Source organism: Acartia tonsa, chromosome 2 (assembly GCF_053477335.1).
Source record: "Acartia tonsa isolate MP-2025a chromosome 2, ASM5347733v1, whole genome shotgun sequence".
In the NCBI taxonomy this organism is placed as follows: Eukaryota; Metazoa; Arthropoda; class Copepoda; order Calanoida; family Acartiidae; genus Acartia; species Acartia tonsa.
Window position 1 is genome coordinate 4,439,679 of NC_137261.1, and position 119,089 is coordinate 4,558,767.

Here is a 119,089-nt window from a genome sequence, read left to right on the forward strand (position 1 = left end):
TATTTTTTTTATATTCAATTAATTGATACACTGTTTTTCTGTTTCATGATTTAATTGATTTAAATAAAATAATAGAGGGGGTCAAGCTATACGTAACCCTATCTAGGGGGTGGAACTTCCAATTGGGTCTTTGAATATCAGCCAATTTCGTCGGAAATACTAACACAGTCAAGTCGCTACTAAGAGCAGAAAGCTATTTGCTAACAGACAATCAATGTTCCCACCAATAGGGTCAGGTTGTCTGGACAAGGCTGCTGTTCTTGACAATTTAACGCCAGGTTCAACAACCAAGGATAACTAAGGGGAATCAAATCTCTTCTTTTTTGCCCAAAAAACGGGGTATTAGAGTATGTAACACTCAACAGACAACCAACTCTTTGTTTGCACGATCTTTGTCTGGATGTCCTCCCTGTGGTGCAAGGTTATGAGTTTCGCGTGCTTTGGGCCAAGGCATTCTGTCTATTAATACCGCATAAATTTCAACTCACCACCTCCCCGACGACGAGTGGATGTTAATACGCAATGATTTTTGTCCATACTTCCATTGAATAAATTTTGCTTGCACTCCAGTGAGATAATACAAAATAATTATTATTTCTTTGCCAGGAATACTGGAATAGGTCAATTGACAATATATGTTGTATAATATCAATATTTCCCCATTACGATAAACAAAATTCGGTGGTTTTCAATTAATAATATTAAAGTTGTAGTATTTTTAACATCGATGATTTTTTTGCATTAAGTTTGTCTGTCCGGTTGTAAGTCCCTAACGGATAGTTCTGAACGTTAATCTGTCTTTAGCGAAGGATTTAGCTAACCGCATGATATGGTTTTCCTTTACAGTAAAATCCAGGGAATGTTTTTTTTTTAAACTATTTTAGGGGAGGGTATCTTCAACCATCCAATAAAAAATGACCCCTTCCCCCCCAAAAATATTATTTTGCGTTTCTTATAAGAGACCTTTAGGGGCGTAGCCGCTAGTAATATATAAGTAGCAATTCTATAATATCTATTATCCTGTATTTAATCAACTTTGGGAGTGATTTATACAGAAATTTGGTCTCATATGTTAATATATAGTTTTGAAAATGAAGATATGTGATTTTATTTTAGTTTTGATATGCCTATTACCGATATGTACAATCATTTCTACTACAAAAGTATTTCTACTAAAAAAGTTACATACGTTTTCATATATTTTTATCATTTGATTACTTATCCTTATATCTGTGTGAATGTATACGCCCCTATCTTGTCAAATATTCTGCTTAATTCATGTTTTAATCACGTTTCAATAACGTAACACAGTAAAAAATATTATTAACAAGGATAACAACATCCATAAGTAGTGAATTTCATAATTTCAAATCAAACTACTAAAATCACAACGCACTAATCAGACAGCGAATAAAGTAAGTTTTAAGAAGATGTTTATTGGTGACAAACAAAGGGCGTGCAGAAGGGGGTTTAGGGGGGATTGATACACCCTATTAGGTGTCTCCCCTCATGAAACCACTTGACATTGGTCTACTTCACCCACAGGGGCGTCCAAGCTTTTTTTTTTTTTTTTTTGGGGGGGGGGGTATACATTTTTTAAAGGGGGTGGGGATTGGTTTTTTTTGGGGAGGGGTAAAATTTTTTTTACTCCCACCAAAATTTTCACCCCGGGGGTAACATTTGCTTGGGGGGGGGGGGGTAATTACCCCCTTCTGAAATCTGTTGGCAGGGGTAAATTTTGTTTACCCCCCCCCCCGAAAAAAAAAAAAATTTACCCCCGGGGTAAAATTTTTTTGGGGGGGGTAATTTAAATTTTATTAAATATTCAGTATGTCATTTATTTGACATTACATTTACCAAAAATGCCTGAAAACGCTGTATATTGAAAGTTAAGTTAATTTGTAATTGCTGCTATGATTAAAAGACGCATACATATATATGTCCTTTTATTTTGATATATTTTGATAAAATTACCTTTTCTGTTCATTACAATTAGTGGTTGAAACGTGTGGACCTTCAACTTAATGAACCTACAAATAAAATTCGATAAAAGCCCCCAAATTTAGTGCCAACGAATAAAAAAAAACTATGGGACCTGGTATAATAAACAGCCCAATGCCCCCTCCCTCATGCTTTTAATATGTTATAGAGGAGTTGGGATTTAAATAAATATTCCACGTTTCCACAACTTTGTGACACATTTATAATCAATTAGATTTAAAGTTGGGTGTTAGTCAGGAAGGAAGGGGACACTGGCCTGTTTATTACACTAGTACCCAAAGTTTTTCGTAACGTTTTCTTATTCGCTACCTCAACAACTTTGGAGGCTTATGATGAATTTGGATTGGTTGCGTGTCCAAACGTTTCAACCAATAATTCTACAATCTACAGAAGAGGGAATTTTGTGTATCATCATCGGGGTGCATCAATTTATCGGCTGTTGGCTTATCCCATTATATCCCTGGGTGTTAATAAATCTTAATTTAAAACAAAATTATATATCAGAAACTTAGGACAATTCAGCGTATTTCAGAATCTTGTATTACCTGTCAAAATGTATTTTAGTTTTTTTATAACCAAAGCTTTTCTATAATTAGGTTCGGTCCATACATCTGTCCGTCTGTCCGTAACAAACAGCTCTTATCGTTAATTTAGGCATAATATAATTATTCTCTCGATTTCAAACTTTTAATGATGAATCCTATAACAGTTTCTTTCCATTTAGGAAGCGTAGAAACTCTATAGTCGTTACCAGAATGTCCGTCCGTCCATAAAAAAAATGTTGATTTTTTTACTTTTTAGACTATCATTTTTTGTATAATTGTCTTATTCATCTGATTTTTGGAATACTGATTTCTAGAATAATTAAGTAAAATGTTATAAGAGAAGCACCTCTATAATCAAGTCAAACAATATAATGTCCTTAAACAAGATCCTCTATTTAATCAGTTTTGCAACATTTATAATTTTATTCAGTTCTGACACTCTACAGGTGTTAATGTTCGTTTGTCATACCGTTAAAGCAGTAACTAAAGCAGACAAAGATTTATATGGCACTTGTTGTGTGTTGTATACTAAATCTTCAGATCAATGAATTTATGGAAGTATACACCCACCAAAGTAAAAGAAATGGGTGTCTATCTTCACCCCCTGAAAAATATCTGTGGAGGCGCCTGATTATTTTTATGCAGGGACTAGAGACCATGAAAATTTCCCCGTAAATACACTTCCTTCTTTAGTTGCAGCATGAAACAAGTTTTGCGCCAACATTACGCCACTTAAGTATCCAAATACGGCACCTGATTTTATGGGACCTATCCTATTATATAAAGTAGTAATCGTTTTTTGTATGTCCCGAAGGATCTCGGTAACCGCTGAACCGATATTTATATCCTTTACAGTGAAGCTTCTTTTAGGTCCTGGGAAGGTTTTAAACTATTTTTAGGGAGAGTTGTCTTCACCCCTTCCCCCCCAAAAAATATTATTTTCGCTATTGAAATCCATATTTATAAACCGGGGTATACAAAAAATATATTTATGCGACCTGATTAGTATTTGATTTCAACTTTCTTAATAAGTTTATGCTCATACCAAACATACTAACTTTAATCTTGAATTATTTTAAAGGAAAATTAAGGTTTATATGTCAAATATTGATACTGAGCAATTTTAGAGAGAAAACTTTTTAAACAAGGTTTCAAACCTGTAAAAGGGTACAACAAAATAGCAATAAAATTATAAGGGCATTTTACAGAAATTTTATTATTAGAATTAATTTGCTTCTTTCTATAGCTGGTTTCAAACTTTTAACAACTAAGCACAAAATAAGTTCATTTAACTAACAACTATTTAAAACCACACAATTCAATTAAAGAAAAGAATTTTAAAGAAAAATTATGGATACAAGACTTAAATATAGACAGTAAGTTTAGCTTTTTAGAACAACCTTTGCCTGCTAAAGACGTCGTTGAACCATGTACCTACACTTTAGTTTTACAAATAAAGAAATTAGGCAATTATAAAAACTCTTTACATTAATATATACTAGCAGCAACGCCCCTAGCATCTAGGGGCTCTGTATTTGAAGGGGCAAAGTGGCCTAGAAAAATATAAAACCTATGAGGTAAATCTGAAAATAAAATAGCCTAAAAACATTACTGGACCTAAGTTATTGAGATCCTAAGCTTCAGACATAAAACCCTTACTACTTTGTATAATAGGATATTTTAAATGAATAGCTTGGTTGTAAAATTACGTTACCTACGTCTGAAAATGTTAAAATTTGCATATAATATTAAAATATTACACTAATCTAATTTTATGCTCGTAAACACAAACTTGGGATGGAATTTTCTTTTTTTTCTGCAAAATATTCAGGGATCTAAAAGGATAAGACAATGGCCGATAAATTGATGTACACCCCCAATGATGATACACAAAATGGCCCCTTCTATAGAATAAAATTAGTGGTTGAAACTTTGGCCACTAAATATAATGAACTAACCAATCAAAATACACAATAGTCCCCAAAGTTGTTAATTCAACGAATAAGAAAACTTGTCATACATCTTTGGGGACTAGTGCAATAAACAGCCCAATGTCCTCTCCCCCCCTGAAAATATTAGTAAATAAAGATAGATGGCGCGTGTTAATGTACCCAATTTATTCAGATGCACCTTTTTAGGAGCGTAGCTTCTCTGCTGCTTTTTACTGTCCGTCATACGTCCAAAACGCATTAACCAACACTTTCTAAAAAGAAGGCTTTAATGGAAGTATGTAACTTTTTGGTAACATTATTAAAAATATATGCCAGATTTCATTACGATCAGACAACTTTTTTATGCTTAAAAACTAATTCGGCATAACTCTCTCTCCTGTTTTAAAAAAGTGATTCTGTGACGTACTGAGCCTCCCGGAAAAGCCTTGCATTTAAAAACATGTTGACTTTTAAGGGCTTATTATTGTCATTGTTTTCATTAATTGGCAATCATATTAATATTTGATTTTATACTTTTACCTCGCTGCTACTGCAACAATTGTTATTGTTTAGGTACATGAACTTATTTTAGAGCTTTTACAAAATATCAGGCTTGAATATTCAAATTTTATTAGATTTAAACATAAAAAATTAATACTTTAAATTTTTTGTTCTAATTTATTATTCTGTAAATGAACATGGCATCCCATTATTTGGTGTGCTTTTTTTGACGTAATTGTCCTTGTTTCATTAGATCTAAATTATTTAATCCCAACAAATCCTATTAAAAAGTAGTAAGGTTTAGAGTTTCTCTTTTTTTAAAGAAGCTTCACATAGGTTTGAGGATGGTTTTAAATCATTTTTATGCCCCCTTCTGATACATAACCCATAGACGCTATGTTTTTTTTTATTGTTCTTAAGAATTTTGCTAACCACTGAACCGAATGAGGTTTCCTTTTACTTAGGTCCAAGGATGGTTTATTTTATTTTATTTTTTGTTTTAAGTTGTGGGATGTTCTTGCTGTCCCTCTCCTATCATAGGGACGCAGTCGCTAGTATGCTTTAAAGACCTAATTATTTATTTATGTTTTTACAGTTTTATTTCAATTGATATAGGATATACGTGGATATATTGACAGGGGTAGATTTGGCGTCAATTTAGCGTGTTAATATGGACTTTATTTGTTGGTCATTTCGTTCATCCACTAGGAGGGGAGAGGTGGGGTAAAGGTGTTGGGTGTAGATATCGTTATTTCAGCCAGGTGCGAGCATCATTTTATCAGAGAACATAAAAATGTAGTGCAACATCCAAGTAATAATATATCGATTTTTATTTCATTCCACTTCCATTTCTTTTCCCTATCATCGTTTACAAATATTGGAGAGATTAAATTCCACTGCGCCATTTTTTTCAGGTATTAAGGGAGAATATTGAATCTAATCTAGCTAAGCAAAGCCATTTTAATAACAATACTTTTTTGTCTACATATGAATTGTATGGCTTCCTTTTAAAGTATAAATTATATTGTTCAATCCTTTGTTCTACATTACATCAGTTTGTTTATATGGGTAAATATATAGAGAACCATTTCAAAATATCTGTTTGCCTCATAAAAAGAAGTACAGAAAATATTACAGTAAAATAATAATTCAAGATTGAATTGATCGATTGCTCTAAAATTTAATGTGCCCTTTTATCATAAAGAAAACTAATAACAAGCGAAAATAATCGGTTTTGAAGTAATAATGGAAAATATTTGGAAAATTGTATTGGTCTACTTTTATAAAAGACAATCTATGAAGGCATGTATTTTTTTGGAAAAAAAACTTCACATTACAATTAAATGAACATACGTATATAATTTTATCACTTATTTTCTTTACATATTACAGTTAGGGAGTTGAATCCATTTTTATAGAAGCAGAAATATAATCTATGATTATGGTTTGGACCCTCTAAAACTGTAATCTACCTTTTTACTTTACCCTCTCTTGGTGAAGATATCTTCAACGCCGATACGATTTTTGAAATATAAGATTCCACTTTTGTCTCTCTTGTTGAAGATATCTTCACCAAGAGAGGCAAAAGTGGAATCTTAAATTTCAAAAATCGTATCGGCGCTGAAGATATCTTCACCAAGAGAGGGGAAAGTGGAATCTTACATTTCAAAAATCGTATCGGCGTTGAAGATATCTTCACCAAGAGAAGGGAAAGTAGAATCTTACATTTCAAAAATCGTATCGGCGTTGAAGATATCTTCACCAAGAGAGGGGAAAGTGGAAAGGTAGATTACAGTTTTAGAGAGTCCAAACCATAATCATAGATTATATTTCTGCTTCTATAAAAATGGATTCAACTCCCTAACTGGTATATTTACAAGAAAGTGGCTTTTCTAATCATTTCAATAATCTTAGAATTGTTATCAGGACTCGGCAGTCGCGAGTAAGCCTCATTGAAATCGTCATAATAGAAGCTAAACCTGTTCCTAAACAGATAATCCATCTTTTCGGACTTTTTTTTTATGCCCACAAACGGGTTTTAATTTGAGACTTATTCACAGCTGCCAAACCCTGCTTTTTACTCTGGATATGTAAAACCACACCATCCTAAATTTAGTTTTAAAAGAAAACTTGTTTTACATTAATTTTTTATGGGATGAAGGATATTTTTGGAAAAATTGTGGAGAAAGAAATTTATTTCTTTAAAACTAAAGTTAAAATCACGAATTACAAAACAAAAATCATTACACAAATTAAAAAAAAGACTTTTTCTTTTTACAAAAAAAACAATTTAATCCTCTGCGCAGTCCATCTGTGACATCAGCCTGCCAGCCGAGATGACCGCTCCACCAAAGTCCTTCATGTTGACCCGCTCCGCGTGTTTGCAACCGTTGAAATGTCGTTCTTTCTTCTGGAGTTTCCACGGTTTGTAGGCGGGATCACACTTGCCGGGTGGCACTTTGCTGTGGTTGCTCATGGAGTAGCGCAGCAAGTCTGAAAAGGTTGTTTTTGAGTCTTTTAGGCAAAAAATACTTTCCTTTGGTTAAACCATTTTTAGTATTAGTAAATCTAATTCATTTTAAAGCTAAACCCTATTTCTAATTTGGATAGTGCTTATTTTATATAAAGGTTTCGAGATTTTAAAAAAGAAAATGTGTAGTGGAAAAAATATCAAAGCAGAACAGAAATAATGGGACAGGGTGAGAACTATTGAAATATTACATTTAATTACTGATATCAATACTCCCTTTTTGTACCCTCTTTCAGCATAGACCTCCAAAAAATGTAGAAAAAGCTGTTTAACCTCCTCAAACTTTGAAACCCCTCATTTTATACCCCTCAAAATATAAAAAATAAATTAGATTACCCCCCTCCAACCTATGAAATCTCTGATAACCTCCCTCCAAAAAGATTGGACGTCCCTGTCACTTTTGGTTACAACCCAGATTAAAAATTTGGAAAAGTAAATAATAACTTTTTTATAGTAAATTAGAAGAAATGTCCCTATTCAATGTTAATAAGTTGGATACTTAAAAAATTTCTTTGGATCAAACTAAAGGATTTTATTAGGGTAAAATGTTTATATTTCTATTGAATAGTTGGATATAAATAATTACCTTGTCTTGAGTAGACCAAAGGATTATAAGGGGGAAGAGTAGTCATATTTTCGTCAGGGCTGTCTCTTCCAATATTCTCCTGAGTTGGATCATTAAATAATTTAGAATAATAGCACAGGCACTCTATAGTTAGGTCTTATCTGCTGTTTCAGATTGAGCTTTAATTTTTTATATTTTAAATTACCCCGCATGGATTTTATTAAAGCTTTGATTAAAAACATAAAATTTGATTTTTTTACTTCACTATAAAGCAGCTTTTCAGTCGCTTTAACTGTTAATTTTACCCAGGATTCGGCAGCTTTTACCTTAGCGGTTTATATAAGCCTTAGACACAATAGCGAGGTTGTTAAGCTTTTGACATGGGAGAAATTAACCTTAGGAATAATACCAGGGATCTAAAGGGATAAGACAATGACCAATAAATTGATGTAAATCTCCAATGATGATACACAAAATTACCCCTTCTTTAGATTACAATTAGTCGTTGAAACGTTCGGACACTCGACTAAATGAACCATCAAATAAAAATTCAGTAAAAGTCCCCAAGGTTGTTCAGCCAACAAATAATAAAATGTTATAATAAGACTTTGGGGACTAGTGTAATAAACATCCCATTGTCCCCTCACTCCCTGAACAATACCCATACCTTTTTCCTAATTCATAAAATATGCAATATTTGTTAATTCAAAAAAAAAATCCTTTCTCTCAATATTTTGGCTAACAACACTTTCTAGGATTGCTTGATTACAATTCTTTATTAATAACCAATGTATTAAATTAATAAAATAATTAATGCTCCATCCCTGATTATTAGAGTCACCATCAACCTCTTCCCCCAGAATAAATTTAGGCCTGGAGGTGTCACCATGGGCCCTGCTGAAAGAGTCAGAGTGGCTAACCTAAAATTAAAACGAGATTAGTTTTCATGAGAACTGATGCCTTTTTGGAATGGAAAAAAAGATGACTGTCTTGTTGAGTAAAGAAATACCAAGCAGACTCAGACATGACTGTAACATCCCTATGTTTGACAGCTATCAATTCGGAGGCCATAGGAATGTCAAGAAAGAATTGGTACTTTTTTGAAGTGGTTGAAGAAGAACACTAGATGCTTTTTTACAAAATGGCATAATAAATATATGTGCAATTAGGAAATCTAATTTATTTAAAACTTTCTGTCCGTGTAAAATCAGGTATTAATAGGGATAGTACTATGGGCAATAAATTTGTGATAATTACCACAAATGTAAATTTTGTTCAAGGATATCTTGTACCAACCAATTAAGATTTAACAAAATCAAAAATGTTTCTAAGCCCACATAAGAGAACATGCTTATTCTACTTGGGGTACTATCACAAATAACAGTCCGTTGTCCCCTCCCTTCCCTATAGAAAAATACACCAATAATTTCCTAGAATAAAAAAAGACAATTATGGTAATTAGTGGCGCATCAAACATTATTGATGATGAGAAAAGAACAGTATACTATAACATACAAAATAGATTTCTGGAAAATAAGTATCTAACTGGTCCAAACAGACAGGAGAAAAACGACTTAAAAATGCCATAATACAAAGTTTACCAACCTTCCTGGATCTAGCAAGTGTAGAGAAATTAGATTCTTGAATTAGGTGGAGTGGAGGTCTGGTTATCGTGCTGGAGGTTGGAGATATAATGGAGGATTTACTCCGAGTTTTTACTGGCAGCGCTGGAGATCTCAGGATCATGTCTTCATACTAGAACAATTATTTTATTTTATTTTTCATCTTTACTGGTGAAGTAACTCTATAAGTGAATATGTCTATCTCTCTGTAACGCTCTCTCTTGAAACAAGTGAAGTGTAAGATATAATGAAGATTTTACTAATGGTGATTTTAGTACAAAGTGTTCATTCTGATATTTGTATATTTAAATAGGAAATAAGTTTTTGTCTGAAAAATTTTACGTTTATTTACTATTTTAAATAATAAAACACAATTTTTTCGATCATTTCAGAAAGCCTTAGATGATATTTGATGTATTGTTCTGTACAGTTCTCATATTTTTTGCTTTTTTGTCTAATGTATATGTAGCTATGTTTATTGTTTGTATAAAGAACTCTAAATTAAAAATATGTATTTGGGAGAGGACAAAAATAGATTAAATCAGCCATGGACTCAAAATTGGAAGTGGTAGTACGACTTACACCATTCTTTCCTCAAGATACCCTAGAGGCCCTAGGTGCTAGTGCATACTAGGGTTTGACCGGATATTGAACGTTGGCCAGATATCCGACCGATACCGGATATCCGGCATTAGAAATCAGCCGAATATCCAGAATCCGGTATCTGGCCCAACCCTAGTGCATACATACATTAATATAACAAAAGATTAAAAGGTAGCATGAAAAAATATCCCAAGAAATGCAACCTGAGTATCCTCATGAATAGGTGTAGAACTCAGTGAGAAATATTCATCCAAAACAAGCTTGGCTGTCCGAACCAGGTCCAAAGATGATCCTGAAAAATATACAAATAGAAAAAGAGCTTGCTATTGAAAAATTGGATATTCAAGGTGTTTCCAGAAGAAAATGTAAAAAATAGTTTAATTCACACAAAAATATTTTAAATAAGTCAAACTTATGAAAAGTAGTCTTTTAATGGGTAAAACTTCATTATTATAAGATGTTTGCTTACTTAAATTTCTAATTGTACTTTTGTAATGATTAATGCATTAAATAATCTGCAATAGTTGAAGATGCGATTCTATTTTTAATGCTTTAAATAATAAACTAGCGGCTACGCCCCCTAGACGCATTTAGGGGCACTTGATGAGGGGGAAGTTGAATCCCAAACCCTTTTTTTATTTAGATATTTTTTGAAAGTAAAAAATATTTATTCCTTTTTTTGGGGTGGGGGGGGGGGATTTTTGCAAGGGGCAATTTCTCTTGGGTTGATGATAATACCCTCTTCTAAAATAGTTATAAACCTTCCCAGGACCTATGTAAGCTGTCTTGTGAAGGAAACCATCGTTTCAGATGTATGGATAATATTAACTGTACCTGTTATCTTAATACTGGTATCACCAACATTCACTGTATATTTATAATCTTGTATAGAAACATTGTTAACTATACCTGTTATCTTAATACTGGTATCACCAATATTAACTGTATATTTGTAATCTTGTATAGAAACATTGTTAACTATACCTGTTATCTTAATACTGGTATCACCAACATTCACTGTGTATTTGTAATCTTGTATTGAAACATTGTTAACTGTACCTGTTATCTTAATACTGGTATCACCAACATTAACTGTATATTTATAATCTTATATAGAAACATTGTTAACTGTACCTGTTATCTTAATACTAGTATCACCAACATTCACTGTATATTTATAATCTTGTATAGAAACATTGTTAACTATACCTGTTATCTTAATACTGGTATCACCAACATTAACTGTGTATTTATAATCTTGTATAGAAACATTGTTAACTATACCTGTTATCTTAATACTGGTATCACCAACATTCACTGTGTATTTATAATCTTGTATAGAAACATTGTTAACTATACCTGTTATCTTAATACTGGTATCACCAACATTAACTGTATATTTATAATCTTGGATAGAAACATTGTTAACTATACCTGTTATCTTAATACTAGTATCACCAACATTAACTGTGTATTTATAATCTTGGATAGAAACATTGTTAACTATACCTGTTATCTTAATACTGGTATCACCAACATTAACTGTGTATTTATAATCTTGGATAGAAACATTGTTAACTATACCTGTTATCTTAATACTGGTATCACCAACATTAACTGTGTATTTATAATCTTGGATAGAAACATTGTTAACTATACCTGTTATCTTAATACTGGTATCACCAACATTAACTGTATATTTATAATCTTGTATTGAAACATTGTTAACTATACCTGTTATCTTAATACTAGTATCACCAACATTAACTGTGTATTTATAATCTTGGATAGAAACATTGTTAACTATAACTGTTATCTTAATACTGGTATCACCAACATTAACTGTGTATTTATAATCTTGTATTGAAACATTGTTAACTATACCTGTTATCTTAATACTGGTATCACCAACATTAACTGTATATTTATAATCTTGGATAGAAACATTGTTAACTATACCTGTTATCTTAATACTGGTATCACCAACATTAACTGTATATTTATAATCTTGTATTGAAACATTGTTAACTATACCTGTTATCTTAATACTAGTATCACCAACATTAACTGTATATTTATAATCTTGTATAGAAACATTGTTAACTATACCTGTTATCTTAATACTGGTATCACCAACATTCACTGTGTATTTATAATTTTGTATAGAAACATTGTTAACTATACCTGTTATCTTAATACTGGTATCACCAACATTAACTGTGTATTTATAATCTTGGATAGAAACATTGTTAACTATACCTGTTATCTTAATACTAGTATCACCAACATTAACTGTGTATTTATAATCTTGGATAGAAACATTGTTAACTATACCTGTTATCTTAATACTAGTATCACCAACATTAACTGTGTATTTATAATCTTGGATAGAAACATTGTTAACTATACCTGTTATCTTAATACTAGTATCACCAACATTCACTGTGTATTTATAATCTTGGATAGAAACATTGTTAACTATACCTGTTATCTTAATACTGGTATCACCAACATTCACTGTGTATTTATAATCTTGGATAGAAACATTGCTCTCAGGAAACTGATCAGCACGTAGAGTGTTCCTTCTAAAATTGTCAAATTAAATGCATGTCTATAAGAACCAGGGTAGATATACGGAAATTGTCATGTGTGACGTCATAAAAGTAGTCTAAATCCATCTCTTTTTAGGGGTTTCCCACTTTTCCTCTCATCCTACCTGTTTAGGAGTATTTTCATGACGTCACACATGACACTTTCCGTATCTCCTACCAGGGATCTTAAGGGATAAGTCAATAAATTGATGTAAACCCACATTAAGATTCTGCCAAATTAACGGCAACGTTTGAACACTTCTAACTAATCAAGATTAGTTAAAGTTACTAATGTTTTAAGCCAACGAATTAGAGAGCGTGTTTATAAAAATTTAGGTTCCAGTTTAATTCACAGCCTAATGACCTACCTTTCATGATGAAAAGTAAAAAAAATTAATAACCAAATTTTGGCAAAGACAAATTAAATTTTAAATTGAAGAATTGGACATTCATTCAAAAAGTATTTTTTTTATGAAAATTTCTTTTTGCAATAAAAGACTAACCTTGAATCATCTGATGAGAGTGAGAGAGAGTCAAAAGATCCCTCCATTCCCATTTCTCTACCAGGGCTTTGGTTTCTCCTAAATGAACACACCTTAGTATTTATCATACTTCTATAAACCATGTAGAAGAATATGATTGACTTCGCTTCAAATTGAATTTTCTTGAGAATGAATCTCTCGCTAAAGAACATCTACTCTGTAACTTTATTTAATCTTCCGTCTATTTGACGTCCTTTATATTTAAATGTTTATTTTGAACTTATATAATAGACATTATCTTACTAAATATAATTTTACCTAATAGTTTCCTCAATCAATCTCTTAGCATGCTCAATATTTTGAGGAGCAGAACCTTAACATAAAAAAGACATTATAGGAATATTCAACATTTTAAAATAAATGTAGTTATATTAACATTTCTAGTAACTTTCCTTACCATTCCTAGCTTAAGGCACAACTATATTGGAGTCAATACCACTGTGTAGAAGATTACCTGAAACCTATGGCAACCTCTTTAAGCTCAACGTACAGTTTTCTGGAGGCCATGGCCACTCTATTACAGCTTACCTGTAATCTGAACAAGCGTTTCCTTGCTCAAGTTACAACTCAATAGGAGTCATTATCACTATGTACCTGTAATCTATGGTAACCTCTGCTAGCTCCAGGTATAGTTCAATCAAGGTCGTGAACCCTTTATAATATCCTGCCTGTAGTCTATACCTACCACTCATAGCTTCAGTTACAGTTATCTGGAGGCCATTACCACTGTGTAACAGCTTACCTGTAATCTGTACCAGCCTCTCTCTGGCACCAGGAACAACTCGCTGGAAGGAGATGACCGCCTCCGTCATCTCTTCAATCATATGAACCCTGCGTCCTCTAAGTCCCATTACCTTTCCAGAATCACTGTTCCTAAAAATTCATAGGCTTTTTTTTATAACTTGTCAATGTGTTGAAAATAGAAAATAAATGAGTTTTTTTTTAGTGTGTTTTATTAAAATTTTAAATTACCTGATCACAATTTCATCCTTGAAGTAATTTTTTCCAGGAATTTTGGTGGGAACCACAAATCTAAAATTAATTTAAACTGCTTGAAATGAGTAGTTTTTAAAAATGGTAGTATATATCATACTAGCAGCTGTGCTATAGGAGCTATCTATTCAAGGAAAGAGGAGAAAATTATGAAAATTCTTAAACTATTCCAAGACCTATATCTAAAAACGGAATAGCCTGAAGCCATTGAAGATTCTTTAACATGGAAAAATCAATTGGTTCAGTGAGATCTTAAAGAGACAAACAATAAATAACTTTAGTATACTTTATAATACTTTATATGATAGGATAATATATAAGATTGAAGTAAGAGAATGCTAACTTGCTATGCTTTTGACATTTACTACTTTTTAGTAGCAAAGCTAATCTATATTTCTGAATATCCATCTGGATGTTTGTCTGTCTGTCTGAATCATGATTTTTCAACGTGCATCTAGTATGTAATTTACTTGGTCAGTTGGTCTGTCAGACCATAAAAATATTCATTTCCATACTGCAAGTCCACTAAGCTAGTAAGTTTACCTTCCGGAGCTGGCAATAACATCAGCAGGAGCTAGGATTGTTGGAGTCTGATTGGATAGCATATGAGAACTAAAGTCTGGCCCAGTAATGCTAAAAATGTTCGGAAAAGTTTTATTTATCTTTAAATTTATTTACTATATCTGTTCTTATCATAATTTAACATATATTTAACAATAAAAAATCTAGATTTTCATAAATAAAATAATATTTTTTTGAGATGTTAAAAGATAATTTCCAAGAAAATCTATTATTATTTGTTATCTTACTATGACTTGCAGTAATATATTTTTATACCTGGATATTACAGGGGCTGTTTGGGGTACCCTTGACTCCATAATGGGGGTGGGTAGGCCATCCTGTTCTATCTGATTATACTTTTGTCTAAATTATATTTTAATCTTTTCATAATGTTTATAATTTCACAAATTAGCTAATTTGTCTGACATATATTTACAAAATAGTATTGTACACATTAATATGAAAAAAATTGTCGTCAATTTGGGTTGCTAACTTGGTCATAATTTATTGGTCCGTTCGTTAATCCAGAAGTGGAGAGGATGGGGTAAAAGGGTTGAATAGGGAACTTCTTTTTAGTCAGCTACAAGTTTCTCTTTATTAGATTATAATCTGGCGTAAGATTCAAGTAATAATAAATCCATTCTAAATTTAATAGTTAATTTTGTTACTTTGACTTTAACAAGACATTTGATATAAAATCGGACTAAAATATAGCCTTTTAAATACCTCCCCCCAAATGAAACATATAAATTATAAAGATAAAGTATCTTTGAAGAACAATACCTGTAGTAGTTATTAAGATTCTCATTTCCAATCCAATTTCTAGCCCTGAAAAGACGACATTTTAATCAACAATAACTTAAAGTAGAAATTTATTTTTTTTTCATCTAAAGAAAAGTCTGTCTATAAATATAGACATATAAAAATAATTTAATAGATTTTCAGAGAAGTCAATTTTCTTAAGTATATATTTAATACTTGGAAGGGAAGTTTTAATCTTTCTTTTCAAAAACAAGAAATTTATGTTAGAGACTTTTAAAAGGGCTGATTTTTATTGGAAGGTTTGAAGTACTCTCCCACAAAATAGATAAAAACTTTCCCAGGACCTACATATATGGATCTTAAATGATAGCCATATCGGTTTAGAGGTTAGCGAGACCTTGATTGGGACCTCCTCTAAATTATGGAGAGTAATACTGGTCTTGCTTTTTGCGAGATATTTCTGTACAAACTTACAGACAGACATATAGACATCTAGTTATTCAAAAGTATGACAGGGGTGTAATAGAGGGTCAAATTAGCTAACACAGAAATTATATTAAAAAGTTACCTCAATTCAATAATTTCAAGAATGTGAACTCTGCTCAGAAGATCCAGATTTTCAGATCTTAACAAAAACAAGAAAACTATTATACAAAGCAGCGCAATAAAACATCCACATAATAGTCTATAGTTTTAAAACCAAGATCAATAAAGTTAGATTTGCGCTGCATATTCATATTATCACATTTAAAGATAAGTTTCACAATTTCATAAATTATGGGGATGTTATCAGCTTTAATCAACAACTGATTTAATAAATTTTCTTGTGGAAATAGTTTTCTGCAAATGTTGATAAACATATGTCTGCTAGCATTAAGATGTTTGTACTGCCAATACACGTTGGGTTTTATTTAAAGAATTTCTTTAAAATGTTTTTTTTTTACATTGTATACCAATAACGCAATATTTGCTATCAGAAAACCCCCGACTAAGACTCGCCTACGACCCGATCTTTTAGGATTGCTTTGTAATTTACATTTTTGAAAGTCTTTCAACAGTATACACAGCAAATTCTCTCTTTTTTAACTAACTTTCCGAATAATATACCTAAAGCATTTGAATTGACAAAGGCTATGCTAATATTTTTACCATTCAAGTTTATTTAATATTCTAATAAATAGCGCAACCCTCCAAGTTTATGACTACTTTATGACTCTGACGCAATGTCATATAAGGATATTATAATATTCATTAAAAAAATTGTTATTTTTGTATATATGTTACATTTTACAGTGTTTTGTGGCTCAAAAGAAAGACAATTAAAAATTATTTCATATTATATAGTTTAAATTACATAAGATAACCTAGAAATAGTAAAAAATTCCCTTTCTTTTTTTGTCGCAAAAGAGAATTCAACAAAGATTTTCATTAAAAAACACCTTAGTGTAAAAATTAAAAAGTTTAAACATGGTCACAAAAAGATTCAATTAGTTTATTAAATGTTTCATTTTCAGCAAATGACGATTAATCTCTATTACAAAGAATAAAGTGTAAAAAGATATTCTCGTTTTAATTTTAAGCAACTTAAAATGCATTTTAATACCTTTTAATGATTTATTTTTTAAAACATCATTTTATAAAATGTTATTGATTTTTAAAGTTATATATTAGAATGTTTTTAAATTTTGTTAACATTTTGTTTTAAATGTAGAAAATTGGTAATTCTAAACATTCAAAAAATGATTTTATTAAATTTTCATCACTTAAATTGCATGTGTGGTAATACGACAACCAGACGGACAGGCAGTTTACAGAGTTGCTACGCTGTGACTTATCATAACAAACCCCCTGCACTAATCTTATTATATCACCATCTATCTCATGACCGATGTTGACCCCGCAACCCAGCGGTCAAACTGGCCTGCCTAAATGTGGGGAGGGACTCAAACATGCAGCTATCACGCGCTCTTCACGCGATTATACAACCGGGAGGCGCTGCCTCCCCTTTTACCACCGCTGCCCCCACAGCCTGTCTACCGCCGGGAGCTAAGCCCTAGCGTCCCACACCCCCTTCAAACCTAACCATTGTTATAATCTGTTGTATATATATAGTAAACATTCACTGTAAATATTATTCAGTTAAAATATATAATTTCTGTATGACTAAATCCTGCTTGTTTGTTTTGGTAGAATAATTAAAGGCTAGGGCTCGTTGAACTCGAACTCGTTACCCTGTGGGCCGAGAACGCTCGGCTTACCAGAACTTGGTGTCAGCGTGTTTCAATCGAGCCTTACAGAAACTAGCCTATTCTACCTCTGATTGGACCCTTTGGCAAGTAAGGGGACAATCAGCCGCCAACTGAGAAGCCAACTGACCCGTGAGACGGCCTTTTTAGGTCAAATTTCCATCATTTTGAACGCAATATGTGGGCCTCTGGCCTACGGCAAGCAGATTTAGCCTGCTAAAAGCGCCAGTTAAGACGCTTTTTCCGTACCGTGTAGGAGTAGCGCTAGGTGCGCAGCCACGGTAATCGGATAATTTAGCTCAGACGGCTACAGAACTGAGTCTAAATTGGCAAGTGTAGCTGGGACAAGCCCCAGGACACCCAGGCCAAACCTACGAGACAGACAGCTGGGTGCTGGTCTCCTTGAGAAGGCAATGTGTGGCTGCGAAGCTTCAGCACACAAGTAAGCCCTACCACTGCGACGGATAGCAGATTTTGAGCCACAGGCACGGCAGGACGGGACATTCCCTGCCGCTGCCTCCCAGGATTCGAACCCGAGGCGCTGTAGGACGGGCCATTCCCTGCCGCCATTTTCGGGATTCGAACCAGCGGCGCTGTAGGACGGGTCATTCCCTACCGCCGTCACCCCTCTGAACCTTGCAGGACGGACATTCCCTGCTGCCAGTGCTTCCAGAATCACACCTAGAGCTCCTAGTGATAACAACACCTAAGTGTGTATAAATGTCAACCAAGTGATAAAAAGAAATATAAAATTGTTGACCCAGTGATAATTAATAAGCTCTAGTGATTCGAAGCTACAGTCTAAGCCACCATGGTAAGCGATACCACCATAGCTGCGGTTCGGCCACCACCGAAGTTTCTGCCAACCCCAGCCGAACGAGAGGCCCCCTTGTCTCAAGGGCAGGACCTCCACTTCCCCTGCCATATCAGGGTGAGGTTTCCTACTCCTGACCCTGCCCAGCATGTACAGGTTGATGCCATGATCGATTCTGGCAACCGTGTACCAGGGTCTGCTGTAATTTCTGAACACCTCATGCACGCGATGGGCGTGCAACGCATGTTGGTTCCGGACAACACCCAAATCCTGACTGCTAACGAGGAAGGCCAGCCCCACCAGGTAATAGGAAAATTAAAAGAATTATATATGGCAGTCTCACACACCCTTATACTCCATCTGTACCACGTGACTGTGGTCCGGAACCTCTCACACCCTCTGAACCTAGGAGGGTATTTTCTCAAGGAGTTCGGAACTAGGCTCTGTTTCGACATGCAACCACCTTGCTTGTGGGTGCGTGGGGAGTTTATCCCACTCCGTGGCGTCCCTATTGACCGGGAGACAGCCGAGAGAGAGCTGAGTTATGAGGGGCCTCTGCCAGGCCTACTGCCAGAGCAGCCGCGTGTGGTCGAGAAAGGCACGCACTGGGTGGACACTGAGCTCAATGCCCACCAGGGGGCCAACCTGCTAGCCATGGGGTTGCCCCCAGTGCCCAAGGTGCCGCGGGAGAGCCTGCCAACAACGTTCCCTGAGATTGCCAGCCCTCCAGAACCCATCTTCTCCGCCGACACCTTCATCAACGGCCAGCCGTGTCCACCTGGCCCCCTCTACCTGGGGCCCCCAGCCGGTCAGCCAGCCAAGTCTGAGTCCAGACCCGTCAAGTCGCGGTCTGAGGCACCCGGAGCCACACTCAACTCCCAGGAATCAGCCTCTCCCGGCGCCGAGCCCGTCAAGTCGCGGCCGGACGCCCACGGAGCCCAGGCTGGACCCAGCACCTCGGCCTCTCCCAGCACCGAGCCCGTCAAGTCGTGGCCGGACGCCCTCGGAGCCACACCTGGCTCCGACATGTCAGCCCCTCCAGAGGCCGAGCCCGTCAAGTCGCGGCCGGTGGGTCCCGGAGCCAAAGCTGACCCCGCACCAGCCACGTATAGGCTAAGCGCTGTCACTCCAACTGACGGCCAGCCACCCCAGCTCCGCACGGCCAAGCGGGTGGTCTTGCCTGGCCGCGGTGTCATGGCGGTCCCTGTTGAGCTAGTAGGCCACTGCACCAAAGATGCCATCCAACTAGCTGCCCCAGAACAGAGGTTTGGGGAGGATCTTGTCATTCCAGAAGGCCTGTATGCCCACAGGCCTGGCTCCGCCACTGTTTCGAGTGTTGGTGGTTAATGAAGGGGAGATGCCCCTCTTGCTGGACGCTGGCCTCCCAGTGGCTGGGGAGCTGGTCAAGCCTGACATTCTAGAGGTTGACGGCCAAGACCCTAGCCTGGACGCCTGAGATGGAAGCCCAGCTGCTACAACTCAAGGACAAGTTCCGCAAGGCCCCCATCCGAGCGCCGCCCAGGTTTGACTTGCCGGCGGTGTTCCAGCTCACCACAGACTTCAGCAGCCGCGCCATCTCTGCCATTCTGAGTCAATGCCAGGACGGCAAGGAGAGGCTGATTGCCGCCGTGGGGCGCAAGACAACTGACCCTGAGACTCGCTACCCGTCCTGGAAGGGAGAGATGGCCGCCATTATGTATGGAATCCGAAAATTCCACGGCATCTTGTCCTACCGCAGCTTCCAGATCAACACTGATTCCTCAGCCTTGCTACAGATGAAATCGCTGAACACATCCACAGGGATGGTGGCCCGCTGGCAGGAGGAGCTAGCGGCCCTAGATTTTACTGTCTGCCACCGTCCTGGCACCCAGAACACCAACGCCGACGCCCTCAGCCGCCGGGAGGACGCCAACATGCCAACGGCTAGCGCCGAAGAATTAGCAGAGCAGGCTGAGTATATCCACAACCTTTGCCAGCTAGGGGAGTCCGCAGCTAGCCGGCCCCCTGCCGCACGACTGGACCCAGCTAGAGTATTGGAAGCCCAGACACAGGACCCTCTCCTGCTCCGTGTCCGCCAATGGGTGGCTGATGGCAGAGCCCCAACTAAGGCTGAGCTGCGCGGCAAGGAACGAGACGAGCAGCAGTACGCCAGCCGCTTCCCAGCCCTGGGGCTTGACGAGCATGGCTGCCTCACCACCACTGACCAGACTCTGACAGGGGAAAGGACGAGATACCTGCTGCCTTCGGCCCTCCAGCAGGACGCGTTCTTTCTAGCCCATGGGACCCCCATGGCTGGGCACTTTGGGATGGACGCGACTATCGCCCGCGTTGCCATGCACTTTTGGTGGCCCAACCTGGCCTGTGATGTCCGCCTGATGGTTCAGACTTGTCCTGAGTGTGTCCAGAAGGTGACCAAGGAAAGATTGAAGCAAGGGATACATGTGCCCTCCCGCCAGGGGTATCCACAGCAAGTCCTGTTTATCGACCTGGTGGGGCCACTGCCAGAGACCCCAGCCGGGAACCGATATATCCTCACCTGTCAAGACGGGTTCAGCCGGTTTGTCAGCCTCTACGCCATCCCCAACAAGCGCACCCTCACGGTGGCTGAAGCCCTGCTGCACCGCCACCTGGCCACGTTCGGATGCCCCCTGAAGATCCACTCCGACAATGGGATGGAGTTCACCGGCCAGGTATTCCAGGAACTGGCCTCCAAGCTTGAGATTGGCCTGACACATCCACCACCCTACAACCCGCAGTCCAACCGAGTGGAGAGGTTTCATCGGACGCTCAATACAGGCATGCGTCTGTTCCTAGACAGAGACGACAACAACTGGGAGCCCCACTTGCCTGCCATTGCCTTCGCCTACAACACCAAGGCCTGCAGATCCACTGGCGTGACCCCGTTCCTGGCCTTCTTTGGGAGAGAGGCCAAACTTCCGGTGGATATGGTGCTCCGGCTGCCAGAAACAGAATATGCTTCAGTTCCAGCCAACGTCCAAGCTCTCCTGCAGCGCTACCATGCCGTGTATGATGCCATCCAGCAGAAAGAGGCGGGAGCCATCCGGAGGAGCGCGGCGGCCTACGAAGGCACGGCCAAGTATGAGGTTGGAGACTTGGTCTGGTACCTGGCCCCCCGCCTGGTGCCAGGGAAGGCAGCCAAGATTACCAAGAGATGGACTGGCCCCTGGAAGGTAGTGAGGCAAGCTACAGAGGTACATTATGTCATCAAACCTGCCTCTCCAGTAGCCAGGATCTCGGAAGTTACCGCGCATGTAGGCCGACTGCGCAAATACACCGGAGATGTGACTGCCCACCAGATTCCAGCAGACATCCAAGTCGACATGGACGGCGACGAGGATGCCACCGAGCTGCCAGTTGGAGCGGCGGCGCCCGCAGCTAGCGACCCAGGACAGTTCCCAGTGCACCAGCCGGCCGCAGCCGCCCCACAGCCTAGCGGCCAGGATCGTGACCCAGTAGAAGAGAACCTGCAGGAGCAACCCAATGAACCACCGCCGCCGCCGCCAGCTCCAGAGCCACCCAGAGATGCCATCTGGAATCCTGATATGGACATGGAGAACCTGCCAGCCAGCAGCGAGCCTGTAGGAGGAGAACCAGCCACTGCGATGGAAGAGGCCGCCCCAGAGGACGAAGCTGAAGCCATGTGCCCCCTGTTGATGACAGCCATCCCCATCCGGGTAGGAGCTAGGAGACCAAGCAACCTGAATCAAGCAGGCGCCCCCATGGAATTTTATGCGCCCTCTGCCATCGTCATTCCCCCCTTGGGAACCACCAGAGTTAGCCTAGGCCTCCGTGTCCAGCTACCCGCTGAGGCAGAGCTAGTCCTGCAGACGAGGCAAAATTTCCAGCGGCGGGGCTTGGCCGTCGCCAACCCACGCCTAGAAGCCAACCAGGAGCTGACAATGCTGATATCCAACCACAGCCAGACCGAGCAACGAGTGTCCCGGGGAGCCTGTGTAGCCCGAGCTGTCCTCCATCGAGCTGTGCCCCAGGAAGAGCCTGTCCTGCGCAGGCATAGGTTGTCGTATCCCCAGGTTCAAGGCCTGGTGGCTCGAGAGCCACGCAACCCTTGAAGGGGAGGTTGTGGTAATACGACAACCAGACGGACAGGCAGTTTACAGAGTTGCTACGCTGTGACTTATCATAACAAACCCCCTGCACTAATCTTATTATATCACCATCTATCTCATGACCGATGTTGACCCCGCAACCCAGCGGTCAAACTGGCCTGCCTAAATGTGGGGAGGGACTCAAACATGCAGCTATCACGCGCTCTTCACGCGATTATACAACCGGGAGGCGCTGCCTCCCCTTTTACCACCGCTGCCCCCACAGCCTGTCTCCCGCTGGGAGCTAAGCCCTAGCGTCCCACACCCCCTTCAAACCTAACCATTGTTATAATCTGTTGTATATATATAGTAAACATTCACTGTAAATATTATTCAGTTAAAATATATAATTTCTGTATGACTAAATCCTGCTTGTTTGTTTTGGTAGAATAATTAAAGGCTAGGGCTCGTTGAACTCGAACTCGTTACCCTGTGGGCCGAGAACGCTCGGCTTACCAGACATGTTTGATGAAATTTTCAACTGATAATTCAAGAAAAATCGTTTAGGTTTTATTATATTTTACTTTGAAATGTTAAAAAAATATATTATTGTCAAAAATGTGGAAGTTATACTTTCCTCAAAAAAAGACCTAAAACATGCAAATTAACACGTGTACTGAGATTTTTTTTCTTTCAGGTTTAATTTTAAGTAATTATTGATATTTTTTGTAAAAATGATTTTATATAAAAAGTTTTAAAACTCGAGTTATGTAGTGGTTCTAAAAAAGGTTGCGAATTTATGCAATTTTCTTGCAAAAAAATTTTTCTAGGATTTTAAAAATAGCAAAGGGTGTTATTAGACGTACTTACAGATACAATTGCTAAGTCATTTTGGCCAAACACTAAAATAAAGTTTTGACATCTGAGGGTCTTACCGTGTCATATTTATTCCACAGGTCAAAGGATTTTCCTACCAAATTACCTTAAGGGATAAGACAATGAATAATAAATTAAATAATATCACCATTTATAATAAACAAAATCACCACTTCTGTAGACCAAAATAATTGGTGGAAAAACTTGAACCTCCCCCCCAATTTTTTTCGTTTTCACCTCCCTTCCACCTCCAGTGGCCCTATGGGCGAATCCGCTAGTAAGTAATGATTAGTCAAAATAACCTTAAGAATCTTTTTAAATGGTTCTTTAAAACCCCCTTAATAACTTATTTATTTGGCCCACAGTGCAGTGTAATAAGAAGACTCATTTATTGACCCATTTAGACAAGTGCTAGGTGGGTCTAGTCTTTCCGACAGACACAAAAAAAATTTTTTTTTTATGTAACTGTGTTTTTAGAAATCTAATCTTTGTTTGTTCCGTTCAGATGCAATTTTGTTTTTATTATCAAATGTTTATTTTTCAGTCAGTAACTTCACCCCTAGCCTCTAGTCGTATGAAGTCAGGAAGTTTCAAAACACCTCTAGACATTTATAAAGCTTCTCCAAAAATTACAAACCATTCGTACGAGCAATTTCAGGTTTAGTTTCAGATAAAAATAAACTTTATATACTTCTTTATATCATAGTAAGAATTTAATTTAGAATTAAAATAGCTTAAAACCATCTAAGAAGCAATATGAAGCTTCGCCAAAATTTAGAACTTAAACGATTCAGTAGTTAGCTAGATCTTCCAATAAAAAGATCGGTTGTCGGTTAGGTGTTACCTTACCTGGAACTGTTCCTGAAGGCCACGGCAAGATTGTCCAACTGATCCTAAATAAACAATTCATTAATATTGACACATTTTACAGAAAGGGAGGGGGGGGGGCAATGGGCTGTTTATTACACTAGTCCCAAAAGTTTTATGATATTGTTTTCTTATTCGTTGGCTGAACAACTTTGGAGATTTTTATTGAGTTTTGATTTGTTGTTTCATTAAGTACCTATCAGGCACTTTATGTAAAAATACTTAAGATACTTGTTTTACTTTAAATAGCAAACCTGTTAAATTTAATGAATATCTATTATCTAACCCATATATTTATGTATATATGTGTTTGTATATAAATTTTGTATTAGTAAAGTTTTATCTTTTATCTTTGATAAAATCATCAAAGTTTGGATTTGCTACATTTCAGGTATTTTCGTATAGGCAATATCAATAAAAGTTAACTTCACTTAAACATTGACTAAATCATGTGCATGCTACTTTCGCTAATATCCTGCAGACAACCCACTGTTTGATTATACAACTTCAATTCCAGATGTGTTTGGTTTTTACTTGGTTCTATTTATTGGCCACGGAATTCACCAAAATCTTATTCAGTATCAAGTAGCAAGGGGGTGTAAAGGGTTGAGTAACCCCACAAAAGAATTTTACTCCCAAGATGAGCGTGTCAAAAGCTTTTGAAAGTTATTAGCCCTCGTCCTCACTACTAAAATATTCATTTGAAAAAATCCGTACAATTTTTGAGATTTTGTTTCTAACCCTAAAAAGCTTGGACGCCCTTACAGGACTATGTACCATTTTTTTGTCTTAAGTATGATGGATTTCAACAAAATCATGACACATTTCCCTTTTCCAAACTCCCTGAATCCAACTTTTTAATCATATTCTATAGTAAAGTTTGATTAAATTTTTATAAAATAGCACACCAGGAATACAGGGACACCTCAATGGATGATAAATTAACTTTCACATTAATGCAAAAAATGCATATATCTGTTTTGAAGAGAACCTTTTTGTGGTCTTGAAATTAAAAATTATTAAAATCCAATTTATTTATATTGGAATAAAGTCATATGAAGCAGAAAGGTTGTATTGTCTGTAGCTTAGGATTTCGATATCGAACTGAATCGATTTAATTCTTAATTTTAGGGAAGCGTCACATAGGATGGTTTAAGGCTATTTTATTTTTATATTTAAGTCTTAAGATAGTTTTTGGTTATATTTCTGTCCTTCCCAAACCCTTCGAATATTACAGAGCCCCTAGGTGCTATGGGCGCAAATAATAGTATAAAATAAAGATGTATTTCTTGTTTTGAGCTTAAGATCTATTAGATACTTTTGCTATGCTTATATTCCTGACTACAAATACATTCTAACTTTACAATAAAATACATATACCCAGTACTAAATATATATACCCAGTACTAAATATAGAACAATATGTATGAATAGTCAGGTTACCAAGGATCTAAAAGGATAAGACAATAGCCAATAAATTGATGTATATTCTCAATGATGATATACAAAATTATCCGTTCTGTAGATTACAATTAATGGCTGAAACGTTTGGACATTAATGAACCAATCAATTAAAATTCAATAATAGTTCACAAAGTTGTTGAGCTAATAATAAGAAAACTCTGGGGACTAGTGTAATAAACAGCCCCCTTTGACCCCTCCCTCCCTTAACGTGATTTAAATAATTTCTAAAGATAAGATTTTTTTCACTCTTTATAATATGCAGAATATACGGTTCATTCTTATTGAGCGTATCTTAATTCAATGCATATTCAATAAAATAAATTTAATATATAATTTTGTGAGTTTTGCAATGATAATATCAACCTTGTTAGTGACTAATTTACTTTATAAATAAATTAATGCTATGGGAGAGGAGGATTTTCTCGGCTGTTGCTCAAGCTGTTTTTTAAGATCCTGTTTTGTAAGAGGCCTCAAATATATAACTCATTTAATCATTGTACAAGAAAAAGCAGAATGTATTTTTTTTTCAACTATAATCCTTCTTTCTCTTTTAAATATCTCTCTTTTTTAAGGTTACCGAACTTCTGCTTCATAACATACTTTGTCTGTTTTTTCAACCATTAATTTTCGCTACTTATGGATGATTTCTCCTCTGTTTTATAAAACACTAGCGGCTTCGCCCCTAGCCTCTAGGGGCTTTGCCCCAAGAGGTATAATTACATCTTCTATTACTTTCCCAGCAGAACGGATCGTAAATTTTCGCACCTACCCAGCAGGAAAACATTTTCTCGATTAAATAACGAATTAGCAAAATTCGTAAAAAAAAATAGCGATTAAATAACGAATTTGCAAAATTCGTAAAAAAAATGTGGGGAGGATTTTTGTTTTGTTTTTGGGGGGTTGGGGGTGTCCCACCCCCCAAGAAAATAGCTTAAAACCACCACAGGACCAATAGATATATACCCTGAAGAGTAGAATCCAATCGGTTCAGTGGTTACCAAGATCTTAAGCTTAAGACGGACGGACAGACGGACGGACAGACATCAAGCTACTTTGTATTATAGATATCCCTACCTGGTATAGAGCCTCAATCTGTGGTCCGATTTGTTTCAAACTTTCACACAACCTGTCAAATTAATATATTAATTGATGGAATGATAAACCTAACTTGTACTATCTAGATTTTGATGTATTATTTAATTGTCTACCAAATATCTTTTTTTTATTATTTCTTTAAAATATATTTCTAGAAATATTAGAAGTGCTATTCTTAAAAGCGGTGTTCATTGGGTTTTACTAATTTGTACATCCTTCTAAAACCAATATAGAGGGGTTGTTGACCACAAGAAAGTGTTGATTCTTTGTCAGGGGGGGTGGGGGTGGGGGGTTTCCAACCCTAGAGGACAGATAAGTCAATCTTCATTTAATTATTACTTTACCTAACTTGAATTTAATTTACAATTACAATTAGAACTTACTTTACAAGTGAGGCTAACATTGAGTATTGAGTAACCATAGTTCTGATAATTCAACTTACTTTACAAGTGAGGCTAACACTGAGTTATCATAGTTCTGATAATTCAACTTACTTTATAAGTTAGGCTAACACTGAGTAATCATAGTTCTGATAATTCAACTTAATTTACAAGTGAGGCTAACACTGAGTAATCATAGTTTTGATAATTCAACTTACTTTACAAGTGAGGCTAACACTGAGTAATCATAGTTCTGATAATTCAACTTACTTTACAAGTGAGGCTAACACTGAGTAATCATAGTTCTGATAATTCAACTTACTTTACAAGTGAGGCTAACACTGAGTAATCATAGTTCTGATAATTCAACTGCATTGTTACATTCTCCATTAAAACTAAATAAATGGGAATTGAATTCACGGTGAAACGTTCTGATCATAACGATTATTAACTCAATAATGAACATTTATCTCGCACTGTACATAAAAGAGCGAAAAAGACTTTTTTTCAAGATTTTCTAGTGAAGCTTTCACTGTGCACAATTGAATCTTGGCATAAAACAGTGTGCGGATATTACATGTACGTTCACACGTTTGGCAGTTACTAGAAACATTTTGCCATAAACTGCACTAGATCTAATAAATGTTTTAAAACATTGTGTATCCAGTAGGATATATAAGTTGGAAGGAATTTTAATGTTAGAGGGAGATTTGAAATCTGCATCAAATTTTAAGGATTTTTTTAATAATTATTTATCTAAAAGCGGAAATACAATTAAAGTTCATAAATTTTGACCAATAGGATAGATGGATTGGAAACTACCTGTGCTCTAATTGGTTGAATGATGTGCGATACTTAAGCTTCTCCAATCAGGGCGAAGATAATTTTCAATCCACCAATTACAGATGTCAAAATTAATTAAGAAATCAAATTAACCATTCAAAAAACTCACAAATCAATTTTATGTTGTTTATACTACATATAGTTATAATACATAGTAACGCAATATCAAAAAAAAAATTTTAAGTACAATAAAATAAATTTTTCAGAAGTCATTCTATAATAAAGCATATTAATAAAATTAAATCCCTATCAATATGACTTTAACTTTCATGAAAAAAACTTTTTTCTAAATATAAAAATAGTCTTTTAGCTCAAATATGTCCATATAAAAAATATGTAAAAGAATAAAACCTATTACCTATAACATCCTCCATGGAGAGAAGGTCCATGGTGGACAGCCTGTTCAAGGAGGTGCTGCTTGGCATCTTCAGGGGGCGTGGCCGCCTCTTGATAGATCCACTTCCAAGGGTTGCACCTCCACCTTAAATCCAAATTAAAGATAAAAATTAAGAATAGATTTATCGCCCTAGATGGTCAATCAGACCAGGGATCTAAAGGGATAAAGGCAACGGCCGATAAATTGATGTACATCCCCAAAGATGATACACAAAACTACCCCTTCTGTAGATCAAAATTAGTGGTTAAAATATTTGAACACTCAACTTTATGAATCAACTAATCATAATTCACTGAAGTCCCCATAGTTGTTAAGACTTAATAAGGATACGTTATTATAAGACTTTGGGACTAGTGTAATGAACAGCCCATTGTCCCCTCTCTCTCTCTCTGCAATCAGACACAGTAATCCGTGCAACTTAAAAAGGAATATCTAGCAAACGAAGATTTTTCCATATAAGTCACTAAATAATCTTGAATATTAAATGTGTTTTGCCATATTTACAACATATTTGTTGATATTCGTTTAAATAGCCGGCATAACTAGCCTGGCTGTTTTATTGCATGTCTTTACCTATAAATATGTAAATAACATTTTAAATTATAAGGCTTTTGAAGATATTTATCAATCACTTTAATCCTACCTGTGCTGTTACAACGAGGTAGAGACATTGTTCCGCTAGCTGGAGCTAATAACACAACACGTTCTTGTATAAAAAATTGATAAAATCAGCTGATTCTGAATAAAGTCGCAACAGCAGAGCGGTCAGCGTGCTCTGATTTGCTCTGTGTAACGCAGTACACTAACACTAAGAAGAGGAAATAATAAGGAAGGAAAGCTAACATGCCTTTTTATACATTTACACACACACGCCCACAAACACGCACACACACACATTTATAGACGTAAATTACTCACACACATACCCACACACGCGCACACAAACACACATTTACAGACGTAAATACACACACACACATTGAGCTTAATGTATTCACTGTACTCCTTTATGCTCGGTTTTAAATCAAAATAAAAAAAACAAATATTGCTGAAAGTAAAAAGTAAAAAAGACATGATAAAAATGCTCTTATTCTTTTACTAAAGTTAATAGCTACACCCCAAGCCTAGGCTACTCCCAAGACAGAAAGGGGGGAGAGATATAGAGGATATGGAGTGTAAGCCAAAAAGACCATACAAAGTTTACCTCAAGATTTATTGGGATCTTACTAAACTCATGAAAGCACAAACTAAACATCTAAAATTATTTGAAGCTGCTCTATAAGTGCCCAAATAAATATTGTTTGAAATTTTCTTTCTTATTATTTTTCTTTTTTAAGACTCACCCCAGGGGTTTTCCGCGTGCGTAGTGAACAGATAAAATCCTAACTACAATATATCCTACTAGCGGCTACGCCCCCTAGAAGCCTCTAGGGGCACTTAAGGAAGGAGGGGGTAAAAGTCGACCTTATCCCATTTTAAATTTGTGTTTAAAAGAACAAAAAAAATATTCTTGGTGGGCGAGGGGGGTAAAGACACCCTTCCCAAAAATAGTTTAAAACCTTCCCAGGTCCTACGAAGCTTCACTGTATAGGAGAACAATATCGGTTCAGTGGTTAGCGAGATCCTTCGGGACAGACAAAAAAAACCTTACTACTTTATATATTAGGATATCCCTAAGACAGTATTCGATATATTATTACTTGGATGTTGCACTAGATTTTCATGTAATTAAAAGGTACTCGCAGCTGGCTACTCTCTCATATCCCCTCCAACTGGATGAACGAACGGACTAATAAATTGACTACTTATTTTCCTGTCGTAATATTCACGTATATCCTATATCCATTGTGACAGTAAGCAACACATACATATGTAGTCAAATGTAAATAAGCATAAAATTTAAAATGATAAAGTTTGGATTTTAAACAGTGGCGTTCACAGGGTTTTGCCAGGGGCTGTGCGAAGCACAGCTGAAACTACAGATTCGCATAAGTTATTCTATCAGGTCAATTTCAATACTATTAACTAGCTCTGATATGATAATGTATTTTCACAAATCAAAATCAATGCACATGGAAACCTGGGATATACATCCCCTATTATGATACACAAAATTACCCCTTCTGTAGGTTACAATGTTACAATAAGTCAATAAACGTTTGGACGGACACTCAACTTAATGAACCAAGCAATCCATATTCATAAAAGTCCCCAAAGTTGTAATGCTAGCGAATAAGAAATCTTCATTTTAAACTTTGGGGACTAGTTTAATAAACAGTCCAATGTACTCTCACGTGATGTTTCTAATATTTCAACCTACTCAAATATATTCTTTTCAAAACTAACAATATTTATCACATCGCATTATAGACAGCTTTCCATGGATATTAAAATGAAAAATTGTACTAGTTTTGTTAACCCCGAGAGGGGCCGAGGGTATTAATTTTATGATATTATCTTAGTATTTGTAGAAAATTGTCTCTAATTCGATGCTAACATTATTTTTCAGTATAGCTGAGAACTGTTTCTAATCAAGCAGATAAAATCGGTTTCGAAGCCTTTCTGTAAAATATTTTCTTGATCTGAACCACAGAAACAGTAACACCCTATCTAAAGCTCTCTTCAACAAAAATAGGCATAAAAACATTTGTGTTCCTTTTTCTGTTGAAGGGAAAGTGCTTAAATTCTCGTGATTGTTTTTGTTGTGCAGCTGAAAGGAATTTAAAACAATTATATAAACTTTATTTTTACATCTCAGACAACACAATTCTTAAATATTTTGGGTTGAACAAAAACTACACATTAATATTCATTATGTAATTTAAATTTTTCTACACAGTACTTTGTAGTAGATTGTTATTAATTTATTGTAATGATCATTTATCAGCATAATCAGTCAAGTTATCCTATTATGAAAGTAATAGGCAGGGATCGGCAGCCCCGCGTAAGCCGCATGTCAGCCTCAGTGAAATCGACATCTTATCACTCTAAAATTTAGCTGGATGTCTAAACCTGCAATTTATCAGACTATCCTTCTTTTTTAAATTTCATTTTTTTTGCTCACAAGAGGGTCTAAAACTGCTGCTTATGCGCGGCTGCCATCCCCTGGTAATGGGAGCTATGTCTGTGTGTGTGTGAGCGTCTGTCTGTCTTTCTTTACCGAAGGATCTCACTAACTGCTCAACTGATATGGTTCTCCTTAACAGGGTAGCTTATCATAGGTCCTGGAAATGATTATATCTATATTTTGGGGGAGTGTACCACTCAACTCCCAAGAGAAATAGACCCTAGAAAAAATTACCCTCCCTTTTAAAACTAAAATTGAAAATGAGGAGGTGGGGTAAGCCGCTAGTTCTTAAATATTTTGGGTTAGGAAAAAACAACACATTTATATCAATTATATAAATGGATATAGAATATGCGTGGATATTATGACAATGCTAAGATTGTCGTCACTTTAGGTTGCTAACTTGTACATTATTTATTTGTCACTTCGTTTATCTAGTAGGAGGTGAGGTGATGGGGTAAAGGGGATGGATAGGGGATCGTTATTTTATCCAGATACAAGTTTCACTTTATTAGAGTTCATGGTTTATGGAATGCCTCACAATCGTAGATAATATATTAGTGAAGTATATTAATTATTGTGTAATTTTTTATATCTGTAGATACTATGTAATATTTTTATCGTAGCTAAACCGATTTAAAATTAAATCTAATATTATCTTTTGATAATCTGGTGTAAGATCCAAGTAACAAAAAATCCATTATTATATTATTTTCTTATATACTAGCGGCTTCGCCCCTAGCCTCTAGGGGCTGTGCCCCAAGAGGTCATTAAAAAAATGTAATACATGTGGCGCTGAACCAAATAGTTGGTATCATCTGCATCACCAAAAAAAATCGATGGGGATTTTTTATTTTTTTTGGGGGGTTGGGGGTGTCCCGCCTTCCAAGAAAATAGAAATTAACAGGACCAGTAGGTATATTCCCTGAAGAGTAGAATCCAATCGGTTAAGTGGTTACCGAGATTTTAAGGGACGGACGGACGGATGAACAGACAGACAGTCAGACGGATGTACAGACAGACGGACAGACATCCTTCTATTTTGTATTATAGATACTGCACTCTATTGATTAGATTATTAACAAAATACTACTGTAAAGATAAATTTTAAGTCCAGTTCTTATATAAAAGTAACAGGATCTCTGTCTGTCTGTACCAAAATATCTCGCTAACCTCTGAACCGCTACGGTTCTCTCTTACAGCGTAGCATCTTTAGGTCCTGGGAAGGTTTGTAGCTATTTAGGGGGGGGGGGGGGGGAGTACCAAAGAAATTAACCCCATCCTCTAAATTTTTTTTACAACTAAAGTAAAATAATGGGGTAGGGTCTAATTCAACCCTGCACCACCTCAAGTGCTCCTAAAGCCTCTTGGGTCGTAGTCCATATTATTAATTAGATTGTTAATAATAATAAGTTTAGATATGAGTCAAGTTTACAAATTTTAAAAACAAGGACAGCACTAACAAGCTAATTAACGCTAAATTATTTATTTGGCAGGTATTATCTTTCTATAATACTAAATTTCATTGTCTTATCCCTTTATATCCCGGCATAATTTTGCTCTTTAGAGACAATTTAGAAACATTGCTTAAAATATATTTATTTTCCTATTATATAGTTGTTTATAAGTTGTAAAGTTAAGCAAATAGCTTCATTACTCTATTCATCTTTTTTAAATATTTAGAAATATGTTTTAGTCTATTTATCAAGGTGCCTCTACTGAGGCCCAATTCAAAGAAAAATGGAGAACCATTGTGCGTGGCCTACGCTCTGAAAAGAAGAGATAAATGGCGATGATGATGATGATTTTAATGTGGTTCTAAATTCTGATTTTTTAAATGATTTTCTTCAGTTTCTATTAAAACAAAAAAATATATCTCATACTTCAAATGTACATGATTTATATTCTTTAATTCGTATCTAATATAAACATTAAGCATTTAAAAATACATAAATTCATAGTTTGTTTCATTTTCACCTCGAAGTAAATTATATAAAAACAAAATTTATTAATAAAAGTAGAAAAAAAATATATTTGAATTCTAAATATGAATTTCTTTGGCTTCATAGGCACTGTGTTGCGCTCCTAATGTACACTCTTGTTCTTGTGACAGAGTAACATGATAGTAGGTTGAGCTTTATATAGGTTTCATTTCTTACGCCAAACTAAGTCATAACTTCTACTTAGTAATTTTCACAAAATGAAGCTACTGGCAAGACTTATGGTAAATTAGTGATATTGTTTTTTTTTACATAAACAGTAATTCTATTCTATAATTAAATTTTGTCTGTTCGTTTGACCTTTTTAAATTACATTTGCAGTAACGTTTTATATTTTTAGAATTAAAACCTTAATTTATGATAATAATAGGCCTTTCTTTCTTGATTAGTCTTTTAAATTGTTTTATAATTCTATTTTGAATAATTTAACTAAAAATTAACCTTGCAAATTCTGGTACTATTTTATGAATATAGATTATTAAATATGCAGTAAAGTTTTATATTTTTGGATATAAAACCTTAATTTATGATAATAATAGGCTTTTCTTTCTTGATTAGTCTTTTTTTAATTGTTTTATAATTCTATTTTGAATAATTTAAGAACCTAGTAATAGTGTCTAACTTTTTATCTTTGTGACGTAACAAAAATCGAAGGATGAAAGGGGAGGTAGGAAAGGAAACCCCTAAAAAAAAGATGGATTTTTGTTACGTCACAAAGATAAAAAGTTAGACACTATTACTAGGTTCATAATTTAACTAAAAATTAACCTAGCAAATTTTGGTATTATTTTATGAATATAGATTATTAAAATCTACTTTTTAGTACATTTAGTTATTAATTGATTAACTTAAATTAAAAGCATTGGAGACAGAGATAGATTGGAGAAAGTGAACAAAACCTTTCTAATTAAGGAACAGATTTAGTGTTTTTATATATTGGCAAGATTATTTTCTCCATTCACCTATCCCTATATCCTTATACTTAAGTAACAGGATATTGTTTGTCTGTGTGTCTAAGTGTCTGTGTGTCTGTACCGAAGGATCTTGCTAACCGCTGAACCGATCGGATTCTCCTTTACAGGGTAGCTTCTCATAGTTCCCGGGAAGGTTTATAACTATTTTCTTGGGGGGTGGGACACCCCTAACCCCCCCAAAAATGAAAAATACCCCCCCCCCAAAAAAAAAAAAAATTTTCTTTTTTATTTTAAATCTAAAATACGAAAAATTGGTTTGATCAAACCTCTTGGGGCAACGCCCCTAGAGGCTAGGGGCGAAGCCGCTAAATCTGATATAAAGTACATCTCTACTATCCCACCTCAGGGATTGAGAGGGATAAGACTATGTCCGATAAGTTGATGTACATCCACAATGATGATACACATACTTACCTCTTTTGTAAATTACAATTAATGACTAAAACGTTTGGACACTCAACTTCGTGAACCAACCAATAAAAATTCAATAAAAGTCCCCAAAGTAGGAAAGCCAACGAATAAGAAAACTTTGGGGGACTAGTGTAACAAACAGCCTCATGTCACCTCCATCCCTGACATCTCTACTAACCCAACCCAAGTTGAGTAAATCCTGGTTTATAAATTGAATAGGAAATCAACAGGGTGAGAAGGGATATTGCACTGTAAATTTACCGGTCCCCAAACTTTTATAAACAAGATATCTAACTCGGTGACTTAAAGCTTTGAGACTATTTGTTAGATCTGAATTGATTAGTAAAAACTATCAGTTTCCTAAGTTTTCCAGCTATAATTATAATCTACAAAAGAAACAATTTTCTCAATCATAATTGGAGATGTACATCAATTTATCGTACATTGTCTTTTCCCTTAAGCTCCCTGAAATTCAATCAAAACGAGCACTTACTGATATTCAGATTTTTGAATCATATAGTATTTGTGGATGTAATTCTGGTTTTGGGCCATTTCTATTGTTTCTAATCAAAAAAGTAAAATAAATGTAAAAAAACATAATTTTATTATTAGACTTATTATTACAAATAATACTCTGCTTATTTAGTTTTGACACTCTACAAGTGTTAATATCCGCCGTGTCAGAGTTTTGCTTTTATGAAAGTTGTCATCCTAGTTGTATTAAAAATATAGGAGATTCATAATGCACATAACATAACACTGTTTAATTAAAATTGGTTTAAATAAATGAATACTTTTCTCTATTGCTGGCTTCAATCATTGATTTTTCAAATATATTCTTCAAGTAAAAGGATTAGTAAGTAATTTGACTCTGAACCCTTGAACTAGAGGCCTAAATTTTCCATTATTCATTCCTAGAATGTAAAGAAGTGAGGATATTTGTCTAAAGCTAAAAATCTCGGAAAAGGCTCGTCAAAATTGGTTGTGCTTTTTAAATAACCTTTGAAAATATCTTGGGGGTGGTTTTAAGCTATTTTTATGACCTCTTTTTCCTCCCTGCCCTAGAGGCCAAGGGCGAAGCAATTAGTATATCATATATTTCTATTATTGGATATTTTAGTAATTAATCAACTTTAAAGCTTTATTAAAATGATACAATTAGTATTGCTCTGTATCTATATAATCCGACAAGGTCTGCTGGCACCCTGTGTTCGCCAGGATGGTGATATTTAGTTGTGATTAATTTTGCCCTTTATAAATCACCAAATTATCATGCATTTTCCTTCGCCCCCCCCCCCCAAAAAAAAGGTGGGAAAGATTATGGTTAAAAAGAGTTGTGTTTAATATGCGTTATTAAACACATTTTTTTTATATAATTGGACATAAACTTTGTTAGAAAATGAAGAATCCATAAAAATAATATTTTCTCGATTGGTAAAAATTTTCCCTTTTATGCTTTAGTTCATCTATTAACCCCTGAATATACATATTTTATATGAAAATATATTTCCAAATCATTCATTGGAAATCAAATTCTATCCTTTCAATGGACAATCAAAAATATTCCACAAATTCTTCATTTTTTCTAAATTTAGATTTTTCTTTCGTCATTAGTTGTGATTTATATTTTAAAATAAAACTTTCTATAATCAATAACCAGTACGTAGCACATCCACTCGTCGTCGGGGAGGTGATTTGTATTTTGGCTTAAAACAGCAACATAATAAAGACGTTTATATGATTCCTCCTGCTGCCATATTATGTGCTCCACATAGATAGTTAGCGTAGGGGAAATGCCTTGGCCCTAAACAGTTGCAACTCATTACCAATACTCATTGAAGAAAGTCTCAATAGATTAGACAAACAAGTCTGTTGTAAATTTCTTATTATGTAAAACTCCTACAATGGACGTAATAAACAGTGAAATTATAGAGATGCTACCTAGATTACATTGTCAAAGAATAAAACATTTCAAAACTGAACTAAATAGATTTATTCTGATTCTATCTATCCTGAGCTGGATCTTTAAATCGTTTTGATGGTGCGCTGAATCGGGGCGATTCAGAGGTGAACCGGAGGTGTGCTGATGGTGCGCCACAGCTACTGCTATTTTACATGGATCTTTAAAAAGATTTTCGGCGTGGTGTTGCTAGATACCTGGCGACACTCAATAACATATCCATACGTGCCGGTACAATTTTATAACTTAAGTCGGGTCAGTACGGTATTTTATATAAAACAATATATAATTTAATTTAAAAATAACTATAAAAATGTTTTCACGATAGTTTTGCAATAAAATATTAAACTAATTTTTAAAAAATATTTATTTATTAAATATAATCACCCCGATTTAGCGCGATCAATGCCACTAGTTGAGTACCATTGGAGCGCTGGTACCGCGCCACTGGCCGCGCTAAATCGCCCATGCCAATTCGATTTAAAGATTGGTATTAATAATCTGATGGTGCGCTGAAATGAATCACCCTGGTTCAGCGCACCTCTAAACGACTTAAAGATCCAGCTCTGAACAATTCACAGTGATTCGTTACAGAACAACGGAAACTCCAAATATGTAAAATAAACGCTTTGCTCTTAAAAAGTAGCATATATATTATATATTATATGTATCTTGTTGTTTAGATTTTTCACATGAGTATTATGGTGCTTTTTCTACTCTCCTTCTTTTCCTACAGCATTTTTATACAGGTAATAACCAAGATCGATGCAACTCAGCATAAAAGTCGTTCTTGTCTTAATAAAAACAAAGTATTTTCTTAACGTTTATGAGACAAGTTACTCAAATATCATTAAGAAAATAAGCTGTGGCCTGATTGATAATAGATTTTGATATTCAATAAAATACAATTTTCTGCTATTTATGACAAGAATTGACATTTTCAATGTTATATTCAAAATTTCTTTAAAGTCATATTACAACATTTAGGTAAAAAATATATTTGCAAACAATCATTTATAGCTTTATTGCTTTATAGGAAAGTTTATTTATTTTGTTTAGGGTTATTCTCCCCATCACAAGTTTCGCAATGAGATGAACATGGTTTTTCAATCTTGTCCAGATACGCCAGGACTATGCTCCTTTCCAAATGCCAGGTAAATGTCCAGATACGCCAGGTCTCTGTTCCTTTCCAAATGCCAGGTAAATGTCCAGATACGCCAGGTCTCTGTTCCTTTCCAAATTCCAGGTAAATGTCCAGATACGCCAGGTCTCTGTTCCTTTCCCAATGCCAGGTAAATGTCCAGATACTCCAGGACTCTGTTCCTTTCCAAATGCCAGGTAAATGTCCAGATACGCCAGGACTCTGCTCCTTTCCAAATGACAGGTAAATGTCAAGATACGCCAGGACTCTGCTCCTTTCCAAATGCCAGGTAAATGTCCAGATACGCCAGGACTCTGTTTTTTTCCCAATGCCAGGTAAATGTATAAATACGCCAGGACTCTGTTCCTTTCCAAATGCAAGGTAAATGTTCAGATACGCCAGGTCTCTGCTCCTTTCAAAATGCCAAGTAAGTGTCCAGATACGCCAGGTATCTGCTCCTTTCCAAATGCCAGGTAAATGTCAAGATACGCCAGGTCTTTGCTCATTTCCAAATGCCAGGTAAATGTCAAGATATGCCAGGTCTCTGCTCCTTTCCAAATGCTAGGTAAATGTCCAGAAACGCCAGGTCTCTGCTCCTTTCCAAATGCTAGGTAAATGTCATGATACGCCAGGTCTCTGCTCCTTTCAAAATGCCAAGTAAGTGTCCAGATACGCCAGGTATCTGCTCCTTTCCAAATGCCAGGTAAATGTCAAGATACGCCAGGTCTTTGCTCATTTCCAAATGCCAGGTAAATGTCAAGATATGCCAGGTCTCTGCTCCTTTCCAAATGCTAGGTAAATGTCCAGAAACGCCAGGTCTCTGCTCCTTTCCAAATGCTAGGTAAATGTCAAGATACGCCAGGTCTCTGCTCCTTTCCAAATGCTAGGTAAATGTCAAGATACGCCAGGTCTTTGCTCATTTCCAAATGCCAGGTAAATGTCAAGATACGCCAGGTCTTTGCTCATTTCCAAATGCCAGGTAAATGTCAAGATACGTCTTGTCTCTGCTCCTTTCCAAATGCCAGGTACATGTCCAGATACGCCAGGACTCTGATCCTTTCTAAATGCCAGGTAAATGTCCAGATACGCCAGGTCTCTGCTCCTTTCCAAATGCCAGGTAAATATTCAGATACACCAGGTCTCTGCTCCTTTCCAAATGCCAGGTAAATGTCCAGATACACCAGGTCTCTGTTCCTTTCCAAATGCCAGGTACATCGCATATTTTCTCATTTCAGCTAAGAATCCATTGCGATTCCGTTGGATAAAAACAGATTCTTATGAACTGTACACAAATATGCGATGTAATACCACGTAAAAAAATAATTTCTATTTTTATTTGCCAGGGCTTTTGGCCCCTCAAAATCAATAAAAGATATCTAAAAAAATTTAAATTTGCTATCAAGAAACAAGCATCATTTAAAAAAAAAACTATAATAAAACTAGCGGCTACACCTCTAGCATCTAGGGAATCTGAAAGACAGAGGGAGGCTAGAAAAATAGCTTATAACCATCCCAAGACTTAAATCTGAAAATAGAATAGTCTAAAACCACCAGAGAACCAAATCGGTTCTGTAGTTATTGAGATCTTAAGCTCCAGACAAAATACCTTACTACTTTAAATAAAATAAAATTAACTTTAAACTTTATAATTTAACGTGTGTACTGAAAGTAACAAAAGTTTGTTATTGTTTGTTTAACAAATTCACTTTTTAACAGAACAAGAAAGTCAGCATTCAAAACACGACATACTTTACAATTTAATAATGTAATAAGATAATTGTTCCAAAAAAAGTTAGATATATTTTTGAAGGATTGTCTTGAGAAAAAGAGAACAATCTAACACTAAATACTTTATAGAAACAAAATCTAACACCGCGTCATATCTAAAGAATAAAAAACTTTAGATTAGTTCCTTATGCAACTTTATCATAGATTAAAAAGGGTGTTAGAATGCTTTGGCTTATCTGTGGGGCATTTTGCCGCGTAATACACATCATGCATATAACAAAATAAACTATTTTTATTTTAGTTTAGACTTGGATAAGGCAAAGATAGAACTGCACCGAGCCCTGAAATACAAAGTTTCTGTGGACATTATAATTCCTAAATATCAAGTAAGATATATTGCCATAAAAAAAATCTACAAAAATCAATCACGGAACACTTTTTGGTACTAAGATGAATATGTATAATTGCCAAGCTTTTCCTCACTTCTGTTTAATATAAGAAACAAACCAACAAGGATGACAACACCAATAAAAGCGAAGCTCTGAAAATGTAGGACAAACGGACATTAACACTTAATTGTATAAGTATAGTGTTCGAACTGAATGAGCAGAATGTAAATGTATAAGAGCAAAATTGTAGTAAAATTTGTTGAAAAGCTGCTTGTTACAAGATAATTTTTATGGACATACTTACATTTTTAGCACTTATTATAGAGTTGCTTCGATGATAAAATTGTACTTTGTTGTCCCAGGAATCAATATACTAAAAATCAGATCAATCGGATAATTAGATCAGATAAAAATTAGTTGTTAAAAAAGTAGAAAAATCAACATGTTTAAAATGATAATGATTATGACTTCCTACGATCTCTGAATAACACTAACTATTACAGGAATCACCATGCAAAGTTTGAAATCGATAGGACGATTCTAACATGCCTGAATTAACGAAAATAGCTATCCGTTCCGGACGGACCGACCCTTATTAAAGAAAAGCTTTGCTTTTAAAATACAATTATGACAACATTTATAAGCAGTGAAATAAAAACATTCATCCAAAGTATTATAGGCGGACAAAGGGAATTATAGAGTAGAAGATTATCATTAAGAATAATCTACACCTAAAAATCATACGTCTGTCAACCAAAGCAAATCACAAATCTTCTATAGAAATGTCCTCAGTGTAGCATAACCGACAGACTGACGGACAACATAATATATAGACTTACGTTACTTTAATATCCGCATGGACAGACAAACAAAGTTAGTTATAGTGTAGGTTCGTTACTAAAAAGTTAAAGATATCTTATTTTCTATAAGAGTTTTTATCTTTTATAAAGAAAACCTTATCAGACATCACTTATTCTTGTATACAAATAAGGAAAAATACATAAATACATATTTGCACCTATTATAACTTATTTATTTAGTCTTATGATGTTTTGATAAAATATATTTAGAAGTCTTTCTTGAACTAATTTTCTTGAGTAAATATTTATTTATTTTAAGTTGTTTGGACCTTATCAAAGCATTTGGCGAGCACAGCTTAAACTTTATAACTTTATAAATTAAAAGTTATTTTCAGAATTAAAAGGGATAGTTAAATTATAATCGACAAGCATTTGATAAAGAAGTAATTTTACCAAAGCATCAACTGCGAGGCAGCAAATTGTCCATAAATGGCAACTGCGACTCAGATATTCATACAAAGATAGGCTCAGTTGCGGCATCGGAATTTGAGTATTGGCATCTGTACGTAAAGTTGGAGAGTTCTGCGGATTTATGTGGCTATGGAAGCAGTTTTAACAATTGAAAAATATTATTAAGAAATAGTGGAGGGGGGGGGGAGGGGGGTCTATTTAGAGACTCCGTTAAACAAAGTTTGTAGTAAATTTAGAACCATTATAGTATGCTGGGATTTAATTTAATTTGTAATTTCATTCGTGTATATTTCAACTAATCTTTTGAAAACCTGTTTTTTGGAAGCTGTAAGTAAATATTTTGCTTTCTAGGATATTTCTAAAAGTATTACAAACTTTGTTTTACGGAATCTCTAATCCGTAATCCAAATCTCATCTAACTCTCCTTTAAACCCTGAATTGCTTTGAAGCTAAGGAACCAACTCTAGGTTCCAACACTTGACTGCAAAACTTAAATAACCATAAAAATATTCTGATTTAGATACATCTGCTGACTTTTTGTTATTTATAGCAATGCTTTTCTAAATTTCTGTTTTGTAAGTGAACATATTTATATTTTACGTCTTAATGATGTAAATATTTCCAATTCTAAACCTATCGTAACGATGTATTATTAGTTACCCTCCCTGATTTTCTTATGGCGGGGGGAGGGGTTGCTTGTGCTTGGTTAAATAACATCAAACAAACAACGAACTCAACGGCTTGCAAGACCATACTGTGAATGATAATGAGCTAAGCCGTTTATGGGCTCAGACATTACCCTTACTCTCGTGTTAAGTGTCACATAGCAGCAATAGGTATCGTTTTTAACGTCTTTAGTATGCCGCGATATGGACCACACTCGAACCCGACATCTCCCCGACAGCAAGCAAGCACGAAATCATTTACGCCAATGCCGTGAGTCACTGAGTATGTTCTTTGTTATTGCTGCGCTAATTGTTTAAAAATTCTAATTGTAAGATTGCAGAGCCACCTACCAAACTTTTAATCTTGTGAACTATGATCATTGAAGCACAAATTTTTCGGTGAACACAGGGAAAGAAGAGACAATACTATTTAACAGCGAGGGGTTGTACATTGGGCTGTTTATCCCACTAGTTCTCATTTAACAGCGAGGGGTTGTACATTGGGCTGTTTATCCCACTAGTTCTCAAAGTTTTATGATAATGTTTTCTTATTTGTTGGCCTAACAGTTTTTGGGGACCTTCATTGAATTTTTATTGGTTGGTTTATTAAGTGTCCAAACGTTTCAACCACTAATTGTAATCTACAGGAGAGGTATTTTTGATGTTCAGATGAATTAGTTAAAAGTCCTATCCCTTTTTCCCTGAAAAGAAGGAAATTATTTAATGGACCGATATCAAGTCAGAGAATCTTAAATAGTTTCAGACACTTACATTCAAAATAGTTTAATATAACAGCAAAGTCAGCGAGGCTTTTCCATATTAAGGTTCGGTCCGTCCGTCGGTCGGTCAGTCCACCTATCCATCTGTAACAGTTAATTCCTTTAGTTAATTTAGACATGTTAGAATAGTCCTTTCGATTTTAAACTTTGCATGATGATTCCTAGGTTAGGTACAATTTCGGAAGCGTAACAACACTATAATCATTACAGAGACAGCGCAAAATGGCACCAAAAAAATGACGACATACAATAAAGTTGACCAATGAGAGGCCAATTTACATTGTAATTGATCACTGGTAAAATATAGACTCGCCTCTCATTTGTTACTTTATCATATGCCGTCATTTTTTGGTGCCATTTTGCGCTTTCCCATCATTACATATAAGTCCGTACGTTTATTTAAAACATGTTGATAATTACAAAAACTATTTACAATTTCATAATTTGTACTTTCAAAACTAAATACAAATTATGAAATGAAGGCCAAGAATGTTTTTACTACAATCTTGTATTGGTTTTTAGATGTTTTCATAATATTTTCATTAAAACCCAATGAAAGAAAATGAAAGGATATAAAAGTTAATTTATAGATTCTGTTTTGCTTTTCTTAAGAAAAGAAAATTCTATTCTATACTTTTTTTTTAGAAAATCTGATTTTGTACTTATTTGTAATTTATTACACAATATGAACTTAAAACAGCATTCAAATAATAGGCTCATTAACTTATAATATAAAAAGGATATACGTGGATATTATGACAGGAGAAAAATTGTCTTCAATTTAGGTTACTATCATTGACATCATATATTGGTCAGTTATTTCATCATGTAGGAGGGGAGAGAATTGGGTAAAGGGAGTGGATGGGATGCTTCATTGCTTCAGTCAGCTACAAGCTTCACTTTATTAGAGTACATGATAATCTGGTGTAAGATCCGAGTAATAATAAATCCTTTAATCTAACTTCTCCATTGACTTTTAAGTTTCGCTACTATGGATCCAATAGACCTTTGACATAACAAGTTTAGCTCAAAGCATTATTAACATTTTTTTTGTATTTTTTGACCTAATCGTTCTTGTTTCATGTTCTAGGATGATTCAATGTTCCTTCTGTGTCTAAGATCCAAGTCTAGGGACGAAGAAATGAGAACTGTGACGTGTAAATCAACCCTTCTTATGCACAGGTATCGTCCAGTATTCTGTTCAGAGTTTTGGTCATAGAAATATATATTGGCGTGGCTTTATATGAATAGATATAGAATATACATGGATATTATGACAGAGGAAAAATTGTCGTTAATGTAGGTTACTATTTCCCATGTCATTTATTGGTCAGTTCGATAGTCCAATAGGAGGGGGTATGAAGGGGTAAATGGGGTGGATATGGAGCAACGTTATTTTGGCACGCTGCCAGTTTCAGTTTATTAGAGAACATGAAAATCTGATGTAACATCCAATTAATGATTTATTTAAATATGTAAAAATGTTTACATCACTCTTAGCCTCTAGGGGAGTGCGGGGGAGGCCAGGAAAATAAATTAAACCACCCCAAAATATATCTGAAAATTCGGACCATCATTTTCAAAGATATGAAAGAAATGGTATTGGAATAAAGAATGATAAAGAACCCAGAAACCTACATAAAAAATATTGATTTGTCTTTTGTTGCATGTCTATCTGTATACTGAATGATCTTTGGAAGGGTTTTAAAAAAAAATCTGCAAATTAACTGAAATAGCAGCTGAGAAAATCATATTTTCTCCATTGAGTTACTAACTGACACTTACAAAGTGAATTATGGAGTAGTTTCGCAACTACAAAGTTTAATAAGAAAAATATAAATATTCTATTAAAAATCTGGCATTTCATTTATAGCACTACTTTCGTCTTGGCATGAAACTGTAGTTAATAAGAGGTTGACAACATCCATAAAAGCAAAGCTTTAAAATCAGAAAGAGTGACAAAAAAAACAATTACTCTTGTAGAGTGTCAGAAATTAACAAACAAAACATAAATTTCTAAGTTTAAATTGTACATAAATTTGTTGCAAATTTGCTTAAAGTAAAAGGATATACTCTCGACCAGCTTTAGGATTTGATTACAGAGTTTGTTGTCATAAGAATCATTGTTCCAAAAATCAGATGAATAGGATAATTATATCATACAAAAAAATATTGGCATAAAAAAAGATTGAAAAACATCTTGTTGAACTTACGGACTCTCTGCTAATGATAATAGAGTTTCTACTCTACCTTAATCGTTATAAGAATCATCATGCAAAGTTTAAAATCAAAAGGACAGTTCTAACATGTATAAATTAAAGTAATAGCTAACTGTTACAGACCGACGGACGGATCCGAATTATAGAAAAAGCCTCGCCTTTAATAAATGCATATTATCTCATTCATCTCAAAAGTTTAAATTCAAGACTTGTAAGATAAACAAGAAGAGTATTTGCCTTGGATTTCAACCAAATCACTTCAGATCTTAAACAAGGAAGATAATTTTATTTTAGCCAGCTAAAAGTTTACCTTTATTAGAGTACATTATAATCTGGTGTAATGTACAAGTAATAACAAATCCCTTTTTACCAAACTTGATATTTTCTTAATGTGAGAAGAAGTGGGATAAATGATGTAAGCTACTACTCACTTTCACAAGAAACGTGTGTGTTAGAACCAATAAAATCTGTATTAGAATGTACTCAAGTGAAAAGTTAAACACAAGACCGAATGCATGAATGCAACTTTATCTAAAACATTCATTGATAAAGAAATAGGCACATGATTTCTAGAATTGTATTTATATATATATGAAGAGTTTTTTTTTATAAGAGCAGAGGTATGTGATTACGGTTTTGTCCCTCTGAAAAAGGTCATGTATTATTCCATTTTCCACTCTCCTCATATCATAATGATATCATCTTGGCCAATATGATAATAAGAGAGGCAAAAATGAAATGGTGTGTTACAAAAATCACATAGGCCAAGATGATTTCATTATAAAAAGAGTGAAAAATAAAAAAAAATGAGAATAAAACTGATTGCACAGATTATATTTCTGCTTTTATAAAAAAAATAGTTTCAATCTTCTAACTGAAAATTAGATTCTAGTTTAGGTAATTATTTTTAATTTAGTGAGATCTGGAGGCCTGAGAATTGGATACCTAACCTGTTTGGACCCCGCGAGGCTGTCACAACAAAATCTATACAACTTACAGACAACTTTCAGGAATATAAATACATACAATTTAGACCCTATGAAAAACTTTTACCTTAACTATAGTTATAATTTGGATCTAGTGCAGTTCATGGTAAAATAACCTGGGATCGATTATCTTAAAATATCTTTAATCTTTAAAGGCTACTAGATTCCAAACGACTGAATATCTAAGTTATATCTGCTCATGTCTGTCTGTATGTCCACTAAGATCTAAATGGCTGAAACGATCCTTCCACAATTTCTAAGGAAGGTTTAAATGGGATAATGAAGGTTTAGGTTGTTGGCGGTGGGATGAAAAACCCCCTACCTGAGAAAATCACCCATGTGACGTCATAAAAATGAGGGATTATCAATCTTTTTTTTAGGGGTTTTCTTGCCCACTTCTCCTCTAATCTCCCTCATTTTCATGACGTCATATGTCTGATTTTTGGTAAACTTTATCTAGTTACCCTGACGTAAAAACTTTTCTGAAATTGGGAAATAAATGAATGTAAGTATCCTATTTTAGGAGTTAAATTATGATTCAACAAAAGAGATTTCTGTTGAAATACAGTCAAAACATCTTATGGTAAGTATTCTAATTATGGTACGTGTACAGAGATTTGACAGAAGGGATGAGCATTGAAGGGTGTGAAAGTTATTCCTTGTCTTAGGAGGTTTGGACTATAAACATTGTATAATAATTGTCCATTGAAAAGTGTTATTTTGGATAATATATTTTTTTTCTACCTAAAACAATTCTGATTCCTGTTACGTCATACAAATGAGGGATTCTCTTTTTTATGGATTTTCTTTCCCGCTTCTCCTCTCATCTCCCTCATTTTTATGACGTAACAGGAATCAAAAATGGTACAATAGTGCTGCAGATTGGGCTTCGTCCTGTGCGTGTTTGCATGTTTGTAGATATGGAGGAATATGTGTTCGTTAAGATCTTGTAAATAGCTGAGCCATCTAATCACAGCAGATATTTTTGGTTCCAGCTCTGGGGGTTAAACAACTATTTCTATACTCACAGGTCTCCTTAACAAAACCTTAGATTTAAAAAAATCTCCAAAGAAACGGACAACGGGGCCTTAAAATAGGGTACAGTGGTGGTCAGAATCCGTTGGAGATTAAATCTTAGCTGCTCCTTCTTGCCAGATATTGCAATTTGAAGTTTTGTGGTAAAAATTCCTAAAATTACAAGAATTCCAAGGATATATGCAAAAGTGAACACCTTAATTCATCAAATAAAAAGGGTAAGTTTAACATTTGAGGAGTTTAGATATCTCTTCATATGTAAACTAAACACTTCATCCTTATTTAGATCAATTTTTACTACTATAAGTGATGTTTTTAACTCCAATAAGAGTAACAAATAAGGTGCTATAAGTTTAAAGAGGTTTTCCCAATTTACAACTTGATCCTAAAGGCTGTTTACATATGACCCAAGTTACTTTTAGTAATACTGCCCCCCCCCCATACTCTCACAACCTTCCAATTTTAGGGTGGAGGGGAGGGGGGAGCATAGTAATACTATTATGTGTTTCTCAAACACTAATTGAAGTATAGTGGGAAAATTTTTATGTAAGGTTTTTAGGCCAAAATTTTGTAGAAATTATGTTTACAACCTTCTCCCCCCCATGTCCTAACATAATTGGGGGAAGGGGGGAGGGTTGGCAGAATATCATTCCAATGTGTTTTAAGAAACTATTAGAGATTTAAGCTTTTGGATTTGTATTGGTGTGGGACCCAAAGCCGTTTTACAAATATTGCTGACCTCTTCCCCTCCCCTTATAAATCAAAAACATAACATTTTGTAAAGATAGAAAGGGGGGGGGGGGAATTGCAGTTAACAGGGCAATACTATGGTGTGTTACTAAGAAACCACTAGAATTATAGCAGCAAAGCAAACCTTTGAGATATGCTTTGGTAAGTTAAAAGTAACTTTTACAAATTTTGCTGAAACCTCCCTCCAACCTCCCTTTCCCTCCCTATTGCTTTACAATCTCCCCCCCCCCTTCCTCCAATTAAGTAATAGAAGGGAGTACAGCAATACCCTTGTGATTTACTTTGAGATTACTTAAGATATAGAGGGCTTTTGGATTTAAACTTTAGTAGGTCCATAATTACTTCATAATTGAACAAATATTGCTGACCATTCCCCAACCTGAACCAACCCAATCCAGAAAAATTATATTGCTGCTCAATTTCCTCTGCCCCCATAAAAAAAATATTAAAATATTGATTGCCCTCCCCCTCCAGGTACCCTCCTTACAACCTCACCACCTGTGTTGTTCTCAGGAACCACTATAGCAATAAGAAGCAAACTTTGGAATAAAGCTTTTAGATTTCCAAATTGCTTTATATGTATTACCTATTCAATGTTTGGGGAAGGAGCAATGGGTTGACAATATTTCTTTTATTAGTCCAATAGGTTGGAGGAGATTATGCAGCAAAATAAGTGTATTAGATTGGGAGGGTTGTAGTTAGAATAGATATTTATAAAAGTAAATATGGGCCTATATAAGTTAAAATATTAACCCTGAATATCTCCATAGGTTTCTAAATAATATACAATATTTTTTACCTATGCCACTAGCCACTATTACCAACAGATGGAGGGGGGGGGGGGGGGGATTCAGAAATATTTGTAAAAGTAACAAGTATCCTAAAAAAGCTTAAATCCAAAGTTTATAAAATTCAGTGTACTGAATTTTCAAAATTGAAAAAAAATTTCTAAGAGGATATTACCGAGTATTTTCCATTGGGGAGGGGGTTGGGTGCAACAATATTTATAAGAGATTTTGATGCCTACTAAAGTTTAAGTACTAAAGCTTATATATTTCTTTAATGATATCTAAAGAACTCAACTGCCTCTCCACCGCCTTTTAATTAGATTTCATTAGGAGGGGGGGGATGGGGGGTAGTCAACAATATTTCCAGAAACTTTGGGCCTCAGAATCTTACATATAATTTTTTCTCACAATACTTCAAGTAGTTTTGAGTAAAACATAATACTATTACTTTGCCCAACCCCTTTCCCTTAAAATTTATGGGTTGCAAGGGGAGGTTGAAGGGGGTGGGGGGTGTTGAGAGTATTTTAAAAATTTACTTAAGGTATATGTAAACTTTGAATGAAAATATCTCTACTGGTTACAGGGTAACAGCCTCTAGCTTAAAGTTGTAAACTGGACAATAAATTAATAAATTTCATTAAATAATTTCTTTCAAGTATTAAAATTTTCTAAATGGGGAGGGACTGTGTAGTTTACATATGCAGAGACATATAAACTCCTCAAATGTTAAACTCACCCTTTTTATTTGATGAATTAAGGTGTTCACTTATGCATATATCCTTGAAATTCTTGTAATTTTAGGCATTTTTACCACAAAACTTCAAATTGCAATATCTGGCAAGAAGGAGCAGCTAAGATTTAATCTCCAACGGATTCTGACCACCACTGTACCCTATTTAAAGGCCCCGTTGTCCGTTTCTTTGGAGATTTTTTTTAATCTAAGGTTTTGTTAAGGAGACCTGTGTACTGGAGATCTGAGCGCCACTGTTATCCACATAAGAATTAAACAATTATTACAAAAAAATTAAATATTGTCCCCCTATATTTTTTTTGGCATAAAAACTTTGGTGTCCCTCATAGCCCTTTCAAAGAATGTTGAATACCTGACCTGTATGTTGCTGGTTCGAACCTACGCGACAGGGGAGGGATTTTTTTTGTAAATGTTGAAAATTAGTAGTTCATGTGTAGTAAAAGTGGTCGCTACTATAAATATTAAATATAAAGAAACATTAAATATATTTTATTGTGTCCATCTGTTAATTTACTCTACATTAAGAAAATAAGCACGATCTTTACATTTACAGGACATGGACATCCATTTAGGAAGATAATAAAAGTCCCTCCACAGATTATGACGCCATACGATAGAATAGCCAATGAGAGGCCAGCATAAATTTTATACTGGACTCTCATTGGCTATTCTATCGTGTGACGTCATAATCTGTAAAGGGAATTTTATCATCTTCTACATTTAGGAACAAAATAAAATAATAAAAACAGATAGAACAGTCTTTTATAAAGCTATGCCCCTAGAGGCTTCTAGGGGCACTTGAAGCGGGGGGAGTTAAATTTGATAACTATTTTTTTAGATTTTATTTATTTTGGTTTCAGCTAAAAAAATTAAATCTAATTTTTTTTTTTTTGGGGGGGGGGAATATTTTCTATGGGCGATTTCTCTTGGGAGGGTGGTGGTACCTTTCCCCAAAATAGTTATAAACCTTCCCATTACCTGTAAAGGAGAACCTGATCGGTTCAGCGGTTAGCGAGATCCTTCGGTTACTTTAGTATAAGGATTATACATAGAAAAGATAACACTTTTTTCATTTAGCAGTTTTATCTTTCTCTTTTTGGAATCTTTCGTCACCCTAGGCTTAATATTTGTTTAAGTATATCATTATACCTGTTCTTATTTTTAGGTTCATTCTGTACATCTAAACCTAGGTAACAGTTTTCTAACAACAAAGCTACTCTAAAATTCAGGTGGAAGAGATTTGATAATGGATATAGGATATATGTGGATATATTTACAGGAGAAAAATTGTCGTCAATTTAGTTTGCTATTATGGACCTAATTTATTGATCAGTTCGTTCAACCAGTAGGAGGGGAGGGGATGGGGTTTCAGGGGATGAATGGGGGGTATTTTTATTTTAGCCAACTGTTAGCAGCAGATTACATGAAAATCTGGTGCAACATCCATGTAATACTATACCGATTGATTTGATATGCTTTTTGTGAATATTACTTTAAAAACATTCAGAATGAGGGTTTAATAGATTTGTTAATTACAGAAGTATCATATTAGAGATGGTCCGTTATTAAAGCATCTTTCATTTTGGGAATAATTAATTCTCGGACGGCACTATGTAACGTGACAAGCATCTCTATAATCTAGTCTCAAAATGCAAGAAAGTCCGTATAAAATCATCCTGGGAATTTTATTTATACCTCTAGAATTAGATATTGTTGAGTATTGAATGTTTTTTTTTATTTTTCAGAGAGTGACCTGAATGGATTTGGTTATATCAACAGCAAGTATCCCATCATATCTGGTCTAGCTGGAATAAGGTATTTTGTGTGTGTGTGTGTGTGTGTGTGTGTACCTGTCTGTCTATTTCTGGTCTAGCTAGAACAAGGTATTTGGTTATATCAACAGCAAGTATCCCATCATATCTGGTCTAGCTGAAATAAGGTATTTTGTGTATGTGTGTATGTGTGTGTGCGTGTGTGTGTACCTGTCTGTCTATTTCTGGTCTAGCTAGAACAAGGTATTTGGTTATATCAACAGCAAGTATCCCATCATATCTGGTCATATATTGTGTGTGTGTGTGTGTGTGTGTGTGTGTGTGTGTGTGTGTGTGTGTACCTGTCTGTCTATTTCTGGTCTAGCTGGACCTGTATATCAAATAGATTTTGCTATAAAATATCTCAGCATTACTACCTGGAACAGCATTTAGAGCTGTTCCGTTTTGAACCTGGAGATTTTTTATACTAAATATTTGATAACCTTAAGAAGTACAATTATGAGCGTAGCATTTCTATACATCTAAAAATGTAAGTAAATTAAAATAAATTATTCTGCATTTTAGCAATTTTTCAACATTTACACATATCATAGTTTTCTAGACCATCTATGGCTACAAACTTTTACAATTAAAAACTTCACAAGCTTGCCTATTTTATTAGATTATGTTGTCAAGCCAAAAAATCAAACAAAAGGACATTTAAGGACAAACCTCAACGCTTAGTAAAGATTTGCCTAAAAATCATTCATTATCAAAAAATAATAATATTTTTCTATAATAACATAATGTGTTTATTTAAGAAATAATGAGATTTGATAATTAAAAATGTCACAAACGAATCTGCTACACCACATATTTTTTTTTGCAAAATAATTATTTGCGCAAGAAGATGATGTGAAAATGGCACATCAATAAAATATTAATTTTCTCTTTATTATTTCCCCAGATTAGTAATTTACAAGCCATGTACTTCAGTCGCATGCACAGGAATTTGCTTTGGGGGTGCGCGAAGTGCACAGAAAATATTTACGACACTATAAAATATTTGTTTGTGGTTGATTAATATTTTGTGTGTATGGTATTTGTAATGTTTAATAACCATTAACGGTCGGGAGGAGGATGAGTGACTTTTTAAATATGGGTATTACACATAACTGAGAGTTAGAATTTTTTGAATATCTTCATCCTGGCGGGCGCAACCTGTCATGGTCATCCAGTTAAAAAGCAAAAATATTTTTTGACTTAAACAAAGCATTTTATGTTACTATAATACTAAAGAATTATATATTAGTACATCCCCATATGATATATTGGTGTTCAAGTCAATATCAGGTTCCAGGTAGGTATGACCCTCCAGGTCTCCAGAAATCTTTAAAAGGCTCCTGTGACCGCAATTTTAAGACTAAGATACTTCAAATTTTAAACTTAAGCTTTTCTAACAATTTTCTACGAATATAAAATAAAAAATAATAAAATCTTATAATTTTTTATTTTAATATTCGTGGATTGCTTTCTATAATACAATGCGATACATACCTAACTATTTAAAAATAAGTTATTTTTGTTTTACCTTAGAATTAATGTAATTTTCTTTGAATTGTGTAACCTTGATTTGTGAAGAATGATGGAATAGAAAAGAAACAATTTAATGGAACTTTCTAATCTTTCCTTTTTATTTGGAATCTGAATGAAATACATTTTTTTACAAAAGTGTAACAATAGAGTTATAAACACTAAGATATCGGAAACTGCTGATTAGATTAGGTTTAGCTTTTACTTTTGGACTTTTTGAGAAAAGTATTGAAACTCCCCGTCGCCCCTAATTATAGGTTCATAGGTGAATGAGATATTAAGGGACTGACAGCATTCTCTTAGTGTATTATAGATTTACATTTAACTTTTGTTTCGATTTCAGTATAATCAATCTTGAAGCAAAGTAACACACTTGCCTAACCCCCCCCCCCCTATCTTTTTTATAACTTTTTGTATGATTTAGTTACTAACTTTACCTAAATAAAGTAACACAAACCTTTCTTCTTTGAAATTAAACAAGGATGACCACATTCATAAAGGCAAAGTTCAACAAATCAGACATTCTCACAAACGAACACACAAAATTGCAGGATGTTTAATATAGATTGCTGGAAATCTAATCCTGACCCAAATATGACAATCCCTCTTTTTTAAAAAAGGTTTTGATTTTATTTTCAGTCGCGGCTGGCAAGTATTGATTCTAGGATTAAACCATTTTTTTTCAAGTTGTGCTAGGAATCGCCATTTCAATAATCAAGTTAATAGAGCAAATGAATCTAATAGAAGTGGTGTCAAAAGTGATTATAACTTCACGAAGCCTAATGCAGTGACGATTATAGAGTTGAAACACTTTACAGTTACCCATTAAAGATTTGAAATCGCCGGGGCGATTCTGACATTACTAAATTTACCATCAGAGGAATCAGTGGTCTATTTAAGAGTTAAGACTCTAGACCTATTGGGGGCTTGGTGTCGATTCGGGTATTAGACCTCTCCACGCACTTTGCAACATACTCTTCTTATGATTGCGTTTTAAAGCGTTTAAGCGTCCATTCGCCCATCAGACAACCAACTCTCTGAGATGCACGACCTTTGTCTGAGAAGTCCTAACTGTGCATGGTAACGAGTTGCGCCTGTTTCGGGCCAAGGCATTCCTCCCTCTCTAACTATTTACGTCGCGCATCTGACATGGCAGCAGTGGGAACCATTTTTAACGTCTTTAGTTAACTATAAAGCGGTGTCGGACCGAGATTAGAACCTATCACCTTCCTGACAACCAGCGATTGCGCTACGTGTTGAGCCTCGGCCGCGGGTTATCTGTGGTCCATTTAGAACTGTTTGGAATAATGTTTTTGTTTCTATAGAATAGATAAAAGTTTGAAGTTACTATTCCAAGAAACAAAGAACAAACATTCTACAAACTCTAAAGGGATTAATCTTTTTTAAAAGCGAAGCTTTTCTATAATTAGGGTCGGTCCGTCCGTCCGTCCGTTAATTTAGGCATGTTAGAATTGTCCTATCAATTTCAAACTTTGCTTGATTATTCCTGCAGTAGTTAGGTACAATTTAGAAAGCGTAGCAACTCTATAATAATTACCAGAATGTCCGTATGTCCATTTTAAACATGTTGATTTTTCTACTTTTTTAACAACAAATTTTTATGTGATCTAATTATCCGTTTGATCTGATTTTTGGTATATTGATTCCTGGGACAACTAAAAACAATATTATAAGCGAAGCAACTCTATAATCAAGTCCTAAAAATGTAAGTATGTCCATAAAAATTATCCTGTATCAAGCAGTTTTTCAACAGATTTACTTATTATTTTGCTTCGACTCATACTTTTATATTCTGATTATTCAGTTTAGACACTATACAAGTATTAATGTCCGTTTGTCCTACTGTTCCAGTGCTTCGCTTTTATGGATGTTGTCATCCTTGTTTTAGTGGAGTAACTACTCTATAATTCTAAATCTCCGTCAGTCTGAATGGGGGAAACGTCAATTTCTCGGCTGCTGTTTAAGATACAGGGCTGATTTTTGTTATGCCAATACCAATGTGCTTCCACTATATAATTTACTTTATCCGTCTGTCAAAGGAAAATTTGAAATTATTAGGCTTACATTAGATCAAGAAGACGAACCCCAAACTGTCCCACTTTGAGAAAGACGATTCCAGTGACGTCATATACGTTTAGGGAAGGGGGGAAGAAAATCTCTTCCCTTTTCTCCCATCTCTTTTGAGTAGATTTTCTTCCCCCCTTCCCTTTTTCTTTCCCGAAACGTATATGACGTCACTGGAATCGTCTTTCTCAAAGTGGGACAGTTTGGGGTTCGTCGATCAAGAATACTGAATTAACTTAAAACATAGAACATATATTTAAATGTATCTAATTTATTTGTATGGATTAATTTAAAATAATTACTTAATTTACTTCGTGACCTATGGATGTTGCAATACTTGTTTAATAAAGAGTAAAATTCATAAATTAATTTTAAAGTATTACTTGCGTTTTTTTGCAATGTAACTTAGACTGAGTGGAATTTGATAGTATTGTGATTTTCTACTTTATACTTTCGAACACTTTCATTCTTGTTTTACAATTTAACTTTTAAAGTTTTAGTCTCTTTAGTTTTTAGAATTTTTCCTTCGTAGTATATCAGGAAATACTAACTTTAAAATCTTGAATGGTCAAAATTTATCTACCTCCAATACAAACTGTCAGTTCTTTATATACACCATTTTTCTCACTTAATAATCTATAATACAAAGTAGAACGATATCTGTCTGTCTGTTTGTACCGAAGGATATCGCTAACCGCTCAACCGATCGGATTCTCCCGTACAGGGTAGCTTCTCAAAGGTCCAGGGAAGGTTTGTAACTATTTTGGGGGGGGATGGGCCCTCCCGCCTCACAAAAAATGAAAAATACTCAACCCCCCCCCCCAATTTTTTTTTTTTTATAAGTTATTCATTTAAATCTAAAATGCGAAAAATTAGGTTAATCAAATCTCTTGGGGCAAAGCATTTTTCACATTAAGAAGTGTGGAATAATTTATCGTTCATTGTATTAGGATAGTTGAATTAAAACTTCAAAGATATATTTCATTGACGGTGCCTTCCCAAGGTGCCTAAGGCCAGAGACAACAAAACAGAGATTTTACATAATATTAATTTCAATGTTCGTTTGAAGTATGAATTTGCTTTGTCCAGTGGAATTTACATTACTAGCGGTTTCGTCCCTAGCCTATAGGCGCTTTGCCTCAAGAGGTTTGATCAAACCAATTTTTCGTATTTTAGATTTAAAGGAAATTTTTTTAAAAATTTGTGGGGGGGGGGAAGAAATATTTTTTTTTGGGGGGGGGTTATTTTTATTTTTTTGGGGGTTGGGGGTGTCCCACCCCCAAGAAAATAGTTATAAACCTTCCCGGGACCTATGAGAAGCTACCCTGTAAAGCGGTTCAGCGGTTAGCGAGATCCTTCGCTACAAACAAACAGACAGACAGACAAACAAACAGACAGACATCGTTCTACTTTGTATTATAGATGGTTTCGAAACCAATTAATATCTACAAGATTAGAACCGCATCTCAGCAATACCAAAATATATATATTTCTATATCATCGTATTACAGACAATTTGCCACTAACATTAAAATAAAAATAATAAATTTACTACCAGTTTTGTTAACCACTCTGGGCTAACAAGACTGGTTTTAATCTTACAAGTTTTCATTTTAATATCCGCAGAAAGCTGTCTATAATACGATAAATAACTATTATTGTTTTTAGTGCAAATATGATGGTGATGTCAGTTATATTTCTAATCTCATTCTCGGCAATAATAGCACCGTCAAAGGTAAGTTGAACAGTCAAGTAGTTGGAAGTTCAATAAGATCTCGTATACGGCTTATTATTGGCCACTAGCAGGTAATAGGTTATTTAGTGTGAGAATAAGTACTGTCCCAAAAGAGAAGATAAGTAAGTCATCAATAAAAATATCATTAACCCCTCCACCCCCTTATAAAATTTAGTTCGAGTTTTCTTTTCTTATTTTGAAAGAAAAACAAATTTGTGGACGTACTGACTACCCACCCACTTTTATTATTTAAATGATCATCCGAATTACCATACACATTAGGGTGGGTCGATTTTGGACATTTTTATCTGGTCGTCAGCGGTTTTAAGACTTTAGAAAAACTTTAAATCATCCACAGGTGTATTCTACTTATAAAAATCATTTGCAGATTCCCACTTTGTTCTCAGATAAAAATGTCCAAAATCGACCCACCCTAACACACATAATCCCCCGCCCCCTAATTTATTGTTAATACCCAGAAGTTATTTCTAGCTACTATTTATAATACTAGTGGATTCGCCCCTAGCCTCTAGGGGCTTTGCCCCAAGAGGTTTGATCAAACCAATTTTCGTATTTTAGATTTAAAATAAGAAATAAAAAATTTTTTTGGGGGGATTATTTTTCATTATTGGGAGGGTTGGGGGTGTCCCACCCCCCAAGAAAACAGTTATAAACCTTCCCGGGAACTATGAGAAGCTACCCTGTAAAGGAGAACCCGATCGGTTCAGCGGTTAGCGAGATCCTTCGCTACAAACAAACAGACAAACAAACACACAAACAAACAGACATACATCGTTCTACTTTGTATTTTAGATACACATCCCAATGATGATTAACAAAATTACCTCTTTTATAATTTAGGATTTAAATTGAAAAGTATGGAATATACTAGTTTGCAACCAACCTATCAAGGTCCTACGACAAACGCAGAAGTCTCAAACGTCGGAGTGGACAAACGCAGGAGGGGATACTTGACCTAACCTAACCTATTTTAAACCATTTCTTAGGTTTTTTAAATGCCTAACCCCTGCGGGGGGCTTATTTGTATATTCATATCTTAACCTAACCTAACCTGTATAGAAATACCTAATTAAATCAATATTTTAACACTCCTGCGTTTGTCCACTCCGATGTTTGGGACTCCTGCGTTTGCCCTGGAACCCCTATCAAAATTCAAAAAAGTACCCACAGTCTTAGAGCGTTGTGGCCATAAAACTTTGGGTACCAATGTAGTTTACAGTCCAATGTCCCCTCCCTGGAGTAGAAGTCTCAGTTGATGTATCCTTATACTAAAGTAACAGGATGTCTGTATGTTTGTCTGTGTGTTTGTACCGAAGGATCTCGCTAACCGCTGAACCGATCGGTTCTCCTTAACAGAGTACCTTCTCATAGATCCCGGGAAGGTTTATAACTATTTTGGGGGAGGGTACCAACACCCCCACAAGAGAAATCGCCCAAAGAATAAAATCCCCCCCCCCCAAAAAAAAATTAAATTTTTTTCTAAAAATAAAAATGTGGGCACTCTTCCTCCAAACAATTTTTTTTTACTCTATCTTTTAAAATCTAAAATAATAATGTGGGAATGTTTTTCCAATAGGCAAGGAAATATCACAGTGATAAAACTTGACAATTATATCCAAGAAGGAGGCTACACTTTATAACATTACAATTATAAAACCTCGACTTGGTATAAGTATATGATAAATTCACTGAGTGAAAAAGTCTTTGATACTTCCCAGCTATTTATTGAAATATATTTCGGTGGACATTGCACCCTCTTCAGTCTAAATGACATAAATCATATTAATTTAATTTACATATTAAAAGATAGGTAAAAATAAAGAAATTTGTAGAACTATAAAGGCAGAAAATGTTGCTAAAAAAAGAAGAAAATAATATGATCAACCTTGAGTTTAGTTGGATGTTAAAAGTAAACTGAAAGGGATTTTTTTAGCAGGAGAAAATAATCAGCAGGGGGGGGGTGGTTAAAAAATATATCAAATTATCAAATTGGGTTATACCCTCCTTAAGTTCCCAAGGAGGCCTCTAGGGGGCGTAGCCGCTAGTAAATTATATTGGAACAATAAGATATAATGTATCTTTTTACGCCTAACAATATAACTATATTCATAGAAATAATATTATTTTCACATTCACAAATAATTTTCAGGAATAGAGGACATATTACTTTTAGGAATAAAACCATCCTATTATTATAAATGTGTTTTAGACGACACAACCCAATCTTTCCCGATTTTGTATAATTTTTACGGAACACGATTCCAGTGACGTCATATTTTTCTTTCCCGAAAAAGGGAAGGGGGGAAGAAAAAAGAGATGGGAGAAAAGGGGGTTTTCCCCATCTCTTTTGAAGAGATTTTCTTCCCCCCTTCACTTTTTCGGGAAAGAAAAATATGACGTCACTGGAATCGTGTTCCGTAAAATTTATACAAAATCGGGAAAGATTGGGTTGTGTCGTTTTAGACAGACTATCATTTTTAACTTGTAACTTAGCATTTTAAAGCACTTTTAAATTACGCCTTTCTATTTTTGAAACGTTGTTTTCATAACGTAAACAAATTTGTTGTAATAGTTGTATAACATCATTGGATGGCTGTTTTAGAGAACATAGAATAATAATTTCTAACACGAATGTAAAAAGACTTTTCAACAGGTCTCGGCAGCAGTGCCCCAACCTTAATTTTTAACTCGCTTGAATGCATAAACAAAATCCGTAATGATGTTTTTTTTTTAGGAAAAGGTATAATCATCCAGCTAATTTTTTAAGTTTTAATATGACGAATTAACTAAGACTTACAGGCGACTGACGCACTGCTGCCGTGCCCTGTTCAAAATTAACCTACTTAACTCTATGCTATGAAAACAACTTCCATTCTTCAAATCCCTGTATAAAAAAAAATAATCTTTTTCAGTATGGCTTCGAAAACTATTTATATCCACTGGATTAGAACCGGTTCTAAAATTTGTGTATATCATCGTATTACAGACAATTATCCATGAATATTAAAATAAAATTAATACTAGTTTTGTTAAACCGTGCCTTCATTCCATCGGGGCTAATAAAATTGATTTTACACTTTTTAATTTAATATCTGCGGAAAGCTGTCTACAATACCATGCTATAATTATCTAATATCATATTTTTTTCAGATGTGATTAACGGATTCTTGGAAGCAAGAAAATAAGAAGAATAAAAACAACAATATTGTTTATTATTTTTTATTTATTTATCTATAAGAACTGAACTACGTTTTTTTACTATATTCTCTAAGTCTATTACTATATGTAATAAATGTATTTTTAAAAGCGAAGCTTTTCTATAATTAGGGTCGGTCCGTCCGTACGTCCGTCCGAGATAGATAGCTTTTATTCGTTAATTTAGGCATGTTAGAATTGTCCTATCGATTTCAAACTTTGCATGGTGATTCCTGTAGTAGTTAGGTACAATTTAGAAAGCGTAGCAACTCTATAATCATTACCAGAATGTCCGTACGTCCATTTTAAACATGTTGATTTTTCTACTTTTTTAACAACAAATTTTTATGTGATCTAATTATCCGTTTGATCTGATTTTTGGTATATTGATTCCTGGGACAACAAAGAACAATTTTATAAGCGAAGCAACTCTATAATCAAGTCCTAAAAATGTAAGTATGTCCACAAACATTAATCTGTATCAAGCAGTTTTGCAACAAATTTACTTACAATTTTGCTTCACTCTTATACTTTTATATTCTGATTATTCAGTTCAGACACTATACAATTGTTAATGTCCGTTTGTCCTACCGTTTCAGTGCTTCGCTTTTATGGATGTTGTCATCCTTGTTTTACATTACATAATGTCAAATAATATTTTATAAACAAAAGCTGTCAATGTAAAGTGATAAAAAAGGAAAGAAATTTTTGTAAAATTTATATTAATAAATGCTTTTTCAAATGTAAGTCTTAAATGTAAATTATTTTGATTTTAGTCCAATGATATTTGTTAATTATTGAGATTCTATTATAAATTTCTTGCAAAGAAAAAAAGGAAATCTTATGTTGAAATTATCGATATAAAAAGAAGAGGTACTTGAAAAATATAAATATAATAAAGGAATTAAAATAATTTGACCTAATTGAAAGACCAGAAGAATTGAGCAATGGAAGAAAAGTTTGTCCCCGTCCGTAATCCTTTTGCTGGGCACAAACCGGATCATAGGCCGCATCCGGCAGCGGCTTAAACTGCGGATATTCGACCGGCTGGTAGGGTATCAGCGGGTGGCGGCCGTGCGCCAGGCACAGGCTGTTGTGGTCCCCGTGCATCAGAATATCCTCAATTTGTCCGCCGCGGTGCCGCCAGTTTATAGTTGACAGCACTTCGGCCACTGTGCGGTTATGCAGGGCGGCTGGGGCTCGAACCCGCAACTGCAACAACAACTCCATCATCATGGTGCGGTAGTTGGTCCCTGCAGGGTCAGGTGTTTCAGGCTCCGGATCGGCGACTGTGTAGAACGGCTTGGCAAGGATGTCGGCCTCGGTGAGCGGTCCACTGCTGGCCGACCGGCTGGGGATTGATGGCACTTCATGGCCGGTTTCCGCGGCCAGACTTTTGAGCAAATTTGACAAGGTTGACTCGGCGGGACTGCCGGCGCTTACGTCACCACCGATGTCCTGCATGAACTCTACTAGGCGTTTAAAGGACTCGCCATATATGTCCTGAATGCCAAGGGCGCTCGTGAGCGTGTGTAGGGCAGGTAGGGACCTGCAGTCCGCCAGAGCAGACCTAGGGTAGTACAGTATGAAGGCAAGGCACATTTCTTCACGGGTTGACAGCCCGCCAAATGTTGGCTGGTCACGGGTTTTTGTTGAGTATCCACACTCAAGCAGCAGCTGATCGCCGCGGAAGACTGTAGTTTCAGTTGCGGGCACACGGCTCGCCTGGTAGTTGAAGTCATACTGGTTGTCCTCAAGGATGAGTGGCAGCTCGACACCGCGCCGCACGTGCCGCAGCCGCATTTTTCTGCCCGCTAAATGGGAGTGAAGCACTCCAGAGATTATTTTAATGCCTGAATTTGACAATAATAGGTAATAAGTAAAAGTATGTGATTTGGTTTAAGTTTAGGTAAGTCAATAAAGGGCTTTAATCAAAATATTACCTAAAAATCTTTATATAAAAGTAACAGGATGTCCGTCTCTCTCTCTCTCTCTCTAGCTCTGTATGTGTATATCTGTCTTTACCGATATGGTTCTTCTATACGATGTAGCTTCTTGGAAGGTTTATACCTAACTATTTTGGGGAAGGGTAACATCTGTTTTTCTTTCTGTAGCTTAGCAAGGTGTTTACCTACTTTAGAGGCCTCTAGTATACAATATAGACTTCAGATGATGTATCGTTATCTGTCTGTCTGTGTTCTATCTATCTGTAGCTTAGGAAGGCGTATAACTATTTTAATGGGGTTAACTACTACATCAAAACAAAAACCGCCCTGGAAAAAAACATACCTAACCCTCCTCCCCTCCCCAAAAAATAAATAAGTTCAATTGATTTCTTGGTTTAAATTGCTTAAAGGACGCCTGCAAGAAAAAACACGCTTTAACTGCTGAAAGACTGCCACAAGAAGACCCAATACCCCAAATTTAAAGCCTTCAGCTTCAATAACAAAAAAGTTCTAGGCATTTCAAAATAGCATTTTATGTACAATGGAATTTTTGAAAGATTTCCAATGCTCATAAAAGAAAAAACAATATTAAATTTCGTCGCCTAGACACAAAATTATAACCTTATCTTTGTCAGAAATTTAGATTGCCTGTAACTGATTACATTTTTACAATAAAAACACCACATTTCATAGTCAAAATCAATGAAAAAAATTCGATTTGAATTGCATTTTTAAACGAAAATCATAGCGGAAACAAAGGGGTAAACTAATACAAGCTTAACTGTGATTGGTTGTTAAGCTGATTCAGCCTTCTGATTGGCTACAGTACATTCGGTACAACGCAAGTAAAACTTAATTTTTTTAATGATTTTGACTATAAAAATGGTTATTTTTATTGTAAAAATATAATTAGTTACTGGAAATCTAAATTTATGACAAAAATAAGCTTATAATTTTGTTTCTGGGCCACGTAGTTTAATTTCAAAGTTTTCAACTTGAGCATTGCAATTCTTTCAAAATTTTCATTGTACATAAAATGTCATTTTAAAATGCCTAGAACTTTTTTGTTATAGAAGCTGAAGGCTTCAAATTTTGGGTATTTGGTCTACTTGTGGCAGTCTTTCAGCAGTTAAAGCGTGGTATTTCTTGCAGGCTTCCTTTAAAAATTTTTCCCAATTCTTGCAGGGAAGAATGTGTTGTAGATTTATATAAACTAGCAGGTACTTTTAATTCTTTTACATATTATTGTATGCCTGAGTCAGGAAGTCCCGCCTGTGTACACTCCGAGGTACAATGACCCAGGCTGGTGAACAGATCCTGTTCTGGAGGTATAAACTGAAGGAAGTTCACCTCACTACCAACCAGTAACATACCTGAGGACCAAAGATTTTTATCATTGTTTAAATTTACCTATTAAGCAGGTATAGATTAAGCGGTAGACAGACATACCTATTTCGGTACTTTTTTTTAAATTAGGGACATATTATATACTCATAAATCATCACTAATTTAGGCATGTTAGAATTGTCATTTGATTACAAACTTGGGGTAAATTGTAAGTTACAAATAGGAAAGAGTAGCAATTTATATTTCTTAAGCAATCTTCAATCCAAACTAAAGCTTTATTGTCAAAATGTCAGACCTAATTAGCAGGTATATTCCATAAATATTATCATACCCAGGGGATCTTAAGGGATAATACAATAGACAATAAATTTGTGTACATCCCCAGTGATGATGAACTAAATTTCCCCTTAAGAGGATGCAAATTTTTGGCCTTAAACCAAAGAAAAACTCAATAAAAGTTTCCAAGTCCTAGAGTCAATAAAATAAGATAACGTGCTTCTTATTAAACTTTAGGTAACAGTGTAATTTACAGTCCAAAGTCCCCTTCCTCACTGATTACATTAAAGTAAGAAACAAAATCTTTTCCTGTATCATATTGTCTCAACTCTGGGGTATAATATATTCTGATCCCGGAGCTGTCTCTGAGAGGATAGTGCATAGCTGGGTTGTCATAGTGAGTCTCCAACATAAAGTACGTGGCTCCACCCCACTGCTCGCCTGGGTACAGGATAAAAGTAATAAGAAATTCAATATTATAATTGGATTACAGAAATCATACAATTACAGATTTAAATCTTGCAAAGTTAGGGTGAAATTTTCTAGAATTTTTTATTATTATTATTGGAGAAGATTATCTCTAACATAAAGAAGTAAGGCTAATTGTCTAAAGCATAAGATCTCATGAATGGCTGAATGGGACGTACTTTTAAGTATAGCTTTCTGCAGATCATATTTATTTTGGCCTATTTTTTTCAACTAGTTTGATCCTAGAGTCATGGTGAGAAGCCGGTTATTTTAAAATAATTTCAAAAACTTGTATAACAAAAGACGTTCCATTTTTTAATACCTAAAATAATTTTTTTTATTCAATATTATCGCACAATTAATTATTTCTTTTATTCCTGACCTAAAGGCATTCCCGTATGTTCAGGCAGCCGTTCGCCGTCCGATCCAACCGCCCAGGCCCACGCGTTTGTAGCCAGACAGAAGGACCACTCAGCAGGCATGTTGGGGCTGTAGCACGGCTGGCCGGGCTGATCAACATGACGCTGGAACCAGTCCGCTGTTGTGGCGCCCGCAGCTGTATCGTCAGCCGTATGGGCAGGTATATGGCACTCGTACAGGACTATGTGGTGGACGTAGGGTTCGTTGCCCGGCTGTATGATGGGCTCCAGGGCGACCATGTGGTGCTTGCGATCTAGGTCTGGTGCACGGTAGATTCTATAAATAAATTTCATTAAAAATTCGCTAAAAAATCAAGATATCGAAAAGAAATGGGTAGAAATTTTTGCCAGAAATAAAAAATATATTTAGCCTTTGATGTTATACACCATTTACTCTAGTTTCAAATATGTTTTTTTTTTCTAATCCTTTCAAAATATGCATTTATGTCATACTAATACAAGTAAATAGGCATACTTAGCTAACCTTCTTACAATTTATTTTCTATTCGTACTTTAACATTGTTGATTGAATTATAATACCTGCACCAATAATGTGTATGGTCGTCTTCAGGTAACATCAGATTGTCCGCTCGTAGGTCCCAGGTTTTGAGACCATCTAGGCTAGACCTGTCTGGAGCTGGCTCTGCCAGGTGTAGTGACCTGTTATAGTAATAATATTAGTGTCCAGGTCATGTGACCAGCCAGGCTAGACCTGTCTGGAGTTGGCTCTGCCAGGTGTAATGACCTGTTATAATGATAATATTAGAGTCCAGGTCATGTGACCAGCCAGGCTAGACCTGTTTGGAGATGGCTCTGACAAACTATTTGGAGGTCCTTAGGGCCATACAAATGATGAGAAACATATAACATTTTTTATTGAATTAGTGGAAAAGAAAGAACTACCTATCCAAGTTCCTTTTTTAGTAAATAAAATATATACCAACTAACCTGACCCCCCTCCTGAGGAGAGAGTGGTACTGTGGCTGGAAGTTGTCCTGTGGATCCTCCGCTCCATATGCCCAGATTACACGTACTGTGTCGTTACCAAGGGTTAGGTCGTTAATATCACAGCTCTTCCATGGCCTTAAATAAGTTACAGGTTATTAAATACATAAAATTTAAATTTGTCCTCTCACACAAAGTGACTGTTGAGCACTGATAATCTAGTTTCCAATTGTTTAAAAAAAAAATAAGAGAGGGGGGGGGGGTTACTTTTTTATCTTTTGTCTATCCCCTGGAGGGAACCTTAACCCTGCATGGTCTATGCCTAGGATACCTTAACCCTGTGCGTGAATATCCAGAACCCAATATAACATAACCTAACTTTAAAAAATGAACAAACGAAAATCTTGGACCATGTAGTTGTCTGGATTATAAATCAATTTATCGGCTATTGTCTTATCCCTTTAGATCCCTGCTTTAAATTAACAGTTTATGGCGAATATTTTGTTTAATTTACCTGGTAAATTGTATCACAGTATGAGTATCATTCTGTCTGCCCCACTCTAGGACCACGTCCTGGGACCTATCTACAAGCGGGGCATGGTTGCCCACCCCGTGACGGTCTGTCAGTTTTGCCAACCCTGTTTTATTATGTATATAGAGTAATAGGTTATATAAGGAAGTTTTAGAATAATCGATATATTGTTACATGGATGTGCACCAGATTTACTCTGCTAAAGTGAAGCTCGCAGCTGGCTAAAATAATTACACTCTCTTTTCCCCATCTCCATCCCACCCTCATGGATGAACTAATTGGCCAATAAGTGATGTCAATGTTAGCAACCTAAATTGACGACAATTTTTTCCCTGTCAATATATCCACGTATATTATATATCCATTCATATTACTGATTGTTACTATTCTACATTCCTGTATTATCATCGACCCATGCAATGATGATATCCGCGCCATCCATGCCCCCCGAGGGAGAGAAGCCCAGCCCCACATAGCCCAGGGTGTTGACAGTTATTCTGAAGGTAATATTGTGCTCCTGCGGCAACCATTCCAACATATACTCACTCTGAAATATTTTAATTAGTTAGCATTGCAGGATATTTAAAATATGATATGTAGAAAATTAAAATAATTAAGTAATATAAATTAAGTAAATCATATGTAATATAAATTAGACAATTAATGTTTTGTTATTTTCATATGTCTTGGAATTATGTCTTAAGCTACTAAGGGCAAAATAACGTACTTATTAACTAGGAAGGCATTGTATTATAGACAGTTTTCGCGGATATTATAATAAAAAGATTATGAGATTAAAACCAGTTTTGGTAACCCCCAGGGCCGAAGGTATGGCCTAACAAAACTAAAATTAAATTTATGATATGTTTCGTGGAAAATTGTCTGTAATACGATTCTATACATAATTTTTCTGTAAGGTTGAGAACATTTAATCAAATCAACAATCTACAATTGTTTTACACTTTAGTTTATATTTTTCACCCAATGCAATGCTTTAAAAAAAATGTTCTACCTGTTTATCAAGAATAGTCTTATGGACAAACTTTTTTTCTACATTTTTAGGCTGCAGCTTCTCTTTCGTCGACGTTTTCTCTTCATTTTGTCGACTCCCAGTTGAACTAAATGTTGTTAAACATTGTAACAGTAAAACTAAAATAACTTTCATTTCGCTGCATTTTAATTATGCTTCACTTTTTATATTTTAACTATATCCATGTTTCTTTTAAATTAATCACAACTTTTTAACAATAAATTTCACATTTTGTGTATGAATTGTTTACAGATTCTTTGAGTATCAATTTAATGAATCTAAAATCTTAGAAAATAAAATTAAACTGAAACTATTACTAAACATCAAATCAAACAGACAGAATTATGTTTGTGTTTGTAAGTGTATGCGCGCGTGTGTGTATGTGCGTGCGTCTCATCAACCTAGGCACACAGATATTTGGTTACAATACAGGCTTGTGCAAAGAGGGGGTAGGGAGGGAAGGGGAAATAGCAATTATAGATATAAAGGGGAAGGTTAAGTCCCCCGGTACTCAAATCTGTTCAACAGGTGACAGAGGTGCCAGATTATTCCAGAAATTTCGAAAATTTCCTCCATACTTTTTTTTATTAGAAACAAAATGATTCTTGGACTTTTTACAGGATAGAAGAAGGGGGTTTGGAGAAATATTTTTAAGGATATGGAAAGGTTTTCACCCATCAAAAAAAGGGAACCTATAAAAAAAGATGATTTCTAAATTATTCAAATCCTTTCCGAGATTTTAATGAACACATATGCATACATACATCCAGTTACTTGAGAAAATGGTGGTCAAATATTTTAAATAAAATTATAAATATTTCACCGAATGACAAAAAATGAAATAGCTTACGCGACAACTCTGTACTAAAAAGCGCTTGCTACGGAATCTTGGAAATTTTTAAAAGAAATGAAATGGGGTAATCGATGTATTATTACTTGGATGTTGCACCAAATTTTCCTGTACTCTGATAAAGTAATGCTCGCGCAGCTGACTAAATTAACGATATCCCCCATCCATTACCTTTAACACATCCCCATCCACCTAATGGATGAACGAACTGACTAATAAATGAGGTCCATATTAGCAAGCTAAAATTTCCCCTGTCAATATATCCACGTATATCCTATATCCATTATTTGGGTATTCAATAATTATGCACTGCTCTAGCTCTCTAACTGGTTCCAGCGCAAAACAAAATAAAAAAATATATCTGCGTGCAATTTTGCTAACATTTTTTTACCTGCGTCTTATAATGTGTTAAAATTGTTTTCTCTTGAGCAAAAACCAAGAAGAATTTCTATGATAAACTTTTACATTTTTACAATTTTCCATCTAATAGTAAATAAGAAGATTTAACTTAAAATTTGATGAAATTAAAGATAATTATTTAGAGCTATTACAATATTTGGTAAATTAATTACATAAGATAAATAAACATTATGTAGGTTTATACAACAAAATCAAACAACCATTAAATTCTTTAACTAATGATGAATCTGACTTGAGTAAGAGAAATGCCAATCTGTAATGAATTAATCCGCTTGCTAAATTGACAGTTTCATACCTTTTTTAGGTTGAAAATAAAATTGAAGGGACAAAAGAATATAAAAATATATATCTACGATTTCAATAGCCATATAATCTACCAAAATCGTTGATCCTATGAGGGTTGGGAGGGGGGGGGGGGGGGGATTGGTTTGTGGTTTCTTGTCTATCTTTATCTAACTTTATAATGCAATAATAGAAAATCTAGAAATGCGCCAACATGCCAACATGGAACGATATGACTTTTTAATAGACACCTTGACAATTGTTATTAGATTTAAAAAAAAAAAGTATTTAAAATATTGTGTGGTACGGCGGCAGCATACGGACAAGCCTTTCATAGAGTTGCTATGCTTCGGCTTATCAAATCACAACCCAGCGCTAATCCTATTATCACCATTTCACCTGGCCCCTGCGGGGCCTTGCCGACACCTCACAAGCAGCGGTCAAATTGGACATCTCTGATAGTGGGAGGGGCGCGGCCCCTCTACAACCCCAAGCCCCAGTCACCTGTCTTGCCGGGAGATGTCTGCCTTCCCCTTGCTGAAGCTTACCCCACAAATATTCACCAAAACAGGGCTCCGCCCTCATCTCCCCACACCCCCTTCTACCTAACCTATGTTATCATCTAATTGTGTATATATAGTAGTAATCCTATTGTAAATGTATTCAGTTTTAAATATATCTCTTTAGTAGCAACTACTGTTAGTTACTTATTGATAGAATCTTTAAGGCTAGGGGCTCGTTTGAATCGAACTCGCGATTGTAGGGTTGAAACGCTTCACCTTACCATAATTGAATATTTGCTTTAGAATTCAAATTTAAAGTCTATAACTTAAGAAGCATGGATCTTAAGAGTTAAGACATTGGGTGATGAATTGATATACATTCTCAATGATAATACATAAAATTACCCTTTGACAGATTAAAGTTATTGATGGAGATGTACGCACTTCGGACACTGCTAGGTTGAAACAAACCAATTAAAATTCAATAAAAGAATCCAAAGTTTCTAACGACTATCTATTATTGGCCACGGATCTAAAGGGATAAGACAATGGCCGATAAATTAATGTACACCCCCAGTGATAATACACAAAATTACCCCTTCTGAATATTAAAATTAGTACATTTGAAAGCTCAACTTAATGAAGCAACCAATAAAAATTCACCAAAGTTGTTAAGCCAACGAATAAGCAAACTTTATGTTTAAGGACTAGTGAATTAAACAGCCCATTGTTCCCTCTTGATCTGATTTTTGATACTTAATAATGAAATATTTATCGTAGTCATAGAGTAGCTCTGCTATTAAAAAGTCCGCTATATTCAAGTAAGATCTGCACACCTTTTAAAAGTGCATTAACTGTCATGAAAAGTTTTATGTATTTAACACTCAACAACTTTGATTCAGTTTTATACTTTAAACTTCATGACTATATACATTTCTAGCTTTACACACACACACACACACACACACACACACACACACACACACACACACACACACACACACATACACACACACACACACATACACACACACACATGCCCATTCACACACAAATTCTGTGTATTATATAGAATAGAATCACAAGTTATAAATGCAATTTGTATTTTCCCTCTGCAGATTTGGTTGTCCTAGTTCTCTAAGATTTATGTTGTGTCTATAAACTGCCAATTACTATGAACCTATACAAGAACTTCAAAACAAGGATCTAAAGGGATATGACAATCGCAGATAACTTGATGTACTTCCCCAATTATGCTACACAATTACCCCTTCTGCATGTTACAATTAGTTGTTAGAACGTGTGGACACTCTACTTAATGAACCAACAAATCAAAATGCATTAAAATTTCCCAAGGTTGTATGACAACGAATAAGAAAATGTTATTCTAAGAGTTTGAGGACTACAGTAATAATTAGCACAATGTCCCCTCCCTCCCTGACTTTTTTGGGCAGAAGGGGGGAAGGGGGGGGGCAGCACAATAGTTATGAATATAATTGTCCTTGTTATGAATATCTTAATGTTATTCGAAATAAACCCTAAAAATTGAAAGCCTAATGAACTGTGGCTATAAGAGTTTGTTTCGATGCAATATGTAAATTCTTATTCCTATATGGATTCAAGATATACATTAAATGACCCACAGATTTAGCTATGTTCAAGTAAAAATACCAGACCTCTCTCTTTCTTGATTTAAATTTTAATGTCCCGGTTTCAAACTTGACATTTTCAGCAAGAAAAAGGGTATTTCATAAGATATCTCAACAAAACATGAATTTTATTTTGGTTCAAAACAATTTATAGGATCAAACTTTGGTAACTCTTTTTTAGATTTTTTATATTCCTTAAAGTTTGTTATCATGGTCTATAATTCCAACATGGTTAAATTCGTGGTATCTAAATATATATTTTGTGATATTCACTAACATGATTTTTTTATTATAGATATGCAGATTATTATACATTCTATTCTATTATGAAAATTACATGATGTCTGCCTGTAGCAAAAGATCTCATTAACTACTGTACCTATTTGGTTCTCCTTTACGGAGACGCCTCTTGTCATAATTCAATGGATATATTATTACTTGGATCTTATAATTGAAACTCGTAGCTGGAAAAAATAACGATACCCCCTTTATCCAATCCCCACCCCTCTTATTGGATGATCGAAATGACCAATAAATGATGTCCATGAAAGCAACTTAAATTTACGACGATTTTCCCGTGTCATAATATCTATAATTCGCAAACTTGGCGCTAATTCAAATCATGGAGAGGGCCGAGAAAAATGACGTGCCTAAATTTTTTTATCCCCACCCCCAAGAAAGTTTTTATAATAATTATTCCCGTGAATGAAGCTGTCAATACTTACTTCATATTATATCATATAATTTCTTCATATATAGACATATTCAATAAATATGACAACCATCAATATGTAGCCTAGCTAGTCTACAGGTGTAGTCTGTAAGTCTGTTTGTTCTTTCACATATCCTCATAGCCTTGAGTATGAACTTATAAATAAAAATTGGACATTAAATTAATCTTTTTATTTGGCCTTTTGGCTTTGGACATCCAAATCAAACTCGTATTCTTTGGCCTTCAGTGCCATTAACTCTATATAAGTTATAGAACTATTTTGCGTACTTCCCTTACCTACATTATTCTATTAGTCAGAGGTTCTTAACTTTGGAGGCCTGCTGCGGATTTGAGTATGGCCTACACCAGTTCAACCATAGCCTTTAGATTGATTTTTTAAGGTTAAGAGACACATCTTTAACGTACGTGTTTTTAGTTGATTGTTTCTTGTTGTAGTTATACTTTAGATGTTCTTAAAAACCGTCATTTTGCAAAGAAATATTATTGATAATCATAGAGTAACTGCGCTCCTATAATAACACTACAAATCTTTGAAAGTTGTAATATGTGACAGTGAGACAATTTGAGAATAGTTATTTCTCGCATCGTATTATAAACGGCTTTCCGCGGATATAGAAAGTACAAATATGAGATTAAAACTAGTTTTTTTAGCCCCGAGGTGCCGGAGGCACCGGCTAAAAAAACTGGTTTTAATCTTATGGTTGTACATTTCTATATTCGTAGAAAGCTGGATATAATACGATGCTAGACATAGTTTTTTCGTATGGATGAGAACCGGTTCCTATCCACCGGATTCGAATGAATACGAGAAATGTTATTCATATAAATATTGACAGGCCTATTCAGTATTCATTGTCATCAAATTAAGACTTCAATATCTGGCTAAATATAGGCGAAACCATTCTAACACAAATAACAAAAATAGTTGATGATTATTATTGTTTAGTGCAATTTTACTATAATGAAAATTGTTAAGTTTTCAGTTAAATGTTTTTAAGGATATTATTGAGGAAAAAATAGTAAAATGATGGTTGATTTAATCTACAGTCTTTTCTCTCTTCCCCCCCCCCCTCATCTTTTTTCAAAGTTCAAAAGGAATTTGAATATGATTCAAATACATGTAATTATATTGCATTGTACTATTAAAAAAAATTTGAATGATTTATTTTTCTTTTTCTTCAAGCCTTGTAAGCTTATTTTTTCTATTTTTTAATAAGAAGATACATTTGTTGCTTTTAAAAATGCTTTTTTGATCTCAACTTTTCACTTTGTCAATGTTATTTACATTTACCTCACACGGGCGGGGATGCATTCCATGACACTCAAACGCCATTGACAACAACCCAATATAACTAAGTGGAGCCAAATGTCTCCTTTTCTGTCCAAACACTTGGGGTATTAAGTTGCATGGTAATGAGTTGCGCCTGTTTTGGGCCAAGGCATTTTCCTACTCTAACCTTACTTAGAAGCAGTAAGAACTATTTCAAACATCTTTAGTTATGACGTGGTGTTAAGCCGAGATTCGAACCTATCAGCTCCCCGACGACGAGCAAATTAATAACATTCATTTGTTGGTATTTTCGATAAAAAAAATCATATACCATCACAATAAACGTTATCAATATTTTTATTTCTTTTTATTATAAAATATCTTTTTATGTGATAAACATATCTTTACATAACAATAATATTCATTTCACATTTCTGACATGTTTCTCCTAGCAAATAGATATGGAATTTTTTATATCATATTTTTTTATTTTATAGTCATGCATGATTGAATAAATAATTCTGCTTTTTTCCCTTTCAGGCGTAGATAAAAATGCCTGGATAATGAGACAACAATATTGTAAATTAGTTCTAAAGCATGCCCTTTACCTACTAGGTTTTATATGCCCTACTAGCGGCTTACCCCTAGAGGCCTCTATTGGCATTTGTTTGTTTTTTAAAAGTCTCTACGCTACATTTCTATGTTGCGTTCAAGTCTCTTCGTAAAATTTTTTGTTTAAATTGTTTTTGGAGGGTGTTGGTACCCTCTCAAAAAATAGTTATAAACCTTCCCGGGACCTATGAGAAGCTACCTTGTTAAGGAAAATCCGATCGGTTCAGCCGTTAGCGAGATCCTTCGGTACAGACACACAGACAAACACACATCCTGTTACTTTATTGTAAGGATCACGAAACCTAACCTAGCATAAAAATGAAAAGATTTGTTCGAGTTAAATATCGACTAAGTTATACTCTTCAAATTAATTATGTTGACGTATGTGTGCATCCCTGAAAATAATAGAATGTATGATATTGAATGTTATCTAATAGGTTGGGCATCATTACCGCAAAAAAAATAGTTTTGACCAGCGGCTAAAAATAGAATCGCCATGAATTAATTTGTCAAATAATATAAATTTGTAATGACTGTTTTCAATGCTACGTTCATATGTCTATATTATAAAGAAGTACGATATATGTCTATTTGTCCGCCTGTATGAAGCTTAAGATCTTGGTAACCGCTAGACCGGCATAGTTTCAGGGAATATAGATACCATTTCTGTGGTGATTTAATTAATTTTCTTGGAGTGGAAGACCCCACCCCCAAAAACAATATATATACCCATAAAAACAAAAACAAAATTTACGATGACATGACAAATCTATGAAAAAAGTTGCATATGATATATTTCTGGCGGAAATGAAGACACAACATCTGTCTATTGTCTGTCTGCACCTTTATACTTTTTATTAACAATGCTTCTCTAAAATTCACTTTGTCTGTCCGTCTGTCCGTCCGCCTGTCCGACTGTCCGTCTGTCAGTCCATAATGTTATAGGGGAAATGTTATTTTATCGATTAAGATGGATGGCTAAATTTTTTTACAAATGCGCATCCAGAATACAACTCACTTTTTTAGTTGGTATATCTGTGCTTGAAATGTTTTTTGACCGGCTGAAATCAGATACATAAGACTGATTTTTTTTGTAGATATGTCCGTCGCGTCAGTCTATTTGTAAAGCTCTGGAGTGCATTAAATAAAAGCAGCAGAGAAATTTATTTTCTCAATTGTTATAAAAGATAGATGGATCTGAAGATTCTGCTACCCCTTGAACACCTTAGCAATAACTAACTTTATTTGTTGTCTATTGTTACTTAATCTGTTTTAATAGAAAACTGTTTAAAATCTATTATATTCACTACTTTTGGATGTGGCCCATACTGACATTGAATATAGTTTTTTATATCTTTCCCATTGGTATTAATCTATAATACAAAGTAGAACGATGTCTGTCCGTCTGTCTGTCCGTCTGAAGCTTAAGATCTCGGTAACCGCTGAACCGAATGGGCTCTACTCTTCAGGGAATATACCTACTGGTCCTGTGGTGGTTTTAAGATATTTTCTTGGGGGGCTGGGACACCCCCAACTCCCCTAAAAACAAACCCCCCCCCTTATTTTTTATTTTGCTCTGCTACAGGCTGCCACAGGCTGCATTTTTTTTTTTTTTTTGTAACCTTTGTGGAAGGTTTCCACACTTTATTTTACCATCTCTTGGGGCAAAGCCCCTAGAGGCTAGGGGCGAAGCCGCTAGTATATTTATAAATGACAAGGAACAAGAACGATAACATCCTTAAGTAGCAAAGCAAAGAATCTAGAAAAGCGTCCAGACTGACAAATATTATATTTAATGTTAAGTAGAACGATGGGTTTCTTTCCAGATGAAGCTTAAGATCTTGGTTACCGTTAAAATAATTAAGATCTGAATTTTAAAGAATAAAGCTACTGGTTTACTTTACAAGGATGGAAACAGTGAACCTTAATATAATTTTCGCCCCTCCTCCCAGAATAAAAACTATTTGAAATAGGAGCGAAGGTCCTAGTTATTTTATTTATATATAATATATTCTGTTTACTGCAAACACATAAACTTAAGATTTATAAAATTTCATTTGTGCTTTTATAATTTGATTTTAGAGTCAGGACAGATTGGTTTAGTTAATTTTTAACAAATTCTTGTAGAATTATAAATCACCTGAGTTGTCTATAGAATTTTCCCAATACTTGTGAGTATGAAAACCACCCAACCTCTTTAACGTTTTGTTTCTTCCCTAGTCTCTTACTGACGCTTCAACCGAACTGACAGACAGACGAACGGACAGACACCGTTCTACTTTTTATTTTAGATTGCACGGGTAAACCCTCGACATAAGGAGGGAGCAAATGTCTTGGTTCAAAACAGGTGAAACTCATCATATTCTATAATAAGGACAATTAATCAAAGGCTGTGCAGTCAAGGTATTGTTAACTGCAATAGTTTAGATGTTAATGTTTTAAACCTTCTACAAAAGTCTAGCTGTACAATTTTAACAACAAACCAACTTTATTTAGGATATGCTATATGAGGCTAAGGGTTGCATATCTTTCAACAAAGCAGGTTGCTGTTTAAATAAAAAATGTATCTCTCAATAATAGAATTAAAAATCAATAGAAAAAGGAGGAGTAAGATTTTTCTATAAAATTAAATAGTATAAAATGGTTCTTTATTTCCTTACTAAAAATGTTGACGTCCCTTCAATGTAGAATCTCGTTGGACAAAAGAACAAGAAACCAAACATAAAACTTTTGACACCTTCCCTAACAATCCTTAGCCCGCACCAGCCATCCTAACCGGTCCTGCAATGGGCAAGATCTTAACCCTTACAAATCGGGCCCCAATTCCCACCTTAATAGATCGGGGGGCGGGGGGGGGGGGGGGGGGCTCCAAGAGCCCCCCCTCTATCTCGGCTCCTGGTACAGATAAAGACGTAAAATTTTTTTCTGGTAGTTCATGTGTGTTTTTAGAGAAAATTACTTTTTCTAAGCATAGCGATCAGACCGCTCCTTAGCCGCTTTTTAGCGGCCAGCCGCTAAATTTTAAAACAGCTGTAGAGCGGCCAATTTTGCAGCTAGGATGACCAAATTTTAGGACGAACTTTTATTTTTCATAACAAAAAAATTACTTTTTCTGATCATCGCCGAAAAACGGCAAATAACGGAAACCGCCATTTTCGGCGGGTACGGCGGTAAAACGGCGGTTGGCGGCGCAAATTAATATTATTTTCTGTTTATTGTTGCTCAAGTATTTACCAAAAAAAATTATAGGTCTCTAGCTGTAATAGAAGCCACGATATTCATGATATATGTCTGTAGTAAAAGCCGGACAAAAATCGGTCATAAAGACGGTCAGGGAGCGGTCAAACGGTCATAACACCACTTTTCTCAGAAGGTCATTCATATCTAAGTATTCACCAAAAAAATTTTAGGTTTCTACCTTATACACAAAAGTCATAATATAGAAATTAAGATCTGTAAGGGTTAAGCTTCATCCGGTAACACAGACGGACAGATTGATTAGCCAACAAAAAGTTCAGTTTTATAGAGTAGTCTTACATCAAAGGACTAATTTTATTTGCTAAAAAGTGTAAAAACCTTTGGCAATAAATAAAGCTAAGATTTAATATCCGAGAAAACTATTTTATTGATTAATTTTGTGAAAATCTATTTAGAGTTCTTAGAATATCTCTTTCTTTTGATTAAAAAAAGGTTAAATATTAGACATTTTATATAGTTTAATATAATTCTTAGATGATTGGACAATAGACAAGTAGCTTTATTTTCGATTTTTAAAAGCGAAGCTTTTCTATAATTAGGGTCGGTCCGTACGTCCGTCCGTCCGTACGTCCGTCCGAGATAGATAGCTTTTATTCGTTAATTTAGGCATGTTAGAATTGTCCTATCGATTTCAAACTTTGCATGATGATTCCTGTAGTAGTTGGGTACGATTTAGAAAGCGTAGCAACTCTATAATCATTACCAAAATGTCCGTACGTCCATTTTAAACATGTTGATTTTTTACTTTTTTAACACCAAATTTTCAAGTGTTCTATTTATCCGTCCAAAATGTAAGTATGTTCATAAACATTATCCTGTTTTTAAGCAGTTTTTCAACAAATTTACTTACAATTTTGATTCGACATTTATACATTTATGTTCCGATTTTTCAGTTCAGATACTATACAAGTGTTAATGTCCGTTTGTCCTACCGTTTCAGTACATCGCTTTTATGGATGTTGTCATCCTTTTTCTGCTGCTATTGTAGATAGATTGCTGGTTTTTTTTAAAGGTTCCATTTTGCACAGAACATCTAGTATACAACTTACTTTGTCTGTCAGTCCGTGGATCATGCAAACAAAGACATATAATTATTCTAAAGAAGGTTTCGTGATTTTTATCATTCTTAATATCTTATATTTTAATGTACTTCAATCTGTTTCTTTTTTTGACTACTGAATACTTTCTTGATTTCCTTTGTCAATCCAAGTTTTCTTTATTCTTCGCTACTTATGGATGTCATCCTTGTTTAACTTGAGGTCTTAAATTTTATGTGTTAACATAAATCATAATTTGAAAGCCTCACTATAAATCTGTATGGAAAATATCCTATTCGATTAAATTTCCCCGACCTCCAATACCGTTTCTCGAGTTTGCAATTAGTAACAGGTTCAGTTATATCTTTTGGTCAATTTTATAAAGTATTAAGCTTTCATTGGAAATTTATGTAAGTTAGAATTGTGCTATACATATCAAACCTACAAGAAAACTTGTATATCGTAGCCACTCTATAAGCATTACCGGAAAGTCATTATGTTTCATCTGAATATATTGATACTTAACCTTTTTAAAATAAAATTTGTATAATATTAACGCGATTTTTATTGGTTTATTTCTCTTTCATAAGTGGAAGAGGTCATAAGTCTTTTTTGAACTATGAAAATCGTATATCCACACATAGTTAACTCTGACACTTTTATATTTTATCAAAATAAATTATTCTAAATAAATCTAGTTCCTACTTTTGAACGATATGGCTGATTTATAGATCAATTACAAAATCCTATCATCTAAAGTAGAAAGTTTTTTTTTGACTGGAGCTTAATATATCAAAAACTACTGGACAGATTGAGCTCTCTTTTTTTAAAGGTAAAAATCCAGTGAGGGTTTTAGACCATTATATTTACAGATTTAAGTATTGTGCTCAGGATTTAAGCTCTTTTTCTAGTCCTTCTTTGAATCTTCAAAACAGGACCTGTAGAGGTTAGATTGTTATAAAATAACTAATAAAAATAAAGTTTTATTAAAATTATTTTTCTTATTAATTTACAAGAATAATAATATAATTTATAAACATTCAAAATTTAGGATAGATAATATCGGTTAGGATTTCGATGTAGAAGGTTGAGGTAACTGATCTTGTATTGATTTGGAGGAACTGCTCGCCTCCAGAGGATCTGTGCTCCTTAAAACAGTAAATCATTAATATTGAAACTACTTACATTGTATTTTTAAAAGAAAGCTTTTCTATAATTAGAGTAGGTCTGTACGTCCCAACGTCCGTACAGATCAGATAGCTCTTATCGTTAATTTAGGCATATAAAAATTGTCCTGTAAATTTTAAACTTATTTTGATTGTTTCAGTATCATCAGGATAAGAAAGGGTAGCAACTCTATAACTATTACCAGAAAGTGTCGAACATAATTTTATAGCTTTTAGAAATGATATAATTATAAGCATCATGTATTAAATAAATTTATTAAATATTTATACAGAATTAATAGTGAACATTAAATGCATTATTATTCTACATTTGCTCTTAAAAATCTTGTTTGTCATCCTTGTTTTTTTATATTAATATTTAAACAATCATTTTTACAAATAATACAATATTAATAGCATTAGAAATAAAATTATGTGTATGTTGTACTTAAGTTTTGTCGCATTATATATATTTTAGGCAAATATAAACCGTTTGCCTAAAATTATATACTTACAGTCTGGTTCCTAGGATTATTAATTGTCGTTGCATCACAGTAAATTTGTCTTTTAATGTAATGAATTTCTAATGTCACGAAATAAGCCTAGCTATAGAAGCATTCAGTCTTTAAATATCTAGTAAGCGGATGTCTTTCTGTCTGTTTGCTAAGATCTCTTCCAATACTCACAAGAAGGTTTTCAACTAGTTTATTGGTTTAGCTTAGAGTCAAATCTTTTTTAACAAAGTCATGATTATCAGGTCAAACTTCCTGAAAACCTCCTCTTTAATTGTATAATATATGTCTTGAATTCCTATTAACGTCATGAGACTGACCAATCCGAATAAGGAATAATTTTAACGTCTTTAGTTTTGGCATGGTTTGGGCTTCGATTGTAGAGTAATAGTATTGCAAAATTCGAGAACCTAGTGTGCAAGTTTACTTTTGTGTAACTATATTTGCAAACCACTCAAAACAAACTATGCAATTACTGGGGTTCCATTGTCGCAATTATTTAATTTTGGTAATCGATATGTTATTACTTGGATGTTGCATCATAATTCTATGTACTAATGATGTGATATTCGCAGCTTGCTAAAATAACGATACATCCCCTTTACCCAATCTTCTCCCCTCCTACTTGATTGAACTGACATATAATTTAGGTCTATATCAGCAACCTTAACGACAAGTATTCTCTCGTCAATATATCCATTTTTTTGGGTTAACATTCTATGGTTAAATTTAATCCTCTTTTTTATTTTAAAATTCAGAAAGAAAAACTAATTTAAATCTAAATCGAGATCATATATCCCTATAAGACAATTTTGTCCTTTTTTAATATTAAGGAAAAGATTAAGTTATGCAAACCCTCGATTAAAGTACAAAAAAAATATGGTTGCATTTAAATTGCAAATGAAAATGCATTTGTCTTGAATATTAGACAAAAATTATACTTTTGTAATGTAAAATCGTTTTTTTTTATTTATAGTATTTTCTAATTTAACAAGGTTGACAATATCCATAAAAGCGAAGCTCTGAAACGGTATAACAAACGAACATTACCCCAAAACTGAATATACAAAAATTAAATATACAAGTTTTGACAAAATTATACGTAAATTTGTTGCAAAACTTCTTAAATAAAGAATACTGTTTAAGGACATACTGACATTTTTAGGACTTGAATATAGAGATGCTTCGCTTATTATATTGTACCTTATTGTAATAGAAATCAGTACTCCAAAAATCAGATCAGATGATTATATCACATAAAAAACTGTTGTTAAAAAAGTTAAAAAGCAACTTGTTTAAAATGGACGTACGAACATTTTGGTAAAGATTATAGAGTTGCTTTTTTAATTTACTTTTTTAAAAGCGAAGCTTTTCTATAATTAGGGTCGGTCCGTCCGTCCGTCCGTCCGTCCGAGATAGATATAGAGATAGATTTAGAAAGCGTAGCAACTCTATAATCATTACCAGAATGTCCGTACGTCCATTTTAAACATGTTGATTTTTCTACTTTTTTTAACAACAAATTTTTATGTGATCTAAATATCCGTTTGATCTGATTTTTGGTATATTGATTCCTTGGACAACAAAGTAAATATTATAAGCGAAGCAACTCTATAATCAAGTCATAAGAATGTAAGTATGTCCATAATCATTATCCTGTATCATGCAGTTTTTCAACAAATTTACTTACAATTTTGCTTTGACTATTATACTTTTATATTATGATTATTCAGTTCAGACACTATACAAGTGTTAATGTCCGTTTGTCCTACCGTTTCAGTGCTTCGCTTTTATGAATGTTGTCATCCTTGTTTAATCCTTACTTTAGCACAATTGAAGCTTTTTTCTGTAGCCCTTGTATTTCTTTGGAAACTGTCGCCAACTCTTTGGAGGCCTTGTCTTTAGCTGTAGCTATCTCCTTGCTGGCTTTATCCTTGACGGTCGCCAGTTCTCGGGTAGCTTTCTCTTTTATTGTTGTTAGATCCTAAAATTGTATATTTTTTAGGTAAAAATGTTAACAAACATGACAAAAACTATAAGTAGCGAAGCTCTGGAAAAAAAAACTATTGAATTCATAATAAAAGCCAAGCACACAAATTACTAAGAAATATTCACAAGAAATTTCAAAATTTTAACTTATTAATTATCTAACTAGATGGATCTAATATCCCAATATTCTTTAAATTAATAGTTTTTCCTTTAGTCAAACTGTCTGTACATTTAATGGGGAACGTGATTTTCTAGAAAAATAGTCTAAAATATTTTTGAAATCTATTATGACCTCTACGTATCTAGTCCAGATGTGAATTCTTTAAAAAAACTTTTGCCCCACTTAAATCAGTTTGCCCCACTTAAATCAGTTTGCCCCACTAAAATCAGTTGGCCCCACTAAAATTTTAGTGAGGCAAAATTATCCCCTCTAAATTTTTAGTTTGCCTCACTTATTTTAGTGGGGCAAAAGTTTTTTAAGATTCACCTCAGGACTTTGTTTTGTCCGTCAATTTATATTGTTAAATTCTTGCAGCTTATAACTTACTTTGTCTGTCTGTCTATCAGTGGTGAAATAAAATTTTCTCAACTTCGATATGAAATTGGATTCTTTAAAAATTCTTTTGATTTTTCAATATCAACAAAAAAAAATTTCGGTCCATTTGTTTGGCTTCTCTTGATATAAGTACTACAATTGGTTATATTTTTTGAGCTCCCTACTTATGTATGGTGTCATCCTTGTTTTGTGTTATATAATTTGTTTCTAATTAGAAGGAATAAAAAGAGGAAGTATTGGCGTCAGCATATAGTTTAGCATATAAAAGCTGACTTTGTACATCATTTTCTTCCATTCATACATTCCAGAAATAAAAAAATAAATATAAAGAATAAAGGGGGAAAGTAGGTTGGGTTAAAAATCCGTAAAAGTGTGAGTAAGCTTCCAGTCAAAAGTGATTATTAAGTCTAACTGTTCTTAATATTGTCAAAACTCATGGTATGATTAAACGCATGTTTAATAACAGTTAGACTTGGATTGGAAGCTTACTCACACTTTTATAGATTTTGAACACAACCTACCCCCCTCTTTGTATAAGGGACTTGGAAAAAAAACATTGGACTATTGAAGAGAAAAATTTTGTTTATTCCAAATAAAAAAAAACAGAAAGTCGAAATAAATATGTTGATGCTTACCATAAAATTTTAGAATTTTGATAAACTTTCCATGTCATTTATACTTTTTTATTTCAATAAACCGGAATTTCTTTCCGTGTTTTTCATTAGCTTTTCGCTATTTTTAGATTTTTTTTAATAGTATGTTTCATTTAACATAACAAAAAAAATGCTATTTGCTTAAAAAACGTTTGAATTTTAAAAATTCAGTTCGATGACCTGAATACATTTTCCTCGTTTTTTACGAATTATTGTGAAAAAGTTGTGAAACCAGTAAATTGACAATATTGTTAGTAAAAGGATTATTAAGTGTAAAATACAGTTTTCTATTTTTTTGCAATACATTTAACACGTTGTCTAAAAATAAAATTGTTTACAAAACAGCATAACAGAGAAAAATTTAGTTTATTCTTTAAAAGTTAAAAACCAATTAATATTTATCTCTCAAAATCTTGATGATTTTAAAAGAAATATTTTCTTTATTATAGACTAGCGGCTTCTAGGGGCTTTGCCCCAAGAGATGGTAAAAAAAGTGTAAGGTGAAATTTGTAAAAAAAAAATAATAAGAAGGACCAAGGAAATCTTCCACAAAGGAAATATTCCACAAAGGAATCTTCTACAAAAAACCAAGGATATTTCTTACAAAAAAAAAAAAAAAAAAAAAAAAATGGGGGGAATTTTTTTTTGTTTTTGGGGGGGTTGGGGGTGTCCCACCCCTCAAGAAAATAGCTTAAAACCACCACAGGACCAATAGGTAGATACCCTGAAGAGTAGAATCCGATCGGTTCAGTGGTTACCGAGATCTTAAGGGACGGACGGACAGACAGACGGACAGACATCGTTCTACTTTGTATTATAGATAGAATTAAACGTAGCTGAAAACGCACAAAAAACCGCCGCATTTAGGATGCCGCATCAGCACCAGCATCTACTTTCAAGCTAACAATCATTACAGCCGCTGAACTGGCTGTCAGTTAAAGGCAGCTGGGTTAAGAAACCACTAATTCTATTGTTGTCAAATATTGTAGCCGTAACAATTATTTAAATACTTTTAGCTACAGGTAAAGCAACATCTTAATTCAGTATATCAACTGTGAAATTAAGCGGCTTACTATCCCGCGGATTTGTTTGTGTTTATTTGTTTAACATTAAGAGATATTTTGGAGAAAATTTAAACGCAATACAATTGTTTCTTCAAGTCATCAATGCAATAGGCTGACATAATGGATTTATTATTACTTGGATCTTACACAAGATTTTCATGTTCACCAGTAAAATAAAATACGTAGCTGGCTAAAATAATATACCCTCAATAAACCCGTTTACCTCATCCCCTCTCCTACTGCTGGATAAACAAATTAATCAATTGTTCCATGTTAGCAACCTAAATGGACAACAATTCCCTGTCATAATATCCACGTACATTCTATATCTATTGCAAAAAAACTGCAGCCTCGTTGTTTTCTCTCTTATAGTTAAAGTTTGAATCTCCTGGACATAATCTGTTGTCTTAACAGCTTACAATAATGTCCCAGCATTTATATAAAACAACTTAGGAATCCCTTTTGATCAGCTAATTTCATTTCATATATTTTTTAAAAAGAAATCAGAATTGTTACTAAAGTATTTTTCAAAATATTCACGTGTTCCTTCCTAACTGTAAATGTTAATGAGTTGCACCTATTCATGGACAAAGGCATTCTCTTGGTCTCACTATTAGTGTCACGTACCAGATATGGCAGCAATATGTACCATTTCTACGTCTCTAGTATGACGCATAGTGGACTAGACTCGAACCCGACACCTCCCGGACAGCAAGAAGGCACGCTATCATTTACGCTAATTTCTTTGAAATGTATATTTTATTGCAAAAATGACTATATTGATGATATTGTTAGTTAACTCTTTTCAATAACTAGAGATAAATATATAAAGTGGAAAACCTTGTACTAACAATTGATGAAGATATGTTAGGAAACTTGGTTTTGATATGCAGCCCATTTGTAATAGCAAATACCCTATTTCACTTTTTTTCCAACTTCAATAAGGTGTATCTATTATTTTATTATAGGTAAACCTGAGCTTGATCTTTAAATCATTTTAATTGAAATGATTTAAAGATCCAGCTCTGGATAAAATTAAGTCTATCCATTTTGAAGATATTTAAACTGAAACTGTGGGTTGTATGAGAGTGTATCTGCAAAATCTGGCAAATTGAGTGCGGCGGATACACTACCCTAGTAGGTGTCTCAACTCCTATATCCCCCTTGATAGGGGTTTACACCTCCCTGATACACCCCTTTCTATACCAAATGGGGGGTGGCAAGTTAAAAAAGTCACACTTCCATATTTATTAAAGGTGTGAAAAAAACTGCGTGCTTCACGAGACGTATACCAATCACTTTGACTCTTAATTATGTGGAGGGGGGGAGAGTTAACACTTAGATGTATGTAATTTTACCACTTTTGTTGTCTGAATAACACCCCCCTCGATTTTGGTTTAATGAGAGTGATTTTCAGGTGAGCTCTACACAGTCACACCCCTTTGCAAAACTTTGTGTACGCCAGTCATTTTTTAGGTATAAATTTTTAGTTATGACAGAAAGGCTGCCAAATCTGCTAGAAAGTACTATGTTAATATTTTAACCTTAATTTACAATAATATTTATTAAGAAAACATTTTTCAAATATTAGCAAAAATTAACCCAATTAACAGTTTCTTGTGAATTGGTTTTCAAGAAAGACTTTCATTGTCCAAATTTTTTTGGAGTCTAATTTTCTCATCAAAATTCTGAGAGGATAGCATTACTTTTTTTCTCGCAAAAATTAACAATTTTTTCTCAGAATGAAAAGATCTCGAAAACGTATAAACCAAGCTGCACATATAATCCATGGGATGGTTTTAGGCTATATTCCTGGAACATAACCAAGAAAATGCAAAGATCTTTTATTCTGGTAACATTTCTGTAAGTTGAATTATAAATGAAATGCACCAAAAAGGCTAATTTTCCGGATGGATAATGGATTGTTCGATTATAAAGTCGACTGAACAAAGTCTAAACGGTTGCGATTGAATTTAGGTTTTTCAGTAGACGTCAGCTGCGAGTTTTTATAGCTACGTCTGCAGATATTCACATACTAGTACTACACTGCATCTGTATATTTCCGAAAGGCTGCCGTTGCCGTTACAAAAAGAGTGTTTGTCAAATGTCGGTGCGACTTCTGACCCATATATTTACATATCAATAAAAAAAGGTGGGAGTAATATAAATGTCTGCTTGTAAAATCATATCCTATTATATAAATTAGTAAGGTTTTTTTGTTTATTTGTAGCTAAAGATTTCAACAACTTCTGATCTGATTGAGTTTTAGATAAACTTTAGATTGGTTCATTGGTTGTTTTTGGCAATAATAACTTTTGATTTAAGTCCTGGGATGGTTTTTCCCCTATTTTCCTGCCCTTCCCTATCCCTTCAAACACAGAGTCCCTAGATGCTAGGGGCTAATTAACATTAATTTATACTCGTAAAAAAATTTTGTTTGTATTTGCCAGATAAAAACGGAGTTGGGATTACCTTCTTGACAAGTGTTTTGAACTCATCAATAGATTCTGTGATATCAGACACCTTAGTCTCAAGTTTAGAGTACGTCTCACTCTCTTGAAGCTTCTTCCAACCCTCCTTAAGAAAAGACAGATATGATTATTCTAAAAACTAATCGTCTATTCTTGATTGATTGGTTTAAGATAATCTTTAAATTTTTCATCTCTTCTACATTAAAGTAACTTATAAAAGCTCTTTTTATGATCAGGGTCGGTCCGTCTGTACAAAACGGATAGCTCTTATTGATAATTTAGGTATGTTAGAATTGTGCAATTGATTATTGACTTTGCATGATGATTCCTATAATAATTAGGTACGATTTCGTTAAAGTACCAATTCTGTACGTCTATTTATACTGTATATACTGATCATTAACATTTTGCCAACAACTTTTTACTTTTTTTGTATGATATAATTATTCTATTAATCTGAGTTTTGGAATAATGATATCTGAACAACAAGATTTTATATTTTAAAGGATCTCTATAATCAAGTCTAAAAATGCAGGTATCCTTAAATAGAATCCTTAAGCAATTATTGCAAAAAAAATTATGCAAAGAATTATGTTTCGACTTATATTCTGCTTATAAAGTTCTGAGGCTCTACAAGTACTAGCAATGTAAACGATAAAAAGGTAATAGTCTAGGAATAGTTATTTCTTTCATCGTATTATAAACGGCTTTCCGCGGATATAGAATGTACAATTATAAGATTAAAACTAGTTTTTTTAGCCCCGCGGTGCCGAAGGCACCGGCTACAAAAAAACTAAAATCTTATGATTGTACATTTCTATATTCGTAGAAAACTGGATATAATACGATGCTAGACATAGTTTTTTCGTATTGATGAGAACCGGTTCCTATCTACCGGATTCGAATGAATACGAGAAAAATATATAAAAATACATAAAATAAGAAAAACTAAAATATGTATATAATAAATTGAAGTGTGGAGGGTAAATGATCTATAAAAACACCATAATGTGCTTTATTACTACTTTTTAAATACTGTGAAAAATTCTTTAATAGTTTGTAAAAACGAAGCTTTTCTATAATTAATGTGTGTCTATCTGCAACGGATAATTCTAATCATTGCTTTAGACATTATTTTAATCGTCTTATTGACATGATGATTCCTGTAAGAGTTAGGTACAATTTATAAAGCATGGCAACTCTGAAATCATTAATAATCTGCCCGTATGTCCACTAGCACTTGAGGGAAAAAGGGGGGGGGGCGGGGAGTCGGCCCTCCACTTTACATTCTAGTTATAAAAGTAAAAGTTTGATCCTAAAGTACAAACAAACATCCATTTACTTTATTATAAGGATTATTCTATTTAATTAATGATAATTTACAAACAACTTTACTGTTTAAATCCTCCTGATGTATTTCACAGTGTGGAATTATTACCTTAAAGTCAGATGAAAATTCCCTCCAGGCGGTTATCCCAATTTTTCTCTTCAAATTGTTGGCCAGTCTAAAAATAGAATTTCACTGTTAAAATACAAATAAGGGTGAAAAAACATCTTTAACATTCTTAAATTGCATTGTGTTCAAAATTTAAAATTGTTGATATAACATAAATATAAGCTGGTACACTACTTTTTTTCATTGAAAACAAGGAAGAAATTTTACATAAACCTTTACCCTTTTCAGGACCTATATTTCTCGTGAATGACAGGGAATATTGGTGAAATTCACCCCTTCATTTACCAATCTTAGTCAAAGGACCTAGAATTATTCTATAAAAATACTTGTTTATTGCAATCAAGTTTATAAACACAGTTTCTTCTGCCGATAATCTACAGACAAATCATCTAATCAAGTAACAATAAAAGTTTTAAATGTATAATTATTCAATCAGATACTTTCAAAGTACACTCTTCAAATATTTTTTCTCTATTGTTTTACTTTTAAGTTAAAATACATGTTTGATGTTTTTTTAAAATTCTATTGAAACTATATCTATCCAATTTAAGATTAAAAATAAGAACTAAGCAGTCTCATCCAAATCCGCAACCGTATCTGGTTTAGGGAAATCATTTTATCGAACAAGTCCTCAGTTACTAAAAGACTAGATAATTTCCTGCAATTTAGCTGCCCTTTTTCAACAAGTTGTGCCAAAGAACCTTTATTTGAAAAACTAATAGCTTCGCCGCCTCTAGCCACAAGTAACGAAACCCTAAAACGGGTCTGATAATCACACTCACATTATTTATTTTTTGTTGTTTTATAAAATAAAAACTTAAAAAATAGTGGGGTCATATCTTCAAGAGGGTTAAAAATTGTGTAGCTATTGGTCAACCATTATACGATATATTTATCATAACAAACATACATTCTGCTATATTAGCACACGTGTCACGTATATATAGGATTTCAAGCCGACATCAAATTGGGCAATTGTCTGGCAGTTATTCATAAGAAAAAAATGTTAATGTCCTTTTGTGTATGAATAAATCGGTAATAAGGAAAAGGAAATCAATTATAACTGAGCACCAAAGTTAACATTCATTTATGCTTTTTCCATATATTCCATACCCTAAATTTCATAATATTCCTCTAATTTACTGTCTACTCTAAAAATAAACCCTTAATATTTTCATTTGAAAAATTCTATCATATAAGACTTATTGAAATATTTTTAAAAATAGTAAATATCTATCTAATAAAACAACCTACCAGTGAAGAATTATTAAAAGCGAAGCTTTTCTATGTATATTAATTCCTGGGACAACAAAGAACAATATTATAAGCAAAGCAACTCTATAATCTAGTCCTAAAAATGTAAGTATGTCCATAAACAAATTTACTTACAATTTTGCGTCGACTGTTATACTTTTATATTCTGATTATTCAGTTCAGACACTATACAAGTGTTAATGTCCGTTTGTCCTACCGTTTCAGTGCTTCGCTTTTATGGATGTTGTCATCCTTGTTCATTTATAAATCAAATGTTTTGAAAAAGTTAAAGCTACATAAAATTGCACTAATTTAATGTTTAAAGTAAAATTTTTTTTTCCAGATAATATATCTCCCTTTCTCCCTTTATTTACCAATACTAATCTTCCTTAAAAATTAAAATACTTATTAGTGTTTAGTGACAGAAAGTGAATGTACTATTTGTTTCACGAATATTTCTCCTATCCTTGATTTGGGTTACTCGATACTTAATCTAAAGTTTAGTGTATCTTTAGCTAGATAGGTAATCAATTGATCAACTTAATATTGTATTTTCAAGGATAAAATAAACAAAATTTAGAAAATAAAAGGCTAGATATAATATAAATATTGGTTGTGATAATTAACAGATAATCTATTATAATGATTATTGGTAATTTTTTGTCCAAGAAAAAAGGCATAATGTCTATATTTTTTTTCTTAAAATCTTTAGATGATTTTTTTTATTATCCCTCGATCTGGTCTAATGAAATCCATTTCTTTTAATTAAAGATAAATGGATAAATGACCTCAGCCCTTAGAGACACTCTCACTGTAGGAATGCCATGGAGCCATTACTTAACCAAATCTAACCCAACTTTTTTAAAAGTTTGTTATTAAGTAATTTCGGTTGAATAAACTTGTTTATTTTTTTTATATTACTTGAACGTCGTATTAATAATAGCATAATCTTATTTTCTAACTTTAGGTTAATAATCCTTGTTAAATCACTGTCGTAATGTTTATTTGTCTATTTCCAAGATACATAAGTTACACAACATTGATTAATTTTTGAAGTGTACCTACTCTACATATATTCTATTTTTTAAAGGGCATTATTTCATGAGCGTAGCTATTCTATAGTTTTAAAAATTAGTCATTAACCTTATGGATGTTGCAATAGTTGTTAAAATTAAATTAAGATTTAATTGCATTTAGAATAATTTTGTACTTATCTGCTAATGTGGGTAGAATAAATAAGATTTCACATTTTGTTAGATGGATAAACAACAGAGAAAATATATATATTTAGATAAAACAAAATTATTGAAAAATCAGAAGTTGATATTTTAAGAGATGGAACAATGAACGATTAATTAACGAGATCAAAATTAATGGAGGAAATGTTTAGGCACTGTTGCTTTTTACACTTATAAGTCAGCCTAAAATCCCACAGTCTTTAAGTTAACAAATGGCAGAACGTGTTCAGAATTTTAGGGGCCTTCGCAATTTACAGTCTACTAGCCCCTACCTTCCTTAATTATGCCCATAAATAGCAAAGCAATAAACAAATTGATTTTATAATAAAATAAATCAATTTATGTTTGAAAATTTAAAATCCAACGATAAAAAAATATTTTAAATCCATGTTCCTTTCCTTTGACAATTTGTTTCATAACATTGGAAAATTACAACAGTCAATGCTTTCCTTGTAAAAAAAAGATAAATAGTTTAGTAATCTTTCTATATAAGTAGAAGGATATACTTCTAGGAAGTGATATTTAAAACAAAATATTAGATGACACATTTTTAAGTTTCTGAATTTGCCGCTAAAGTGAAACAATTGCGTGGTTCCTTGTCAAAAAAAATTCAAAAGAAATCTTCTTTAAATAACTATGGTAGATTTTGTTTTTTAACCCGAAGCTTTTCTATTTTAGAATCTGCACATCATAAACAGTTAGGTATTTTAATATAAAAGAGTTATTTCCATCATACTTTTTTTTTCTGAGTACTTAGCGTTTATAGTTGTTAAAAGAACTTAAATTTTATTATGAATAAAGAAGCGGCCAAAAAGGATCTTTTTCAACTGAAGTATTTTATGGTTAAAAACATACCCGTTAATTCAGAATACAAAATGTTTATCAGGCTGAAAAGGTTAAAAGAATCAGTCAATAGGACCAACCTCATTGCAATATAAAGAACTAGCGGCTTCGCCCCTAGCCTCTAGGGGCTATGCCCCAAGAGGTTTGATCAACCTAATTTTTGGTATTTTAGATTTAAAAAGAAAAAGTAAAAAAAAATTTTTGTGGGGGGGAAGTTTCATTTTTTTGGGGGGTTGGGGGTGTCCCACCCCCCAAGAAAATAGCTTAAAACCACCACAGGACCAATAGGTATATACCCTGAAGAGTAGAATCCGATCGGTTCAGTGGTTACCGAGATCTTAAGGGACAGACAGACAGACGGACAGACAGACATACAGACATCGTATACTACTAGAAAAGTTGTAAAATTACCTAATTTTCATAATAACATCTTTTCTGAGTTGAACTATTTCTAGCTGTGTTCGAATAAGATCCTATGGTATTTATCCATTATATCTTTTATGTTTTCAATGTTCATTTTTATGTTTAACAAGGATGACAACATCCATAAAAGCGAAGCGCTGAAACAGTAGGACAAACGGACATTACCACTTGTATAATGTCAGAACTGAATAATCAGAATATAAATGTAAAGAAAGCAAAATTGTAAGTAAAATTGTTGAAAAACTGCTTGATACAGAATAATGTTTAAGGACATACTTACAACTTTAGGACTTGATTATAGAGTTGCTTCGCTTAAATAATTGTACTTTGTTGTCCCAGGAAACAGTATACCAAAAATCAGATCAATCGGATTATTAGATCACATAAAAATTAGTTGTTAAAAAAGTAAAAAAAATCAACATGTTTAAAATGAACGTACGGACATTCTGGTAATGATTATAGAGTTGCTACGCTTTCTAAATCGTACCTAACTACTACAGGAATCACCATGCAAAGTTTAAAATCAATAGGACGTAGGAGCTTTCTAGTATTACTCAAATAATTGCCACGCTTTCCAAATTATGCATAAATGTTCAGAAATCATCATGCAAAGTTTGATATCGACAGATTGATGCTTACATAACGATGCTAATAACGATAAAAGCTATCTGGGGGGACGAACGAACTTTTCACTTTATTGCAGAAAAGCTTCGCTTTAAAAAGGTGAGGTAGAAGGCAGGGGGATACCTTCATGGATGGTACAATAGTCGACTGATTCTAGTGTATAAAATTTTGTCTTGGGTATATGAGGGGAAGTAAAAGGCATAGATTAATCAATTTTCAATAGTGTCCCTTCATTTTAGTTTTCTTCAAAGTTGTCAGGTTAACTTTACAATTTTCAAATTGGATTTTCTAGGCATCTAGTTTTAATCAGAGAGAGAGGAGACAATTGGCTGTTTATTACCCTAGTCCCCAAGGTTTTAGAAAAACGTTTTCTTATTCATTGGCTTAACAACTTTGGGGACTTCAGTGAAATTTGATTGTTTGGTTCATTAAATTGACTGTTCATACGTTTGAATCAATAATTTTAAATTACAGAAGTAGGAATTTTGTGTACATCAATTTATCGGCCATTGTCTTATCACTTTATATCCCTGATTGTTAATATTGTTGATGTAATGGATATTTTCATTCCTGTTTCCATTCTTCTCTCAGTTTCTCTTTGTTCTCCAGTGTTAAACTAAAATAAATCAATCATTAAAATTTTTTGTAAATGTTTTGAATTTGGTTGGAAAAAGTGGATCATATGAAGGAAATGAAGTCATTCCTTAAAAGGACAGAAATTGCCTTCCTTGGGTATAGGAAGGCTATTTCCTTTCCTTTTTCTTACAAATTCTCAGTAAGGAAGGTGATTTCTGTCCACTATCTTACAAATTCTCACTAAAGGAAGGTGACCTCTGTCCACCATCTTACAAATTCTTCCTAGTTCTTAGAAATTCTTCCTTTTCCTCACTATAACAACCATGTTTAATAAATCTACCTTATTCCCCCCAATTTTTTCTTATTCTAAGAAATTCTACCTCATTCTAAGAAATTCTTCCTTATTCTAAGAAAATCTACCTTGTTCCCCTACATTCTACCTTATTCTAAGATATTCTTCCTTATTCTAAGTAAATCTACCTTATTCCCCCCAAATTCTTTCTTATTCTAAGAAATTCTATGACTTCATTTCCTTCATATGATCCAAAAAAGTTAATCATCATTACATATTTTAAAGGTTTTGTACTATATACAGGAAGGGAGGTGACATTAGATGTAAATTAAAATAATACCCAAAGTTTATAATAACACTATTTCATACGCTGACTGAAAAGTTGTTCCAAACTTTTCAACACCAGTAGTTTTAATCAGCAAAAAGGGTATTTTGTTTATCATCATTACTGATGTACATCGATTTATCGTCCCTTGTCTTATCCCTTGAGATATGTAACTGCAAAGGTAAGGAATGTAATATTCCTATAGTTTTCTCATTATTAATATAGTGTCTAAGTAAATTGCCTATAAAAGCATAAACAATATTAAATTGTTAATGTTATACTCCACAATAGAACTATTTTCTTTGGAACAACCAATAGCTTTAGAGTAATTCTTTTTTCGGAAATACATTATTTTTAGCAAAGCTACCCTACAGCTTATCTCTCCGTATATCTGAAGCGTTTAGGGGAAACGTAATTTTCTCAGCTTCTTTTAAAAACAGACAGTAGAATCAATGCAACATCTCCAATAAAAAATGGCCTATAGAATGATTTTGTAATGGCTCGTCAGTCATAGCTAGAAACGCAACAACATACTAAAACACGGTTAATTGGGTTACACAGTAATTACCCCCATCAGCCTCCCTCAGCCGCGAATCTGGAACTGCAGCCGCACTAATATATACATATTTGAGAAAGCTGCAGTCGAAGCAGTTACATGCTGCGTGGAATCGTGAAATCTGGGCTGCTTTGTAACACCAAAACCAAGCCACTCTCAGCCGCAGCAAATAAGTTCAATTATAGCCGCAGCTACCTCCACCATAAGCCACACTCGGCCGCAGCCAAATTTGCGAGACAGAAGATGCTGCTGCCGACATTTTGTCGACATTAAAAATCATATTTTTGTTAGAAAGCTTATAGGAAATGTGGGGCTAGGAAATCAGTCACAAGTTTGTATTAAAGGTTTTTAAACATGTACTAACACTCAAGACAATGAACCAACCAATCAAAATCTAATGAAAATCATCAAAGTTGTTAGGCTATCGAAAAATTAAGAAAACGTTATTATAGAACTTTGGGAAGTAATATAATAAACAGCCCAATGTCCCCTCCCTCCCTGACTTCCACTAGTCTTTTTTCGTCTTGTCTCTTTTGTAATACTTTTTACTCTTGCATTCCAAACATAGTTTCTACACATAAAGAATTGTACTTCGTCTTCTTATTGTGAACATTTTTTTTTACAAAATTTAATATCATTCAACCCACATTTTTGTCTCCTAGAGAGTATACTCTTGAATGACGACAATAAGTCTAAATAATACCTGATTTCATATTCAAAAAAACCCATTCATTAGAAAATGTTTTATGGTGGTTGCTGCAACAAGGTCAAGAGCTCTGTATTTTAAGGCGAGTGGGGGTTAAAGGAAATATCCCTAAACAATGTGTATTGACAGAGAGGCTGCCCTTGTGTCCTTTGTGTTGTGTGCTATCGTGAAAAGTCCCACGCCCATTAATATCCTTATTCCGGAGGTGGTGACGACGACATTTCCTAACCACCAGAGAAATCCTAATGCGGCAATGCTAGCGAGACGCGTATGAACAATAAAATAGCCTAAAACAATCATGGATTTACCTTTAAAAATCAGACAAATACCTGGTTCCAGTGATGAGGACCTTTTTCATCTGCTAGAAAATTGATTTCTGCTCTTTAATAGCAACTTTACTGTGTTAATATTTCCGACGCCATTGGCTGATATTAAAGATACAATTTAAAGTCGGCGCAGGGTCCCCACTTCGTGAACTTACAGTAATTTAACCCCTGTCCCCTATATTCTTTAAGTTTAATGTTTACCTATTAAATTGTTCTTCAACATTTTCTAAAGATTCGTCTTGGTATAATGAAGTTTTATCTCCTGTGCCATCATCTTGTAGCGTTGTTACATCTGTCAAATTTAAGAAAGACCTGAAACACAAAATTATTAGGGTTAATATAATGTTCAGGGATCTTAAGGGATAAGACTATAGACGATAAATTGATGTACTCCTTTTGTAGGTTAAAACAATTGGTTTAAAAGTTTAAACATTGATGATTTGTATAAACCAATCAAAATTTTGCTTTATTAAGTCCCTAAAGCGTAAACTAGTAAGAACAAATTTACAGTCCGATATCTTCCCTCCCCCCCACCCCTGCTTCTCTCTTAATCACAAGTCAATTTATTTCTTTTCTTTAAATTTCATCCTATGTAAAATATTATTGTACTGTTAAAGATTAAAACCTTGACTATTGCAATTTTGCAAATATTTAATTTTCAATGTTTTGCATCAAAGTTCAAAATTTTTGTTACTTTTCATTAATTTGATTGGATTGGAATGACAAACAAGGATCTTACAATTATAGCAAAGTGGTTTCCTTCATAAGTATGTACTCAAAGTGAGGCTTGCAGCTGGCTAAAATAACAATACCGCCCATGCACTGCACCCCCTTTACCCCAACCCCTCCTCGTCAAATGGATAAACGAACTAACCGATTTTCCCCTGTCAATAAATCAACGTATATCCTATATTCATTTTCCAAGTGTTGCAAAATTATTGGGGATCAAACGTGATTTCCGTGTCTGAGCAAATGGATATATAACTTTCGTAATAACTTAACTTAAAGCAAGAATGTTTACGTCCAATAGAAGCTAAGCTGTTTGAAATTGTTTTAAAAATATGCATAAAAAAGAAAGTTAGCCAAAGTAATAGAGAAAAAAACGAAAGAAAGAAAAAGGGAAAAGAATATTTCTCATCAATTTTAGAACATTAATAAACATCATCGTAGTCATTATCGACTGAAATACAGAAGGACAGACAGACAGATTCAAACACTTCATTTCAATCAGAGTAGCTTCATTAAAAAAAAAACAGTAAATACTTTGACTGGTGATAATCAGTATCAAATTACTGCAATTACAGATGTTTAATTAACAGGAAGTAATATTCTTCAGTATTTTCCAGAGCAGTAGGAATATTGGACTGGAAATTTTACATTAAGAAACATGTTTTCTCGCTCATTCACTTGTAATTTGAAATTAATATAAAATAAAGGCAAGGGGGTTGCTTTTTTGTATATTGATTTTTACCTCAGGTGAGGTTAGTTTAGGTTATATTGGCTAATTATAGACCCCGCAGAGGTTAGGCATAAGAAAAAGAAAAAAATATTTCTATTAATTTAAATCTATGTAAAAAATTAGTAGAGAGGGGGGTTCTGAGATTGCTTGCCACTTTGAGTTAAAGCACCTGTTTACCTGTATGCAGCAGAAATCTTTGGTACATAAACTTTAGAGTGATCAGAATATGATATTCTAATTCCGGAACTACCATAGGTTGAGCTTATCTGAAATATTAAAATAAACTTTAGAGTGATCAGAATATGATATTCTAATACCAGAACTACCATAGGTTGAGCTTATCTGAAATATTAAAATAAACTTTAGAGTGATCAGAATATGATATTCTAATACCAGAACTACCATAGGTTGAGCTTATCTGAAATATTAAAATAAACTTTAGAGTGATCAGAATATGATATTCTAATACCAGAACTACCATAGGTTGAGCTTATCTGAAATATTAAAATAAACTTTAGAGTGATCAGAATAGGATATTCTAATACCAGAACTACCATAGGTTGAGCTTATCTGAAATATTAAAATAAACTTTAGAGTGATCAGAATATGATATTCTAATTCCAGAACTACCATAGGTGGAGCTTATCTTAGATATTAAAATAAACTTTAGAGTGATCAGAATATGATATTCTAATTCCGGAACTACCATAGGTTGAGCTTATCTGAAATATTAAAATAAACTTTAGAGTGATCAGAATAGGATATTCTAATACCGGAACTACCATAGGTTGAGCTTATCTGAAATATTAAAATAAACTTTAGAGTGATCAGAATATGATATTCTAATTCCAGAACTACCATAGGTTGAGCTTATCTGAAATATTAAAATAAACTTTAGAGTGATCAGAATAGGATATTCTAATACCGGAACTACCATAGGTTGAGCTTATCTGAAATATTAAAATAAACTTTATAGTGATCAGAATATGATATTCTAATACCAGAACTACCATAGGTTGAGCTTATCTGAAATATTAAAATAAACTTTAGAGTGATCAGAATAGGATATTCTAATACCGGAACTACCATAGGTTGAGCTTATCTGAAATATTAAATTAAACTTTAGAGTGATCAGAATAGGATATTCTTATTCCGGAACTACCATAGGTTGAGCTTATCTGAAATATTAAAATAAACTTTAGAGTGATCAGAATATGATATTCTAATTCCAGAACTACCATAGGTTGAGCTTATCTGAAATATTAAAATAAATTTTAGAGTGATCAGAATAGAATATTCTAATTTCAAAACTTCCATAGGTGGAGCTTATCTGAAATATTAAAATAAACTTTAGAGTGATCAGAATAGGATATTCTAATACCAGAACTACCATAGGTGGAGCTTATCTGAAATATTAAAGTAAACTTTAGAGTGATCAGAATATGATATTCTAATACAAGAACTACCATAGGTTGAGCTTATCTGAAATATTAAAATAAACTTTAGAGTGATCAGAATAGGATATTCTTATTCCGGAACTACCATAGGTTGAGCTTATCTGAAATATTAAAATAAACTTTAGAGTGATCAGAATAGAATATTCTAATACCAGAACTACCATAGGTTGAGCTTATCTGAAATATTAAATTAAAATTTAATGACATTCCTATTAATAGAAATATACAAAATTTGTACTCAGAATGAACTATAATTTTGCATTAAGCTTGTAAGATTTTTTTATATAACATACTAATTGTAGAATCAATTGCAAGTTTTGCTAATTATGTCTCTTTTATAATTTTTAAATTACACAACGCTGTGTCCCTGGATACCTCTAGGGGCATTTTAAGGGAAAAGGGTGAGGTTAACCTTCCCCGAAGTGCGATTTTTCTTGGGAGTCTGGGAATATCCTCCCCTAAAAATTATAAAACTTTCTTGGGCCTATATATAACTACTAGCACCTTCGCCCCTAGCCTCTAGAGGCTTTGCCCCAAGAGGTTTGATCAAACTAATTTTTCGTATTTTAAATTTAAAAGAAAAATTTTTTTGAAAAAATTTTGAGGGGGGGATTTTTTTTTTTGGGGGGGGGGGTAGTCCACCCCACTATTTTAATTTTAGTTTTAAAAAGAATTTTTTTTTTGGGGGGGGGGGTATTTTCATTTTTTGTTGGGGTTGGGGGTGTCCCACCCCCCAAGAAAATAGTTATAAATAAGCGAGATCCTTCGCTACAAACAAACAGACAGACAAACAAACAAACATCGCTCTACTTTGTATTTTAGATAAACCTCAGCTTTAAACTCGTGTGCATAAAATAAATTCCGAAAAAATAGATTGTCTGTTTAGGAAGAGGTTTAGACATCCAGCTAAAGTTATAATATGGCCATTTCTCACCAGGGAGGAAGGGAGGGGACAATGGGCAATTAATTCAATTTGAGAGTTTTCGCTGAAAAGCCACGAAAACCAGATTTATCCAGCAAATTTGAAGAAAATTTTAATTTAACTGTTTCATGCATAGCCAATTCCGCGGCAAACGTTGCGCTAGTCCCCAAAGTCCCCAAATTCAGTCTAAATCCTTCACGAACACTTTAAGCTTTGATCCATTGTCCCCTCCCTTCCTCCCTGCATTTCACTGAGACTTACACGCGGTCTAGGCACGAAAGACGAGCCCTCGGAAAAATCCTACCTGTTCAGTGCTAAAATATTCTTCATCTAAATCCAGGGTTGGGTCTGGATTTAAAAGATCTGGGGGGAAAGTGATATCAAATTCAGACTCCAGATCATCGTCCAGTTCAAAATCAGACAGAGACTTGCCTCCATATGCTCCCAGTGGCTTTTCCCTACAATAAATTATATGTATTTGAAAAAGTAAGTTAAAGTGATTAATATCCGTAATAAGTATTACAAACAATTGTTACGCATATTAAAATAAAAATTATAAAATTAATACCAGTATTGTTAGACCATGCCTTCGACCCATAGGGCTAACAAAACTGTCTTATTTTTTAAAATTTTAATATCCTCGCAAAGCTTTCTACAATACGATAAATAACTATTTCAATTTCCAATAAAATAAGTCGGTAGGACAACCAAACATTTAAGAACTTAATCAAAATATTGTTTGAACTTGCTTTTAGAAATGCTTTGCTTATAACATAGCCTCACCATTAAAATAATTATTCTAAAAATAAAAAGAATAGGATAATTATATAATACAAAAAACTGTTGGTAACAGGTTTTAAAATAATCACTTACTATATGAATCTACTTACTTTCTGGTAACGATTATGGAGTTGCTACCCTTTCTAAATTGTACCTAACTGTTCGAGGAACCGAAATCCCGAGTTTGAAATCGATAGGGCAATTCTGACATGCCTTAATTGATGATAACTATAACTGATAAGTATAGATGAACAAACGAACCGATCTAAATTATAGAAAAGCGTAACTTTTAAAAACTTTTTACCAAAAATTTAGAAGAAAAAAAGAAGCTTATCATTGTATCTAGTTACATATATTAAACTTTGTGTATAAAGTTGAAATTATTTTTAACCAGCTAAAAAAGTTTAACGTCATAAAGGAAACAAGATAATGAAATACTTTAATAAAGAATCATATCTTTTAATTAAATTATTTAAATAAAAGACAGTACATTGAATAAAACAGTAGATTTCTACTATCACGTAGTGATCAGCAAATATTGGTTCGAGTCGCGGTCGAAGACGTTAAAAACTTTACCAGCTAAGGCTATGCTAGAGGGAAAACCCGCGAACGTGGCTCAAAACGTATTGCATCCGCTCGTCGTCGGGGAGGTGATAGGTTCGAATTTAGACCCGACACTGCGTCATAACTAAAGACGTTACAAATGGTTCCTACTGCTGCTATGTCAGGTGCACGATATTAATAGTAAGAGTTGGGTAATGCCCTGGCTCATAATCAGGCGCGACTCATTACCAGGCACAGACAAAGATCGTGCAATCAACGGGTTGGTTGTCTGTTGGATGTTACTTAACCTAATATACTTGGACGTTGTAGTGTCGCATCCCATTACAAGTGGATGATGCTCTGGATTCTCTAGATGATCACTTAAATCTAAGAGTAATCACGCCCTTATAAGGTATGGGAATGCTAGAAGAAAAGAGTCTGAAACATGTGCAACTCATTTCTATGCACAGTTCAGACTTTCAGACTAACCAAGAATCAGGTAAAACCTAATTATAGGCCTAGCAAGGACTTCAAAACAATAGTAATGCAATCAAAAAGTTGATTGTTGGCCAATAGACCTCTTAATAATAATCTAAACAGGCATTTTTAACCCTCCCAAAGGATTTTTATAATGTATTCAACCAAATATAAATATTAATTTTATAAAAAGCAGAACTTATGCTCTTTAGAAAAAAAAACTATTTTACCTGTGATGGTAATATTGAGAGGTTGTTAGTACTAGGTCAGGTAGAGTATCCTAAATATATTTTAATATCAAATATTCTATCTTTAAGTCCTCTAAAACGGCTTTAAATTACTTCTTTTGTCTAATATCTATTATGTATAATCCTTATACTAAAGTAACAGGATGTTTGTCTGTGTGTCTGTCTGTGTGTCTGTACCGAAGGATCTCGCTAACCGCTTAACCGATCGGGTTCTCCTTAACAGGGTAGCTTCTCACAGGTCCCGGGAAGGTTTATAACTATTTTCTTGGGGGGTGGGACACCCACAACCCCCCAAAAATGAAAAATACCCCCCCCCCTTTAAAAAAAATCAAATTCGACTCCCCCCTCCTCAAGTGCCCCTAGAGGCCTCTAGGGGCGTAGCCGCTAGTAGTATATGTATAGTAATATGTATGTTTGTCTTTCTGTATACATGTCTATCTGTCTATCTGTTTGTTTTTCTGTCTGTCTGTCTATTAATCTATCTATCTATCTAAATACCTCATGATACTCGTCACTAGATTCGTCACTCATGACTAGATGTCTCTATCTCCCTAACTTTCTATCTATCTAGATATGTCTATCTCATGACTAGATTTACAGAGACATTATAATTCTGAAATGAACACTAGGTTGACATTAAGTCAGCTTATACCAATAACAAAATTAATTCGGAAAAATTACGAAACCTACGTATGTATACGTGTTTTTCAGCTGTCGTTAGGGGGGGGCAACACATTGTAAAAATGACGACCTCTCCATTTGCCCCCCAATTATTATTTTAGATTTATTTTGCTTGTTGCTGACATTAAGTAGTGTAGCTTTAAATAAAATCAAAAACAAAAAATTGGAGACATTGAAAGTGAATAGTGGCTCTAGTAATTGGTCAGAATAAGAAATAAAATAAATAAAATTTCCTTTATAAAATCTTATTTTCTTAATGTCTTTTGAACAGGTTGACAGGAAAAATGAGTTCTAAAGAAGCTTATGGCTAAGAAAATACAATATCTTATTAACAATTAAAGTATTAAAGCAAGTTACAGAGATGCCTTGTTATTCAAAATTTTAACATGTAACTTATAAAATAAAAGTAAAAATCCGCATGTTAGCAATTAATCGAGATTTTTCAAAATATTTTCTTAAAATAAATAAAATAAAATCTTTAGATATAAAGCAAATAGTTCAATACTTCCAAGAATAAACTATAAAGGAGTGAAAAAAGTAATTTATAATCATAAGTATTATCAATTCAATTCACATACACTGGTATATAATAGAACAATAAATCAAAGGCTGCTTTGAATAAATTTAATTGCATTTTTCCCAAATGTTATACAAATCACAAATTAATTTCACTGAATTAACCACACATACATATGACATACGTGTAATCAAATTATTAATATCAAAATATTAAATGAATGCAAGGATACGCAACGGATATTGTATACGAATGTATACTGACATTCAGAAGCGCAAATTGCGTAACGAAGAATGATTTTACAGCACAGCACTCTTTAAAACTTTTCAAGATTCAATAGTTTAATTCACTTTTGTGAAAAGTTTATTATCAAATGATGTTTTTAAATGTAATTATATTACAGAAAAAAAGTAGTAATTTATAAATTAGGTAACACAATTTATTCAAAAAAGTATATTCAATGTGCTTATTCTGTGCACAATTAAGGAGCACTGTGCACAGTAAATGGCAGGTAGTGGTTAGTGCTCGTTGGTTAAGAGGGGAAAGAGGTGGGGTGTGCTTCACTAAGCGCGTTAAAAGCAACTTTATATCAGCTTTATAGGGATATCTAATTGATTTTTTGTTGTTATAACTGAGCTCCCTTTTTCTCTCTTTTATTTTCTATGATATATTTTATATCCACATATTTTTCTTAAAACGGATGCACTTACCAGTGGTAAATAGCCTAAAACCTAGCCTGGACAAATTGACAAGCTTATCTGAATGAAAAAAATCCGCAAACATTAACCAAAAGTACTCTCTAAATCAATCAAACAATTTCATATATTCTTTGGTAATGGTATCATGGAAAGAAAACGAAGTTGCGGGTTTCGTCGTATTTTTACAGTAGCTTTTCTCCTATCTCTAGCCCATGCGGGGGGCTCTAGCCAAGCGGAACATATTTTCTAATCCTGCTGGGCAATCATTAACATTCAATTAACCTAACCTAAAATAACCTTTCAAAACCCGCAACTTAGTTTTCTTTCTATGACCAATTCTTTGTTTATAATTGTCTAAATCATATTAAAACTTTGTTCTGTAGATTATGATATCGACAACAACAAACGAAGATATCTGAAAACAATAAGGAAGTAAATTTATTATCCCTCTATTCCTGATACAAATCACACTTTAATTTGACTAAGCACAATTAAAGTGGTAAAATCATTTTACCAAATCCAAACTATTCAACAACAAAAAATAGTTCAGTTCATCCCATTTAAAAAAAGGATGACAACATCCATAAAAGCGAAGCTCTGAAACTGTAGGACAAACGAACATTAACAATTGTTGAGTGTCAGAACTAAATAATCAAAACATAAATCATAAATGTATAAAAATCGAAACATAGATTAGGACTAGATTATTGAAATGATTCTCTTATAACATTGCATTGTACTTTGTTTTTCTAAAAATCAGTATTAAAAAAATCAGACTAATCGGATATTTATATCATATAAAATCTTGTTGTTAAAAAAGTTAAAAATCATCATGTTTAAAATGGACGCACGGACATTCTGGTAATGATTAGAGATTCCCTAATTACTACAGGAATCACCATGCAAAGTTTGAAATCGATAGGTAAATTCTAACATGCCTAAATTAATGAAATAAGCTCTCCGTTCCGGACGTACGGACGAACGGATGGACCGATCCTAATTATAGAAAAGCTTCGCTTTAAAAAAAATGATTAATTTGATGTAAGCTTAATACTAATTAAGTATTTGATTGAATAAGCCTTTTTTTTTATAAAGATAGGCGTCTAAATTTTTAGTGATTAATCCCAGGACCAATAAGCATCTATATAACTATCCGTTTAGTACACTATATGATTTTTTATGTTATTTTTTTAGAAATTCTATAACTTCCGACTGAATTTATTGATAATTTTATCATCCTTGTATAACATAAACTTTTATTGTCTAGTAACCTTTTGATATTGCAATTACTTGGCAATATTGCACAAATAAATTTGCATGTAATTCTAATTAATATATATTCAAGCAAAAATGATGATCAACACAGAACATTTTGTTTTGTTCACTTTGAACAATATAACCTTTCCCTTTACAAAAGTTTAGCTTTTCTATAATTAGGGTCTGTACGTCCGTTTGTACAAAGCTCTTATAATTAGTGTAGGCATGTTAGAATTGCTCAATTTTTTTCAAACTTGGCATATCACGAATGAAGATTTATATAACAGATATGTACGTTTTGGAAAGGGTAGCAACTCATTCATCATCACAAAAAAGCCTGTACGTCCATTAAAATAACATGCTAATATTTAATGCAAATTTGACAATTTTTTGACTAGTGGTTATGCCCCTAAAGACCTTTAAAGCACTTAGTGTGTGTGTGAAGGGGGGAGGGAGGAGTCGACCTCCAATTATTTTCAATTTTAGTTAATTTCAGCGGTTAATGAGATCCATCAGGACTGACCCACAGACAGACACAGATCCATTTACTTTGATATGAGGATATAATTTTCCATGATTCCTATGACAACAATCTACAATATTGTAAGCGAAGCATATCTAAAATCAAGTCCCAAAAATGTTGTAACATTCTTTAGTTAAATTTATATTTAATTTGAGTTTAGTGGCTTTGGGGGCAGTTTGTTGGTGCAATAACGTATAAGTGAAATTCCACAGGAACTAACCTTTACACATAGACTTTACCTCTTACCTAGTCACTGCACTTTCAAATAAACCAATTATATTCTCTTCTACCCCCTTCCCTTCTTACTCTTTCTTTTCCTCTCTCTCTCTTTCTCTCTTGCCCCCCCCCTCTCTCTCTCTTTCCCTCATACCTCTGGATTAGACTCTGGGAGTATTGAGAGAATGTTTTCGCATATTGGGCACCAGTTATTTTTATGCCATCTAATGGTTGATAACTACATACAAGTTACTCTAATTTTATTAGACAATAAATATGATAGAGTTGGCATAAAACTTATTCATTTCATAGCATTTTTGTGTGCTGTTATGATATAAACATATCAGCATATAAATTTCATAGGATTCTTGTTGTTATGCATGAAGTTGTTCATAATGCCAACGTAAATTTTAAAATTTATCTCTTAAACTGCATTTCTATATTATGCTAGAGGACTGAAAATTTTACTGGTCCCCAAAGTTTTACGAATACGTTTTCATATTCGTTGACTCGTTGCTGTTTTGAAATAAATCTTAAAATAATTGGATTGTATAAACTAGCAAAGTTTTCCAAAATTTATTGAAATATTTTTTCTAAGAATGTAAATTATACTTGTCCTCAAAGCTTTATAAACACGTTTTTGTATTTGTTGGCTTGAAATCTTTTGAATGTAATTCTTAATTAAACTTCAAATTTTCTAAACAACGATTTTAAATATTTTTTTACGTAAAAAGCGTAAAACTGTTTTGATTAGCTTGTCTTTAATTTGATTATAAGCTCAATTATACTGGTCCCCAAAATTTTATAAACACGATTTCATATTCGTTGGCTTAAAAACTTAGTATTTTTAAAATAAATCTTAATCGGATTGTATAATCCTTCAACGTTTTCCAACAATGATTTTAAATATTTTTGTAAGTTTAAAACGTTAAAATTTAGTAAACGTAAATAAATGTTAATTATAATGTTTAATTATACAAAAATGTTATTGTTTATAATAATTTATTGCTAATTAATGCTAAAAGTAAAGAATTTGCTTACACATTTATTTACACATTACAGTTTAAGTAAAATATTTTTAAAATTTGAGTAAACAAACTTTCTAATATATTTACAAAAAAAAAATTGAAATATTTAAATTATAAATTTTATTTCACCAGTGTTCACTATTTCTCTGTAAAAAATGTACAAAATTGAATTTAATTTGATTTATAAATAAATTATAACACCTGTAAAAAGAAACAAGGAAATAAAAATCCATAGAGAAAATATTTATAAGCTTTACAAACCAAATAGAAGATAAATACATTACGGACGTCCAAGGGTGTGATTAAAAAGGGTGTTTGTTTACACCCTCATACTTCAAAACCCTCATTTTACCCCTTAACCCCCCTCAAAATAAAAAATTTGGACGTTCCAGGATGTATGGAGTGTCAGCACTAGATATTGATAAATAGCATTACTTAACTAATTCTTAAAAGTAAAAAACAGCTGCAATTACATCATATCATATTGCTTAATCGTCCCATGAATCAAAACAAATTTCATGGAAATGGAAACCATCTTTAAAGAAAGATTTATATTGTTGAATGTGATCGTTCAAATTTCTTGAAATGAATATAATGTTGCTCCGCTTAACCTTGATGAGTACTTATAGCAAATCTTCGTTAAATAAAAAAATATTTATTAATATACTTTTTATGTGTTTAATGTTTAGTAATGTGTTTGAAACTGTTAATGACATTGAAAAAATATGATTACTTGAAAATCAAACGCATATTATATTATTAAAAATAATAAACTTTATGAAATTTAAATAAAAAAACTTTCCATCCAAAAAGAGAGTTTTTTTTGTTGTCAACAAACTTGGGACAGTGTCTTTGCCTTGTAGGAAAAATTACATAAAGCTCTTGACTCCATTACTTCCATAGATGAAATTGGATTAAAGAATACATGTCATAGTTTGTCCAAGTAAAGTCTTAATTGTATTTGAACACAAAGGGATCTTTCTTTTAACTTCTTCATGTTAGTTTTCCTTTTTCTTATTTGTTTTTTTTTGGTAGGCGTTCAGAGGCGTGCGTGATTATTGTAAAAGAGCTTCTACTACAGCCACATTGATGGATTCCCCCCTTTATAGAATTTCTAGCGGCTTCGCTCCTAGCCTCTAGGGGCTTTGCCCCAAGAGATGATAAAAAAAATAAGGTGTAATTCGTAAAAAAAAAAAAAAATAAGAAGGACCAAGGAAATCTTCTACAAAAAAAGGACATAGATAATTATAGATAATTTTTATTAGCGAAGCTACTCTATAGGTAACCATGATTATCTATTTCTCCTGAAAGGGTGTATGTAACCTTCAAAAGCCAAATATGTACAAACACACAGAGACAAAAAGACACACTGCACACACACATCCTAATACATTTATAAAAGTATATGTTTCAAAAACCATTGAAATTACAATTCACAACATGTGCAAAAGTCAATTTTTAATATGTTCAACAAGGATGACAACATCTATAAAAGCGAAGCACTGAAACGGTAGGACAAACAGACATTAACACTTGTATAGTGTCAGAACTTAATAATCAGAATATAAATGTATTTGAAAGATTTGAAGCAAAATTGTAAGTAAATTTGTTGAAAAACTGCTTGATACAGGATAATGTTTATGGACATACATACTTACATTGTTTAGGACTTGATTATAGAGTTGCTTTGCTTATAAAAGTATATGTTGTTGTTTCAGAAGTCAATATGCAAAAAATCAGATAAATCGGATAATTAGATCCCATTAAAATGTGTTGTTAAAAAGTTTTAAAAATCAACATGTTTAAAATGGACGTACGGACATTCTGGTAATGATTATAGAGTTGCTACACTTTCTTAATCATACCAAACTACTAAAGGAATCACCATGCAAAGTTTGAAATTGATAGGACAATTCTAACATGCCTAAATTAACGAAAAAAGCTATCAGTTACGGACGTACGGACGGACGGACGTACGGACGGACCTACCCTAATTATAGAAAAGCTTCGCTTTTAAAAATACATGTACTAGTACAAGTTTTGATCCTAAGTTTAATTTTTGGTTGCCAGATCATATTGATTCATTCATGGTCAATGACATGGACAAACATTCTGATAAGGTTGCAATTAGTTGGCGTGCATCCGAAAATCTTAAAATCCTCTTTTAACAATAATCGATTGGGATGTAGAGGATTTAGACTTATAAGATTGTAATACAGATAATATTGTTGTTTTATTGTCAGTATACATGGGTGGATGTGGCTGTACACCTTGGGGGTGTATCCACTTAGGCATCTGTCTAAAAATTCATATTTTTTCTGTTCAAATACTATTCTGACAGAATTATTGTACCAACGCCTGAAGATAATTTATTCTGAAACTATGTCTCAACCATGACACTTTGGTTGAGCTTGACTTCCGAATTAGCGGGAAGTTCACGAGATCAGTTGGCGAACATACAAACCCCCAATACCAGGAACCATCAAGTTTCAACAGCAGGTTTGAATATAGATTTATTGATGAAATTATTTCAAAGTCCTGAAATTACAAAATCAATTAGTTCATAATTCCAGTTATTTATAACCACGTAATCTTATTTGCTTTTTAAAAATCATTTTTCTCTACGGTTAAGAATCTTTGGAAACTTTGGCTTTAAAGGAAAATTATTTGGTTTAATAGATCATTGTTAAATGCAAAAATAAGGGCACATAAAAAATTACTAAAACATATATTAATCATAATTAAGTTTCATATTTAGCTGGCTAAAGCCTTTTTTAAAACTACATATAATCGTCTTATACACCATTCTTCCTAATAAAATTAACAAATTCTACCTGAAGTTCTTATGGTTTCAAATCCCTGGTATACTAGGGTCGTTCACACACAATGAGACCAATGATAGGCCCAATTTTGTTCTCCGAAATCTTCACACACTCATATCTCATTCAAAAGTGAAAAACGTGGGCGCATATAAACAATCCATGCCGCGTCTATTACTGAAGGAAAGTCAAAAAAGACGACATTTGCGCTTAATTTAGGATAATGATAAGGAATTAATTTCGAACTTGATAAACACAAAGCTTCCTCGAAAAGAGGTTAAGACAAACTAAAATTAGCTTCTCCAAGTTTCAGTCTTTTCTCAATATATACTTTTATAAATTTTAGTAACATATTCTTTACTAATTTATACCCTTTCTCTTTCTCAATATATATTTTTATCAATTTTAGTAACATATTCTTTACTAATTTATACCCTTTCTCCTTCTCAATATATTCTTTTATCAATTTTAGTAACATATTCTTTACTAATTTATACCCTTTCTCCTTCTCAATATATATTTTTATCAATTTTAGTAACATATTCTTTACTAATTTATACCCTTTCTCAATATATATTTTTATCAATTTTGGTTATATATTCTTTACTAAATCTATATCCTATTTTATACACATATTATTAATTTTGGTAAAATATTCTTTACCAATTTATACCCCTTTTTATTCATAGTTTATATTTTTATCAATTTTAGTAACATATTCTTTACTAATTTATACCCTTTCTCCTTCTCAATATATTCTTTTATCTAGGGGCTCTATATTGGAAAAGAAAATAGCCTAAAACTACCCTAAGATATTTTCTTTACATTTATGAGGCTTACATGAAAGCTTTACATAATTGGAGCTACCATCTCTTAGAACTTTTGCTTCAAACAAAAAGCCTTACTACTTTATTTTATACACTAGTGTTTGCAACCTAGGGGCATTGTTTTTGAAAGGATAGGTAAGGGCTGAAAAAAAATCTTTCCCAGACATAAGTCCTAAAATAAAAATAGCCTAAAACCCTCCTAAGACAATGTGAAGATTTCCTAAAACGAAGAACACAATGGGTTGGGTTATCTGACAAAATTAACTAACAAATTATCGTCGGCGATTATTCTAAAAGTAAATGTTTAATGCGACCATAATATCATATATATCCATTTTCTATAGTGCATCCAACACTCTTATAAAATTTCATATGTCATCGGAATTAGTTTCATTTTCTGCTCAACAAGAATAATCATGGCTATAGAAAGCGAAGCATAAACAATGTAGCATGCATGCTGGCTGTCTGATAGGTGTCGGGCTCCAGTCTGAACCCCATGGCGTAATCCTAGAGATGATAAAATTTGAACTATTGCTGTTATGTCTGGTGTGTTAAAAACAAATAGGTAGATTATGGAGAATCTATAACCATATACAAATGACAAAGCTCGTGCAATCATAGTGTTGGTTGCCTGTTGGATGTTACTTGACCTAATAATTTGCTTTAAGGGTTAGATTATCGCTTTCTAAAACAAGCGAATAATGCACTTAGGATCTTTAAACGATATTTTGAACAATGTTAAAACAAATATAAAATTTTGAATCTGGAAAGAAAACGAAGTAGTGGGTTTCGTCGTACTTTCAGAGATTTGATAGAATATTTTAGGTCAGGTAAATGTTAATAATTGGCTTGCAGGGTTAGGAAATAGGCCCCGCACGGTTAGAGCCCCCGCAGGGGGTTAGAAATTGGAGAAAAGCTACTGTGAAAATACGACAAAACTCGCTACTTTGTTTTCTTTCCATGATCCAATTTTTGCTCTTTTTGCATAACTTTTGAACATAATTGTCGTATTATTGGTTCTATTAGCAATAAACTTGATAAAATAAGGAAAATAAGAAAACTAAAGTTAACTAATTACATCTCTAATAGTGTGACACAAAATCTACTTATACTTTATTTTCTTTTTTATCAGTAGCGAAGTTACTATATAATTTACTTTGTCTGTCCATATATATGTCAGTCTGTCCGCCAGTGCGTAACGCTTTGAGGGAAATGGGATTTTCTTAGCTCCTATTTAAGATAGACGATAGGATTCCCTTTATCAATGAGTATCCAGTATGTAGTTTACTTTGTATGTCAGTCTACGAAATATGAATATTAATATAAATTAATTGGGAAGGGTTTCTTGATGAAAGTTTATGTTTTTTTCTATTACTGTTTCTAACAACTGCTTCATTACTTATGTAATATGGATGTTGTCATCTTGTTATTTGTGTTAAGCACAAACTACCGCATTTAACTGAAGAACACAGTAATAGTGTCTGACTGATTATGACGTAACAAAAAAAAATTAGCCAATGAGAGGCCGTTATTGACCAATGGTAAAATTTATAGTGGCCTCTCATTGGCTAATTTTTTTATTACTGTGTTCTTAACTGAATTTTTTTTAACGATTGCTTAAACCTAATTTTTAAAAATGTACAAATGAATCCATAATTGTAGCAGCGTATTGGTTGCTGATAACGTCTGCAATAAGCAGTAACCGAAGGTATCTGCTAACGATGCGGAACAATTCTACAGTAAGCGGCTGGAGATCCTTCGTTTTATTGCTTTTCTTATTGTTTCAATTTTCCTCATTTAAAGTGATGTAGCATTTTATTTCAATTTTTCTTTTATCTCGTCAAACTCACGAGAATATTTAGTAAACAGCAAAAAAACAAAAACAATTGTTATGAATTATTAGGTATTTTTCTCTATAAAGCAAAATAAACTTAAAATGGCGAGATTGATCATTTGATTATTCTGTGTTTATATGGAAAACTTCATATTTGTCTTACGACACTATACATGATTTTTCACCATGGCTGAAGATCAGTTTTAATCCAGCGGATATTAATCGGTTTCGAAGCCATCCTGAAAAGGATTTTCTTTATTCTTCAGTGTTTGTCAAATGCATTGGTTATATCAAAAGAACAATTAAACGCATTCCTCGTTTGTTTTTGAACTATTTATAACTAGGAGGATACCATCGAAAGCTTAAAAATTATATAAAACTATTTAGATTTATTTTATTAGATGAAAAAAAAAATGATTCCTTAACAAATGAGAGAAAAAGAAAATTAATAGGTATGTCTTTATCCATGAAAATAAGTTTAGCAAACACTTTATCAGTTTTAATTTATCTGTTAAAGAAAGGTGTAAGGTAAAATACGTTACAATATAAAGAATCTAGCAATGTGATTAAAAGTTGCAGTTCCTTTGTAGTAAAAACAAGAATAGTTATGCCCATAACCAAGTTGAGCTATTAAAACTTTTTGTGCAGACCCTGCCCCCTCCCTCAATTATGTTTAACAAAATATTATAGTATAAAGTTATCGGTGGATAAGTTTAGATTCATTAACAACCCAATGAATGTTCCAAATTACACCAAAACAAAAATCATTTTATAAACTGTGTTTTTGAAGGGGGGGGTGTGTGGCTGGAGTTGTAGTAATTTAAAAGTAAGAAAATAATAAATAAATTTTATAACTTTTGTCTCCGATTTTTTTCCCCAGTATTTAGAATTAAGATCATTGCTAAAGTTAAATGATTATAATCTTCAGAAAGATAGAATAGGGAATAGGTATTCATAAGTCAAAGTTTAATCTTGGTGACAAATTAAGTTAAAATTGTAGAATATCTCCGCTTGCAAATAGTGAGGTGCAAAACGAAATGAAGGAATAATTTGTGTGAAGTGCAACAAAATTGTTCATTTTCTTCCTTTTCAACTAACTATAGGTACTATTTCCTTTCTTTAACATATTTCAGGGATCTAAAGGGATAAGACAATGACAATGAATTAATGTAGATCCCCAATGATGATAGATAAAAGTAACCCTTTTGTAGATTAAAATTAGTGGTTAAAACACTCAACTAAACCAACCAGTCAAAATTCACGCAGAGTTGTTAATCTAACTAATAAGAAAATGTTATTATAAAACTTTGGGGACTATAGTGTAATATACAGCCCATTGTCCCCATTATATAAATTCCCATTTTGAAATCTTTTCTGTCGTCTGGGTCATTTAATGCGTCCGTTAGTTTCTTATGGTTCTGACAGTTTGTATTAATTTCAAAATCGATCCATTAATTCAAACTTTGCATCTAGGTTTTCTTTTTTTCTGACTTTCTCTAAACTTAACTGATATCATAACTTTAAAATTTTCCCAATAATTTGTGTATAAAAGTTTTTCTAGTCTGACAGTTTTCTATCTAATTTGACAAATCAAATGATTTCCCAATATTTCACAGAATTAAATTTTTAACAAGGGCAATCCTATTATATAAAAGTGGTATTTTTATTTAAGTGAAGCTTAATATTTCAAACTTATTTGAAAACTAATTCAGTCTTTCATTTAAGGTAAGCATAACATAGGTCGATTTAGACTTTTTAATTACATATGTATATCCTATGATATAAAGCAGTAAGGTTTTTTTGTCTGAAGCTTACGATTTTAAAAACTATTGAATTAATTAAATTCTCCATTTTAGGGAAGCTTAACATAGAACTTATGAGGGTTTTAGGCTTTAATAATATATTTTTTTGCTATTCTTTAATTCTTGGAATACAGAGCCCATATACGCTAGGGGCGACTCTATTAGTTTGTTATATAATAGCTAAGTTATCAAATAAGTTAGGCAAACTAAGAAGACAAAACTGAATTAGCCTTCAAAGTAACTAAATGTCTTTTTGTCTGTCTGTACAAATGGATCTCGCTTACCGCTCACCTCCCCCCCCCCCCTGAAGAATCCCTAATGAAAAAAATAGTCTATCCAAAATTGATTATTTATATTTTAAAAATAAAATTTAAAATGAAAGGTCGACTTACACCTTCTCCCTTACCTCAAGTGCCCCTACAGGCCTCAAGGGGCGTAGCCGCTAGTCGAAAATAATTAGATAAATTTGTTGAACAAATATGAGTTGAAAGGCTTTGTCTTAGGAAATAAAAGTTAAATATCAGGAAGGAAAAGATCAAGTATAGTAATAAAAATTTATTGCATCGTATAATTTCGCGAATAATAAAATGAAAAACTAAAAGATTAAACCACTTTTGTTAGCCACAAAAACTAAAGGTCCGGGCTAGCAAAACTGGTATTAATTTTATGATTTTTATTTTACTATTCGTGGAAAATTTCTGTAATACGATGTTATATATGATTAATTAGTATAGCTGAGACCCGGTTCTAATCCGGCAGATGTTAATGGGGTTAGAAGCCTTTATAACGACAATACTTTATATACATTCAGTTTGTATGTTCGTCCGTCAGTCAGTCTGTTTACCAGCCAGTCTGTAACGCAAATTATATTTTCTTAGTTGCAATTTAAGATGGCTGACCAATTAGCATTCAGTAAACATTTTACTTGTTCTGTTTTTAAAGCTTCAGAAGGTTTCGTGATTTATCAAATATTCTCTCTTATACTTTTTCTTTTTGTATGGCAATTGAACATCTACTTTTAAATCAATTTATCCACCCATTCAAGATATTTTTGTTATGAATGTTATCATTCTTGTTCACCTGCTGTTGATTTTTATTAAATTAGACATGAATTTAAAGATTGACAAGCTGAGTAAAGTTTATTATTGTCAAAATGTTGTACTGCATTTATGGACAAAATTTCAATAAGTTTATACAGGGAATATATTTTAAACATTTTTAGTAGTTGCAAAAGGGAACCACTTAAAAATATTTTTTTGTGACAAATTTTCTCCTTTTTTCCCATTGATTTAAACTTTACTGTAAGGTTCCTGAAAATATTTGAAAAGTAACACAATTCTAAACTTTTTAACTTGAAAAATTTAAAGACTTAAAAGTTCTATTAACTTGATTTAAGTAATTATGATTCCAAAGATGATTTAGGACAACATTATAAGAGATTATAATGTTTTGTTGTAGTGTATATATCTTGTATTTGATCAAGTGCTGTTACTCTGTATATGTTAGTGTTTGATAGTCTCAATATCTGAACTATTAAGCACCGCTTTTATGGATGTTCTACTTCTTGTATTTACATTTATTTGAAATCAGTATGTAGACGTTTAAATAAAGTAAGGTAATTACAACAAATATTTAACCAATGTGTAGTATCCCTTAAAATGCATTTTTATGAAAAATATTATAGATTTGCATCCACTAAACTAAACTTGAGTGAAAGTTTTTTGTTTACATAGTTTTACATGATTGAAAAACGAATTTAGTTTTTTTCCGCATATAATATTTAGACTTTTGACATAAAACAATTTCTTTAAAAGTCAGATTGGGAGGGGATAGTTAACTGTAAATTATAGTGGTACTTAAATTTCATGTATTAAGTCTCTTATTCGAGTACTTAAATAAAATCTTGGTTTTAACTAGCAGTATGCAAACTTTTAAAGGGTTGATTTTGTTTAAATGGAAATAAATATATCGTCTATGGTCTTATCTTCTTCTGTTAGTATCATTCTTGGTTTAATATTTCATGTTTTATGAACAAGGAGAATAATTTTCAATAGCAACAAAACTTCTTTTAGCCAATTATGAGAAATATTGTCATAATTATGTTAAATTTTTGTCAATATATTGTCTAATCTAAGTTTTTTCGTTACTATATCATATACTAGCGGCTGCGACCCTGGCATCTTGGGGTTCATATTTCAAAGGGACAAGGAGGGATAAAAAATATCATTCAATCAGCAATGTGTTTAAATAAAAAATAAAAAAAGCCCTTAACCATCCGGGGACCTATGTAAAGCTTTCCTAAAAGGAGAACTCAATCAGTTCAGTAGTTATTGAAATCTTAGACTTCGACAAAAAACCTTACGACCCTATATAATAGGATTTACTGAGGATTTTAGTTTATGTGTAAATTGGTAATTTTCTTTGTATTAAATTCTAAATGCTAAATCTGTGAAAGACATAGGATTAAACCTGTTAAATATGTGTCGGACTTCTAATTCTATTTAAAGTATGTCTACAAATGTTTCCATATTGGAGTAAAATAGTCTAGAATTAAACTTTGCATGTAAACAAGCATGACAACATCCATAAGTAGCGAAGCTCAAAATTATAAATGAATCGGAAAAAATTACTATAGAGCAGTGTCATACAATAATCATTAAACTTGATTAAATAGGGAAAGCAAATCTGTCTTGAAAAGAAGTCGAGAAAATTACAAAAGCATTAAAATCTAGGACAGATGGAAAAAAACAATGTATATAATAGATGAGAATAGGTCATAGGAATTTTCACTAATAATTTCAGCTGTCTATCTTTAATAGAAGCCGAGAAAATCACGTTTCCCAAATAGCATTACGAACCTACTGACGGTCTGACTGACTGACTGACGGACAGACAAAGTGAATTATAGAGTAGCTTTGCTACTTAAAAGAACAAGGACATTACAGTCTATAGTTAGCACGACGTACCATATCAAAAGCGGTATTTTTATACAAAATTCTAGAAGGATCAATCAAATTAAATGAACATAGAGTATACATGGATATTATGGGGAAAATTGTCGTCAATTTGGGTTGCTAACATCGCTCATCCGATGGGGTAATGTGGGTATATTTATCATAGCCAGCTACGAGTTTCACTTTAATACAAATCTGCTAATAATATAAAAATTGATCTGAATGTGGGAGAACTATATCTGCGCAGTTTATAAGATCCACGTATGCAAATTAAATTTACCACTTTATACCCTCTAAACCAATAATATCCTTTATATTTCATTTCCACCAAGTTATCAACCCCAACCAGTTAATTTCTTATGGGAAAATGAAAATAAATAATGTAAATAAAACATAACAAGGCCGACAGCATTGATAATTAGCAAAACACACAATTCATGGATTTACATAACAATATACATGTATATTTTGTGGTATGACCGACGGACCAAGATTAAATTGGGTGCTCTGAGGGAAGTGATGTCTTTTTTAACAAGGATGACAACATCCATAAAAGCGAAGCTCTGAAACGGTAGGACAAACGGACATTAACACTTGTATAATGTCAGAACTGAATAATCAGAATGCGAATGAAATTTGTTGAAAAACTACTTCATACAGGATAATGATTATGGACATACTTACATTTTTAGGACTTGATTATAGAGTTGCTTCGCATATAATATTGTAATTTGTTGTCCTAGGAATCAGTATACCAAAAATCAGACCAATCGGATTATTAGGTCACATACAAATTTGTTGTTAAAAATGTAAAAAAAATCAACATGTTTAAAATGGACGTACGGACATTCTGGTAATGATTATAGAGTTGCTACGCTTTCTAACTCGTACCTATCTATTACAGGAATCACCATGCAAAATTTGAAATCGATAGGAAAATTTTAACATGCCTAAATTAACGAAAAAAGCTATTTAAAAAAGTAAAAAAATCAACATGTTTAAAATGGACGTACAGACATTTTGGTAATGATTATAGAGTTGCTACGCTTTCTAAATCGTACCTAACTACTAAAGGAATAACCATGCAAAATTTGAAATCGATAGGACAATTCTAACCATGTCTAAATTAACGAAAAAGCTATCCGTGACGGACGTACGGACGGACGGACCGACCCTAATTATAGAAAAGCTTCGCTTTTAAAAAGGATTCTATCTTAGGACCCGAGAAAATCTCATTTCCCCGTAGCGTTAGAGACGTAAGGCCAGAAGGAACTTTATTTGGAATTTCAAAACATAGAAGAAGATTCACTTGGCTGCTAATTGAGAAAGATTTTTTGAAATTTCTTGCTAATATACCTAGTAAAAATAAATTATTATCCATTCGTGTCATTATTTGGATTATGAATGTTGTCATCGCTGTTTAAAATTCTATTTTTCTTGGAGAATAAAGAAGTAAGGCCCAATTTTGCAAAGGTTAGAAAGTGCCTTTAATCCTTATTAGAGTTATATACTGCCTAAAATCGCCAAGACTCGCCTTCAAGATTTGTATATGTAGTTTGCAATATATATTCCACCTGCCTTAGTTTTTGATTAAATTCAAAGTAAGAGTGGGGGGAGTTAGTTTTTGTTTATTACTTTAGGTCAGGTTAGGTTATATTGGATACTAGATGGCAGGCGCTTAAGGCCTCTCAGGGGTTATGCATATGAAAATAAAACCATTAAAATATTCCTTTATTTAATTTGTTTTTTTAAAATAGATAAAATGTTTGTAGGGGGAAGGGGGGTTAACATTGAAAGCACTAACTATGCTGCACATATGATGCAAATAAATCTAGACGGCAATGCAAACTTATGTAGACTTAAGCAAATTACAAAATTCATAATTTTACAGAACATTAAAATCTTAGAAAGACAGAAAATGAACTGTTATGTAAAGGTTTAAATTAACTATGGTAATCACCTTTTGATGTTACATTCTAGTTATCTACAGGGTTAAGACAATGAACGATAAATTGATGTACATTTATAATTATGATGAACAATATTACCTCTTATGTAAGTCCAATTACTGGTTGAAATGTTTTAATAAAAAGTCCCAAAATTTTTTCTTACACTAATGTGAGAGTGCATACTTATAAAACTTTGGTTACCAGTGTTTTTTACATTTCAATGTCCTTTCCTATATAAATACAGGGGATCTTCGGGATGACTCAATAATCAATACATCGAAATTACGTCACCAATGATGTTTACAAAATTACTCCTTCTGCAGATTATAACTATTGGCAGGAAGCTTGGACACTGCTAGTTTGCTTTACTCAGGATCCTCAAAGTTTTTAAGCCAATGAATGAGAGAACGTGTTATAAACTTTGGGTACCAGTATAATTTTAATACCATTGTCCTCCCCTCACTTCATGGGTAGAGGAGATTTCTTATTATTTTCAAATAATGTTAAAATGTTTAACAATTGTCTGTAAATAATTTAGTTAAAAACTTCAACGTTTATAATTGTGATATGAATTAGTTTTTGATGATTTAAAGGCTTGTTTATAATACAGTAGCTCTTTATAGTGCCTATAAGAAAGGGGATAAATTTTTGGTCGAAGTATCCCGAATGAAGTCATATGAGAGTAATGGGTTATTCTGATTAAAAATCACCTATTCATTTTAGGAACTATAAAGAGCTTCGCATTTCAGGATATAAAACCACTGATCATGATATGGTTAATTCTATGTGAGATACCGCCTTACGGGCCATCCCCCCCCCAAAAAAAAAAAAAAAAAAAAATTTATGAGGATCTATCAAGCCATACATATTTGACCTTTTCCACTATACTTAAATACACACGTTGAAAGGAAAATTGTAAAAACCAATTAGAAAAGGATTAAAACAATTTTCACCAGATTACTTTTACCCAGGGGAACCAATTTTGCAAAAAACGGAGAGGAAAATTTTACAATTCTTGTTCAAATGTATTAATTTCAATATGAATACCAATTTTAATTGGAAATTTTCATTTTGATTTCACTATATGGAGTTTGAAAGTACAAATTTTTCTTCTCTTTTTAAATTTCTTTGCATTTAGATTTTATTTTTTTTCATACGAACCTTTTCTAGATTTAGAGTTACTGTATATCTATAATACAAAGTAGAATGATGTCTGTCCGTCCGTCCGACTGAAGCTTAAGATCTCGGTAACCACTGAACCGATTGGATTCTACTCTTCAGGGTATATACCTACTGGTCCTGAGTTGGTTTTAGGCTATTTTCTTGGGGGATGGGACACCCCCAACCCCCCCAAAAAACAAAAAAAATTCCCCCCCCCCATTTTTTTTTCAGGAGATTTCC

The 119,089-nt window shown here is 33.6% G+C and overlaps 5 protein-coding genes across 5 annotated transcripts; 2 read left to right on the forward strand and 3 right to left on the reverse strand.

The window, feature by feature from the left end:
• Positions 1–6,851: 6,851 nt before the first annotated feature.
• Positions 6,852–29,613, reverse strand: LOC145334302 (eukaryotic translation initiation factor 4E-binding protein Mextli-like). The gene is made up of 19 exons (XM_080179705.1): positions 29,440–29,613; positions 28,758–28,880; positions 27,879–27,951; positions 27,156–27,207; positions 24,600–24,643; positions 16,316–16,372; positions 15,769–15,813; positions 15,262–15,348; positions 14,968–15,057; positions 14,404–14,463; positions 14,174–14,304; positions 13,690–13,744; positions 13,393–13,470; positions 12,783–12,883; positions 10,502–10,590; positions 9,679–9,828; positions 8,897–8,993; positions 8,095–8,172; positions 6,852–7,471 (listed from the first exon to the last, which is right to left on the reverse strand). Exons 1-19 carry the CDS (start codon positions 29,465–29,467, stop codon positions 7,269–7,271), a joined length of 1,641 nt encoding a protein of 546 aa, XP_080035831.1. The 5' UTR covers positions 29,468–29,613; the 3' UTR covers positions 6,852–7,268.
• Positions 29,614–34,046: 4,433 nt separating this feature from the next.
• Positions 34,047–46,458, forward strand: LOC145312365 (seipin-like). The gene is made up of 6 exons (XM_080151604.1): positions 34,047–34,087; positions 37,892–37,957; positions 38,268–38,362; positions 40,379–40,463; positions 44,272–44,363; positions 46,317–46,458. The coding sequence occupies exons 1-6, from the start codon at positions 34,064–34,066 to the stop codon at positions 46,456–46,458; spliced, it is 504 nt and encodes a 167-aa protein (XP_080007730.1). The 5' UTR covers positions 34,047–34,063.
• A 207-nt stretch (positions 46,459–46,665) lies between these two features.
• LOC145312366 (seipin-like) lies at positions 46,666–60,191 on the forward strand. The gene is made up of 6 exons (XM_080151605.1): positions 46,666–46,671; positions 46,910–46,969; positions 50,876–50,900; positions 51,456–51,525; positions 56,808–56,874; positions 60,046–60,191. Exons 1-6 carry the CDS (start codon positions 46,666–46,668, stop codon positions 60,049–60,051), a joined length of 234 nt encoding a protein of 77 aa, XP_080007731.1. The 3' UTR covers positions 60,052–60,191.
• LOC145334307 (DBH-like monooxygenase protein 1) lies at positions 60,104–67,397 on the reverse strand. Its single transcript, XM_080179719.1, has 9 exons — positions 67,036–67,397; positions 66,419–66,570; positions 66,006–66,128; positions 65,495–65,629; positions 65,087–65,206; positions 64,510–64,823; positions 63,968–64,100; positions 63,290–63,408; positions 60,104–61,943 (listed from the first exon to the last, which is right to left on the reverse strand). The coding sequence occupies exons 1-9, from the start codon at positions 67,186–67,188 to the stop codon at positions 60,943–60,945; spliced, it is 2,250 nt and encodes a 749-aa protein (XP_080035845.1). The 5' UTR covers positions 67,189–67,397; the 3' UTR covers positions 60,104–60,942.
• An 11,251-nt stretch (positions 67,398–78,648) lies between these two features.
• Positions 78,649–101,249, reverse strand: LOC145334317 (uncharacterized). Its single transcript, XM_080179730.1, has 11 exons — positions 101,082–101,249; positions 100,566–100,615; positions 98,840–98,993; positions 96,334–96,422; positions 94,899–95,009; positions 92,485–92,532; positions 91,281–91,340; positions 87,517–87,583; positions 86,080–86,184; positions 81,169–81,329; positions 78,649–78,815 (listed from the first exon to the last, which is right to left on the reverse strand). The coding sequence occupies exons 1-11, from the start codon at positions 101,112–101,114 to the stop codon at positions 78,734–78,736; spliced, it is 960 nt and encodes a 319-aa protein (XP_080035856.1). The 5' UTR covers positions 101,115–101,249; the 3' UTR covers positions 78,649–78,733.
• Positions 101,250–119,089: the final 17,840 nt, after the last annotated feature.

Bases quoted from the DNA above. Each gene is read 5' to 3' on its own strand.
- LOC145312366 (XM_080151605.1), top strand. The intron at 46,970-50,875 runs GTAAGTATTCTA...TCTTATTTTTAG, and splicing joins TACAGTCAAAACATCTTATG to GTTCATTCTGTACATCTAAA. The intron at 50,901-51,455 runs GTAACAGTTTTC...TTTATTTTTCAG, and splicing joins TTCTGTACATCTAAACCTAG to AGAGTGACCTGAATGGATTT.
- LOC145312365 (XM_080151604.1), top strand. From the start codon at position 34,064: ATGAAGCTACTGGCAAGACTTATG. The intron at 37,958-38,267 runs GTAATAACCAAG...TATTTTGTTTAG, and splicing joins CCTACAGCATTTTTATACAG to GGTTATTCTCCCCATCACAA. The intron at 38,363-40,378 runs GTAAATGTCCAG...TTTTTATTTTAG, and splicing joins TGCTCCTTTCCAAATGCCAG to TTTAGACTTGGATAAGGCAA.
- LOC145334317 (XM_080179730.1), bottom strand. From the start codon at position 101,114: ATGAGTGACGAATCTAGTGACGAGTATCATGAG. The intron at 98,994-100,565 runs GTAAAATAGTTT...AATTTATTGTAG, and splicing joins TCTCAATATTACCATCACAG to GGAAAAGCCACTGGGAGCAT. The intron at 91,341-92,484 runs ATGAAAATATCC...AATACCATAGGA, and splicing joins AGAGAAGAATGGAAACAGGA to TCTTATTCGAACACAGCTAG.
- LOC145334307 (XM_080179719.1), bottom strand. From the start codon at position 67,188: ATGAAAGTTATTTTAGTTTTACTGTTACAATGTTTAACAACATTTAGT. The intron at 66,129-66,418 runs AATGTAGAATAG...TAATAAAACAGG, and splicing joins TGGGTCGATGATAATACAGG to GTTGGCAAAACTGACAGACC. The intron at 64,101-64,509 runs GTCAGGAATAAA...TCCTGTACCCAG, and splicing joins ACATACGGGAATGCCTTTAG to GCGAGCAGTGGGGTGGAGCC.
- LOC145334302 (XM_080179705.1), bottom strand. From the start codon at position 29,467: ATGTCTCTACCTCGTTGTAACAGCACAG. The intron at 24,644-27,155 runs GTAGGGATATCT...TTGTTTATTTAG, and splicing joins AGATTGAGGCTCTATACCAG to GATCAGTTGGACAATCTTGC. The intron at 14,305-14,403 runs GTAATTTAAAAT...ATGAATTTTTAG, and splicing joins AAGGATGAAATTGTGATCAG to GAACAGTGATTCTGGAAAGG.